Source organism: Pecten maximus, chromosome 19 (genome assembly GCF_902652985.1).
Source record: "Pecten maximus chromosome 19, xPecMax1.1, whole genome shotgun sequence".
NCBI classification, from domain to species: Eukaryota; Metazoa; Mollusca; class Bivalvia; order Pectinida; family Pectinidae; genus Pecten; species Pecten maximus.
Window position 1 is genome coordinate 23,501,702 of NC_047033.1, and position 113,492 is coordinate 23,615,193.

Genomic DNA, 113,492 nt, shown 5'->3' on the forward strand with positions numbered 1-113,492 from the left:
AGCGGGTGTAATAAATAATTATGGTCCCGCCCTCACGCGTCCGCGGCCTTAGTAACGGTAGCACGTGCAGTGCCGCATCTACGTATAAATTACATACATAAAGTAGATAATTACTTCCAGCCTCTGTACCAGACCCATTAGCAACGACATCCCATAATAAAACCCTTACCGTAGTCAACAATACGATCAAGAGAACTCTTGAACAGCACACATTCAATCTAACGTAGATTCTAACACGATTCGTTTGCAACGCGTGTTTTGATTGGTTGCGGACCGACTTCTAATCTGCAATAGAACCATGAACTATCGTGTTAAGCCACGCCCCGTTTCTAATCAAAACAATATGGCGTCAAGTTCGACTCGTAGCAAAATTCAACACTCTGCACCATTTATGATTGATGACCCGTGATATTGGAATCGAAAGTGAAGAAATCGAATAGAATGAATTAACTTAATAAATTTAACAAAAATCGTTCACATCATTCTTACCGTCATTTATTGATTGAAACGTTCATTTCGTCCGTGTGCAAGCATCTCAGGTCAAGTAAAATCTGAAATGAAATGGAACAAGTGCACACAACTTCACATAACGGTTGAGCCTGTAGAAACACATCAACTCTGACTTTGTTAAAATGCACATGTCGTTAAGCATACTGCGTAAATCCAAATATGTCTTTAAATCTTCGGAAACAGGACTTTCACAACAATCCAAATACCCCGCTTCGTTAACATACAGACCGAGCTCTCGCCAGTATGGGCGTGGCCAATTGACCGACTTTGATAGCTTCTCCCTGATTGGTCAATCCGCCACAGTATGACACGTCACTAACGGAGGTCACAGAGTACTTAACAGCGTACGTGTAGCGCTGTAAAACAATGTTTCTAAATATATGCGATAGTAAACGTGTTAGAATGGGGATAGTACGTTGTTTTTCGTGGCTATACTGGCGATTAGAACATGGAATTTGGTTTAAACTCTCGACCTTTCGGTCTCGAGTTCAAACCAAATTTCATATTCTAATCGCCAGTATAGCCACTCAAAAAACTTACTATCCCCTAAATAGATGGATCAAATAACGAACATTGATATTTTAGTTATTTGTATATAATTCTGTAATAATCTTGCTTGTATCAAGCATTTTCATTGGGTTTGATCATGATGATGAATGTCTCTACAACAAGTATTGTCATATGACGTGTGTGTCCACACAACATCTAAGGTCATAGGTCCAGTGTGTCCACACAACATCTAAGGTCACATGACCAGTGTGTCCACACAACAACTAAGGTCACATGACCAGTGTGTCCACACAACAACTCAGGTCACATGACCAGTGTGTCCACACAACAACTCAGGTCACATGGCCAGTGTGTCCACACAGCATCTAAGGTCACGTGACCAGTATCCACACAACAACTAAGGTCACATGACCAGTGTGTCCACACAACAACTCAGGTCACATGACCAGTGTGTCCACACAGCATCTAAGGTCACGTGACCAGTATCCACACAGCACCTAAGGTCACATGACCAGTGTGTCCACACAGCATCTTAGGTCACGTGACGAGTATCCACACAACATCTGAGCATATGGTGGTACTCCTCCTTGTCACAATACTTTGCCTTTATGTGAAATACAATTTATGCTAGGTAAAGACGGTAGTATTCAGTACTTTCCGTAGAGGAGGAAATACATTTGTACATCGAAAAGAAATAACGGATAAATACAGATAATTTCCTCAGTGGATGATCATAGAAATATTACAAAATTCGAAGATGTTTCGGAATATCCTGAATAAAATGTCAAAGTTTTCTCCTGAAAGAAAGAAGAGTTCGCAGTGATATCGACGAAGTGGACAGGAAATGTAATTCTGATAAATGATTTTTTGTGACGTTTCGATCCTTTGATTAAGACATTTCCATTTCTAGAGATTTTTCAGTGTTTCTTTTTTTATGTTTGTTTGTTTTTTGTTTTTTGTTTTTGTTTTTTTTGTTTTTGTTTTTTTTATTATTTTACTTTCACCCAGCCACACAATAGTGTCTACAACAAGGGGTCAATATAAAGCGTTTTCGACTGTTATCGGAGAATCTGTGCATGAAAGCTAAAGCCAAGTGAGTATTTTGTCAAAAACTAGTTAAATTTCGTCACGTCAACAATACCATGACGTCACGACGACAATACAATGACGTCTCGTCAACATCGTCTTGCATTGATGTAACGTCTTTATTAGATACATAAGAGGGTAAACAAGGTAAGAGAAAATAATCATTCACCCCCATGGAAGTGAGACAGGGGAATCTCAACCCTCGGGGTAAGATACTTAAAATGGCAAACACTCGATCGGCAAGCCAACTTAAGAATCTTCCCCCTCTGGTTGAAATTCTCCTGTTCCACTCCAAGGGATTGAAAGATTCTATCAAACATTCATCTTTAGAGTACATTCATACAATATGTGTGTGTGTGTAATGTCTATTATGTATTTGTACCGAATGCGTTCTTTTACTATATACGTTCTACATTCCTTTGTACTCTTCTTCTCTGGAGGTAATAAAGGAATAATAATAATACAATACAATAATGTAAGGTTAAACAACAGTATCAGTAGTGTATGGTATGTAAAATACCTGTACAATGTTTAAAATGTCTTTATAGTAATATTGAGAGTGTGTAGCTTACTTCGTTAAATGTCTAATCCTAACAGATAGAACTACATAGGGAGCGGCACTGAAGGCAATCATCACTTTTAATAAAAATTGTATGTTTCTTTACATAACCAATGAAACAGTTAAGATGATAGCTGAACCCAGATGTACTGCCGCTAATACTGACGATATTTCATATCTCTTCTCCCAGCATGTTCCTCCTAACATAGTTCAATCGACTAAACTTCGCAGGATTTATTTTAATATGTGGATGAAGAATCCCATACATCACTACCTACAGGTTTACAGAGATTGCAGGAATGTATGGGGGCAAATGCGATCGCATATATCATAGCATCACCCCTTGGCGCAGTCAGTGAGAAATTTCATCCAAGCAAGTATCGACTTTCATCCCAGGATTCAACGTAATTCAACGGGCATGCTGTCTTGACACGGGGCGAGGTTATGTGCTGTTTTCAGCGTCCAATGCAGTTTTAATAAGTTTAATTATAAACAGCTCAAGCATTCGATAGACTATGCGTTTGGTGTCGATTTTTACCGATACAAATCTGTCCCTCTTGTAGATTTTTATGCAGGGGCCCTGTCCATGCACGTTCCTATTAGCATTCCCCAAATCGGCATATTCGGGACCTTATCTGCTCACTTCGGAAAAGGTCGATGGTACCCGATCGATTTTATATAGCTTTTTCTCTCTTCCAGTATTCTCTAGAAAAACAGATGTCTCATTATAACTCGTATGATGCCAATTTAATACAATACACGAATTGAAGATGTAAATATTATGAATGTATCACGGAAGCAAAGAGACAATATTATCGTGGAACTATATACTGTTTATTTTTTGTAGTTAAAACCACCTGTCTCGGCAAAATAGAATATCGGGTTGTTCCGTCAGATCATTTAAAGTCCACTGAATGACGATTAATTTGTTTTAAAAAGAAGTTCGAATAAATAGCTCAACCTGTATATATCAGAAATGTATGTTACAGATATTTCAATAACGCACGTCATTTAAAATACCTGTAAAACATAGATTACACACCAGTAAACGGCAAACACCACCAACAGCAGCAGCAGCAGCAGCAACAACAAAATAGTTCCTGAGTAGGGACATAGATAACTCCAAAGCCTTCACAAACTGTCACTTCTGTAAAACTTATATAAAACTATCTCACTAGGCTTTCGTATGAGGTGACTTGTTTAGTAGATCTATATTTTGAGAAAAATGAGTGAGTTATGTGATGGAGGTAAATCTGCCCGTTGCCATGAAGATACTTGAGTTTTTTTCTCCTCCTATCTTTAAATTTTAGTGATGATTGCGAGTCCGTTAAAGGGCCTGTTCGTTACTAAAAATGATCGCCTGTTTCTTCGTTCTATCTATCGGTGATGTCTGACTTACATCTCCTCGGATGTCCTAAAATGTTTCCAACAATCTTAAAACACTAGTTTAAAAGTTGACGGACGGACGACGGACAACCATTCCTGTGCCATACAATAATTAAGCTGACTCTCACTTTATGAAATGTGAGCTTAGCCTATCAAGTTTGACAGAAATCAGACGAAACAAAAATAAATACGGAAATATACAAAAGGTTATACACTGTCCAAAAAATAGTCGAATCAAAATACATGTGAGGGAAATACATCTATGTATTATGATTGTAATGTGTACCGAGTAGTAATCGGGCGAAAATGAAGACGGACAAAATTCAAATATGGAAATAAACAAATGGCAAATATTTGCATAAATAGTCGAATCGGAAATCATTTTAGGGAAACAGATTTATATCGTGATTATAATGAATGTTTCAAAGAGATTTGTAAAGAAATGTCGGAAATCTCCATTCAAACAAAAGTTTACGGCGGACGGACGGACGACTTCATACCATTCTATACTTCCGACATTTGACGGGGGTATGGAAATGAACATCTTCGCTAGCCAAGGCTTCTGATTACGTTACACTCCACGGGCCTTTGCTAGCGAATATGGGAAATGAATTAAAGAATATTTACTGAATTATTTCCTCTTTTAACTCGCTTGTTTCCTGTTGTTGCAACAGACATAAATGTTACCGCAATTTAAATATGTCCCTTTGTAGGTACAGAAAATAATGAATAGATAAAAATCCTTTTAAAATTAAAACAAGTAATTAATTGTAACTAACACCAGTGATTGGATAATAAATTGTAACTAACATCTGTGATAAGATAATAAATTGTAATTAACATCTGTGATTAGATAATAAATTGTAACTAACACATGTGATCAGATAATTAATTGTAACTAGTCCCTGTGATTAGATAATAAATTGTAACTAGTCCCTGTGATAAGATGATTAATTGTAACTAACCCATGTGATTAGATAATAAATTGTAACTAACATCTGTGATAAGATAATAAATTGTAACTAACATCTGTGATTAGATAATAAATTGTAACTAACACATGTGATCAGATAATTGATTGTAACTAGTCCCTGTGATTAGATAATAAATTGTAACTAGTCCCTGTGATAAGATGATTAATTGTAACTAACCCATGTGATTAGATAATAAATTGTAACTAACATCTGTGATTAGATAATAAATTGTAACTAACACCTGTGATAAGATTATTAATTGTTACTAATCCCTGTGATTAGATAAATAATTTCAACTGACACCTGTGATAAGATAATCAATCGTAACTAACGCCTGTGATTAGATAAATAATTTCAACTAACGCCTGTGATTAGATGTCCCTGTTACGTCACGACATGACGTCACAAAGTGTAGCTCGGAATCAAAATGTCGATTTTCATGTTGTAAATCTACCAAGGTTTGACGAACTAACGGCATAGTTCTTCCAACTTTAGACACATAGTGCTTCCTTTCAGGCCAACGCGTTCATAATTCAACATAACTTATTTCATAATTGAGGTAAAATAAATATAGTTCATTTAAATGATACGACAAAATCTTAATCTGTTTCAAGTAAATATTTTAGACTCATTTCAGCTTCCGCTAAAGATAACGAAAGGAAGGTAGCTTTTATAAATAATATAGTCGTTTGTACTCCTCCTGTCAGATACGGGTTTTAAAATCCATTCAGTTTTTAAGCCCATTTCGACGTGCGCAAGTAATGGTATGTGCGGTGCTGAAAATGACGAAATGAGATTTTTATCTCGTAGCTTGCGGTGTTCATAAACATTCCCATCTCCATATGACAAAATCCAGGTAAAATTTAACACCTACGCTTCTGTGTGTAGGCAAAACAGGTGAAGTGAAAATTAACTTATTTACCGAATAGAAATACAATTAGGAAAATATTATTATTGATACGAAATTTGAATACTGGTAAAAATGAGAATTCTATGATTTTAGAAAAAAATAAAAAGGGATGACGATTCCAATATATGATTTATGTTTAACTGAGATTAAATTATATACCGGATTCATCATTATTTATGTCAAAATTACAAAATATAAGTAGTACGCCCGCGCGTGGCTTGTCCCCTATTCGGCTGTATGTTAACAACTGGAGTCGCTCCAACAATCACGACGTTATCATAGCCCCACCGAACCTTTAATTCTATAGCGGTTCAAACCTGTCCCGAAAACAAGGTGCTGCATGCTATATGCTAGACCTGCCGTTTATATACTATGCATATAAAATGGTTGATAATAAGTTTGTAATCGTTAGTCGAGTACATCGGTGTGGAACGGCTGTGGGCAGTATGAACTGAAAGTGACGTGATTAATCATAGGTAGGGCTTCTAACCTATCCTTAAAGTTTTAAAAATCACAGGTAACTCGCGTTTGATCGTTTTGTCAGGTGTGTTGTGTCCGTGTATTTGGTCTAAGTTTGGAGGTATGTACTAAAAGCTGACGATTCGCGGGGGTTGGACTTTAAACAACGTGTATTTCCACGGGAGGAACCGCTAAACATGTAATTTCGTCGTCCTTGAGTTAAAGTTTACACAGTAGCAAGCATTACCTGGGATTTTTCAGTAAGCGTCTGGAACATCGAGAGGAGAAAGGACTCCTCCCTACAGTAAAGGCTTATCGGCTTACTTTGACATTTCCGCACAATGTTTAAGCTGTGGGATGTATAGCTAGATTCAGAAATAGACCCGGTGAATTCCCGTACATGTATATATGTGCAGGAGACCAACAAAACGCTCGGAGCGCCGTGGAAGCCGAGGAATATTAACACTTCACAGTGCAGAGGGTACACACGAGATATACCTACACCGGTGTTAGTGGGTTCTACCACATGTGCGACTACCCCACAGAAATAAGTCCCCTGTGGTGTTCGGCGGACCATTGTTGGGTAGGTGTGGAGTGACCACATTAGATATACCATGCAGTAAAGGACTGAGACACAGAAGTGTTACACCAGGAGGACCGGACAGTAGCCCACGGCTGTACCCATCACAGACATGGGGCCCCCTAGTCTACGTGTCTGTACCAACTATACAAAGTTACTCTTTATGTTCTTTGTTTGTTTATTATACTTTCAAAATACAAATGGAATTACGCTGGACGGAAGGACAGGCTCTTACGCAAAATACCCTATATGGAATGCTTGTACAAATGCTTCAATTAGATTCGATTTCAAAACTGAGGAAGCGAATGGTCTTCTGATGTACACAGATGATTCCGGGACGTATGACTTCTTTGAACTCGTCTTAGTTGATGGAGTCTTACGAATGCGTCTTAATATCGTCGATGGTCGTGACGGAAGTGTGGAGTTTCTTATTGGAGAAAATCTAGCTGACAACAAATGGCACAAAGTATTTGTCCAGAGAAAGAGGATGGAGACGAGTATCACCATTGACGACGAGACCGATCTCACCCAGACAAGACTTTCCTATGGTTCGGATTTTAATTTCGGAGACATCCAAAATAATAGTGCAGTTTATTTCGGAGGAATGCCACAACATCACTTCAAAACCAACCTGAGGAATCTCGCTCTTCCTTCTGTTATGTTTGTGAAAAATCTCAGAAGTTCATTCCGAAATGTGATTTACGGAAATTGTTCATGTTCTTTGGTTCGTGCAGTTGCAGAACCAAGAGCCGGGCAATATTACGGAGTTCCGGAAATTTGTGAAACAACAAATAAATGTGGGGATTGTTTGTGTATTAGCGGAGATTCGAACTCAACATGTAATTGTGACGGATTAAGTTGTAAATCAAGTAAGTGTATTTTTTATCATGTTTTGTCGTTATAGACAGATGGTCGCTATAATGAGGTTTTATGTGAGACTATTTTGATTGGCAGTTTCCCCGCATGACACCGCAGAAGGTCTAAGACAAGGTCATTAATAATTATTTAATAGTTTTTATCGTCAGTAAAAAATCTCTCGGATTTTTAGGTAATTAGTTCATTAGGAGGATTATAACTATGCAAGTACATAGGTTACAAACATTTATAAGAGCTGTATTGGTAGCAGACGTTTTATTGCAAACATTGAAAACATATTTCATGAATTACAGAGAATGACGTTGTCACGAGACCTCATGCTGTGGTTTCATTGTTTATGCCAAAAATATCTTTTCTGAGAACTCACGTGAATGGCGTGGGGCCCTACTCCATAATAATAATAAAAAAAACCTGATAGACACACATGTTCTGGTACAGGACAACCGTACACATATCCTCAAATCTAGATAACTTGAGTACTCTCAATACAGATTAATCTTAGTCGCGTCATCGTGGGACATTACGCCCCGTCGAGAATTATGACGTCACCTAATTATATCGTAGATTTCTCGTATAGCGGTGTAAGATTGAGGAACTTGCGCCCCAGGATATTTATACACACAGTTTGAAGTCCCCATTCAGTAACAATACTCGATGACCTAGGACGAAATTTGACCCATTGCCGGTTCCATTCATTGAATTCAAGGTCTGTATACAAATCAGACGGCTCGAAGAATGGATTTGGACGTAGACACAGGACCTACAGCTGTCTTTAAATATATACACACATGTGCATGTCACATCGGAAAGGTCGAGTGGAAAAACAAACAATATCGCTCAAAGACGAACAATGTTATAGATAATTACTAAGTATAGAGGCGGGAGGTTTGGTATAGAGGCGGGAGGTTTGGTATAGAGGCGGGAGGTTTGGTACAGTTATTTCGAACACTTTCCACAAAACAATCGCCAATGTACGATGTAAGTTGATATCCTGCTGCTGACCAAAGCAAAAACGGAATAAAAACAACAAAATGCTCAAGATTTTATTTCGCACAAAACCGTTCTTTTTTCCTTATGTTTGATTCCTACCAGTTGTGAGCTTTCCGTGATAACGGTGTCATGTGATAGTAAGATATAACAACCGTCCAAATAGACATTGGAAGTTCTACATGCATAGCAATCTATCATATTGAACTGTGAATGAGGTCATATTTAACAGCACGTGCGATTTCTTGTACGAGAATGTACGTGCGATAACCATTTATGTAGAAGTCTGAGGTCAGGCCATCCTTTAAATAAATCAGCAAAACGTTGTTTGTGTGGGGATTAAAATCTGTATTTGTATATTCAATGAGTTGTGTAAATATTGAGGTGTTGTAGAGTACTTAAGTCCTATGGTAGATGTGATACCGGTCCGTACTGGCTGTCGTAAACATCCGGTATATAGGCTATAGGAGGAAAAATTCCCGCGCTTCTTGAGTATATTTATATAAATTATATTGATCATATATTAAGGATGTTTATTAAAGATAACCTGGAGAAAAAGAAAATTCAAAGAAAAATGTTAAAAGGGTTTCGATATAATTGCAAACACGTTAGTTTGTAAGATTTGGTGTCACTCTACACCGAGGAAAATAACTAACAACACACTGACCAGCCTGATTAACACATTACTTGTCCAAGTTCAGCCATGTTATCTACATTTATTGATAACTTTGAATGGAGATATTTCTTGTTGCATATGAATGAATGCAATTCAGTTCAAATTCGTCACTTCCGGTTTCTCGCCTGGTCTACCGGAAGTGCATTATGAATCATTGTACACAATTCTACAAACAGGTTTGTCGAGATTAACATTGAATAAAACAAATTTATTCATGACAGGCAAAGGGAATTTTAACATGCATTCGTCCAGATAATTTTTTATTATTGCAATATTTAAAATGTCAAGTCACGTCGCTTCTCCCTTAGAATATATTATACAAACAACTTCACATAACAAACATATTTTGTTTCCACAAAAGTCATTTGCTGCTATTTTCACATAATTTACCGGCTGTGGACTTATATGTACCTACAGTATACACTTTCAACGGTTCTCCCAAAAATACTCAAGATTTTATCGTGACAGCCAGATAATGACCATATTCATTACATAAAGTCATTAGGTTTGATTAAGGATCCTTACCCCGTGTATGGAATGAAATATAGTGAAAATGTCATTAAAGATTCTTTCCCCGGCTTAAGGACTATATAAATCTCTATATTTGATAAAGACTTAGATAGCCATAATTTCTAATGAAATACAACTTTTACAGGGAGGTATAAACGCTCGTTGTTTGTATGAACGTATTGGATATCGATCGAGGAAACAACATTAATTCGTCGTGTATATGATTCTTATTTTCATCTAAACATAATAGAATATATTAATAGTATGTATTAGCTGCGTGCATACACTAACTAATTGCCCACAACACTCTACACCAGTTAGAATTATCATTTACTCAATGATGTAAGGAACTACTTAAAATAAATATGCATTTAAAAACGTTTTATAAACACCTGAAGAGATAAATCAAACATCTTACACGCCTTTATGGAGCATCTTTGTCAGAACAGATATTATAATTATTCAAGCAAAACCTGTTTATGTGGACTGTTTGTGCATCGGTAGGTACTCGAGCACAACAGTACACCCGACATTACTGGTGGGTGTGACTAAGTCCTCGTCCACATACATATACTCACAAGCTTCCGGAAATCAATTGTTTATCTATGAGTACATGTATACATGAACGATTTAACTGAAACAGACCGAGCTATTGATAGATCACACAAGGCGATATGTATACACTAATTGGAAACAGGCCTGTATTCTCATTTCATATAATGAAAGAATAGCCCATGTATTAATCACTGACAAAGCAGTCATACGCTTAGCTATTTCATATAATTTGTTTTTGACGTAAGATTGACCTTTCGCCGAATGGCGACACTTGACCTCTAACGCATGGTCAAAATACAATCTACCTACAGCGCGCGCGGGAAGCGGGCCATATAAGGACTCAGTAAGTTAATGATTTGAATAGAGCGGACATCGTGAACCATAACGAGTAGACACTAGACCATTGTTGGTCTCGAGTAGATTATGTGTTGTTGGTTTTGGAAGTGAGATTCCACGTCAGTTAAAATATATTTCAGAAATGCAAGGGTTTTGCTTCTCGATTAATATATCCTCTCTATACAGGAAGATTTGTGTCGGTATAGATATCCTCTCTATACAAGAAGATTTGTGTCTCGGTATAGATATCCTCTCTGTACAGGAAGATTTGTGTCTCAGTTTAGATATCCTCTCTGTACAGGAAGATTTGTGTCTCGGTATAGATATCCTCTCTGTACAGGAAGATTTGTGTCTCGGTGTGGATATCCTCTCTGTACAGGAAGATTTGTGTCTCGGTATAGATATCCTCTCTGTACAGGAAGATTTGTGTCTCGGTATAGATATCCTCTTTATACAGGAAGATTTGTGTCGGTATAGATATCCTCTCTGTACAGGAAGATTTGTGTCTCGGTATAGATATTCTCTCTGTACAGGAAGATTTGTGTCTCAGTATAGATATCCTCTCTACACAGGAAGATTTGTGTCGGTATAGATATCCTCTCTGTACAGGAAGATTTGTGTCTCGGTATAGATATCCTCTCTATACAGGAAGATTTGTGTCTCGGTATAGATGTCCTCTCTATACAGGAAGATTTGTGTCTCAGTATAGATGTCCTCTTTACACAGGAAGATTTGTGTCTCAGTTTAGATATCCTCTCTGTACAGGAAGATTTGTGTCTCGGTATAGATATCCTCTCTGTACAGGAAGATTTGTGTCTCAGTTTAGATATCCTCTCTGTACAGGAAGATTTGTGTCTCGGTATAGATATCCTCTCTGTACAGGAAGATTTGTGTCTCGGTATAGATATCCTCTCTGTACAGGAAGATTTGTGTCTCGGTATAGATATCCTCTCTGTACAGGAAGATTTGTGTCTCGGTATAGATATCCTCTCTGTACAGGAAGATTTGTGTCTCGGTATAGATATCCTGTCAATATAGGAAGATTTGTGTCTCGGTATAGATATCCTCTCTGTACAGGAAGATTTGTGTCTCGGTATAGATATCCTCTCTGTACAGGAAGATTTGTGTCTCGGTATAGATATCCTGTCAATATAGGAAGATTTGTGTCTCGGTATAGATATCCTCTCTGTACAGGAAGATTTGTGTCTCGGTATAGATATCCTCTCTGTACAGGAAGATTTGTGTCTCGGTATAGATATCCTGTCAATATAGGAAGATTTGTGTCTCGGTATAGATGTCCTGTCAATATAGGAAGATTTGTGTCTCGGTATAGATGTCCTCTCTGTACAGGAAGATTTGAAGATTTTCCTTAGATCACATATAGTGGTAGTTTATCTTCATTTTCATGCTATCTTTGACTATCAGTATATTGTTCGTTGCATATATCCGTCCTCATGCCAATAACAGCACCAAAAACATTTTACAGTATCGACAATTGACCCGCCATTCTATCGGGCTTCACCAATCAAAACAGATCAATGGAAGCCGGTCGTTTTTTATGGACGGGTATCACCTCCAAAAGTCTGACCTGTTCAATTATTTACATGAACCGGGTACTGTCTAGAAAATTTCCCCGACATTGTAACAGTAAACCAATTTGTGGCCATTATAACTACATCTTTATATATCTGTTGCTATATACATGTACGGATCACGGAATGATTACGTAACTGGCTTTAGCTAAAATGTAATGGCCGCTCTAAGTTCCATTACTGTTTCGATGTCTAGAGAGTTTCAGTATGAATCACAGAAATGAGACTAGCTGTTATCTCACAGTGTTATCAAGAACATCACACATTTATTTAAATATAGTTATTCTGTTATCCATTCCGAAATGATAAACGTATACCGAGTTAAGCCTTTTCCTGTGTCGACAATAAAATCTTATTTTTTAAATGTTAAAATATCAGATGCATGTTTTAATGATTACGAACAGTCTAAATTCTTGCAATCGGCCAGTCCACGATTTGCGAAGGCGTCTGTTAGGAGTACTGGCAAAATCGTATTTTTTTTTAGTTCCTGTGTAATTTCATCACGAAAAACGTCTAAATATTATATACACGTAAATATATAAGTAACTATAACTTCTAAATCACAGGGACCCGAGGATCCCCGAGATTTTAGTGTCTACCACAGGGACCCGAGAATCCCCGAGATCTTAGTGTCTATCACAGGGACCCGAGAATCCCCGAGATTTTAGTGTCTACCACAGGGACCCGAGAATTCCCGAGATTTTAGTGTCTATCACAGGGACCCGAGAATCCCCGTGATCTTAGTGTCTACCACAGGGACCCGAGGATCCCCGAGATTTTAGTGTCTACCACAGGGACCCGAGAATCCCCGAGATTTTAGTGTCTACCACAGGGACCCGAGAATCCCCGAGATTTTAGTGTCTACCACAGGGACCCAAGAACCCCCGAGATCTTAGTGTCTATCACAGGGACCCGAGAATCCCCGAGATCTTAGTGTCTATCACAGGTACCCGAGAATCCCCGAGATCTTAGTGTCTACCACAGGGACCCGAGAATCCCCGTGATCTTAGTGTCTATCACAAGGACCCGAGAATCCCCGAGATTTTAGTGTCTACCACAGGGACCCGAGAATCCCCGTGATCTTAGTGTCTATCACAGAGACCCGAGAATCCCCGTGATCTAAGTGTCTATCACAGGGACCCGATAATCCCCGTGATCTAAGTGTCTATCACAGAGAACCGAGAATCCCCGTAATCTTAGTGTCTTTCACAGGGACCCGAGAATCCCCGAGATTTTAGTGTCTACCACAGGGACCCGAGAATCCCCGTGATCTTAGTGTCTATCACAGAGACCCGAGAATCCCCGTGATCTAAGTGTCTATCACAGGGACCCGATAATCCCCGTGATCTAAGTGTCTATCACAGAGACCCGAGAATCCCCGTGATCTTAGTGTCTACCACAGGGACCCGAGAATCCCCGAGATCTTGGTGTCTATCACAGGGACCCGAGAATCTCCGTGATCTTAGTGTCTATCACAGGGACCCGAGAATCCCCGAGATCTTGGTGTCTATCACAGGGACCCGAGAATCTCCGTGATCTTAGTGTCTATCACAGGGACCCGAGAATCCCCGAGGTCTTAGTGTCTACCACAGGGATCCGAGAATATCCGTGATCTTATTGTCTATCAGAAGGACATGCTGTGTATGGCTGAGCGGAAGTAACCACCTGCATTGTATACTTCATTACGTAACACATATAGACAAGTATGCTAATTACTTTCGTATGTAAGTACATTGACACATGTATCTGGGTATATCTGGGTGTATTATTTGGTAACTGACATATGTCGTCGAGACACGACGACTTGTAGGTAACATTACTCTTTCTTACGAGAACGTGTCACTTACGCACTTTTTACTTAAAACGAAGAATTTGACATATTTGGAAAACGCATCAATTGTTAGTTATGTGTTTTTACGGACCAAGGTCGTAAACTGGGAGTCATGCTTTGCCAACCGGAAGTTATTTCCCAGCATGCAATGCTGCGATCTATAAGAAATATCTCTTTGTAGAGTTCAGAAAGGTCACAGTCGTACAAAATAGATTCATGAAGAGTAAACCTACACCTCATTCACGAACACAATTCCTCAGCAATACACGTTCAAGTCGCCATGAAGTGTACCTGTGCGCGAGAGAACCTGTCTGTCTACACCAGGGTAACTGTATTCGGCTTGCTAGATCTTGACGGGAGAAACATGGCGTATGAACGATTTTATTAACCATGTTATCCTGCTGATGGTCAATTATTTCATTGCACAAATACTGTTAGATACATGTAGTATGGGTTGGGATATTTATTTGTCAACAATATACAATGTTAAGGAAGATTTGCACTGCATCCGCCTTAAAAGCATTAAAGATTAACATCACCATTGATGGTATACATGCACCTAAATCATAAAAGTCTCGATCGAATTGTATGTAAATGAATGAACGTGGATTTCGCGTGGTGGGTATCTTGAAGAATAGTTTCCTCAGAAATATTTTAAATTTTAAAATCCGAATTCGGATTACTCGATTTGCTGTGATATTTCAGTCATTAGATACAGTTCCATCATCTGTCATACCTAAACAGGTTGATTGTATACGGGTAAATGCACGATTTTACGAATCGGGTAATATGCTTCGTATAAATGATTTTATTCGTTAATTGGAATTACCAGACGTCTGGAGTCCTAATGACGTTTGTAGACTATACTACGTATTTACAGAGGTGAAGTCATGGCCTGACATAACAAGTATACCATGAGGAAAATATTCCCTAATGTACATCGAGAATTCACGCCTTATTAAAATTCATAAAACTCTGCATGAGAAGAATCTGTGATCTAACCAACGTTCTGGCACATTACCGATGGTAAGTGTGGACGAGTTTGTCGGTAAATAACACGGATGCTATTGAATCTCACGCCTGGGTTGTTTTGTTAACCAGTCGAGAAATATGGAGCATTTAACTATGCAAATGAAATATATTTATTGGTGCTTCGATTGGTAATCTTTTAAAGATAACGAGTTGAGATGATGTTTAGTGTAGGTTAGAGGAAACATGTACTATATACACGTAAATTACACTGATATTTGGAATAGTTTCCACGCAAATCTCAAACCATCTGCAAGATGACGACCTCAAGATGACACGTAATCAAGGGTTCAAAGAACATAGTGTATATGGAGAACAGACATAATAGATTTTCAAAATATGAACGATTTCTTGACAGCCGATGGGGCCGAGAATAGGGTATAAAGGATCAAATACTCGGATCAACCATACTATCGACTATCTGTCCCCAGATTGGACGCCGATGTGTGTGTCTGAAGTGTTCCTATGGCATTACAGTTGTTTAATGTATTATACCTGTCGTCTGCTTATAATTACAAAGATACAAATCTTAAAAATTATGCATAATTTTTAATTGAAGTACGCACATGATGATTGAACTTGTTATGTTGAATTGTTAATTTAGACACACAGTGACAGTGTATATATAACAACTACTTATGGATACAGTTTTAACTTGGTTGAGTTTTAAACATTTTTTTTCACTACCTACCGTAAATTTGTACGAGGTTGCTCGCAGTAGGATTTTTGTCGACATCATATGCTTTATATGCCGAGCACGTATACAAGTTACCAGTTATGTCTGTTTTTACAGCTAAGATAGCTATATAGGCTATATGATCATTACATATAGGTAATACTTAGATATATAGTACGTCAATGGGACTCTTTGTGGGTGAATGACCACGTGACCATAAAGGGCGACTTTGTTGTAGTGTAATGTATACGGGGACATGGGACATGGTAGCTGAATATGTAGATAGACGAGAGTTTGTAATGTATATAGATTATGTATAAGAAACCGGTTTAAAAATTTGATATTTTACAACTTGTTTAAAAACTGTATTCATAAATTATTGTCTGATCGATGAATCGATGGATTCCTTATATGTTAAGCATAAAACACATCAAAGGCCAAACAGGGTCAAACAAGGTCAAATAGGGTATAGAAAGGTCAAACTTAGTCTGCCAATGTCAAACAGATTCAAACTGAGTCAAGCCATGTCAGAAAGGGGATGGAAAGGTCAAACTGAGTCAATCGAGGTCAGCCAATTGCAAGTTAAAGGGTTAAGGTGAAACAAACGTTAGTAAATACTTTCCGCAGTAGAATTCGTCTGTTATTATTCCTTCATAAATCACTGCTGTGACATACACAGGGGCACGGATTTCCAATCCACTATCTCTATATATATGTGTGTGTGTTTTTTTTCTTCTAAAATACGGGTATCTACAATACATACAATATATATGGACCGTGGGTGGGAAATCCGTGCAAAGTTCCTATGGATACATGAACTGAGTATTCTGACATTCTGTCTGACGTCCGACCCCAATCATTAAATCTTGTCTAATCGAACTGATGCAAGATATAACCTCGATATAAGTAATATTGACCGGTGTCCCGTTAGACGTGTTCGTTAGCTCTCGTTGACAAACACGGTGTAGGTATATATATCTCTAGTGTATAGATAGGTATGTACGTATATCATTCGTACTTACTATTAAACGACAATTACCATTGTCATATACATATAAGAAAGTGCCGGGATAGGCAAGGTACAATATGTGTGACACAGTCTGTGTCTGTCAAACCATCGCCATGCACATTTGTGGTCGGTCGTCAGCCAATTATATGCAAATTATTGTCTAGTGACTGTGCATAACAAATTCGGTTAAATGTTATGATGTACAGGAGCTGTGAATACAATGGGAATTCTTAATGACTCATTCTAAAGAACGTTTGACTTGTAACATGTATATGATCACATAAAACAAACGCTCAACAGACTTGTCGTTGTAACTTGTTTTGTCACCACTCGAAACACTCTTGCTTGTCCACAATTTTGCGTTCCCCGGATTCAAATCTACGAACAGGACAAGGTTTTCTGAACGGGGTCAGAATCGAGACACATTTTACTGTACGTACCACCAGTATTGTAACAGAAACGTGTCATTTAGTTGTTTTCACTCGAGTGGTATTGAACACGATGAATAATTGAACAATTTGTAAATTAGTTTCTTGTACAGAGAGCTATTTGTGTCGTCCTCACACTTTAATATTTCATACAGCAACAGTTGATAAGCCGCGACATGACGCGCTGTAGTATATTACTGTGTTAGTAAGGACACGTGCGAGACAGATATTGACGCATGTCAATGCCCTACGTTAAACATGTACGTTGTGTGTATAATGTCATACACCGACAGCGAGTAGAGAAACAAATGTTGCTGTTTTTTTCTTCTTTTTTTCATAAAATTATTTTTATCTATCAATTTTTTCACATTTTTCTTGATTTTGCATTTCAAATCCTTTTTGTTCTAAAAAAACATTTACAAATTCTGTGGAATGAGCTTGTCATTAAGGATGTTTAGTATACTATAGCTAAATACAACACCGTTTACGTTAGAGCCGAGTCACGCGTGCGTACATATAAATATATATGATATAAACCAATCATTGAAATTTTGTTATTTTTGATAATATTTACATTGAAGCTTTGTTATGCTACATTAAGATCAGTTGTAAATCAGAAAACGTAAATTGAATCATTATCATAATAAACTTATAGTATTCACGAGCCGTAAACACTAGTGTATATATTGTTATAAGTTAGCATAGTTCTTACTACTCCTGTTCACAGACCGTGTTAATATCCATTCACCTGGAACTAATAGAGTCTGTTCAGTACGGCGATAGCTACAGGGTTAAACAAACTACAGTTACTACATTATGTACTATGCTATTAACGGCCAAGTTACCTCAACCTCGGCGAGTTTACATGTTTCCGATATTAGAAGTGGCACTATGGCACTCTAATATACACCGACAGAACACTGACTACTGTAACGGGGGAGGGGAAATGTAATGACCTGGCCGGGACTCGAACCCGGGACCTCCGACGGACAGCCAGCCCAGTTCACAACAACTGTATACAGTCGGTGAGACGAAACCTAGCAATAGGCGGAGTCATCTCATGTAGGCGGAAAACCAGAGATTAATTGAAATAGACACTTTACCGGATAAGATGACATTGTCACTTTAAAGAAACATGGTATTCTAGTTTTATAAGGATCTGTAGATAAACATTCACAATATGTGTCGATATTAGACTTAATTATAAACACGATATCCAATACCACACGCGGAAACGATTGAAATTTAGATATCTGAAATGCTATTTCAGTTGATTCAAAACAATACTGATACAGACATCCCGTCAAATGGGCACGTAGACGCTGCCGCCTCCATCCAACAACTGTCCCGTTAATTATTAGCAATATGGGGGAATACAAACGTCTGTTCGCCCCAAATTCACATTCTTGACCCAAATCTTTCAATTCTGACAGATACACGTGCGTTTAGAAAATTGTGAGAAGGAAAGATGAACATCATTGCCAGGAAAAAGCGTCTTTAACACACTGACGTTACATTCGACTTCCGGTTTCACCAAGTATATTTGTTTTGCAAATATTTTCAGCATTATTAAAACTTCCCAGTCTTCTTGGTTTAGGGTATCAGGGAAAATGTGTTCCGTCGATGCAAAGAAAAAATCCCATTACTAAACTTATAAATACCTACAACCTCACACGCTTCATTCAAGTGGTGCTCTAATTGTTAGTTTGGAGTACGGATCATGTATCCGGAATCTGGATTACCGTGCTCGGACTGTATTTTAATTAACACCTCATTTTGGTGGAGTAATGAATGAACATTGTAAACACCCCTTCTAGCTAGACTAGATTGCTATCAGGTGGGGGATTGACAGGTTTATAAGGCATAGGCCGGCTTGTGTTGAACCTTTTAGGCTGCCAGTTCACGTTCTATGCACGTGCGAGGTATATACAGTGTTATGTTTATGGGGACCCCGCGCGGACCCTGTATAGACGATGATGAATTTGATTGGATGAGTACATGTAACCGGCAACAGGTATAGCCACATTTTATGAAAATAAAAGGGAAATGTTTAACTAGAGATTAAAGGATTGTTAAACAGTTTTGTGCCCCTTTATATCAGTTTTTTTCCCGTTTCAACCAATATTGATATTTCAATATTTCTTCAATGCGAATATGTATTATAGCAGGTCATGGTATACAGTTACAATTCATTTATATATATATATATGCAGTATTGCAAAGGAAGTAGATATTACACTTCAAAAGTAATTTGATATGCTATTTTCCTTATTTTGTTCTTTCATGTCTTTTAGAAAGAAAAAAAATAATCCAAAGGAACAAAAAGAAAATAACGAAACAAATCAAAAGCCCGAAGGTTTAATTTCAAGTTTTGTTCTGTTGTATTGGTGAATGCCAATACAAAAATAATCTTGATACAGTTTTTTTTTTTAGTTTTTAGTTTAGAGAGTACGGCTATCTTTTTAATATGAAGACTGTGTTATATTATTCATGAGGTATAACGAATATTTTTCTCTGCATTATATTATCTTATGGAATTCGTGTGAAATACCTGAACGGGACGTATATTTTAACGTGATTCGCTTCCATGAGCACAGATAACGTTAACGTTTGTGACAAAGATGATGATCACATTTTGTTTTCCTATGGTTCAGCAGTTTCATACTGTATATTACATTATAGTAGTGGTTTGATACAACACAAGCAACACGATAATATTCGTGCATGTACTCCTTGTACCATTGATAAATCCTTTTGTTCCGAATCGAATGCCATACCCCGCATGTGGCACCCGTTACTATCGAAGACCTTGGTTCATTGTAAACACTGCTGAATCTGACACATGTAATTATCGGAAGGTTTTGGTCAGCCGGTTTTAATCTGATACTTTTACTTATTTGACCTCCAACCTCTGCCGAGGGCACATTCCGTAATGTTTGGTCAATGGTTATAAATAACATCAGCCGCCATTAATTACGTCATAGCTGTAATTCATTCGGCATTGTCCGTGGTCATTGTTCGCCTTTACGATTCTTCAGCAGTATTGTAGTAGATGTACATAAAATCATAAAAGTTTCACGAGCCTGATGTTTGTATAAAAGAGAAAATGGGCGAAGGTCGAGCACTATAAACAGACAAATTTAAACTATTGAATTAAATAGAGACTTTCTTCTCGTCAAAACAGGTTTTTATTTGAAGTACAATGTATATGTTCACTATATGATCAACCATCGTGCACTGTAAAACCGCTTTGCCGATGACTTCAGAATTCATTATACGATAAAGGACAGTCGCCTTCTTGTTTAGGAACTGTGAAGCAGGGTTGTGTGTTGAAGGACAAGGATTCCCCAACCCTGGTGAAAACCGGTTTATAAACTTTTCACTACAGATCAGGATACATCTCTGAGAAAGTTACTCTGATTATGAGATAGATTTGGTAGAGCCAGCAAGTATGTGTGATATTATCAATGAATTTAATTAGAACAGGGTCATGTTCTTTTCTTACTCCATATCATAATCTAAGAAGTGGTATATATATTTGAATTTTAAACTGAAACTTTGTTAATATCAACAGCGGATTCTGATACGGGAAATATATTACGCGGCAGGAAAAAATAAATTAAGAATTGTTTGATTTTGTTTAACGTCCTATAAACAGCATCTAAGGACGTGCCAGGTTTTGGAGGTGGAGGAAAGCCGGAGTACCCGGAGAAAAAACACCGGCCTACTGTCAGTATACATGGCAAGTGCCCCACGTAGGTTTCGAACTCGCAACCCAGAGAAGGAGGGCTAGTGATAAAGTGTCGGGACACCTTAACCACTCGGCCACCGCGGGGATAGAGGGCTAGTGATAAAGTGTCGGGACACCTTAACCACTCGGCCACCGCGGGGATAGAGGGCTAGTGATAAAGTGTCGGGACACCTTAACCACCCGACCACCGCGGGGATAGAGGGCTAGTGATAAAGTGTCGGGACACCTTAACCACCCGACCACCGCGGGGATAGAGGGCTAGTGATTAAGTGTCGGGACACCTTAACCACTCGGCCACCGCGGGGATAGAGGGCTAGTGATAAAGTGTCAAGACACCTTAACCACTCGGCCACCGTGGGGATAGAGGGCTTGTGATAAAGTGTCGGGACACCTTAACCACTCGACCACCGCGGGGATAGAGGGCTAGTGTTAAAGTGTCGGGACACCTTAACCACTCGGCCACCGTGGGGGTAGAGGGCTAGTGTTAAAGCGTCGGGACACCTTAACCACTCGGCCACCGCGGGGATAGAGGGCTAGTGATAAAGTGTCGGGACACCTTAACCACTCGACCACCGCGGGGATAGAGGGCTAGTGTTAAAGTGTCAGGACACCTTAACCACCCGACCACCGCGGGGATAGAGGGCTAGTGATAAAGTGTCAGGACACCTTAACCACTCGGCCACCGCGGGGATAGAGGGCTTGTGATAAAGTGTCGGGACACCTTAACCACTCGGCCACCGCGGGGGTAAAGGGCTAGTGTTAAAGTGTCGGGACACCTTAACCACTCGACCACCGCGGGGATAGAGGACTAGTGATAAAGTGTCGGGACACCTTAACCACTCGACCACCGCGGGGGTAAAGGGCTAGTGTTAAAGTGTCGGGACACCTTAACCACTCGACCACCGCGGGGATAGAGGGCTAATGATAAAGTGTCGGGACACCTTAACCACTCGACCACCGCGGGGATAGAGGGCTAGTGATAAAGTGTCGGGACACCTTAACCACTCGACCACCGCGGGGATAGAGGGCTAGTGATAAAGTGTCGGGACACCTTAACCACTCGGCCACCGCGGGGATAGAGGGCTAGTGATAAAGTGTCGGGACACCTTAACCACTCGACCACCGCGGCCCCTAACATAAGAAGTATTCTGTGATTCTGTCGTTATATGAACATCGACAGCGAAAGTGGCCTACGACCTCTGTTAATTACTGTATCCCAAATCTATCTCGCTGAACAAAACTGAAATAATTTACTTATTTGTTCTGCTGAGGTCAATTCTGTGATTCAGTATTAAGGGGCATCGGTTGACAAAGCCAAACGGCACGGACCCTCAATACAATTTTGCCAAACGACTATTGCTTTGAGAACTCAGCGTTTTGTAACATTACGTGTATTTCTAACCCAGACACGATTCTGATCAGAGTACTGATATTTAACTCAATCATCACGGTCAGTTGAGCATCTAAGAGTCTCGCAGAATGGTCAAGCGGCTATCCCAGTGGTTGTGGTCAGATAAAATAAATTGACGACAGATTACCCGGCCGACTGACCACGGCCGTTCAGACCCATTGTGGCGATATCATCACGGACAGTGCCGAGGGGTATCGAACTCCACGCATATTGGACGATCCCTAAACAAGATGGCACAGCAGAGTGAATGTATCTGTCAGTCACAGCATGTGGTTTTCCCGAACGTAAGGAAATAAGTGGTTATTATTTTGATGGTAGAGAGAGTGTCTTATAGGACAGTTTTCATTGTAGCTTACATAGTTCGCGTTTCTCCTCAAATTCCCTTCCTCCATATCAACCAACGTTGCAATTTCAAGGGTTCTGTCCCCAAAATACTTTTTCTGCATAGATGTGGATCTGGAGCAGAGCCCCGGATTGGGAGGATACACAACTCAACATTCCTATCGTATATTATATCTATATATATCACACTTTGGAGTACATTGTAATATCAGTAAGTGTATATTGTGATACATATAAGTGTATCTATCACCTGATATAATTGTATACTTATCAAAAGCGTCTACAACGTGTCTACTTCCCGAGAAGAGCCAGTGAAATGTTTACAAATTTATCCGTCTTATCTGTTCATTGTAAAACAATTTATATGTAAACCTCTTCAGCTTGAAGAAGCTTTGTGACCAAAGTATACCACGGTAACGGAACCATTCGATACCAGATCAGGACCGGTAGGATTCCATCGTCGGTAGGGCCAGCCCTGTACCACCTCGGTGGCCGATAGGACCACATCGTCGGTCGGTAGGGCCAACCCTGTACCACCTCAGTGACCGATAGGACCACATCGTCGGTAGGGCCAACCCTGTACCACCTCAGTGACCGATTGGAGTCGACCACATCGTCGGTAGGGCAGGCCCTGTACCACCTCTGTGCCGTATTTAGTTCTTAATTCAAAGAATATCCAGCTCACCTTAAAACACACAAAACAATGACGCCTTAACGACCGAACCTGTGCTTCGCCATGAGAGTCTGGTTCTATTGCTATACACCCTACGATTGCTGTGATAGATATGGACCGCTAATTTCACTGCACAGTTCACTTCATTAACGTGGTATTTTCATTTGATGAAATACTGACGTCATCGACTGTTTGGTGACGCAATGTGGTAAATTGGCGGTTTTCGTACTGTTTTAGATTCCAGACCAGGTAACCGCGATTTACTTTTGGTTTATGTTGTGATTGATGGCAGTAATAAGTTCCTTTAAAAAAATGGTAGCGACCATTGTCTATGTCGGCATTCAGCCAATATCTTAAATAATCCAAACAAAAGCCCGATTCTTATCAATAAGAAATCGACGGAAAGAACACACATTTTCTACTGACCTACTTCATGCATATTATGTATGTGTATATATATATTTATTCTAAATATATTGATCCAGACATATGATGAAAATGGCGGCTAGTATCTTACGAGATATTTAGAAAATGACCATATGTTAATTAGTCAGGGGAGATTTCACAGAAATATCGAAGCACGACAGTAAATAAAGCTTCAGACTTTCGATGCGTGCAGGTAAATTCGGAAAGTTAACCGGAATCGCCCGAGGTGCTCCGAATTGGGTATTTATTTTGGCAGTGTCTACCAAACATTATAGGCAGGAGATACAGGCAATAATTATCCCGGTAAGCCGTGATATTACAAGGTAAACCCGTGTAAACAAGCCACTGATTAGCCTCCTGCCGTGTACAACAACCACAGTACTTATCGTCTTCAGCGGAACAACACTTGACCCATCACTCAAACCGGACCGCTCAGGAGCGTAGTGATCTGGGCAACGGAACTATTTACAGAGCAATTTTTTGCTAAGTCCCATGTGATTAGCATCAAACGAAGTTACAACTTTTAGACCAAAACATTTGTACGTTTATTTGGATTTATTTATGTATTTGTTTATCAAATCATACTTTTCCCGAAAACATTTGGACGAGATTCAAAAACACCTTAAATATCTGGAAAATACGAAAAAAAATCATATATTTTTCTAAAACAAACACTATTTTTAACACTGTGTTCGAGACAATGATTTTAATTTGCGGATTTGAAAATATATTTGACTCTGTGTTTAACGATATTGTTTGATCTAGAGCACGTCAAGTATTTATTTGAAGGCATATGTATGCATGATTTGTTAAAATGCATGCATAAAGACTCTTAGTAACGCCGTCATGATCAAAGCTTGTGACACAGTCCTATATCTGATGTTTAAACAGATAATGTCCATTGTAAACAACAGGGGATATGTGTGTATTGCTATGTTACAGCAGACTTAAGTTCTCGTGTTTCATGGACAAAGACGACGTAAAATTTTGACATGACAGCAAGGGATATTGTTTCAAAGCAGTATAACCCGGTTTAACTTAACAGATCTTTATCTACAAAATAATGTATTGTTTGAGAAGTTTCGCTTGTTTCTTTCTTGTCTGTCTGTTTCGACACGGATCGTTAACGTTAAACAGGTACGTTTTTAAATTGTTACAAAGACTCATTCGACGAATTTATAAAAGTCTTCAATTGGAAAATCTTAAACTTGTGTCCTGGGTCAACATAATATTGTACGGGTGTGTTCCGTGGACAGGGATATCTCAACACGAGTGTAAGAGTTTAGCTTCAGCCAAATTTTCGCTAGGGTGAAGGTATCCCTGTCTACGATACTGACCCATGTTTGATTATTTTACTAAAATACTTGACAAAAGTGACAAATTGTAAGGTTTTATGAACCTTTTCATTAATGTTAGGCAGTGAAATTTGCGCCGAAATGGATGACGTGATCAGTTTGTGGCGTGGTTACGCTACATAAAATGACGTTACGCCACTGTGAGTGGCGCCATAGCGCGTGTCTGCTGTCATACCCCGTGCGAGATCGATTTATTCCGTCCCTACAGCAACCACGGGACCACCCGATGAAGAAAATGAGAAATAACAAAGTCAATTTAAAAGGTATCGCCCCATGGTTACGGTCCATGCTATGAATAAAAACTACACAGAAATATTTACTTTTTTTCCCCACACATTTATTATATGTAATCATTTCAGACATTACTGCAAGATATATCATTATACCTCGTAAAATTTTAATATTTTATTATGTGTAGCTAAAGAAATACAACTGAATGAATTTGAGCCTGTAACAAGATTTCATTTAGTACCACTTTTGTTTGTAATGCACGTGCGTTCAAACAAATTCAGTGAAAATGATTTAAAAGTTGTGTTGTCATGTTTGAGTCTTTAGAGGCCGGTCTGATTTTTATTTTTATATCTTTTTTTAACAGCGGTATCTAGCTGTAGTTTGGGTGATATCATTTTCACTCGGGCTACAAGCCAGACAATTTAATCGAAGGTTCACCATCACGCCTGAATAAGTTGTTTTTTGTGACCTTGTATGATACGCGATCCGTGATGTATGATAAAATAACAGAAATTTAACGCCTTTTCACACAGAATAAGAAGTTTTAAGCTTTTCCTCCTAGTGAAGTTTTCATACATTTACGAATTTAAATTATCCCTGAAATTCCAAATTGGGAAATTGAATCATTTCAATTGCAGATAAAATTCAGTTTGAATACTTTTTGATCCTAACGTGTTTGATGTAGATGCCATGTCAAACGTGAGATGATGACCTCCACGTTAGAACGTTTGATACAGTAGACTTCTTATAACTTCCACATTTACTACTCCTGTGTCACTTTAAGTTTGTTCTTTTGATATGATATAGGATATTAATCTAACTTTTGACGACTTATATATTCAGCCTAAAATATCTCTTTTTACAATATTCAGCCTCAGCATATTCCTTACATTTGGCAGTTCTGCCTGAATGTTTTACCAATTTGTTCGGAGTATATGGAATTGGGCCTTCTTGACCTTGCTGACGACAGACAGATCAGTATGTTTGACCAATAACACGTGTTTGTTTTGGCACATTTGTACTTGGTTGTAATTTTACACGTGCACGACCGTGCCCAGTGTAGACTTATCTCGGCCTCCATCGTCTGGCTCTGCCAGAGGAATGCATCACAGTATGGTGTCAAGCCGTGTCATTATTACACGTGCGTTACATGGTTTACACGTGAGTTGAGTCAGTAATACGCCTACTGCCCTCTATCATGATAAGTATACATGCATCGCTCGGATAAATATTATGATTGGCTTCAGGTACCAACTGATGATGCTGATGATTTTGTTTGAATAAATGAGTAAAATAAAGACGCCTCATGTATACACCTACACAGGCACACCTACACATGTACACATACACATGTACACCTATACATGTACACATACACATGTACACCTACACATGTACACCTACACATGTACACCATCACCACTACACATGTACACCTATACATGTATACCTACATATGTACACATCTACATGTACACCTACACATGTACACCTACATACCTACTCACCTACTCATATACACATCTATATGTACACCTACACACCTACATACCTACACATGTACACCTACACATATACACCGACATATGTACACCTACAAATTTATAAAGTACGAGGAACCATTAGAAGACGCTCTCGCTATCGGAACGTTTGGTCTTATTTCTCCTTTTGTAACGGTCCCCTTGTAAATCTGTCTTTTGTTGATGACTTGTTTTGTCGACATTGATGTCATTTCTACACAGTTGTCTAGTATTGATATGTTCGTGGTAATACAGAATTCGTCAAGTTTCTTAATCACAAAACAGTAAATAAATACAATGAGTCAGAGATTTATTTTGCTTACTTAGCTTAATATATGTCTTAGATTGATTTCTGGCAATAAACCCATCAAATAACAGACGACCAGTGTTTATTTTACGGGCTTTATTCCTGAATCCTTTTAATCTTAGTTTGCTCATTGTGAAAAGGCGGTACCCCGTAATGTAAACAGTCGGCTTTGTAAACCCGAACGAAATGATTTCTTCGCGCAACTAGATTAACTTTTAAAGACCTTTTTTTTTTACGTGACGGTAACAACATTTCTTGTGTGCTTGGCTCGTATCCTACACTTTCTGGTGCTGACTATAGCTCGCACCTGTCGGAACATACTCACCCATTCAGTGCCTGGTACGTTCCGGGAAGTATAGGCTTCTAATTGACGAAAGAAACTATGAATGGCGTTTTTGTTTAACGGATCTAAGCAATACACAAGGACCTTACATTACCATGTATGAAGACACATACAGGTCATATATTATGGTACGACGGTAAATACGGGTCATACATTACATACGGGTCATACATTACATACGGGTCATACATTACTGTATACAGGTGCATACGGGTCATACAGGTACATTATCCGGCATGAATGTATACATGTATTCAGGTCATACACGAGAACAAGTAGTTAGTTTTCTTGTTTTGAAATATATTTCGTACACAATTTGCATCTGAAAGGTTTGATTGAACTTTAGGGAGAAGGTCAAACAAAGTTAAAACGAAGGTCAGATTGGAAACGTCGACCGTTAGTGCAATGGTATTGTTAATTTCCGAGCATTACTAGAACCCTAGAATTTTACACCAGATCACGCAATCGCTTAAATATAAACCGTAAGTGCATGATGTATGTTTTGAGGAATTATAATATTGTCATTAAATTTATGAAGTCAATAGATAGGAGAGATTCCAGGGTGGTCGCGCTGCACAGTGATAATACACTTGCATTTTACCTGGGCAACCGGTGTTCAATTCCCCAATCGGACGTGAACAGATACACTTATATGGGGTCATCTGCCCACCACGTGCTTTCTCCCCGTATACTCCCACAGTAAGGCCGATCATGCGATGCCAATCGGGTCATCAAGAATGACTAACATCAGTTAGTACAACTCGTTTTGCTATTGTTGTCAAATAGATAAAATTTACTTTTTAAAGATGGTATTATGGAACGTTATCCACCATTTATAGACTGCCTAGTTCCTGGTACGGGCGTGGCGGCTTCCCAGTCTGTTTCCGTTGATGGGCGTTGTCAGTAATCTCAAGTTAATATTTCCCATGACCTTCTCTGTGAAAGAAAGCAACTGTTAAAGTAATCTACACTGCATGTTTAAAACTTTAATTACTCTGGGACCCATTAATTCCATATGATCTGCTGAAGTGGCTGTTGTAATTCTCGAAAGAGATGTTCATAACTCAACATAAATATAATTATGGTACACAATCTACAACTAAATTGTTAACAGTTGACTGGAACAAAACTCATTGCGTTACTTCCTGTCTCTGAAGGACAGTTGTAACCCGACACCACTTCAACTGGCGTTCAGCCAGACATGGCTTCCAATGCTACTTTCAAATCCATGTTTTTGCATCTTCGCCTTGAGTTTATAATGACACATGCATGTTCATGTCAGGAACTTTACAAAATAATTCCACTTCAGAAATTCTATGTATACATCAAAGTCGAAAAACGGATTTGCTGCAATTTACACCAACTCATCAAAAAAAGACTTCTTTGGTGCATGGAATTTAACATAGAATTTTGGTACTTCTCATTGTCGTAAAAACAGATATGCATAGAAATAAAAACTTGTCATAAATTAATAAAAAGACAAGACACTAACAAACCAGTTATAATATTTTGAATGTTTATGCAGAAACTGTCAAAACGAAAGCAATTTTCCTTTGGATCATTAATAACGTTAAAGTGTCTGAGTGCATGGTAGAAAGATGTTACAAATAAAAATAATTTAATTCCAATTGTGTGCTCAAGTATACCATGAATTTGTCTGATACTTTTATCACCAGATGGTGCACGTGTCACAAAACACACGTGACACGGACGTATAGTACCATTAACACGTGTCACAAAACACACGTGACACGGACGTATAGTACCATTAACACGTGTCACAAAACACACGTGACACGGACGTATAGTACCATTAACACGTGTCAATTAGATCCTTAAATTGTTTAAGGCGTTTAATGCCATTTTTGTTCCGATTCCTCAGTGGGAACATATTACTTATCAAATACGATTTGAAAGTCTTCAGACCAATTTTATGCTAAGACGAATGCCTCGCGTTTGTTTTATTCTGGAGATTATTAATAAATGTTGATGAATCACTATGTTTTAATACAACACACCAAATACCGATCCCAGGGCCGTGTACGCCCCAATGCTAGGTATCAGCTGGTAGGTTAGTATATGAACTCAACACTTCATTAGTAGGACATGGTAAAACTATCAGATTCGACCTTGAGACGCCGCGGTATAAGTAAGTTAACCCTAAATCTTTATTGTCATAATACGGGGCGTGTACTCAAACACATAATGTTTTAAACTACAAAGGTTCAGATAATCACGTTTTGTGTAGCTTTCCTGTGGGTTCATGTTATTAAAACTATGTCGGGCAGCTGGGGATATTTGCAAGATAAACATTAAATTAAATAGAAGATATCTAGGTTGAGATGCGTCATGAAATCCAAAGCAACGCAAGTCGTGTTTCATTCGATTGTAATTTATTGAAATATGTTACCAGCAAAACCTTATTCCTATTACAATTAGAATGAAGAAACCCAACACCATTTACCATGCTTGGGGGTGGGCTAGCTTACCCAGTCACCCTGGCATGGCAGTCTAAATATATATCGACACCGGAACAGGATTTTATCTTATAGATGCTAAGTTGCGGCAAGTTTTATAAAAAGTGATGTTTGTTATGTAGGCTTAGATAGACATTTGTTTCGTTCTAACTAGACAAAAAATCCCAACAACTTGTTTTTCAAATTCAGATTGGCGTCTCGTTATCTTCGTATGGCATAAGATATATGGTCATCGGGCATTCCAAGACTGATACTCAAGCATTTTTTAGGATTTGTCAGTTTTTGTGAACATTACTGACCTTCCTTTTTCTGTTTCTCTCTTTCTTTCCATCCTTTTTGCCATTCCTCAACCTTTGCCCAGTTTTTGTTTCTGTGTTTTCTTGTCGCCAATTTAGCCTTTTATCGAGCCGGGCATTGATGATCAAGAACATTCTTATAATCAGAAGCACATCGCGTTGTTTTATTGAAAATCAGTCAACAAACCATGTTCCCCAGATATTTGTGTCAACTAATGAGTTACGAGACACATTATAAAACACAAGCCGTTCACCTTTACTATTGTCCATTCCCAAAGACATACAGTTATATGTTAACGACGTAAGAATTGTACCTGCTGTCCCTATTGCATGAGTAAGAGGCGACTAAATTTGAGATCTTATATCCCCTTCTTCATAAACAACTTTATTACATTTTTACCAGTGAAATATCAAAAATTATTCATTCTATAAAAGTGATATTTATCACTAGTGAAAAATATCACTTTTGCTGATTTGACCAATCATCATAATGATTAGAAAATACCAAAAATAATTGACCAATCAGAAAGCCCGACATATATCTCCGCACCTGGACAGGGGGAACTACATTTTTTGTTTACAAATTATCGCTGTAGGCCTAGTTAGCATACGGGGTAGGTTTTTCGTTGATAAAAAATGTAATAAACAGAATATCTAACAGTGTCTTCAGTAATACCAAATATATTTCACTCGTGAGGCTAATATTTAGATATTTTTCACTCGTGCTGCGCATTCGTGAAAAATATCAAAATATTAGCCCCCACTCGTGAAATATATTTGGTATTACTGAAAACACTGTTAGATATCCTCTATTTATTCTTCCTTGTGTCTTCGTTGACGCTGCCTCACTTTCACCCGTCCTTCAATGACTATAGCTGTTGATAGAACATTAAACAATGCCTACCTACCTGCCAACCTACCTACATACCTTACCTATGAACCACGCTCACACTCCCTTCGAAACCAGAAGCACTTGAACAAGGAGTCTTTTCAAAGTTCCTCCTAACACAGTGAGGTACCGCGCCAGATGTGAGAGGCCCCTAGGTCATGTAATATCGGTTGGTGACATGTAAAACAGTATGTTAATAACTTCTGTGACGTTCCAGACCAACACTACACGGGACATTTCAATTATTGTCCTGTTTTATTGATCAGAAATATAGGATATCCTGATTGGGTCTTATAAATATTATTTGGTGAGCTGCCTCTCAGCGAAACCCTGATGTGGCGGGCATTTATGTGGTGAATCAAGTGATATATGCCACTTTGTCAGATATTGAAAAACAAATGTTTATACATAGTGCACGTTTACATGTAAACTCTCAGAGAGTACAATAAAAATTGTATGTCATTCGAGTAAAATATAGAATTATACCATCATATTCAACGAACCACATCTACAATATGTTCTGATTTTAGCGTGGCCGACGAACCCCCCCCCCCCCCCCCTCCCCTCGTCCCCCTCCATCCCCTTGACACTGGTGACCTTCTCGTGACATCGCCCCCCCCCCCCCCCCCCCCCCTTACCAACACCAATTACCTTTCGGGATCAATGTTGCCTATTGTTATTGCGAGTTGCATAGCCTTACTTGAGCTGTATGTGCAATAAGAAATATATATCGTGTCGTTTCACTGAAAATAAAAAATGAATTTGATATTAAACGCGTACGCATGAGAAGCCCTATAGGGCGATGCTATTAGTACCATACAGAAATGAAATATTAAACTTGACAATTCAAACCATCTAACTTTATATCAGTGCAGTCATGTGGGCAAAGACTAGTAACATGAATACCAAAGATGGTATCTAATAAAGGAACCGCTTCACTTTGTGACGTCATTTTCTAAAATAAACATCAGACCGAGGTATCACTTTGAATCCCGAGCCTCAAATGGCGTGCAGACTGGCGTGTCATTACTTGTAAAACAGGTTTTTACATTAATTGTCCGTGTGCCACAGAAACACGACTGTTGAGGTGTGAGGGATCTTTGACGTTCAACACAACCCTGTCTTATACCCCTATAATATCACAGACACCGACACACAACCCTGTCTTATACCTCTATAATATCACAGACACCGACACACAACCCTGTCTTATACCCCTATAATATCACAGACACTGACACACAACCCTGTCTTATACCCCTATAATATCACAGACACCGACACACAACCCTGTCTTATACCCCTATAATATCACAGACACACAACCCTGTCTTATACCCCTATAATATCACAGACACCGACACACAACCCTTTCTTATACCCCTATAATATCACAGACACTGACACACAACCGTCTTATACCCCTATAATATCACAGACACCGACACACAACCCTGTCTTATACCCCTATAATATCACAGACACCGACACACAACCCTGTCTTATACCCCTATAATATCACAGACACTGACACACAACCCTGTCTTATACCCCTATAATATCACAGACACCGACACACAACCCTGTCTTATACCCTTATAATATCACAGACACCGACACACAACCGTCTTATACCCCTATAATATCACAGACACCGACACACAACCCTGTCTTATACCCCTATAATATCACAGACACTGACACACAACCCTGTCTTATACCCCTATAATATCACAGACACTGACACACAACCCTGTCTTATACCCCTATAATATCACAGACACCGACACACAACCCTGTCTTATACCTCTATAATATCACAGACACCGACACACAACCCTGTCTTATACCCCTATAATATCACAGACACTGACACACAACCCTGTCTTATACCCCTATAATATCACAGACACACAACCCTGTCTTATACCCCTATAATATCACAGACACCGACACACAACCCTGTCTTATACCCCTATAATATCACAGACATCGACACACTATAAGACTCTTTCATATGTGTATATGTAGGATAGGGATATTCCACCCGAGGGGTCACAAAATGTGGTGAAACCCGAGGCTTGCCGAGGGTTTTACCACATTTTGTGATCCCGAGGGTGGAATATCCCTATCCTACATACACACATAATGAAAGAGTCTTTTTCTCTCGTATCATTGCCGAATTTCTGGCGAAAGTGTCCCTCAGCCATCCATTTTCTTCAATTTTTTAATTTCTTTATTTGACGTTTTTACTAAATATACTTGTGATATTCTGAAAGATCATACCCTATTTTGACAAACTATGTTTGAACACAAATTTCATTCATTTTGTGGTTAAGTGATGAACGAATGAACAATTCGCCGATAAAAATTACCGTAACTTGACCGACTTTTACGTGGCCGTGATCAAATTGTCAACATCCGAGAAAAAGAAGTTCTATCAACAATACTGAAAGCCAACGCTGAAATGAGTTTTCCAACTTCACATATAATTTGATTTGCACCTCGACATATTTAATCATTTCACAGAACACACTGTACTTTTAAATGTCAAGTCAATTTTTTTTTATAAAATACTACGTCACTGCATGACGTCACGACTGTCATTGGAATTCCATTCATAGTTCAAGGATATTGAGAGTGATGTCGATCTCGATCGCCATGAAGCGGCGATGTTTCGTGGCTGGTAATTTTAAATTCACTGTGATTTTGGCAACTTCGTGTGTGAACCAGCGAACAGTGACTCTATACGAGTATTCGATCTTTTCTGTGACATAGGATTATATGTGTTTAACCGGCTGTCTTGATGGAATGACGAAGGTAGGTCAGTCGATAGGCTAACGATGATCATATTGAAAGGCTAGGATGGCAGTTAGTTTTCATGGTTACTCTACACAAATATAGACTCTGAGTTACAATTAAAATAAATATTTTTATATGAACATCGAGAGGTGTCATTTTTACCGAATGTTCGTTCATTTAAGAGCCAATTCCCAACTTCCAAATACACAGGTTACTGAGTAGGTCTAACAGTTACTGACAGTACAGTAGAGTAAACAAATTCCAGGGCCCCCTGCTGACGCAAACGGAACCATTTCATAGGTTGTGATGTTTGACATTTTCTTTTTTATATTTTTCTATGTATGGCTTTTATTTTACTTCCTGTCATTGCCAGGTGATTGTGTGTGTTTACGTGTTTTTAATGACAAATGACAAATCTGTCGGGTAGGCAAGTCTGTATTGTACTGTAACTGTTACAACAGGCCTGTAGGCGTTGTCTAACTGTTTGTTACAGTAACGGAGTTATATGTTCGCTCAGATGAAATGTTTAATCGTTTAACCGTGTAGCCCTATTGATTTACTGCTGATATGATATATATTTATCTAAGAATGTATGTATTTTTATAGTTAAGTCCAACGTTTCAAAACCGACACCGACGATAAGGATTGTCGGATGTGAACACAAGCAGACGACGTTGTGAGAGTTGTCCCCCTTGAACGCAGATTAATCCGCGCGCGTGAAATGCTATGTAAGATAGATTTATCTTACATAGCTATCTTACATGGGCAAACTCTATCCAACATGACGAGATATGAGAGAAAACCCTGTCTTATACCCCTATAATATCACAGACACTGACACACAACCCTGTCTTATACCCCTATAATATCACAGACACCGACACACAACCCTGTCTTATACCCCTATAATATCACAGACACCGACACACAACCCTGTCTTATACCCCTATAATATCATAGACACCGACACACAACCCTGTCTTATACCCCTATAATATCACAGACACTGACACACAACCCTGTCTTATACCCCTATAATATCATAGACACACAACCCTGTCTTATACCCCTATAATATCACAGACACCGACACACAACCCTGTCTTATACCCCTATAATACCACAGACACTGACACACAACCCTGTCTTATACCCCTATAATATCACAGACACTGACACACAACCCTGTCTTATACCCCTATACTATCACAGACACCGACACACAACCCTGTCTTATACTCCTATAATATCACAGACACTGACACACAACCCTGTCTTATACCCCTATAATATCACAGACACCGATACACAACCCTGTCTTATACCCCTATAATATCACAGACACCGACACACAACCCTGTCTTATACCCCTATAATATCACAGATATCGACACACAACCCTGTCTTATCCCCCTATAATATCACAGACACCGATACACAACCCTGTCTTATACCCCTATAATATCACAGATATCGACACACAACCCTGTCTTATCCCCCTATAATATCACCGACACACAACCCTGTCTTATACCCCTATAATATCACAGACACCGACACAACCCTGTCTTATACCTCTATAATATCACAGACACACAACCCTGTCTTATACCCCTATAATATCACAGACACACAACCCTGTCTTATACCTCTATAATATCACAGACACCGACCCACAACCCTGTCTTATACCCCTATAATATCACAGACACACAACCCTGTCTTATACCTCTATAATACCACAGACACCGACACACATCCCTGTCTTATACCCCTATAATATCACAGACACACAACCCTGTCTTATACCTCTATAATACCACAGACACCGACACACAACCCTGTCTTATACCCCTATAATATCACAGACACCGACACACAACCCTGTCTTATACCCCTATAATATCACAGACACCGACACACAACCCTGTCTTATACCTCTATAATATCACAGACACACAACCCTGTCTTATACCCCTATAATATCACAGACACTGACACACAACCCTGTCTTATACCCCTATAATATCACAGACACACAACCCTGTCTTATACCCCTATAATATCACAGACACACAACCCTGTCTTATACCTCTATAATATCACAGACACCGACCCACATCCCTGTCTTATACCCCTATAATATCACAGACACCGACCCACAACCCTGTCTTATACCCCTATAATATCACAGACACCGACACACAACCCTGTCTTATACCCCTATAATATCACAGACACCGACACACAACCCTGTCTTATCCCCCCTATAATATCACAGACACCGACACACAACCCTGTCTTATACCTCTATAATATCACAGACACCGACACACAACCCTGTCTTATACATGTACCTCTATAATACCACAGACACTGACACACAACCCTGTCTTATACCCCTATAATATCACAGACACACAACCCTGTCTTATACCCCTATAATATCACAGACACACAACCCTGTCTTATACCCCTATAATATCACAGACACACAACCCTGTCTCATACCCCTATAATATCACAGACACACAACCCTGTCTTATACCTCTATAATATCACAGACACCGACACACAACCCTGTCTTATACATGTACCTCTATAATACCACAGACACTGACACACAACCCTGTCTTATACCCCTATAATATCACAGACACCGATACACAACCCTGTCTTATACCCCTATAATATCACAGACACCGACACACAACCCTGTCTTATACCTCTATAATATCACAGACACCGACACACAACCCTGTCTTATACCTCTATAATATCACAGACACCGACACACAACCCTGTCTTATACCCCTATAATATCACAGACACACAACCCTGTCTTATACCCCTATAATATCACAGACACACAACCCTGTCTTATACCTCTATAATATCACAGACACCGACACACAACCCTGTCTTATACCCCTATAATATCACAGACACACAACCCTGTCTTATACCCCTATAATATCACAGACACACAACCCTGTCTTATACCCCTATAATATCACAGACACCGACACACAACCCTGTCTTATACCCCTATAATATCACAGACACTGATACACAACCCTGTATTATACCCCTATAATATCACAGACACCGACACACAACCCTGTCTTATACCCCTATAATATCACAGACACCGACACACAACCCTGTCTTATACCCCTATAATATCACAGACACCGACACACAACCCTGTCTTATACCCCTATAATATCACAGACACACAACCCTGTCTTATACCTCTATAATATCACAGACACCGACACACAACCCTGTCTTATACCTCTATAATATCACAGACACCGACACACAACCCTGTCTTATACCCCTATAATATCACAGACACCGACACACAACCCTGTCTTATACCCCTATAATATCACAGACACCGACACACAACCCTGTCTTATACCCCTATAATACCACAGACACTGACACACAACCCTGTCTTATACCCCTATAATATCACAGACACCGACACACAACCCTGTCTTATACCCCTATAATATCACAGACACACAACCCTGTCTTATACCCCTATAATATCACAGACACCGACACACAACCCTGTCTTATACCTCTATAATATCACAGACACCGACACACAACCCTGTCTTATACCCCTATAATATCACAGACACCGACACACAACCCTGTCTTATACCTCTATAATATCACAGACACCGACACACAACCCTGGCTTATACCTCTATAATATCACAGACACCGACACACAACCCTGTCTTATACCCCTATAATATCACAGACACCGACACACAACCCTGTCTTATACCCCTATAATATCACAGACACCGACACACAACCCTGTCTTATACCCCTTTACTATCACAGACACACAACCCTGTCTTATACCCCTATAATATCACAGACACCGACACACAACCCTGTCTTATCCCCCCTATAATATCATATACACCGATACACAACCCTGTCTTATACCCCTATAATATCACAGACACCGATACACAACCCTGTCTTATACCCCTATAATATCACAGACACCGACACACAACCCTGTCTTATACCCCTATAATATCACAGACACCGACACACAACCCTGTCTTATACCCCTATAATATCACAGACACCGACACACAACCCTGTCTTATACCCCTATAATATCACAGACACCAACACACAACCCTGTCTTATACCCCTATAATATCACAGACACTGACACACAATCCTGTCTTATACCCCTATAATATCACAGACACCGACACACAACCCTGTCTTATACCCCTATAATATCACAGACACCGACACACAACCCTGTCTTATACCCCTATAATATCACAGACACACAACCCTGTCTTATACCCCTATAATATCACAGACACCGACACACAACCCTGTCTTATACCCCTATAATATCACAGACACACAAACCCTGTCTTATACCCCTATAATATCACAGACACCGACACACAACCCTGTCTTATACCTCTATAATATCACAGACACCGACACACAACCCTGTCTTATACCCCTATAATATCACAGACACACAACCCTGTCTTATACCCCTATAATATCACAGACACACAACCCTGTCTTATACCTCTATAATATCACAGACACTGACACACAACCCTGTCTTATACCTCTATAATATCACAGACACTGACACACAACCCTGTCTTATACCTTAACTGACACGGAGTATTCCTTAAAACCTGTTCAACGACTCGCTGGCTTTGTCAGGGGACATTCCGACGGTCTGCGTGATTAATACAACCTATGTTTTATACTTTGTTTACATAATGTTTTTAATATGGTAATTCTGGTGTTATATTTCCGTGGAGTTATATTCTTGCCAGTAAATGTCAGTAAATCAAAAAGAAAAAATATATATTGCGTGGTTTGAATGTAAACTGTTATACAAAATCAAGCCTTTATTTTGAATTGGATGCCATATGAAATATTCAAAACTTTAAAAAAAAAATTTAAAAAAAAGTTTTTTTAAGAGTCATCGTGTTTTTTTTTTTTTTTTTCCCCGGTTTTTAGTCATCAGGGACAATCACGGATTCGGAACCTTAAACTGACGGCTAAAATTTCCGTGTTCTCATGTTGACATCAAATGACGACATCATCAGATAAATGTGAGATGTACGTGTAGTACATCTGTATCGCTATAATTCATTTACAATGTATGTGGGAGTTCATTGTATGTGATTTGCGTATGTGAATAGAATTTTCATATCTGGGAGCATGTATCTAATTAATTTACATATTTGGAAGTGTATATCTATATGATGTACATATTTAGGAGTGTATATCTATATGATTTACATATTTAGGAGTGTATATCTATATGATTTACATATTAAGGAGTATATATCTATATGATTAACATATTTAGGAGTGTATATCTATATGATGTACATATTAAGGAGTGTATATCTATATCATTTACATATTTGGGAGTGTATATCTATATGATTTACATATTTGGGAGTGTATATCTATATGATTTACATATTTGGGAGTGTATATCTATATGATGTACATATTTAGGAGTGTATATCTATATCATTTACATATTTAGGAGTGTATATCTATATGATTTACATATTTGGGAGTGTATATCTATATGATTTACATATTTGTGAGTGTATATCTATATGATTTACATATTTGGGAGTGTATATCTATATGATTTACATATTTGGGAGTGTATATCTATATGATTTACATATTTAGGAGTGTATATCTATATGATTTACATATTTAGGAGTGTATATCTATATGATTTACATATTTGGGAGTGTATATCTATATGATTTACATATTTGGGAGTGTATATCTATATGATTTACATATTTGGGAGTGTATATCTATGTGATTTACATATTTAGGAGTGGATTATTTTTAGCGTTAACATAAAAGAATTAGTTTGTCATTACACATGATAATACACAGACCTTACATAAAGTAGCCGACATGTGCGCGCCGTGTAATAACTTCCGCTTGAGTTGATTTTGTCTATACTTGAAATATACACCCCTGTCATATGCAGGTGTATACTTACATAAGTAACACTTAACGTATCATATATACGACACCGGTATCATTATAGGTAATTTTAGGCTCGTCCGGACAATTTAAGTATCCGATGATACTCTATCTGAAATATCATAAAAATACGCCATCTTATAAAACTGTATTTGTTTCAATAACATACAGATTGATTCAATACATGTAGTAAATGTCTTTACTGCAACTTCAGTTACACTTTTACTGTTTTTCAATTTGTCTAATAGTCTAATAGTAAGTAATAGTGTTTTACAACATTATTTGACAAAGTATATACCAAAGAAAAACCGTATTGTGTTGACAAAATGGCGTTATGATATAATTTGTGTATTGAATCAGGACGTTACGTAAATTTCGAAAGGTGCGAACGTATGTTTAAATTTTGTGATCATCGTCATGATGTTGAGGACGAATTTCATTTTGTTTTAATGTGTCCAGTTTATCAAGATATTAGAACGGAATATATGATATGACGTTATTGGGATAACCATCTGTTTTTAAACGAGTCCATCTTTTAAGTACTACAAATGTAAAAGAGTCAAATCTATTGAGTAAGTTTGTTTACTAATTTGAGAAAATCATTAAGGTAATGATGTTGTACAATTAATTACAATGTTCGTACACCACACGTATCATATATATTTGTATACAGATGAGATGTAGTTTAATGCTATAAATGAATTTGAATATAATCTTATAAGGACCTGTCCCGTAGATCTCTCAACCAAGAATGTTACCAGTACGAGGCTTGTACATCATAAAATAGTATGGAGTATTATCGAGTAGCATATGATTTGATGCTGATGATGATGATGATGATGATTTGATGATGATGATAATGATTGGATGGTGATGTTGATGATAAGGATGAGGATGATATGATGAGGATGAAGATGAGTGTGAGTAGTTAGGATAATTGTTAAAAGATTATGGCAGTAGTGTGCATGTGATATATTAAAATTATTAACTGTTAATGATATATGTGTTTTTGGAAAATAAAAAAAATTATAAAAAAAAAATTATCGAGTAGCACACCTAGAATATATGTGCGGGGGTGTAACACGTTACTAAAATAATAATCCTATCAAATACAACGTTAATCCCGTCTGGTCATTGACAACAACTCCCTACCACACCACTATTTCTATAAATAGATTTTTATAAATACCTTTATTGTCTCCTTAAATACGTACTTGGGGATTGCGGTAAGGGGACTGAGGAAGGCCGTGTTCTGTATTGTCGTGGTTGAGGACCTAGGTGGGTTGGGGTGGGGGGGGGGGGGGGGGGGGGGGGGGGCCTTCTGTACTGTCATTGTTTATTACCTGGGTGGGTGGGTGGTTGGGGGAGGGGGGGGGGGGTGTTCTGTACTGTCGTGGTTGTGGACCTCAGTCCTGGTGGGTGGTTGGGGGCTGCTCAAGATCTGAGACTTCCAAATGTGTTCTGTGGGGTAGCCCCCAGCTAATACCATCAAACATCGCCTCCAAATGACACTAGCTATTCACCGGAATAAACTCGGCAAATAAACAGGCAACAAATTATATACTACTCTATATCTACATAAAGGTTATCAGTGTCAAAGTAATACTGTTTGTAAACTTCATTAAGATAGTGTTCATATCTCTGTTTTAGCTGTGACGTGACGTAATGCTTTGCAGATTGCGTTTTTACATTCGTTCTCATAACTCTACTAGTAACTTTGTCCCATTGCGATACTCTAGACAATATATTACCATCGTGACAGTCGAAATTTAGCTCAATATTTGAACATGGAGACAAATATTCTGATCGTTACAGTACAATTTCCTACAGTATTCAGGTTCGATATAGTTTAACGAGGACATTTTGAGAGTCAAGTTTCTTTTGCAAGGAGGCCATAAATCTGTTGGTGCGTAAGTCCCGACATTTAGTACCGGCCTCACAGAAGAAATCCATCAACTTTCATTGTTGTATGGTCTGGATCGAAAAACTCACATTACGTTGTTTATCTTTTTAATCGAAAACAGCAGTAAGCTATGAAAGAATTATTATATACATGTTTGCTGATAGGACGAGTGACGTCATCTTAATTTACGCTGTTGAAAAGTGCAATTAGGTCAGCGCCTATATAAAAAGAGTAAAACACATTTGGCCGCCTCAGGGTCTTCAACTGTCGTCGATGTCTTCCATTGAGAAATCAGGATCTAATAAAAGAAAATTTATTACAACACACTTTTTCGCAGGAATGTAAACTCTGGTAAAGTACATGCGGTCTTGGTGGTTTTAGGTACCTAACCACGGTACCCCTATATTGGCTTTTTGAAATGAAAACAAAATTGACAATGTAGAAAAAAGCAGTGATATAGGTAAAGGAAAACCTTAACGTTGCAGGTTCCATGGGAAATCACTATTTAATTTAAGGAAAAAATATTTAGGAATTTTCCTGAAATCCTATTCAATATGGAAAATGTTTAGCTGATGGGTTTCCTTTGGTGAAACAAGGGCCTGGGCAATTATATTTGTTACTGGCTTGAGTTTTCGGATCATCTTCGACACTCGAGCTATGTGATGATGACAGGTCTCATCAGAGCTCGCTACTGGGAAGAGTTATTGCCCTTTGTTCTAACACAATACCATTAGGATTTAACGGCAATAGGAGCCATCAATGTCTGTTTTGATACCAGTAACTAAGTATTTTCAGGTACGTGTGAAAATTACGAGCTGATAGCAATCACAAAGTTTATTTGGGTGAACAGAATGAGGGAATAATGGCACGTGGTTTCGGAGTGGTGATGGATGGGGGTGTTATAACTCAAGGTCAGTGTCCCATTGTACAATGACCTTCTCGTCACCACAGCTCCAGTATCACAATACATGTTTTAAAATGGCGGCAATTGAACGGACACAATAGTGGAAGTTTGTGAAGCAAGATTGAGGAAACAACCACATTTCAGCGGAAATTTGTGGCATATATAGTTAACCTTATGCCAAGAGTGTGTTCTTGTTTTTTATTCATTCTTGAAATAATTTTCATCTGGGCTAGCTGATTTGGAAACATTTATGTTTAAAATGTTTATTCGGAAGTGGATATTCTCACTTTTAATTACATCTGATGAGATTTTTACCACATACCTTCTGTGAATCTGATATCGTAATACATAAGCTTCCGTCGGCCGCAAATCTCGATAAAATTGTCGGAGAGGCTAGATAGATATTTTAATGCCAGAGAAATATTTTTACGACTGTAAGTGGATATCCAGCGCCTCGGAGCAACCATATTATTACAGTATATATATATACATAAAACCGGGAGATAACCCGAGTCACTTAGGGTTACGACGATAGCAATTCTAAAATCCCGAGATAAACCGAAAGACACCTAAAGTATCATTTTATCGATAACGGCGATAGAAAGTGTAAAAATCCAGGATAACCTGGGAAGCACAGGCTCTCCAGTATTTAACATGGCTCAAATTGTGAAAAAAAAATAAAAGGATTTAATTTGATTTTCTAAATAAAGTTGGTTGTTTAAACAGCGTTCTAAGTGTTTTAAGTGGTTGCATTAGAAAGGAACTAATCTGTCTAGACTAAGAAGTGTGTGCTGTCAATAAATATGTATAAATCATTAATCTACTGGTGTAATCTGTTTGTGTTGATAAATATGTGCTATACAGAAATATATTATCGCTGTGAGATATCAGTACGTGGTTCACGATTTAATAGAATACCGTGCTGCTAACAACACTTGAGGTACAGCCCTGTCTAAGTGGTTTGGTAGGATAGTATAAGTGTATCAACTCGTTACGTAATACAATGTAGTACATGTTTTGTGCATATCATTTAAAACAGACATTCAATGTACACAGTCCTATAGAAAAGCACTGAGACAACAGCTGATCATCATGAATCTGTAACATGGTTATGTTGCCGAAGACGGTGTAGAGATCTACCATCAAAAGTCGTTGTACCAGTAATATTATGGGGATTGCACATGGATATAAATGGTCTCTCTACTTTGATTGGCTCGCTATCATTATCTCTACACAATGATTGGTTATCTGTTGTCTGTGATGTCACCATTCGTAGAGGTACCATTAAAATCAGAGAGATCCGAATGTTCATACAGGATTGTTGTTCTGCTCAATCGGAACCCCTCGTCATTTTCTCGGTTCGCAGACGGAGGCGAGGTGTTCCGATTGTTGTTCTGCTATGATCGGAGATCGATAAAATCAGAGAGACATGCGTATGAGAGAGATTCCACACTTCCGCCTGACCAACAGGTTTAACAGTTGTCAACTTCTGGACGTTCTTAACACCAAATTATTTAACTCATCAATGACTAATATCATAACTATACGCGAGCTTCTACATACACATCTATCTCAAACTTTACTATATCTGCTTAACAATAAGTAATGATGCTGGTAGCCCGCTTGGATTTTTCTGAACCTAATACTTGTATAATTCTTATGATGGTCGCTGTTTTTGTAGAAAGATTTCCTGTTTTACGGAATCTGTTATGACTGTTTGAAAGACACCATATGTTCTGATATGAATTACACCAGATGGCGCCTCGGCAGTAATGATCTCGTCGATGATACTGCCGATGATACTGCCGATGATGGATGTAGACAATCAAGGAAATGTAATAAGGATGACGTCATCGTCACAGGAATTTATCGGGTCAGATGATGGCTTGATAAGGACTCTTACAATTTATCGGCACGGAATACCCAATGCCTCACAGAAAACATTAGGCATTAGTCATAAGTCTCAGATAAGAACATAAAAATTTGTGTGCTTTATTTTTATAAAACTTAAAAAAAAAAAAATGGAAGATTTTGGTACATATATAAAGGGTTAAGCATCAAGTGTACAACTCGAGGCAATAGGCTGTAAAGTGGCAACGTTACTCAGAGATCAGTCTGAAAATTCAAGTTTTGTGCGTTCATTACAAGATAAAACAAGTATAAAAAGTGTACACTATTTGATATGAAATCTTGGAGGAGAAAAAAACGAGAAAAGTTATTAATGATACACAGAGGATCATTATGTATTTGAAACTGATAAGACGGCCTGGTTTTGTGTACAGAAGGGAAGACCTGTCACCCACCAGTAAGATGTAATATGTCGCAAAAAGCTGCGTTGTTGAGTGTACGACTCTCAATGTCACTTTTGTTTTACCTCTGTCAAAATATAATTGTAGCTTTCTCTCCGAGTGGCGACCTCTGAACTGACAAAGAAACAATCTCCTTTATCCCAATTAACCTAACTGATATATTGCCCAAAATGTCGGGGGTACTATTCGGAATTCCTTCTTGTCAAAGCGCCCTTAGTGAAAAAAACGCGGGAGTATATATTCACTTGACACAAGGTCATGACCCTGACACCATCAGGTCACGTGAAATGTATTCTGTTACGCTCTTATCTAATCACAACAGTCAGTGGACGTGGTGACAACTCAAGTCGTGTCTCGAGTTTACACAAGGTAGCAATCAACATCATATCGATATAATTAATACATAAATGATTCATTGTGAAGTTCAGTGTTCATATCTTAACTCAAATTCGGCAGTGCTATCAAGGACATCGGGAGAAATATCATGAAAGTGATAGCTTTGTGAGGAATGAAATTCAAAATATTTATAATCAACAGAGTAGTTCCATATTTTAGTTTGACGCAAATAAACTAGATCAATTATGAAAACAAACTTTACTTCTCTTCAAATATTTTATTGTGCCGATGTCCTGTGGCGTAAATCTCTACCCGAACACAACCTAAATATAATATCTGATACATATACAACGGAATTTATGTTAAAATACAGCATGTAGGGTTGTATGACGAGTTGCATCTACAGTTGGATCTGAATGTGGACGACTAATCATACATGTATATAACAACTGTTTAATTTCCATTGGCGTACACAAAGGAGTTTAATTCCGAGAAAATATTTCTGTTTCCATAGCGACAAACACTATAGTGCACATTCTTAATATAATAATAAAAAACATATATTTTAAGGAGCTAGCATTATTGCATATACAGTGAATTAAATTTGGATGGATTTGTTGGTAACTTTTAAAATTTATTCAAAAAGTTGCATGTTTTGCTAATTAAGTATTTTTTATTTGTTTGCATAATTCATTTTCCCTTTTTGCTGTTTTATTTATTAATTGATATTAATCTTAATAACAAAAGGGTATAAAAACGGTACTTACGTCTTCAATGTCAGTTGATATTTTCCGCTAACACATAAACATATGACACTATTGTGTTGGCAGACGCTACGTAAATATTTAATGGCATAGATAACTTCTGACATGAATTTTTTTCAACGTAAATCTATTTTTTTTATAACGTACAATGACTAATAAACTTGAAATACATGTATTTTAGTCATTTGTATGTATCTGCATGACGCGATCTGCTCAATCACGTGACATTGCATAAAAGGACATGTGATTTGGTCTGTTAAGATATCCAGTAGCGAGGTTGTTATTTAGATTTTAGCTATTTTTTTCACACCTTCACAAATCATATACACACTGTTTATGACATAACGATGACAAAGAACCATATACATTATACATATAAGGTTTCGTGAAATGATTTGTATTGTTATAAAAACATCAATGTACCTGTATACATGGTCATCACACTGACCATTTCCCGTAATACACATCGCTGGGATCAGTAAGAACTGACCATCTCCATAATACACATCGCTGGGGTCAGTCAGAACTGACCATCTCCCGTAATACACATCGCTGGGGTCAGTAAGAACTGACCATCTCCGTAATACACATCGCTGGGGTCAGTAAGAACTGACCATCTCCCGTAATACACATCGCTGGGGTCAGTAAGAACTGACCATCTCCGTAATACACATCGCTGGGGTCAGTAAGAACTGACCATCTCCCGTAATACACATCGCTGGGGTCAGTAAGAACTGACCATCTCCCGTAATACACATCGCTGGGGTCAGTAAGAACTCACCATCTCTGCAATACACATCGCTCGGGTCAGTAAGAACTGACCACCTCCCGTAATACACATCGCTGGGGTCAGTCAGAACTGACCATTTCCCGTAATACACATCGCTCGGGTCAGTCAGAACTGACCATCTCCCGTAATACACATCGCTGGGGTCAGTAAGAACTGACCACCTCCCGTAATACACATCGCTCGGGTCAGTAAGAACTGACCATCTCCCGTAATACACATCGCTGGGGTCAGTAAGAACTGACCATCTCCCGTAATACACATCGCTGGGGTCAGTAAGAACTGACCATCTCCCGTAATACATATCGCTCGGGTCAGTAAGAACTGACCATCTCCCGTAATACACATCGCTGGGGTCAGTAAGAACTGACCATCTCCGTAATACACATCGCTGGGGTCAGTAAGAACTGACCATCTCCCGTAATACACATCGCTGGGGTCAGTAAGAACTGACCATCTCCCGTAATACACATCGCTGGGGTCAGTAAGAACTCACCATCTCTGCAATACACATCGCTCGGGTCAGTAAGAACTGACCACCTCCCGTAATACACATCGCTGGGGTCAGTCAGAACTGACCATTTCCCGTAATACACATCGCTCGGGTCAGTCAGAACTGACCATCTCCCGTAATACACATCGCTGGGGTCAGTAAGAACTGGCCATCTCCCGTAATACACATCGCTGGGGTCAGTAAGAACTGACCATCTCCCGCAATACACATCGCTGGGGTCAGTCAGAACTGACCATCTCCCGTAATACACATCGCTCGGGTCAGTCAGAACTGACCACCTCCCGTAATACACATCGCTAGGGTCAGTAAGAACTGACCATCTCCGTAATACACATCGCTGGGGTCAGTAAGAACTGACCATCTCCGGATATACACATCGCTAGGGTCAGTAAGAACTGACCATCTCCGTAATACACATCGCTGGGGTCAGTAAGAACTGACCATCTCCCGTAATACACATCGCTGGGGTCAGTAAGAACTGACCATCTCCCGCAATACACATCGCTGGGGTCAGTAAGAACTGACCATCTCTGTAATACACATCGCTGGGGTCAGTAAGAACTGACCATCTCCCGTAATACACATCGCTGGGGTCAGTAAGAACTGACCACCTCCCGTAATACACATCGCAGGGGTCAGTAAGAACTGACCATCTCCCGTATTACACATAGCTGGGGTCAGTAAGAACTGACCATCTCCCGTATTACACATAGCTGGGGTCAGTAAGAACTGACCATCTCCCGTAATACACATTGCTGGGGTCAGTAAGAACTGACGATCTCCCGTAATATACATTGCTGGGGTCAGTAAGAACTGACCATCTCCCGTAATACACATAGCTGGGGTCAGTAAGAACTGACCATCTCCCGTAATACACATCGCTGGGGTCAGTAAGAACTGACCATCTCCCGTAATATACATTGCTGGGGTCAGTAAGAACTGACCACCTCCCGTAATACACATCGCTGGGGTCAGTAAGAACTGACCATCTCCCGTATATCAGAAAGATGGATTTGACAGTGGCCGGTAAATATATCGGGTAATGAATCAAGGTTTAATTAAGTATTTTCAAATAATTTCTTATCGCTGAATGTTTTCACTATAATTATGATCCTTTTGATTACTTGACCTGATGAAAACTAGGAATATTTAATTTTATGGAATTCGACATTGATTATACAGAGTTAAGTATTACTGTAAGCTTTGCCCGCCCACTCCGGAAACATCAATCAATATGCTCGTCAGCTCCTACAAAATTATATAACAAATAAAAATTAAATTTTGGGAATTTGCCAGTTAGACCTTATCAGAGGTTTATTAGGCTATAATGGTTTCCGATTTGAGAAAGCTTGTGTGTTTTCTGTAAGTATTCAACGCGATGAAAGAAATTTGGTTCGAGATGAAAAGCGACGAGGTGTTGCATTATACAGTAATTGTGGGGAGTGGCGCCAACCTACAGGGATGGCCAGCTTGATTTAAATTAGAAAAGTAACAAATATCATCATACATTTGGTAATTATTTAGCGGTAATAGATAGCTTACAGGTGCGACCTGATCGCATATGTTTAAAGCTAGGTTAGTTTACAAAATAATATCACATTAGATATTTCGGGTCTTTCCGAAAAGGTGTGAAAAACTATCCCGGTGTGCTTGCCGAGATATCCCGAAGATAGCCGACCCTTTCCCTATAACGGTTGTGTTACGGGGTTTAACGTCGTCGTAATAACAAGGGTCATATGTGGACGGGATTCCGATAGACAGTGTCATGTGTAGACGGGTGTCTGGGATTTCGATAGCCAGGGTCATATAAGGACGGGTTGTCTAGGGGACTCGTGTCAGGGTGAGATTTTGGTGAGATTCCACTTTATCGCTTATCTGTATATTACCAGATACATTGCACCTCTGTACAGAAAGTTAAGTATACTGAATAACCTATACACGTGAGTCAGTCTACCCACACCTGATGATATCACACCGATTACTACCGCACAGGTATTCAAAGTACTGAAGCCAAGACTTAATAGACGAGGAGTGCTTAGCATGTGTTTATCATACACCAAAACAGATATATTGTGTCTGGATAAAATAAATATATTAGATGTAATAGTTGTTATCATCACTGGTCAGCCGAAAGGAAAACTTATCATATATGACACTTGTCAGTCATAAAGGTGTCGTTAACAATGGAAGCCATATATGGAAGTCAGTTTTATTTGTATGACGTTGTTGAAATTTTAACCATTTTGAAACATCTTTTTGTGTGTACCTTATATTCAACATTCAATTTTAATTCGTTTATATTCGTGTTATTGATTATATCATTAAACAAGAAATATCTTTTAAAAAGATAAACGGCATAGTTTTAATGATGGTAGTTATGTAACTGCTGGTGAAATAAATCAACGAACTAATGCGTTTCAGCACGGATAACAAAATTATTTCAGGTGATAATAAGACTGCATTTGAATCAGGAATATAATTTTATCAATGTGCCATTTAAAAAGATACATCCACTTATTCAGCTTGCATTCAATCTTAACTTTCTTTCGTTTTTAACTGCATATCTGCATTTTGCATTTACCGCTGCATTGACCAATCACATACTTCATCTTGACCAGTAACGCCACCTGTCGCGACCAAAAGAATATTATACGGCTATGCCGAAAAATTATCATGAAAGGGACATTATAAAATGCGTGACTATGCGCTGATCAATGCGTAAAATCGCCATTTATCCTCCTGGCGTTCGGAACAGTTGACATGCACTTTCCCAATCGGAACCCCTCGTCATTTTCTTCGCAGACAGAGGCGAGGTGTTCCGATTGGCACTTTCCGTAACTCACGCGCAAACATTCCTCTTGTTATTATGCACTTGTGATCTGTCTAAATACATATATCGAATTCGGCTGATATCTCGGCAAACAGCTGCCCGCTAAAAGTTTTCTGGTGTTTTGAATGTTTCATGTCATCGTAAACATTTTAACTGTTGCATTTTAAAACATTTGTACTTCCACAAGTTTCTAATAGTTTGTCTTATCATTTAAACTTTAACGAAGCAACGTGCATTACGTTTTAACAAAAACCACATGCTTACGTTAACTGCATGCTTAGAGTTTAGTGTAAACTAAAGAAGTTTAAAGATGTGCTGATGAATTTGTTACGACTTCAGTACTCGAGATGTGCATTTTCCCATCGGATGGCTGACGTGATTAAATGGAGCACTGTTTAGTCTGCCCAAACATATTTGAATTGTGTTTGGAAGCTTTTCAAGTATCGATCGTTTCAAGAAAATGATGTGTGAGGTTGTAATTTTCTGACATAGTCTTCATTGTCATATTAGTTCATAATTTCAGCGGACTTTTTGTATCGAATTGGGAGTTTAAATTATCAAAATGGATTACCTGGTAATTCATCAAACTGAGATCCATAAGTGACACCAGGCCCCTGTGTTGACTGAGCGGGTTTTCAATATAACACCAGGCCCCTGTATTGACTGAGCGGGTTTTCAATATAACACCAGGCCCCTGTGGTTGACTGAGGTTTTTTAGTAATACCAGGGCCCTGTGGTAACTGAGGTTTTTATAGTAACACCAGGCCCCTGTGTTGACTGAGCGGGTTTTCAATATAACACCAGGCCCCTGTGGTTTCTGAGCAGGTTTTCAAATATACACCAGGCCCCTGTGGTGACTGAGGTTTTTTAGTAATACCAGGCCCCTGTGGTAACTGAGGTTTTTATAGTAACACCAGGCCCCTGTGTTGACTGAGCGGGTTTTCAATATAACACCAGGCCCCTGTGTTGACTGAGCGGGTTTTCAATATAACACCAGGCCCCTGTGGTTACTGATGTATTTTTAGTAACACCAGGCCCCTGTGGTGACTGAGGTTTTTTTAGTAATACCAGGGCCCTGTGGTAACTGAGGTTTTTATAGTAACACCAGGCCCCTGTGTTGACTGAGCGGGTTTTCAATATAACACCAGGCCCCTGTGGTTACTGAGCAGGTTTTCAATATAACACCAGGCCCCTGTGGTGACTGAGGTTTTTTAGTAATACCAGGGCCCTGTGGTAACTGAGGTTTTTATAGTAACACCAGGCCCCTGTGGTGATTGAGGGAGTTTTCAGTAACACCAAGCCCCTGTGGTTATTGAGGGAGTTTTCAGTAACACCAAGTCCCTGTGGTTATTGAGGGGCTTCAAGTAACGCCAGGCCCCTGTGGTGACTGAGGGGGTGTCAGTAACACCAGACCCCTGTGGTGATCGAGGGGTTTTCAGTAACTCTAGGCCCTTGTGGTGATTGAGGGGTTTTCAATAACGCCAGACCCCTGTGGTGATTGAGGGAGTTTTCAATAACACCAGGCCCCTGTGGTGATTGAGGGAGTTTTCAGTAACACCAGGCAATACATAACGCCCTACGAACACTTGTGGTAAGGGGCCAATTATGTTTCTACTCATTTATCGTATCATGAGATGTTTTCACATAAACGTCACTAGGAATGATAGCGTTAGGCATAGTTCTCTCAACGGAAGCCTGGCCCTTTTCCGGGCAGTCAACTTAAACATCATAAAATTATAAAATAAATATCAAATTGATGTTATTTTTTTCAATGACATATAAATTATTCATGTCTCAAATTGTATTATGTCTAGTCTTGAACTTTGACCCGTGTTTAATGAAGCTTGGACAGCTTAATTGAATTTAAAAAGTGGACCACGAAGATGTGTTTAAGATAAATTTTAATTAGAAATAAAGTATGCATACGATATAAGTTGAAATAAATAACTCTTAGAAAACATACGCTCATATTTCTGCTGATATCAAATAAGATGATTATGTAAATTAGCTTTATTTGAGATTATTTGAATAGCTATTTATAGGAATTGACGTTAAGCTGACTAGGCGGAGATATCCAACCAGCACAGGAATATGATGCTAGGTGCTAAATATAGATTACATTTTATCACACACGTGCTAAGTATGTACTTATATCAAACTATGTTTAATGGTGATTCCGAAAAAAATATAAGTGATGTAAAATGCTTTAGCTGATAAAATAGCATTGCAGTGACAACAATTTAAGGCTCAGATTTTCTGTACGAAATCAAATTAACACACGTATTCTGAAGTTGTTCTCTGAATGGTGTGATTATGTTCTGAATACATTCCGCGTTAAATGTTTGTTTACATAATCGACACGTTTCTCTGTAAATAAGTTAACATAAATGTAAGTCAGTGTTAAACCATATGGCTATCGAGTGAAGCTCGTCATTCTGCCAAGTTATTTCCGTCGTTTTTGCAGTATTTTCATATATTTTTCAAATAGATATGTACAGATAATGGGCACTTCAAGTTTACACGTATCGATGTTTGCCCTCTTTAAAAGTATGGCATAGTTTTACTTTTGATTTCTCGCCTGATTATATTTTACAAAGGTTATCAAAGTTCTAAATCAGGACGAGTTATCGCCCGTTCACCCATCAGAAATGTTTAGTCAAATGTTTTAGTTCGAGTTACGTCCCCTAGTATGGCTAAAACCTCATCATAGTGACCATCTGCCAAAGGTGTACACGTATAGTTATTTCACATCTGTGAATGTTAGATATTAAATATAAATTGATAAAATAAGTAATCTTGTTTACTCTTGGCTGGTTATTTATTTCTTTATTGATTAATTAATTGATTGAAATTATTTTTTTTATTTATTTATTTTATGTAAGTGAAAGAAGTAGTATGTGTGATGTTGTACAAAATACCTATATTTATTCCATTGTTTTTACATATACATTATTAGAGAATGGTACGCTTTGATCTATTGATTTTACAATGAATCGTTTCTATTTCAGCATTTTACCACCTGCCGATGGACGCCATTGATGGGACCACCCTTGCGAACCCCTCGGGATTGGACGCAAGTGTCTATGGTGACGCCATCTTGACCCGAGGAGCCTCAAATAAGGCCCTTGTCCTAGATCGAGGTCAGTGGATCCAGGTCAGTGGCCCTGGACATCGCCGCGAGTGTTTCGGTGACCTTGACCTTTGCTCTAGAGGTAAGTTGAATGGTGACCATATGTTAATGTACTTGTACATGTATGTATGCGAAACATCAGATGTAGGTTCTGTTTAGGTGTCATGGAAATGTCATTTACGTATGGACTCGTCAAGGTCACGGTTCTGTGGGTTCAAGGTCACGGTTCTGTGGGCTCAAGGTCACTGATTTGTAACTGTTGAAAAGTTTATTATATTTGATATTTTATTATTATTTCAGTTTTCCTCTTCGTGAGATGTCACATTAACTGTTGCTCAAATAACATCATACTTTTTTTTTTCTCTCGAAAAACTTTTTTAAAACTATTGTCCTATACTCTAGGGTACACGCTCGGTTTGTGGATCCACTTCAAGGACGCGGGGAACACCAAGGGAGTTTACATGACGAACGGAGGCCATGACGCTGAGTCCCACGGGATCGCGATGACGTATAAAAAGGGCCTTCTGGAATTCATCTTCAAAAAGAAAAATGGCCAGACATGGATGGTGAAAGCGGAAAACGTGCTGTCTGATAAATGGTATCACGTGTCGGTCACGTGGAAAGAGAATGAAGGGCTTAACCTCTTTATCAATGGTGATCCTGTCGACAAGAGTCCGAATCCCCAGCAAAGGTGAGCAGTTGCTATGGTAACACGTATCATTTGTAGAAACGAAAACAGAAGTCATAATAGGAACACATATAGCTACGAAAGTAGCAGTCTTCATCGTTCGTATTTTATCTCTTGTTCTATCAGATTATTCATGTAGCATGTAAGCCATTCACATGACAAAAAGATAACATGCGTTGATATTTAAGGATAAACAACCGATTTACGCCTCTGAAGTAAATGTGCATTTGTTACATATGTATTTTAGTCGAATTAAACTGAAATTCAGAGTGAATCTAATCCAAACGCCATCTCCATTTTTTGTCTTCTATAAATCAAGGCCAACACGACAGGTTTCTCTGCTGGGATTATAACTTTAGGTCTTTCAAGCGATCATTTTAAAGACAATGATATTTATATTTCAGTTGATGGGGTTGATTGGTGTTAATTTTCTATACCGTTGGTACAATTTCACGATTTTTGTGACAAACAGTGTATATGTCGTCGATGCCGTATAGTACCATTAAGTGAAGCATATTGATTTTAATATTGATTAAGTTGATGTTGCCATTTTGTCACCAGGTCGCCGGCAATATCCAGTAGAACGGAAAGCAATTTTATTGTGGGGCATGCGCAGGGCGATCTTGCCAGCTTCATTGTGGATGAAATCAAGTTCTGGTCAGATTTCAAATCGGAGGAGGAAATAAAGGAGATTGGTAAGCATGCGCATTCTGCATTGTGCATTTGCTTTTCAAAGAATCGATTACTAAAAATAGAAGCGATTTTATATTTTAACCAATGAACACTCAAAACATTCAGAATAACAACCAATCAGAAAGCTGTTGTTATTAATTATTATTTTATTGTAGGACCAATGTATCGGTACTATTTTTCAATGGAGGAACGGATTGGAGACGAATTGATAGTAAACAACGCTTACACAGATATAAATGGAAATGTGGCCTTGACCCCGGGGAAAATCGGAAACGCCTTGACCTTCTATGGTGACGGCGGATACGTAACAATCGAGGACTTTGCGAACACATGTTTGGGTGACGTCAATCAATGTTTATACGGATTTACAATTTCTTTTTGGATCGAGTTTAAGTCTCTAACTGGCGATATTCCCTATTTCTCCAGTGGGCCAAGGGGGTTAAAGATTTTCTCGCGAGAGGGAAATATGCACGCCGAAGTTTCTAACGGAGAAGTGAAATGGTCAGACAGTTTTTATGGATTGAAGTATGACAAGTGGCATTTTATTGAAATCACGTGGTCCCTCAAAAGAGGATTATATATGTTCCTTGATCTGGAGCTGAAGTCCAGACAACCAACACCGGTCATGGATGATTCGTCGGATTCTACTCAACAAAACTTTTTGATTGGTCGAGTCGGATCGGGTATGGCTGCCATGAGATATCCAAACGCGGCCATTGACGAAGTCGAGATGCATTATGGGGACCGATTTTCTCTTCTTTATCTAGACCTTATTCAGAGAGGTAAGACTTTGGAATAATAATTTTGTAATAGGTAAAATTAATTTAGCTTTTTATATATATATTTTTTCTTATTCCGTTCCAGTATCATAACGACGCCGTTCTCACATGTACCGGGAGTTAGTTTTACATGAGTTATCTTCCCTTTTCTTTAACAGATAGACATTGACATTCCCTTTGGAGAGGTTTTACATAGGTTTCATGTTGTCCAATCCATTTGTTTTCTAAACAATACAATTTGTTGAAATGAAATTGACATTACCTTCTTCACCCCTCCAGTAATATAATTTGAATAAAATAAAATGTACATGTATCATTAGATTAAAATCATTAGATTAAATCTAAAATGCAAAATAGATAGATAAATAAATAAATAAATAAATAAATAAATAGAATGAGACCATTAGGACAAGTTTGGGGGTAGGGTAAGCACAAATGTAGCCGTTGACAGCAATGTGAATATTGCATGGCTTGTTGCCACGGATTAACTGATAACATTATTTATATATAAAAACACAATAACTGATATTTGCAGACAAAATGGGCAGGTTAGAACTGTAATAAAAGAAGTAATAAAATAGAAAAAAAAGATTGGGTCCAATTATATTGAGCGGGCTACCAACCGGCACCTATTCAAGGGCGCGATCCCACTACTGTCTGACACGGGGACTTCTGCCTGCTGTGTTTCCACCCTGGGCCGATTCGTCCCTCCTTAGACAACCTGGTCACACTGGGCTCCCCCGATGTGGCCATATTGATACCAGACTTAGCGCGGACGCCCTATCGACACAGGACACCGGAGGGAAGGACCCCCGCCCTCAAACCGTCCACCAACCTCGGCCTCCAGGTAACTGGATTACAGGAGCACGCCACAACTCCCAGCCGAGAGATAAGTCCACCATACGGTCTTATAAATCTACCAACATGTTTTTTCATACAAATGAACAAAATTAACAAAACATGCTCATGTAAGCTGAATTTGTCGATATGATATTGATTAGTAATCAATTTCAAAAATGTATCGAGGATTAAGATATAACAAATATATGATCATTATGCAGCGAAATGCCACGTTTCCGATAAACTTTGACCTCTAGACAGTCCGTGCGATATATTACCGCACGTGTTCCCTGCGGATACAACACGTATATATCTATCTATATATTGTACCTACGGCTATGGCATTCTAACATATGTCATGTACAGACTTCCAACGTTTAAAATGACGTGCACAGGTTCAAGAATAAAATTGTTTTCGGTCACAATTACAAGATATCTTTATATTATGTCAACTGAGGTAATAAACGGTTCTCTCCTAGTTAAGTTAGGGGTTTAGCATCTTTATTTCGACATGTTCGTTGACTTTGCAAGAGTTTTACATGTGTGACATATGCGTTTAAGTTGTACATGTAAGTAGACATATGTGCGATTCCGTAACGAGTACCAATGAAGTGACGTGGCAAAAACTTGTTCAATACTGATTATTTCAATTTGGAAATATAAAATATATTTACTCGTTATTTTAGAATCTAACATCTTATGGCGTCGTGTATGCTTTGCCTTGATCGATTTCATCAATTTTGTTGGTTTGTAAGGAATGCGTGCGGTAATATAGCACGGACTGTCTAGAGGTCAAAGTTCATCGGAAACGCGGCTTCTAACCACGTAATAGGACCATATATGTTATATTTTAATCATCGTTAATTTTTGAAATTGATCACTAATCAATATCATATCGACAAATTCAGCTTACATGAGCATGTTTTGTTAATTTTGTTCATTTGTATGATAAACCATGATGGAAGATTTATAAGACCGTATGGTGGACTTATCTCTCGGCTGGGAGTTGTGGCGTGCTCCTGTAATCCAGTTACCTGGAGGCCGAGGTTGGTGGACGGTTTGAGGGCGGGGGTCCTTCCCTCCGGTGTCCTGTGTCGATAGGGCGTCCGCGCTAAGTCTGGTATCAATATGGCCACATTGGGGGAGCCCAGTGTGACCAGGTTGTCTAAGGAGGGACGAATCGGCCCAGGGTGGAAACACAGCAGGCAGAAGTCCCCGTGTCAGACAGTAGTGGGATCGCGCCCTTGAATAGGTGCCGGTTGGTAGCCCGCTCAATATAATTGGACCCAATCTTTTTTTTCTTTTTTATCCGTCACACAGCTCTTAACTACCCATCTTATCTGCAAAGATCAGTTTTTTAAATAGAAATCTTATTTTACAGTTAATTCAGGACAACAAACGATACAATATTCACATAGCTGTCAACGGCTACATTGGACTTTGTGATTTTTAACTCTGAATCTAATCATATATTTTACCAAAATTACTTGAGGGATGAGGAAGAGAATGTCAGTTTTGTTTTTCTTTGTTTTATTGATCTAATTTTTTATCACATCTCTGCTGTACCGCCCTATTACCCGGGAATTCAGAAAATCCATACTTCGGTCGTTATTTTGGCTGTATCAATAAGGTTTTGTTTTCTGATATCAGTGTCTGGACTAATACATAAACAGGTTCTACACATAAAATACAAAGTCCGGATTAGCAAGGTTCTGCTAAACACATAAAATACAAAGTCCGGATTAGCAAAATTCTGCTCTACACATAAAATACAAAGTCCGGATTAGCAAGGTTCTGCTAAACACATAGAATACAAAGTCCGGATTAGCAAGGTTCTGCTCCACACATAGAATACAAATTCCGGATTAGCAAGGTTCTGCTGTACACATAAAATACAAAGTCCGGATTAGCAAGGTTCTGCTCCACACATCGAATACAAAGTCCGGATTAGCAAGGTTCTGCTCTACACATATAAACAAAGTCCGGATTAGCAAGGTTCTGCTCTACACATAGAATACAGAGTCCGGATTAGCAAGGTTCTGCTCCACACATCGAATACAATGTCGGGATTAGCAAGGTTCTGCTCCACATATATACTACAAAGTCCGGATTAGCAAGGTTCTACTCTACACATAGAATACGTCCGGATTAGCAAGGTTCTGCTCCACACTTAAAATGCAATGTCCGGATTAGCAAGGTTCTGCTCCACACATTAAATACAAAGTCCGGATTAGCAAGGTTCTACTCTACACATAGAATACGTCCGGATTAACAAGGTTCTGCTCTACACTTAAAATACAAAGTCCGGATTAACAAGGTTCTGCTCTACACTTAAAATACAAAGTCCGGATTAGCAAGGTTCTGCTCTACACATAGATTACAAAGTCCGGATTAGCAAGGTTCTGCTCTACACATAAAATACAAAGTCCGGATTACCAAGGTTCTGCTCTACACATAAAATACAAAGTCCGGATTAGCAAGGTTCTGCTCTACACTTAGAATACAAAGTCCGGATTAGCAAGGTTCTGCTCCACACATAGAATACAAAGTCCGGATTACCAAGGTTCTGCTCTACACATAAAATACAAAGTCCGGATTAGCAAGGTTCTGCTCTAAACATAAAATACAAAGTCCGGATTAGCAAGGTTCTGCTCCACAAATAGAATACAATGTCTTGATTACCGAAGGTATGTTGTACATAAAATAAAATTTCTGGATTAACGAGGTTCTGTAATACAGAGAACACCAAGACAATAAGATTTACCTGTACATATAAAGTTACGTGTATGAGGGTGTCGCTTTACAAAGTATATTTTAAATGTCCGGACTAATGATGTTCCGGACGAATGATGTTCCGGACTAATGATGTTCCGGACGAATGACCCTAACATCATACGCAGAAAATAGTGTTAATATTGCTTTGCTCGAATGTAACAAAATTAGACGATGATTTATTGAACTGATTACATTTTATTAATTTATTGAGGGAAACATAATTGTTCAATTTCAGGAAAACCGGAAAATTACCACTTCGGCATGGACTCCATGCTTGGGGATCGCCTGATACACCCTTCTCTTCTCGTGGAAACTTTCAACCGACCCAAACTTGTAGCTGGTAAAATCGGAAAAGCCATCAAATTGAACGGCCAACAACAGGTGGTAGATTTCGGAGAAAAATCTTCAGAGTGTTTTGGAAACCTGGATTTTTGTCACCACGGAATATACACCTCGTTTTGGTTTAGACCAACCACTTTCAGAGAGAATATGTATTTTTTCACCAGTGGTCATAACGGTATCACCTTAAGCAATACCAGAAAGAACCTACAGGTCGCGGCCAGAACCTCGACCAGAATCTGGGAAACATCAACGAATGTTCTCATTCCCGGGAATTGGTATTTCCTGGAAATTTCTTGGGATCCTGAAACTGGTTTAGAAGTTTTTGTTGACGAAGTTCCTGTTGCTAAGGACATGAATCCGTCAAGAAGAACAGATCCACTTCCGGAAAGTTTGATAGAGACAACTCTTCAAAATAAGATCTATCTAGGTCGCGGAAATGTTAACATGGAAGATCAGCCATACGGGAAAGGCACGTTCGATGAACTGGCCTATTGGTATGGACCACGTGACTACCTAACGGCTTTTGGGTATCTACAGAGAGGTAATGTCTATACCAACTTTTTAACACTTAGGAATCTTCCACTTTCTTAATCTTATTATTTTATCATATCAAGAATCTTTTTTAACGGAACAACCGTTTTGAGGGACTGGAAATCTGTTTTTTTTTAGTTCAATATTATCACATTTTTAACATTGATGTCGGAGAATATCTTATTTATCTTTACTGATTCACAAATAAGGATTCAGTGATACCTGTGTTGATGTGTAATGTTTATGATACGGTCGTTTTTATACTTATTAAACCATTTACAGTCGGTACATAATCTGTCTGGTCTTATTAAACCATTAACAGTCGGTACATAATCTGTCTGGTCTTATTTAACCATTTACAGTCGGTACATAATCTGTCTGGTCTCATTAAACCATTAACAGTCGGTACATAATCTGTCTGGTCTCGGTTCCCTTCCTACTACATGTATGTTACAATGTACAAAAAATGTATATTGTTTCCTCCGTTGATAAAACTGATTTAAAACAAAACAATTTATCGGCTGATCACCTGACCACAATAACCAATGATATTCGATGTTACTACGTCCTATATAAAACATATATGTACTTACACTTGTATGTGATACATGTTACACTTTTATCCTCAGGGAAGCCTACAAATTACCTGATCGATTTCCAGGACATGCGCCCTGGGATACTGTTACATTCGGAACTCCTCCTTCCAATAGAAGGGGTACCTTCCCAAGTACCCGGGGTGGTGGGCAACGCAATGAGATTTAACGGCTTCGGCCAGTACCTGGACATCGGTCAAAACAAGGATTCCTGTCTAGGGAACTTGGCCAAGTGTCCAAACGGTATAACCATTGGAGCATGGATGAACTTTCAGGCCTTCGATGAAAATATGTATATCATGTCAACCGGAAAGAACGGTCTGCGCATGTTTCATAAAGACGGGAATATTTACGTCACTGTAGACCAGTACGGGAAACACTGGGAGGTCAATTTCCCACGTGTGGAACCGGATACGTGGAACCACATGGAGATGTCATGGCATCCGGATCACGGACTGTCTATGTATGTCAACAACACACTTGTGGCCAAATCTCGTTACACGAATGTACCGATAGAGGTCGCTTACTCCGTTCCTCATTTCTATGTGGGTCGGGCTAATGTTGGCGACTCCCGCGATGCTGTCAACGACGCCAGGATGACAGTTGATGAGATGGAGATCTGGTTTGGAAGACGGGAAGAGTTATTGGCCTTTAACTACCTCTTCCGGGGTAAGTCACACTATCTGTTCAGTAATAAAAAACATTTAAACCGATAAATAATCAGTACTAAATTCTACTAGATATATCAATTACCAGATCACATTATTATATAGTTAAAATCATTTAAAGTAAATATTCAGACGAAGTAACATTGATTTGTAATTCGTATTATCGAATTAACATGCCGTTAATTATATTTCCAAGCCATTTCACAGCGGTACAGATGTTTAAAAATGATTAAGCTCAATATTTTCTATATATTTTTTTAATCTCTATGTAATGTTCCATATTTTTAACGGTTTAGCCTAAGACCAATGCTATTTTCCTTTTGACATAAAGAATATAGTAAGCATTTTTTGTTAGAATAATTAATCGTTAAAATATCGCTAGGTTAACGGTGACAGTTTAACGAGGTCTATGAACAATATACTGATCGTTCCACTGTGTAGATGTTCACTGGCAAGAAAGACCTGTCCATTCCCTGCGTTTGGTTATAACACCCAACTGACATTTAGGAATGTCGCTGTGAAATGGAAAATATTCTTTTGTTTTATTTTTAATAAATATATGCACAATTTCATAATATGTGTTACTGAACATGTGTCGATATGTAAGTAAACTTTGTAATTATGTGTTGTCGTGTTTCATCTTCTTGATGTTGTTAGTCACGTACATATCCCTCATGGTTTTGTTTGCATAACAAACATATTGGCAAACAGCAAATTAAACACTTGCGCATGCGCTTTACATTTGCTCTCTGTTGGTGAAACGCTTGTTTGTATGTCAATAATCACGTGTTTCGATTCGTTGTTCGTTATTTTTGTATGTCTGTTGTGACGTCATTTTGATATTTTTAGATTCGGACGTACAGTTTTTCATTTCGCGCTTTGATATTTGGCGCCAGGTAGCGCAATAGTGGTAGTCGGGCTAGCGAATTGGTCAGTGTTCAGTTCGGCGAAATTTGCATTTATATTGTTGAGTTGAAAAGATGTGTTTCGTGAATGAGTTCATCTAGCATGGCGGGTAGATGTTGTGGAATGGATAGAAGTCTGAAAAGAATAAGCAAGATATTATAGAAAGTTATAGTAGACAGCAGTTCCGTTTGGCAGTTCCTCATAACGTCTGCGCATGTCACGATGATGGGAGGTGGTGTTGTGATATTTACTTAGATTGCATGGTATGTTTAGTTGTGCTGTTACAGGGTGGTCATTCAAATAAGATCTCACGTGATTGAAACTTTGAAATAGAAACATTTTGAACATATATCGGTGTATGGATGTTACGACACCTACATTTTCGAGATATATCCACCATTTTGTTTGTAAAATTTTGTAAGACCACCCTGTCACTATTTTCTCTGTTATTTGAAGAAGGTTTCTGTTCCACAATCAAATAAATAGCATTTCTAACTCTGATCATGTGACTTTATTAGCCAATAGGATGCGTTGTTACTGTTCTCTTATTGTCTATACGATCACAGTTGACCCTAGCTCTTGCGAAGGCGTCTGTGTCCAATAGGATACGTCAATACTCTACCCTGACTTCTGAATTTTCAATAAGATACGTTCCAACGTTTTGTGAACATATTAACAAAACATTCATTGGATATAATTGATTAAATTTCTCTAGATCATTTTGTGATATTTTTAACATCCGGTTATAAGAGGTTGTGGGACAGTTTCCTAATTACTGACAGTAGTTGTTTAGATACAATACAGTTGAGGCATTTCCGGTTCCGCTCTATAGCATCTCTCTATAGCATCTCTCTGAAGCATCTCTGTATTTCTATGGGTGATTAGCATATTGCATGATATTTCTGATTCTGTTATATAAGATATCTCGTCCTTTCAGAGATCCATAGGAGGAAGTCATTGTGTAACAATGTTGTTCTCAGGGGATAAGTTAAAAGCTCTTGTTAGAAGTTCAGCAGTGAAATCCATCATGGCGGAAACATCACTTCCGGTGTTTTAGGTAGCGTTGTTGTTTGTAGTGTCACTAAATCTCAGAATTCGATTTAATATGTCCTATGTACATTCATCATCCATTGTCATTAGATACGTTTCCAACTCATTGTCATTTTCCTTTGATAAACTTAACCAAGGGACTGTTAGTTGAAAATTTGTCATCCAGAGAATATCGAGAAAATTAAAAAAATGAATAAATGAAAACAGAAATAAAAATAAATGAAAAAATGGCAGTGTTTTATATCCAATTCCTGATTTTGCTTGTCTTGATGACACCAAGATAAGTGAGTAACCCGACGTCCGAAAATACTACTGCCAATTTTTATGTTGTATAAATGAACTATGCTCTCTCTGTCATTTCGTTTCTTTACGCGTTTTGATGACTTGTTTGGCTAAATTTATATCATAAAGGCCAGAACTGTAAATTTTTGGTCCTTTTGGTTTTGTTTTTCTGTGTTTTAGATGGACTGACATTTTTCGCACTCACTCAACCTTAAGTAGTTCCTGTATCATACAATACTAATATATACAAGCTATCCCTCATTCTTCCCTTTGTATGTACAGATGTTGATTTTTTGTATTCTGTACATTACGCCATGTTTTATTCTTACGCTTATTAATCGGCTTTTCATACTAACGGAGACAATGCCTATTGATTTTACCTCACAATGTTTATTCAACACTAATCCCTCATATAAATTCATCCGCGTTTTCAACATTAATTATCAGTTATTACTAATCATAATAAACATCTTCCATATGATTATCATAACGGTTTTTACTTTTATTTCCCAACATTGTCTCCACGGTTGCATGCTCTCGGCCAACTATTCATGAGTGTAACCCATTTCACACAGCAATCATGTTACTATTCTATTTTGAGAAGTATATTAAATCTAGCCAAAAGTACAGTGGTTATGACGTCACGAGAGGTGTACTCATTTGTTGATCTAAGATCCACCTCCATTATGTTTGTGATACATTATATAAATTTAGTTTATACTCATCATATAATTAAATAAGTAGTCAATTATTCCACACAGTTACCACACATTTCCAATAGGAAAAGTTTATCAGATGCTGAAAACAGTAAAACAGTTAACTTAATTTAAGATTGAGTATTCATTGGTGATATCACACCATGAACTATCTAGAGTTTCATTTAATCTAAGATTAAATCAAAATAATAAGATAATAAACATGTGTATTTCGCGACAATTCCATAGTCATTCATCCTAATACGAAGACGATTTTGAAATGTTAAAAGGCCTAAGCCATAGTTATGGTGTCACTCGTAGAAAACCCTGTTATCAGGTAAAGTAATGCATGGTATTTGTAATACTTTTTATCATAATACATGTAGATATCGTCACTATCAGTAGGAATGGTATTGGATATTATATCGGATATTACACTGTAGTAAAGTCATTTCCCTGTTTGTAATATAGTGATCCCGTCACCTTTAGATACAGGACTTGTCCCTGTAACGAGGAGTCGACAGGGCCGGGGGGGGGGGGGGGGGGGGTGGGGGGGGGGGGGGGGGGGGGGGGTGGGTAGTCGGGCTAGGTGGGGAGATGGGGGGATGTGGGGGAGAGGTAGTGGGGCTAGGGGAGATGGGCGGGGGGGGGGGGGGGGGGGGGGGGGTTGGGGGGGGTAGGGGGGATGGGGGGGGGGAGGGGGGGTGGGGCTAGGTGGGGAGATGGATGGGGGTGGAGGTAGTGGGGCTAGGTGGGGAGATGGGGGGGGTAGTGGGGCTAGGTGGGGGATGGGGGGGGGTAGTTAGTGGGGTAGGTGGGGAGAGTGGGGGGGGGGGCTAGTGGGGCTCAGGTGGGCGAGATGTGGAAGGTAAGGTGGGGGGTAGGGTGGGTTAGTGGGGCTAGGTCGGGGAGAATGGAGGAGGTGGGGTTGGTAGTGGGGCTAGGTGGGTAGATGGAAGGAGGCTAGTGGGGGCTAGGTGGAGGGAGCTAGGTGGGGAGAATGTCGGAGGGGGGGGTTAGTGGGGCGCCTAGGTGGGGGAGGACTGGAAGGCAGGGTGGGTGGTAGTTGGGCTAGGTGGTGGAGATGGGAGAGGCTACGTGGGTGGGGGGCTAGTGGGGATAGGTGGCGGAGTCGCTGGGGGGTAGTGGGGTGGGGGTGTCGTTGGGTCAGGTGGGTGAGATGGAAGGAGGTGGGGTAGTGGGGCTAGGTGGGGAGACGGAGGAGATTGGGTTTGTGAAGTGGAGATATAGAGCCGGGTGGGTTAGACGGGAAGAGATGGAGAGGGAAGGGAAAGGTGTAGGATGGGGGTCAGGTGTAAATGAATCAGATGGGATTTTGTTTAATGGCAGCAATGAATTCATAACTACAATTTTGATTACTGTAACCAGTTTTGAAATTACGCGAGGATGGGGATTGGGGATAGATGTGATAGACATGAAATAGCGGGAACATGATTATGTTTTAGGAAAGAGAGACAGAGACAGAACATTTTAGGTGATGTTTAAAAAGCAACAGGGTACTGGGAATCGTAAATTCCGGATATGGTGATTCGTCCTGTCAACTCCTCTTTTAGTTTATTTATTCTTTATTAACATGCATGTTGATGTTTATGATTGGTGGATTTTCACATTTCTCACAGACAACATTCCTCACGAGACTTTCTCCATGGAGCATGAACAAAATGGCCGTGTTCATCACCCTCGATATACTGTTACTTTAGCAAATGGCGCCAGGATAGTCCCGGGCAAATTCGGCAACGCCGTCTCATTGGCTGGAACTGGGCAATACGTGGATCTAGGTATCCCGGATGACAAGTGTTTGGCGGATATCAACCAATGTAAAAATGGTCTGACGATGTCACTTTGGATAAAATCGCGGGAACTGGTGGATGGATCATACTTCGTATCAGCACCTTCATATTCGCTCTTCTACCGCGACGGCAATCTCATCGCCAGGTTCCACTCAGACGGAAAAACATGGCAGGTCACAAGTCCCAACTTCCAGGCCGATAGATGGCACAATGTTGAGGTTTCATGGACACCCGAGAAAGGTCTTGCACTTTATCTCGACGGTACAAAGGAGGGCGCCACTTCCTTCTGGACTCAATCTCAAGCCGACGAGTCCTATGGTAGAAATGTTTACGTAGGAAGAGAACAGAGGGACGAACCAGGCAGGGTGAACGCGCTCGTGGATGAGATCCAGTACTGGTATGGTCCAAGGGATGAGGTCATGAGAGCTGGACAAATAGGAGGTAGGGGAGATAACTAATGTCTGGTCAGAATTGACCAGGCCTAGGACGGTCAGTATTCGTGATTGGTTCTCGTAATAGATGAGAAATATTGACATTTCTCACCAACGGATAACATATCTTGAAAATTATTACTAACGTTTAAAAAAATCAGGATAAGTGCCTTTTACTTTCTTTCATAGCTCTTTTTATTTCGATTTGTTTAATGATCTGCATGTTTAAAAAGATATAATTTGATGGCCTAATGACAAAAACATTATTTTGATAATTAAACAGAAACTGTTTATATCATAGACGTTTTATTACGGTATGCAATCTGATCACTGATTCTTGGCTTACAAAGTGATCAAATCTACGTTAGAATTCCAATTAATCCTTAACATCCCATTCATATATGCTGTTTCGATATCAGATTTATAATATGAGATTTTAATACAATAAAAAAGCTAAATCTAGATACTACAGGAAATCGGCAGTAGTTATGATATTGGTATTAGTGTAGTGGTGTTCCGGCGAGGACGTACGTTCCGTTGCTGTCAAATTCGGTCTGGGCCCATTTGTTGAAAAGATGATTAGATTAATCTTTTGATTAAAGAAAACTTCATTTGTCTTTTACTTCAAAACATGTGTGTGTAAATTCCTTGAAATAGGTAGGAAGACAATGAAGAGTTTTGTAGTTTCATTAAATTTTATTAAGTTGGTTTTAAAAGAAACTACTTTATTGGAATTTTTAAAATGTTGTTAAACTCATTTTACCCTAATCATCCTTTGAACAACTGGGCCCTGGTGTTTGTGTAACACTAAATATAAATTTACTTATTCAGAATAAAATACTGTCATACAGGTTTATGTTAACATAAATTGATATTTACTTTCGAGTTGAACCTGTACAAAAATAAACAAAAACAAAATTAGCAAAAAAATTTAAAGAAAAAATAAGAAAAAAAGGAATGAAAGTGCTCGCCGTAGCAAGAGGGTTAAGGTCTTACGGAAGTGATAATATTTATGAGATATTAATCGTAATCACATAAGCACGGGATAGTATACAGAATGTAGCATGTTCACACTTACTAGTATACTATATATATAATTATAGACGGGATGAATCTGTTAGTATCAAACTTGGGTCCTTAGGTTAACCGCGCGTTTGCAAATTTGGCGTCAACAATTAATCTAATTACTGTATATGATGCTTGATCAATTCGCGTTTTTTGTTTTTTAATTTTTAATTCACGACTAGATTTTCGCTATGAATTCACAAACACAGTCTCTCAATATTCAATAAGTGGTTATAGAAATACACAGGAATACCGCTGTAGGTATAACAGGCTGTATAGAAATACACATGAATACCGCTGTAGGTATAACAGGCTGTATAGAAATACACAGGAATACCGCTGTAGGTATAACAGGCTGTATAGAAATACACAGGAATACCGCTGTAGGTATAACGGGCTGTATAGCAATACACAGGAATACCGCTGTAGGTATAACGGGCTGTATCTTACCGTGCGGTATAGGGGGACGAGTTGGTATCGATTACATACACTTTATTTACTAAATATGACATAATCATATTTTATCTCAAGACTTGACAGCAAAGGTTAATCTAGAATTTTTTTTTTTTTTTTAAATATTCATAGAAATAGAAATATTTATCGAAGTAGGACTGTCCTGTTTTTGTTTTTATTTACTGTTTGTATTTGTGTGTGATTGTCCTGTTATTATTTCACGTCAGAGTTAACAAGCCCGAAATTTACATTATTTCCTACACTTTAATCCTGTCAGTATTGTTCTTCTTTGAAGCATAACGTCGAATTTACTATTTTATTACTTAAAGAATTGCAATTTGAATTGTACTTAATCTACGCATGCGTGGACAGGATATCATTGGTGTATTTATTGCAGAGTTCCTGAAACATGAAGTAATTCCATTTGACCGGGTTATCAGAATACTAAACGGTACCTCCAACATAGTTCTCCCGACAAGGACCATCCGTCTTCACGAGAGCCCGGTCAGAGTTCAAGGTCAACACGGGAGTGCCATCAGGGTCAATGGTAAAGGTCAATATCTAGATCTCGGTGAGGACTTGATCTGCAACGGGAATCTTGAGAGTTGCCCGGAAGGCATTACCATGGTGATGGCAGTGAAACCGGAATCGCTAAGTAATAACATGTATTTCTTTGACAGTTTTCCTGTCTCGCTTTACTATAGAGATGAGAAATTGTACGCCACCGCGAGAACACCAACTAAGTCCTGGACAGTCTCGACGCCTGGGTTTGAAACCAACGAATGGCATCTCGTCGAAATATCGTGGCATGACCAGGAAGGTAAGGTCAAGGAAGTGTCGGGAATACATCATGCAATAAGTGTTTCTTGTGTTTTCGGCATAGCCGTATAATATTCTTTTGGCCTCGGATATGACGCGACAGGTGGCGTTACTGGTCAAGATGAAGTATGTGATTGGCCAATGTAGCGGTAGATGCAAAGTGCAGATATGCAGTTAAAAACGAAACAAAGATAAGATTGAATGCAAGCTAAATAAGTGGATGTATCTTTTCAAATGACACATTAATAAGATTATATTCCTGATTCAAATGCAGTCTTATTATCACCAAAAATGATTCAAACTGATATAATTTTGTTATCCATGCTGAAACGCATTAGTGCGTTGATTTATTCCACCAGCAGTTTTACATTATAACCACCAGCATTAAAACTATGCCGTTTATCTTTTTTAAAGATATTTCTTGTTTTGTTTTTTGTTATATCTTTTTTTTCGGCCATTTTGAGACCTTGATATATGGTATCTCAATATTGATCAGAATTATATTAAATAGGAACAACTTGGGATTCTCGTGATTCTTTAAATAAATTACGAAAAATGCCGAATAATTATAGTTTTAGAATGTTGATATTTTGACTAAATAACGAACACATTGCTTATCTAAGTTTTTAATTCCAAACAATTAATGAAAAATAGATATAGATATATTTGCAAAATTTGATACACATATTTTGGAGAAGTCTATCTGTATTTGGCAACAAGCTTAAAAAGTATACTCAAAGATACTTCATTTATTGCTGTTCGGAGTAGTCTTAATTTTGTATGACGCATACTCGCTAAATGAATTAAGTTGTTCAAATATGTCACTGTTATACTTAAGATGAATCTGTCTTTAAACCCGATTGCAACAAGTCTTTTCTTTACTCGTGTTCTGGATGCAGGTGTTTACTTTATGTATGATCCGTTTCAGGTCTGGCAATGTATTTGGATGGGGAGAAGGGTGGATACCAGTCTTTAGGTACCCCACAAGATGAAGTTCTAGAATGGAGTAGTAAATCGTATGTAGGTAGGTCTCTGTCCGACATGGTGCGGGAACGCTATGCTGACGCCACGTTTGAACGTATGGACACGTGGAATGCCAGAAAAGGATATCTTCAATCGTTTAATTTGATACCTAGAACGGAGGAACTCCCTACCGAACGCACCCCGATCGGGCCAGGTCTTCCGATAAATCCGGGTGATTTAGGTGGAGGGACCCGTGTGATACCAGGAGGTCAACCAGACCGAGGCTCAGGCCGTACAGAACTAAATTTCGGTCTCGAGGGTACTCTTGGCATTAATGCTGGAAGACGTGAACCGCCTGTGGGTACCGGAAATAGTGGAACATTCAATTATCCGACTCGGGCACCTTCACGACAAGTCGAGTTCGTAGTAATATCCAATTTTACTGGGAAAGTCGTTGAAAGTGGCCCACCAACACCGAGGCCTCAACCACGCCCTCAACCACGCCCTCAACCACGCCCTCGACCTCAACCACAGACCCCAGGTAAGGCTTTATTTAGATACATTTCTATGTTGTTTATACTGTTGAAGAATGATACATATTTATGTATTTAAATATGCGTTTATTTGCTGATCCTTTGCTAAATCACTTGGAAATGTTAACATGTCCTCACCGAAATGATTTTTAAAATAAACAAAGAAGTAAATAACAATCTTTTACGTCGTTATACATAAATGATGCAAAACAAAACGAAAAAAAAACAGAGAGAGAAATAAAAACATTCATCATTTTCATCAAAGAATTTTAGAGAAACGGCACACATTTTCTCTGTCAAGGGGACATAACTCCGTCTTACTTACCACACTTATTTGCCGTTTACATGTCTCAACTTTACCCGAGTTTGCGTTTGTTTCCAGTTACATGTGTCTAGTTCTCCATTTCTAAACGAAAATGTTGTTGAGGAGATAGACCTTATTAATCGTGAATTTCAGCGAGTGTGCGTTTCTGTTTATCTTGCGAGTAAATTTAAGACGTTGACACACGATCAGATCTTAGTGGTCACAGCCGATATCATGTAGTGCGGTATAGCGGGCATGTTTTAACTTAAACATGTAGTGCGGTATAGCGGGCATGTTTTAACCTAAATTTCCCAAAAGTGAAACAAGATGTGTATTGGTAGTTACTTCCCGTATCCTAGACATCGGGCCATGTGAACTTACAATGACTTATCGACTTAAGTGAACATTTAGTGAAATATATCACTCATGATGAAGTGATTTATTTTCATCTACGTAAACTCCATACCAAATATTCATAAAAGGGTCATTGTGACATTGGTGTATTCCTGTCGCATGTTTATCAAAGGTGTGTCCCCATACGCGGGCCCTCACATGTGCGATAATGCCACCGTCGCTGTCGAACCGTGTTTATATGTGTTTGGAATGTTTGGTGGGGTCAAAGGTCGGACATGTCAGTGAGGCTGTGAATGGGACCGGCTACTGATGCACATACCTGTGCGGGGGCTGTGTATGATGACTTATAAACTACAGTAGACACATCAAACGATCGCCGGTGAGAGGCCGTCTATGGGGTGATATTAGTCATACAGAGCCCATTATTCTAAGGATGAACTGGAATACAAAACTTTATGATTTTCCTGGTTTTATTGATTACATAATTACATTTGAAGAAATATACAACATATGATGTTCTACAAATAACTTTCATTAGGGACAATAATTCACGAAAGTTAATCGTATGCAAATTAAAATGAATCAAATTGTGGATAACATATTGTATGTAACAAAACTAAATGGTGGATAACTCATTGTAACATAATTAAATTGTGGATAACTTATTGTAACACAATTAAATTGTGGATAACTTATTGCAACACAATTAAATTGTGGATAACTTATTGCAACACAATTAAATTGTGGATAACTTATTGCAACACAATTAAATTGTGGATAACTTATTGCAACACAATTAAATTGTGGATAACTTATTGTAATATAAATAAATTGCGGATAACTTATTGTAACATAATTAAATTGTGTATAACTTATTGTAACAGAATTAAATTGTGGATAACTTATTGTAACAACATTAAATTGCGGATAACTTATTGTAACATAATTAAATTGTGTATAACTTATTGTAACATAATTAAATTGTGGATAACTTATTGTAACAACATTAAATTGTGGATAACTTATTGTAACAGAATTAAATTGTGGATAACTTATTGTAACAACATTAAATTGTGGATAACTTATTGTAACATAATTAAATTGTGTATAACTTATTGTAACATAATTAAATTGTGTATAACTTATTGTAACAGAATTAAATTGTGTATAACTTATTGTAACAACATTAAATTGCGGATAACTTATTGTAACAGAATTAAATTGTGGATAACTTATTGTAACAACATTAAATTGTGGATAACTTATTGTAACATAATTAAATTGTGTATAACTTATTGTAACATAATTAAATTGTGTATAACTTATTGTAACAGAATTAAATTGTGTATAACTTATTGTAACATAATTAGATTGTGGATAATTTATTGCAACACAATTAAATTGTGGATAACTTATTGTAATATAAATAAATTGCGGATAACTTATTGTAACATAAATAAATTGCGGATAACTTATTGTAACATAATTAAATTGTGTATAACTTATTGTAACATAATTAGATTGTGGATAATTTATTGCAACACAATTAAATTGTGGATAACTTATTGTAATATAAATAAATTGCGGATAACTTATTGTAACATAAATAAATTGCGGATAACTTATTGTAACATAATTAAATTGTGTATAACTTATTGTAACATAATTAGATTGTGGATAATTTATTGCAACACAATTAAATTGTGGATAACTTATTGTAATATAAATAAATTGCGGATAACTTATTGTAACATAATTAAATTGTGTATAACTTATTGTAACAGAATTAAATTGTGGATAACTTATTGTACCATAATAAAATTGTAAATAACTTATTGTAACATAATTAAATTGTGGATAACTTATTGTAACATAATTAAATTGTGGATAATATATCGTAACAGAATTAAATTGTGGATAACTTACCTTAATTTAATTAATTGATATAACATGATTTTTATAACATAATTGATAGAATTGTGGATCACCTTTTATAACATCATTAATTGATAGAATTGTCGATTACTTTTAATAACATAACTGATAGAATTGTGGATGACTTAACGTTTTTCTACTATCAATATTTACTTGTACTTCTTTAAAGTTACTGTTCATATATATTGCGCGCTATTGATATCGTAAGCAGCCAGTTTCAGCTTTTATCAGGACTAACGGACGAACTAGTTTAACTCAATGTTCACATGTGTTATTATGACGTATCACTCAGTGAGTGACGGTTTAAAAAGTTTGAAAATTCAGTATTTTTGTGTTCTCAACCCACATAACAGACTCTAAAAGAACTGATAGATGCGTTTCTGTAATAATAATCTCCTTAAGTAATACACACTATTCAGGATTTAAATACCTAACACAGAAGCGGTATATCAATCTACCGAAGAACTTGTCTCTAACTTGCATTGCTGAGAGGTGACATTTTATGGCATTTTTTCCCTCTAACAACGAACATTGTCAATGAAATCTAATCTAAACCAAACCCATACACACCTACGAGCATTATCACTAACACAACATCAAATCTCTCTCGACCAAAACCTCACTCAAATTCAAATACTGGTATTTCGTCTTTCGTCTGCACATGAAGGAATGCGCATGTGACATGTTTGTCACCCTCTGTGGACTCCTGCTGCTATTTACAGCATCACGTGCTCGCTGTCCGTGCGATGATAAATGTAACTATGACTTAGTTTTAGTTTTGTCATATATCTTTAAAGTGTATTATTAGATTTTATGTTATTTTAATAATTATCCTGTTTGTCGCTGTACCTATCTAAATTATACTGCCTTCCACCTCTGTACAATAATCACGAATCTAATAACTCTGGTCATTAAGGAATTCCAGGAGTTGGATGATCACTTTGTCAAATGTTAATCGTATATTTAACTTGATTGGGTCTTATAGCCCAGGTAGTGTGTACACTACTTGTTTTTATAACAAAACTTGTATCAATAGATTACCAAATCAAATAAAAAAGAAGCATTAATTCTTGATTCCAAACATAATTTAAACAGTAGAAGAATACTTTATCATATAATAAAGTCTTCACAGTGTGAAATAGTTTATCATGTTACAACCACATAGCTGATTGTTTTTATCATATTGGCAATGAGCGACCATTGCATTTTAACTTATTGAAGAGAGTTAAGTTTCCTATGTTTTGTGTTAAATATGGAACATTCCTGATTTAGAGTTGTAATATCTCGGTGTTTTGTCCTGGTTTAGAGTTGTAATATCTCGGTGTTTTGTCCTGGTTTAGAGTTGTTATATCCCGGTGTTTTGTCTTGGTTTAGAGTTGTAATATCCCAGTGTTTTGTCCTGATTTAGAGTTGTTATATCGCGGTGTTTTGTCCTGGTTTAGAGTTGTAATATCTCGGTGTTTTGTCCTGGTTTAGAGTTGTAATATCTCGGTGTTTTGTCCTGGTTTAGAGTTGTAATATCTCGGTGTTTTGTCCTGATTTAGAGTTGTAATATCTCGGTGTTTTGTCCTGGTTTAGAGTTGTAATATCTCGGTGTTTTGTCCTGGTTTAGAGTTGTAATATCTCGGTGTTTTGTCCTGGTTTAGAGTTGTAATATCTCGGTGTTTTGTCCTGATTTAGAGTTGTAATATCTCGGTGTTTTGTCCTGATTTAGAGTTGTAATATCTCGGTGTTTTGTCCTGGTTTAGAGTTGTAATATCGCGGTGTTTTGTCCTGGTTTAGAGTTGTAATATCGCGGTGTTTTGTCCTGGTTTAGAGTTGTAATATCGCGGTGTTTTGTCCTGATTTAGAGTTGTAATATCCCGGTCTGATTAGAGTTGAATATCTCGGTGTTTTGTACTGTTAGAGTTGTAATATTCGCGGTGTTTTTGTCTTGGATTAGAGTGTTAATATCTCGGTGTTTGTTTTGTTCCTGGTTTAAGCTTGTAATATTCCCAGTGTTTGTCTTGGTTTAGAGTTTGAATATCCCGGATGTTTTGTTCTGGTTTTAGAGTTGTAATATCATCGGTGTTTTTTCATAGGTCTAGAGTGGTAATATCCCAGTGTTTTGTCCTGCCGTTTAGAGTTGTAATATCTCGGTGTTTTGTCCTCGGTTTTAGAGTTTGTAATCATCCGCGGTGTTTTGTCCTGATTTAGAGTTGTAATATCCCAGTGTTTTGTCCTGGTTTAGAGTTGTAATATTCGCGGTGTTTTGGCCTGGTTTAGAGTTGTACTATCCCGGTGTTTTGTCCTGGTTTAGAGTTGTAATATCGCGGTGTTTTGTCCTGGTTTAGAGTTGTAATATCGCGGTGTTTTGTTCGGCTGAATAACAGTTTAACAATCTGTTTGCGTCCCTTGTATAGACTCCTGGAGTCCAGTTTGGCAACTACATTCGTGTAGACTGACTTATAAGATGTTTTTGTATTCCTCATTCAGTATCAACCACGATGATACACAGCAAAATCAAGATATTTTATATGACGTTAGCAATTAAAAATGATGTAGACATTGAAGGTTTATATATAGTTGTGAAGGCCATGTGTTTAGACTACTCATGACTTAGCTAATCGCAAGTACACTAACATGTGATTAACCTGCGTGACCGAGCAAATGTCTAAGAGATAGGTAACGCACATGTTTTCATGTGTTTACAATCAGTCTCATCCCTAACACACTCCCGGTATCTGACAAGGCTATCGGACTACATCACCATCCAGACAAGATCTCGAGAACACTTGTCATCAAAGAAAATAAATCTGAGAGCATTGTTCTCTATGTGTAACAAAGGTACCGAGATTTCGCCACTGTCTGTCATCTATTGTAATAATTAGTTGTTGTGAGCCTGAGTCAGCTATGATAAACCTGGCGATGTTTCCGTGATTGTACCAGAGAGAGTCTTATTAAAAACTAAATATCCATTTAGTATTCATTGGTTACTATCTGTTATTTAGTCTCATTGCCAACTATGACCAATATTAAACTAAAACACCATCACATTACTGGTATTGTATCCCATATACCTACAAAGAAAGAACCCATGATTTCAGTTTCTTTTCTGATTGTTTAAGTTTTATTCGCCGATAGAAATGAGTAATCATTAATCACAGACGATGTTTACTGAATGGGCCCTAAACTGTATATAACAGACGATGTTTATTGAATGGCCCCGAAACTGTATATAACAGACGATGTTTATTGAATGGCCCCGAAACTGTATATAACAGACGATGTTTATTGAATGGACCCGAAACTGTATATAACAGACGATGTTTATTGAATGGCCCCCAAACTGTATATAACAGACAACGTTTATTGAATGGCCCCCAAACTGTATATAACAGACAATGTTTATTGAATGGCCTCCAAACTGTATACAACATACGATGTTTATTGAATGGATTGGCCCCCAAACTGTATATAACATACGATGTTTATTGAATGGATTGGCCCCCAAACTGTATATAACAGACAATGTTTATTGAATGGCCTCCAAACTGTATACAACATACGATGTTTATTGAATGGATTGGCCCCCAAACTGTATATAACATACGATGTTTATTGAATGGATTGGCCCCCAAACTGTATACATGTATAACAAACGATGTTGCTGCCGTGCTGTATACCACTTTCCAGGATTATATCGGTAGTAAATATCGGTGATGAAGTAGAGGACGCTTATTCTTTCATAACGCCTGGTCTTATTGTAATATTCCGAGGATCTCATGCAAAGTTATTAAATAAAACAAATTATACTTTATTCATTTTACAACAATTGCGAAACAAATTATATCAACTTCTATTAATCGCCCTTGATGGCCCGGATGGAAGCGCGCGAGGGTTGTTACTGCACGAGGAAACCGAAGTATCCGTAGAAAAACCCATGTGATTTAGTTCGATTTTTGTCTTTGTTATATCTTTTATGAGTCGGTAATCATATTTGACATGTTCACATTTCTATATATACTTTATTTCGTGCATATCTCAATCGTGCCTATCATTTATCTCCATACTTTGGCATGAACAATACTCGCGCGTGTGTCATATTCGAATCATGTAATTGACGGGTTAATTTGGGGAATTTCTAAAAATAACAACTACGTACATGTAGACGGTATCAGTGGCGTTCTGAATCAGTGTAATGTTTCATGTAAGAGTCTTTTTATCGTATACTATATTTAACCGCCGGTGCTAATGATCGTAGCCAAAAGTTGTATAGTTGCCAAAATGATGTTTTAGTCCAATATACTGCTGCCCTAGTGTGAACGGTAAAATTCGGCAAAAAACATGTTATGTCAAAATAGCTTTCACTTAAACACTGAACTTCAAAAAGAAAATAATATGTAAACATTTGTTTACAAGTGGTTTATAAAGCGCATTGTCAATGAATTGGCAAGTGTTGTTATATGCTGTAGGTAAAGAATGAAAGTATGTTTATTTGAATTTATTAAAATTTGAACGTGGATAAAAAAATACCATACACACATAATACACAAAACAGCAGTAAGAAATGATAGCTTGATGACAGTCACATATTATGATCGCCCCCCCCCCCCCCCCCTATGATCGCCCCCCCCCCCCCCCCCCCCCCCCCCATAACACTAAAACTAGGCAGGAACCCGAGAGATAAAAAAAAAAAGGAGAAATGTGTATAGATAAGATATGCCGACAGTTTTATATAATTGATACATTATGCACTCCGACGTTGATTCTCGAAGTGAGATCCAGTAGTTATCATTCGCGCCATATGTTTTCCATCTCCAGCCACCGTAGCAGCTTTAGGCGGAAGTTTATTGGGATCAGACCCCCAATCTCATGGCTCCGATATCCTCATTGATACAAAAAATACTGTGTCTTCTGGTAAAATACTTAGGGAATATGATCGAGAGTCGGCAGTTTATCTTCTATACTCGATACAGTAGCGCTAAATTCCCACGTACACATATAAATATAACTTTTTGTGAATTTGAGAGCAATATTTTAACAGCATTATATGAAGAAAAAAAAAGTTTGATTCCATCGACAAATTTCCGCTAGGGCGAGATGAACTACCGGAGGAATGCGAGATGAACTAGCAGAAGAATGTATTTGCAATAATTCTATTTTGATAACAGTACTATTTAAGGTGCCACGATCTTTGATTTCTGTTTTATCAGAGGATTTCATGATTATCTAATTAACGGTGTAAACATTTTTAGTGATGATATGATATTATATTAACATGTGCAGATTTGAGTATATGTAAGTATATATGAAGGTAAAGCTTTAAGTAATTAATGTTTATAAACAAATGGAATAGCTATATCACTATCAATCTTTAAGTATTTCAAATATGTTTACGGATTGGTTGTGTACGCCACCTTTATTTCTTGTTTAAAACGACTTCAAAATAAACTGACAATACCATCGAACCTTCACTGATACACGATACCGGTGTAACCAGTGTCCATCGTGGGAACCCGCGTCTTTCAACATGGGCTTTTAACAATCCTAATTGTCTTCCTTTGTGATCCAGTCTGATCGTTAGGGACGTTTATTGGCACTTAAGTCCACAGTCTACCACTAAATGTAAGTAAACCGACCAGATTAACAATACTTCACTGATAACAGGATAGAGTCATGTTGTAACGTTACAATTTTATACATTCCGATTGGAATATACTTACTACGATTTTTACGTTGAGTCATTCATAAAACATGAACATTTGCAACGTATAATTCAAATTATCCTTAAGATTAGGATGAATAAAAAATATCCCACTGTGAACCTCTTGAAGTTACATCTTTGCTCCAAAGAGGCATCTTCTGTACCAAGTTTGGGCTGAAGGCAAAGCAAGTCTACCACTTCTATCTCTTACGAAAATCGCCTTGAGGCCCACGACGGGAAATATATATGATAAATAATGGCCTCGTCAGTTGAACGCCCGAGGCAGATTACGTGATGCACTGGCCCTGATAACGTTAACACCCAAATAAACTACTGTAAAATGTGTGTGGGGAATGACTGAAATATAAACCTCTTCAAGGCAAAAAAAATGAGGTCATTGTTAGCTTTTTGTTGACGAGAAGTCAGTATCTGCCCGACGTCTGAAGCAGACGACAGTTCCACGTGTTGCTCATGTTGTTAGTGTAGATTGCAATAGAAATGAACAGTTTCGGCCACCTTTCGATAACGGTAGCAGCACGCGCTCAACAGCGCGAGAGGGAAGTGACGTCAGTTGTTGTGAAGGGAAAAAACCTCGCTACCGACGAGAATGGCATCTCTATAGTGTATTGAGTACGCTAATTCTCATCGTATACACGAGGAGACGTGGGCCGGGATTTAAGTGTGATATATATACACACACAGCTCAGACCCTCACGGCTACCTTGAGACTTCGCAATAATAATAGACGGGAGAAATTCGACACATTCATAACGTGTGTTTAGTATAGCAGTCGACGTTTGATTGGCGACGTGTGTCCCTTTTACTACATGTGTCCTGAGGATTAGATCCCAGTGGATTAAGAAATATTCTGTGAGTGTCTATATCAACCATGGAATTGTAAGAGACTGAAATCAACATGATACGTTTAGCAAGTTTTCTTCTTCTCCTGCTGTTTTACACAGGTAAGTTTTATATATCAGCCTTAATTATCAAAGTTCAGGTGATCTTGCACCAGACTTTGTCGTTAGTATATCAATGTATTAGTGCAAAGGAATTTCAACAAACATCACCAATGCTCGGATCTACACAAGTGAAAGTGGATTCGTACAATATATGAGTGACATTGAAATCTGCATTTCACAGGCTTTCTTACTGGATTCGATTTCAATGGATGATATTGTGAATGGTATAGTGTACACTGAACTAGCCGAGTGAGGTTCACCGTATATCCATCAATAGTACGTTACGCCTGGATGATTTAGTATAATAATGTTTATTACGGTAGAGCATTGGCCCATTGAGGAATTTGTAATTCTCTGATTTAATCAAAGCACTCTAGAAAAAAAACAGGTTTTCTCTGAAGCTTTGATACATGAGTCATGTCATGTCAAATCTGAATTTTTATTATTTCTCTCTGCGGATTTAAGTTATGCTAGGTATCACATCTCAATAATAACACACAACGTGATATCGTCCCGTGTCAATGAATCTAGCGATCTCTCAACACCAGTTCAAAAGCATTGTTCAAGAAACATACTTAACAGCTAGTATAGATATGAGACAATGTATATGCTATTGTTCCTGAGTATTGTAAAATGGATCTTTGTTTCTGTAGACTACGTGATAATTCTGAATAATTACATGGTATGTACAAATCTATCGCAAATCTGGTGTACCATTCCTGGTAAATAAAATATTATGTTTAAAATCAAAGTTAAAGTGTAAATATTCTCGCCTAGAGTACATTAGAGGATGTAACAACGAACAGGGCGCCATTACGATCATCATTTCAAAGTAAACACGGATTAAGGATGAAATACTAATCGAAGGAATCTATCTCAAGCGAAAATAAATGTCCGAGTGTCAAGGACACACATTGAAATAGCAAATTGTATTTACTATTCATTATTTGTGTGTTATTTATATCTACTTGTGAAAGATCAATAAAGAACGAATCCATGGATTTGCGGAATGGTTTCTGATAATATCCTCGTGGATAGTACGTAAACAATAATGGATAATAAAGACAACCGAGAATTGAGATTACCTGTTGGTTCCATCAGACAGCAGAGGAAATGAAGTAAGAGTGTCAAACCGAGGCTGCCTACATGAGGAACGGAAGTGCCATGTTTGTTTTGCAATACAATTTGTAAATGACATATGCCATAGTATGAAGGTTAAATACCTGCATTGAAATAAGTTTAATTATCTACAGTATATTTACATATTTAACATAATATTAACATACAATTAGCATTTTACATCTATAAAAGCCTTTATATCAGGCTCTATGTATAGTTCTAATTATATAAACAAAGACTGTCAATCAACCAGTCAGTCAATCAGTTAATCAATCCAAACAAGCTACTTTCGTATTGCTGTATGCTTTGCAATTAATGATATATTATTAAAGGGAAAATTATTTAGGACAATCAGTTCTATTTGCTGAAATTGTTTTTGACATGGCGAAGTGTACGGATCGGGAAATAAATATCAGGTAGCAGTAATAAAGAGGTGAGGAAAACAAAACTGAAAGGAAAGGAAATAGGAACCAGAGAGACACCAAAACAAATGAAAGGACAACAGAAGCAGAGGAGACACCACAGCTCTAAAGACAACAATAGCAACAGAGGAGACACTGAGCTGAAGAAACCCCAAAACAAATGGAAAGACAACATGACCTGCGGAGGCACCAAAGCAAATGTAAAGACAGCAACAGGAACTGAGGAGAAGCAAAAAACAAAAGGAGACACAACAACAAAAACACAGGCGAAACAAAAACAAAAGGAAAGACAACATCTCAAACTGTTTAGACACCAAAGGAAACTGAAAGACAACATGACCTACGGAGACACCAAAGGAAACTGGAAGACAACATGACCTACGGAGACACCAAAGGAAACTGAAAGACAACATGAACCACGGAGACACCAAAGGAAACTGAAAGACAACATGAACCACGGAGACACCAAAGGAAACTGGAAGACAACATGAACCACGGAGACACCAAAGGAAACTGAAAGACAACATGATCTACAGAGACACCAAAGGAAACTGAAAGACAACATGATCTACGGAGACACCAAAGGAAACTGAAAGACATCATGATCTACGGAGACACCAAAGGAAACTGAAAGACAACATGAACCACGCCATACTAGAGGCAAAACTCTCGGTTACATGACACTAGGGTCATTACCAACGAAAGTAATTAAACGTGGTTTAATTGTACAAGTGGGGAGAGATATAAACCAGGCCTTTGCGATGTTCCTTGCCGGAATCTTATCTATGTTCCTACTCCGTTAGTGTAATGTTACAGACTTCAAGTGGAATCAATTTCATCAGCACTTTATTAGATTTGTTTAGAAACCTTAAATAAAATCAGCAAACGATCCAGAAAGTTATGAAAGACATGGGCCGTTAGCATTTATTTACCATGATTGTTTCTAGAACGGCGAATGTAAAAAGGAAAACTCCAGTTAAAACAGAATTCGAAAGAAGAAAGGACATTTTTTGTTATTATTATTTAAAGTGTAACATTCGTAATGCTGATAACAATGGTATTGAAATTATCTTATTATCTTACTGCACGCTAGTCAATACTATTGATATAGTACACAAATTGAGTATAAACAATTAGAATATATATATCAACAAATGAAGAAAATCGAATCAAAATATCTTATCTTCAATTCGTTTGTAAGCTTTGCAAAGCTATTTGGTGGAGAATACCTTTCCAGTGTACCTATGACGTGATCAGTATAGAATGTCCTATGTCTGGTAGAAGCTATATGTTTATAAATTGAGAGGGGTGCTACTAAATGTCACTGTCCTTGGGAAACAGACAATGTATATAAATATACTGTTTTACATAAATTAATTTGGTACTTCACAACATGCAAAGTTTGACATTTAGTATCAGTAAGTTGATGAATATTTTACGCGGTAAAATTTCAGATAATTTGTGACCAGAGTTGGTCTATATGTAAATTCGTTGGTCTGTACTTTGGTAATCCATCTGTTTATTGAAATAATTAAGTCTAGCCAGTTTTTGCCCTTATTAGGATACCGTATGTATTTTCTACAGTACTTTAGCTGTCTGATTCAAAACAAAAACAAGAACCGCCATTCCTGCAAAAGCTTTAAAAATTGTAATCCCCATATCGAGGCCCGAACAGTTAGGATATTGTTATAGTTTCGGACAACTACTACTTAAAATGTTGAGTTGAAGTGTTCAGTTCTGTTGGCGTAATCCGCTTAACTAGTACGTAAATCTAGGTGGGATCACCACACCAAACTGTGGTAGGATTGGTCTTAAAGCACACCTGGCAGGGCTTTTATTTATAAAGAAAATGTTTTTGTGTAGGATTTTTCTTACCTGTTCTTGATCTACTATCTCCGCAGTCTCTGGTGTTTTTCGGTATTCTAATCGACATAAAATTCACATTTTGATACGTATTGGCATAAGAATACTTCATTTGTTCTTAAACCTTGTAAAATATAACAGCAAGAACGAAGTTATAACGTTTTTAATGGTTTCTTGAATGTCGAAATGTATATTAGCACCAGACACATTTTACTTTTTGCCTCACTAGTAAATATGTAAAACTCGTCTGCATCTTAAACCGTCTGAAGTGCAAACAATAAACATTCTTTCATGTTTTAAGATATGATGTTACTCGCATGAGAAAGTAATTGAAAGACAACAATGAAACATGAAGTTTTAGTATAGTCATTATAGCCTAGCCCAACATCACACAGTAAGAACACCCCGCTGGGGAATTGGTGAGTCTTAATTCATACACGCTAACGTTATGCAACCGTCTGCCATGCTTTTATTTGATGAGAAAACATTCAGGGCTTTTCCTTGAAAGCATTGTAAACTTGCTGACAATAATATATTTAAGTAAATACTGTTCCACACAGAAGGAGATTTATTAATTTGTTTGTGAATATCTGGTGTATAATTTATTCTAACAATAGAGCAAGCTTTAAATAGTTTCAGTGGAACAGAACATATAAACTTTCGTTGAAATATAATTTTGAAAAAGTCGTTGGTAGGTGATCAGACCTTTGAGAACATTTAACATTAGTATAAGTAGTAGGACGAGTCGTTCGGCTGTTAATATTTGTCTAATGATGGCGTACGAGGTCACGTGTAAAATGAGACCGACGAGAAATACAATCTGACATCGGCTAATTGTTAGTTATAGGGTCATGTTTTGTGGTGTAAAAAGCCATAGCCAACTTAGTCAAACCTAACATCTTCTCGGGATAAACAAGTGTACGTTCAATCTAATTTAAACCTAACATCTTCTCGGGATAAACAAGTGTACGTTCAATCTAATTTAAACCTAACATCTTCTCGGGATAAACAAGTGTACGTTCAATCTAATCTAAATGACCACTCTGGCTAGTGGTTGGCAAATAAATGATAGAATTTGATGAAATAAAATAAACTATCTCAAAAGATCCTGTAAATTCTTTGAATAAAAAGTGTTTTTCATGAGTTATTAGCATAATTGATTAATAAACTGTTTTTTGTGCATCCGGATTAATTTAGCCGGATTACGCGACTACAAAAGAAAAGTTCCAAAACTAGTCTCCAAACAATGCAAAACCGATCATAATGTGTATAATAGTATTATTAACAATGGATTTGTAAATAATCTTGATCAAAGCTGATGGTAGATCTGAAAGTCTCTCTATACGTAGATAATAGTGTAAGTATCGCCCCGATATTCCTCTTACAGTGGATTGACCGACAGTGTGTTGAATCGGTCTGGCAACAGAACTGGCACTGTGCATCTAAGTAAGGTTAAAGGTCAATGTCTGCTATCATCCATCGATGTTTGTTTAGATAGCTAGCAGGAAGTGAAATATGATCGACAAGATATGTGGGCCTAATTACGATGCTATTTTATCGTATACACCAGTCCCCCTAATGGGGCCTCTATATCCAATGATTAATATGATAGCTTGTTCGAGTGTTTGTGTTCTGTATTTAATGTGATAATTAGATTTTTAATTTCATATTTACTTTCCTGCTCAATATTTAAATTGTTCATACTTATAACAGCTTATTGATTTGGAAATAACCGTAAGTTTATCTGGGAAGGTCGAACGCCCACTCAACCACGTGACCATTAGGTTTACATACACCTCGGTACGGCTCGTACGTGTATCACATGTGCACGTGCATGGACGGCAATGTATTGACCCTTGTCGAGCGAATCCAATGATGTGGTTGTGGTTTGCCAGCATGCCTTGTCGAAATCTAAAATATTTTTAGGTTTATAATATCACTGATGAAATCGACATGCCATTATCATAATAACTTAAATCATAAACTGGTATATACTTGAGATATCAAGTGACTGGCATGGAATACCGGCCATTCTAGGCATTTTCTAGAAGATTAAAGGCTATAAAATGGCTCGCTATGCATGTGTGATGCGCTTTGTTTCTTTGTCTCAATCTGATAAGTAACAAAACGCATGGTTTGATTTATAACCCAGCGACGTCATAAACGCTGGTTTACAGAGCGGCTCTGATGGCGTCTTGTTAACTGGTGCAAGGCTTATCTTTATTTAGGTCTTATTAATTCTAGTACTGTTCTCACTTATAAGTTTCACATGCAAATCTTCGTTCCGGGGCGGAAAGGTGGGGTTCAGCAAATGTCACGTGACCGTCGTGTCTATGGCGATGTTCCAATCAAAGAAATTAAAGCATTGACATGGAATTTGTAAAACTTGTGATGCCATGTGATGCCACATTCATATTTCTTAAGGAAATCCAGTGTTGTACTTCGTCAACAGGCATACGTTTTGGAATATTTTCACGCTTTTGTATCGGTACATCACCTCAAAGTTTAGATTTGAAGATCATACCGAGTACATAACACTGTCGTTTAATCATGGATAAGGTTGATAATTTGAAGATTGGGGTAACATATAAAAAGATGGAGGAATTATCAGTGAATGATTTTGTTTGGTTCGTCTGAATGGTATATCACGGGACTGAGCTGCCATCTATGGTAACGAGACCAGTCAGCCTCAGGTTAATATATATTGTGGATCCGGACCGAACGTCAGTGTAAACGAAACGCTCCTTGCCTACTGGCGATAATATCTTGTATTTGTTATCTGCCCTGTAATCGGGATGGAAGGTATTACTCATGAGCTGTGATGTATCATATGGCCTTGGTTTACGACATATCTATTGTATTGTCCTCGTGAAAAACGTCATTTCAAAGATGAACTCCATACAATTTTAAAATAATATATTTTATTTCCTTCGAAATACATTTACATAAAAATCTTCTGTGTTATCTGATATCAGATATGTTAAACTGAGGCAAATGAGATCGGAGAAAGACCATTGTGTGTATTATATCTTTTGTAAAGTTTAACAATAACTCCGGTATCAGGTATTCAGGAAACTGCTAATGTAAACTTACAATTTCCTGTGTAAACATATTTATCTAAGTATCGCGATTGTGGGTATTTTTATTAAACAATATATAGAGATAGATAACATTGGACAAGTCATGTTTTCTCCACACATACACAATACGGCCCTGACAGATACGATCTCAAGCTATAATCCGCACTCGTGACGTCAGCACGAATACGTAACCATGGTAGCTGAGTGATACTGAAGTGTTCGGGGTCATTGAGACGAAACCCTCTCTTTGTAAATAGTAGCTTTCTCTTCTGGTGAGATCAAAATCCTGGTTACGTCACAACGGTTATATACAGAGTAGATACATATATACACATAATATATTATCGAATATATCTCTGATGAATTCAGTTTAATCAACAAAACATACATGGTTATATACTCTTCCACTAGGTCAATATGTAGTTTTGCTTTTCCGGTACATCAAATCAGCGATTGTGGAATCTTATTCAAGCCAACAGTTGTGGAAAACGTAAACATTAATGGTCGTGAAATTAAATCTGGTAGTTCAGTCAGCAACCATCGGTCGTGAAAACCGCTTGTAAAAGTTAAGTTCAGTAACCATCGGTCGTGAAAACCACTTGTAAAAGTTAAATTCAGTAACCATCGGTCGTGAAAACCTCTTGTAAAAGTTAAGTTCAGTAACCATCGGTCGTGAAAATCTCTTGTAAAAGTTAAATTCAGTAACCATCGGTCGTGAAAATCTCTTGTAAAAGTTAAATTCAGCAACCATCGGTCGTGAAAACCTCTTGTAAAAGTTAAGTTCAGTAACCATCGGTCGTGAAAACCTCTTGTAAAAGTTAAGTTCAGTAACCATCGGTCGTGAAAACCACTTGTAAAAGTTAAATTCAGTAACCATCGGTCGTGAAAACCACTTGTAAAAGTTAAATTCAGTAACCATCGGTCGTGAAAACCTCTTGTAAAAGTTAAATTCAGTAACCATCGGTCGTGAAAACCACTTGTGGGTAAAGTGATGTTCCTTTTGTCCGGTTAAGCGGATTAAATGATGTTCCACTTGTCCGGTTAAGCGGATTAAATGATGTTCCACGTGTCCGGTTTAGCGGGTTATGTTCCACTTGTCCGGTTTAGCGGGTTAAATGATGTTCCACTTGTCCGGTTTAGCGGGTTAAGTGATGTTCCACTTGTCCGGTTTAGCGGGTTAAGTGATGTTCCACTTGTCCGGTTTAGCGGGTTAAGTGATGTTCCACTTGTCCGGTTTAGCTGGTTAAGTGATGTTCCACTTGTCCGGTTTAGCGGGTTAAGTGATGTTCCATTTGTCCGGTTTAGCGGGTAAAGTGATGTTCCACTTGTCCGGTTTAGCTGGTTAAATGATGTTCCACTTGTCCGGTTTAGCGGGTTAAGTGATGTTCAAATTGCCCGGTTTAGTGGGTTAAATGATGTTCCACTTGTCCGGTTTAGTGGGTTAAGTGATGTTCCACTTGTCCGGTTTAGCGGGTAAAGTGATGTTCCATTTGTCCGGTTTAGCGGATTAAATGATGTTCCACTTGTCCGGTTTAGTGTGTTAAGTGATGTTCCACTTGTCCGGTTTAGCTGGTTAAGTGATTTTCCACTTGTCCGGTTTAGCGGGTTAAGTGATGTTCCACTTGCCCGGTTTAGCGGATTAAATGATGTTCCACTTGTCCGGTTTAGTGGGTTAAGTGATGTTCCACTTGTCCGGTTTAGCTGGTTAAATGATGTTCCACTTGTCCGGTTTAGTGGGTTAAGTGATGTTCCACTTGTCCGGTTTAGCTGGTTAAATGATGTTCCACTTGTCCGGTTTAGCGGGTTAAGTGATGTTCAAATTGCCCGGTTTAGCGGATTAAATGATGTTCCACTTGTCCGGTTTAGTGGGTTAAGTGATGTTCCACTTGTCCGGTTTAGCGGGTTATGTTCCACTTGACCGGTTTAGCGGGTTATGTGATTTTCCACTTGTCCGGTTTAGCGGGTTAAGTGATGTTCCACTTGCCCGGTTTAGCGGGTTAAATGATGTTCCACTTGTCGTGTTTAGCGGGTTAAGTGATGTTCCACTTGTCCGGTTTAGCGGGTTAAGAGATGTTCCACTTATCCGGTTTAGCGAATTGAGTGATGTTCAACTTGTCCGGTTTAGCGGGTTATGTTCCACTTGTCCGATTTAGCGGGTTAAGTGATGTTCCACGTGTCCGGTTTAGTGGGTTAAGTGATATTCCACTTGCCCGGTTTAGCGGGTTAAATGATGTTCCACTTGTCCGGTTTAGCGGGTTAAGTGACGATTCACTTGTCCAGTTTAGTGGCTTAATTGACGTTTTAGTAGTTCGGTTTGCGGGTTACGTAATATCGTGCAAATGCTACTCAAATTAACTTCAAATCCATCACGGCTGATTTTAAGTGCAATTCGATGATCCACACACCATTTGACAGATTAGTATCTAGTTAAACCATTAAACAATCAAAAACGGTGTCTTACAGCGGGAAGCTTACAGAGGACACTCGCTCCCTGAAATATCGGTTATTTCGTTGTTGATACGAATGGATCTAAACTTGAAATGTAACTCTCAGACATCCAAACAAAATAAATCAAATAAACATTGCCTCCTCAATCTAAATTATCTTTACATTTCAGCCCCCCTTACCCCATGTTTAAAACACCAATGCATTGTATTTTATCTACAAAGAAAAGGCCATGTGCATAGAAGTCTGTGTAAATGATACAGGACAGGTATACTTGCCTTCAGGTCGGTCACGGTGAAAATTCTCTCGCTCATCTGGTTTTATCTATCTTAAATCGTTTCCTTTATACATGTTAGCATACGTTAAAATGTCCTCAAATACCGAGACCTAAGAAGTCTGATTTTGTTGCTATTAATACCGTTTTAAATGGCATCTTCCATTTCTAAAACGCTGAGCATTTTACACATTAACATATTAAATGAAAACATTAATCGATAGAAACATATTTCTTGATTTACCGCCATAAATACCCCAGAAATCACAGATAAAGATAACTTGTTTAAAAACTTAATAAATCGGCTTCAGGGAGTATCATACATCCATTTTCTGCCTCGCTAACTTCGGCAGTCACACGTTAACGTCCCCTTGGGGATGGGAGGTCCAGTTAAATAGCTAGCTAGGTCATGGGTGAGGCGTCGTGTGACGGAAATAAATGACCACAACTGACCGCAGTGATAAATGACCACCTGTGTGTAAGTATATAACTCCATGACGACCAGGTGCGAAATTTAAAGGTGTGACAAAACAGTATACTTGACAATACAGTATACTTGACAATACAGTATATTTGACAATACAGTATACTTGATCCTATTTTAGTAGTACATGGAAAGGCCACAGGCCACGGACGCGCTGTAACCTAATATAGTTACTTCAGCTTGTTCAACAGGAGTTTGTATTCAAAATACAAATTCTACTTGTAAATCATGATATAGCATGTACAGAAGACGAAGCAGCCTATGTTAATGATAATTTTAGAGAGTGTCTTGTAAGCCATGTTTGGCTGAATATCATATATTTACATTTTCTTTAATTTGAAATAATTTAAATATGATAATAGGGTAAATCATTGTTTAGCTGATTAGTTAATTGTATCTTTCTTAGAGTGAATTTAGCACACCTCGCTGGTAGGGCTCTCCCCAACCCTGGGAAGCTAAATTTTACTATGCAGAGCAAGAAACTTATGTTTTCATGCATATTTATATATATATTAATTATACATACTAGTATTTATTCATTTTATTCAATACTATTTTAAAAGACATAATGTGTTGTTATACAGTAATTGTCTTTTAATCATTATGTATAAGGCAGTACGATATATATAAGTGTGTGTGTTTTATTGTAACAGTTCCTCTTCAGAATATCAATATTTTATATTTTATTATGGTTGAGATGATATATCCCCGATATCCAACTATGTTTAATACTTTGCACCATATACTTGTACAATGTTATTGTGATATATGGCAAAAATAAACAAAATTGATTTATTGATTTTGTTTACAGATTATTCAAATCTATTGTAAATTTTAATTTGGTTTGTGGAAATAAACTCGATTAGGTGTGAACTGTTGTTAATAGTATAAAGCATTACAAACTCAGTAATTTACCCAGAACCATAATCTAAATGCCTAGAGTCTGAGATGACGAACGCAATAAGTGTACATAAACAATGCTCATTTGTAAACTCAAGGTCAAAAAAATTATGGTCACAAGGAAAGGGACTTATATATAGTCACCACGGACAGACAAAAAACGGAATGTTCATAGATTAAAGGAGGTTGTAGTCTGAAATCAGATGGATATAAATCTTAGTAAGATAATCGCTTTGAAGTTTTCCCCGAGAGAAAAGTTTCTTAACGTTTTGATAGCCCCATTAGAGGACACCAATTGATATCTTACATTTTGCGGGGTCGTTGTCATGGAAACTATGTTTTATTTATTAAATTGAGTTGGGCTGACAGTAGGTTAAGTTTTGCTGAGGACAATTATCGTTTCTTCTTAAGTGGATAGTACTTCGTATGCTTAAAAACGGTTGAGTCCTTCTTGTGCTGTAACGAGCCGGAAGGGCGGTCCAGAACCCTCGGTCCAACTGGTACTGGGTCAATATGATCCTGAAGTGTATTCATTAGATAGAAAACGCCCCAGTTCTCAGAACAATATTTACTGTCTTTCCTTGGCGGCGTTATTATGTATATATACCATACAAATTATCTGATGTTTGTGTTTAGTTTTATTACATAACTGCCTTCCAGTAAATATAAAGTAGGGCGACAATTTAATTGTTTTCCTACATTTATGTGAATACTCAAGATTTGTACCATACTTTCGAAAGGTACACATATGTAAAATTATTTGATTAAGTGATTTACAGCAAACCCTAGAATTGTATATATATACGATTTTATAATGCATCGTTAAATATTTGTAGGTACATGTACATCACATCATGCGAGGAAAGTTTTTTCAGAAAAAGTTTGAATTGGGATGTTTTTGAAAGTTGTTACTTATGACATTGGCCCTGGACGAATAAACATTTACTCCTTCAGTTTATGAAAAATATGATATGTGATGATATCGTTATTTATGTTTAAGAGACAAAATCACGTGGTTCCTTACACTCCATGATTTGGTTCGTGAATTGATACTGTTCATCAATGTGTTATTGTAGAAGGGGAACATGGTTTGAAGGAGAGGAAGGTAGTTTTGGTTTGGAAGTTCTATTTTTGTCTCAGGCCGACAACCATACACACCTTGTCTTACTGTGAATCACCCCAGCACGTACCTGGCACGCGCGTCTGTTATGGCACGTGGGGCTCCCAACGGGGTACCGTTAAGGGGAATGTACCAGATTATAAGAGTAGTCTGTTGAAGAATAAATCGAATTTTATTATTTATTGAATTTCGTCTCAAAGTTATGAATATAACATCTACAGCCAAAAAGGGACACTCAAATATGACGTCATCAATTCCGTAGAGATTTTATTTATATTTTACTTTGATTTAATGTAGCCGTGATCTTTAATACCGGTGGTACCAATGTATTTGGTAGGCAGTACTGGTAAACTAAGTAAATCTTTACTAAAATAAAGCCAATGACGAGTCGAGTAAGAGCCCATCTGAATTACTTTGAAATTAAATAAAATTATAAATTTTAAACCTACGTTCATGAAAATTATTCGGAGAATCGATATTAAAATCTATTCAATATTATGTCTGTTCTTTTTATGGATATCAAGATTCAGCTAAACTGTTGGAACTATTAGCACATCTTCATGTAAATATTGCATGTGATGACGTGAACTGCATTGTGACGAAATTGACATGCACGTTACAGTCCCGCAGTGAATATTAAACGGTGTATAACTAGTGTTACCTACAACTCCTATAATGTAAATGTTTAGATTCAGGTACAGTCAAATATCTCAAGATTATGTTGTTGTTTTTTTGTGTTTAGCTCCTGTGACGTCACAAGGTGGAAGTCGAGACACTACAAGTTTAAGATTGGATACCCGGCAACGACAGTCAAACACCATCCGGTTTACTGGAGGTGATGCCTACGTCCATTACAACTTCAGCGTATTTACCGATGTGCAACGTCAGATGCTTGAGTATACGGAAAACGAGACATTCTCCCTCCAGTTCGCCACAACCGCGTCTAATGGATTGATATGGCTCGACCATCGCCCCAGAACCGGCCAGACCCTCTACCTGGCACTCAGGGTTAGTTCTCTCCCCTTCTTGCAGGTTACAAATATGTATGTGAGCATAATGATCTGTCGTAGTTAATTTAGTTTTCACATCGTTTCATAAAAAATGTGCTTTCCCCGAGAGGTTTTATTATGGTCTTTTTCAGATTAAAGAATAAAACTCGTAAAAAAAAAACACCTGAAAATAAACTAATAACAGGAAAATATGGTTTATTTCATAACTTCTGCGAAGAAATTTCTGGTGAAAAAAATTTTAACAATCGAAAATGCAACATTTACAAAGATTACTACATCTTAACTCTAACATGTTAACATATCGTTAAGTATATGGTCCAGTTTATATTGAATCTGAATTTGTGAAGCTATGACTGAATATCTCTGTTACTACATCAATGTTTACAACAGAATACTCCATTCCAAGGCGGTAAAGAGTGTATCGTAAGTTAAGCTTCCGTTAACCGGAAACGGAGCCACAAAGCATGCGCATGACACAGGTTAAAATCTGTAAACGAAAATGAGTGAACAATTGCTCTACGGATATATTTAGTTTTGTAAATAAGAATGAATTACTGGTGAGGGTAAATAATTCAGATATATTTTTCAAACAGAACGAATCGTTCCCTGGGAAAACTTGTGTCGTAAGTAACCAAAAACCTGAATGCTGCTGAAAACATCGACAAAACATTAGGATTTGTGGTGAAGGAATACAAACATTTATATTATAGGAATGCTTTTGACGCCAGCATGAATGGAAAAGAAAGGTCAAATATGTTATGATCTTCTGACCTTTGACCTTCATTATAAAGGTCACGATGTTTGTCGACCTTTGAACTCTGTTCTACATAATATGATATATAAATATATGGTTGTTTTGTTTGCCCCCATAATAATATCTACTATTACAGGTTTCATAGAAGAAGAATGCTGGACACTTTCGTTTTCAAGACAGTTTTAGGAAAATGAAATTATACTTACAGTTGTGATTATTGTTTTGGACGTATGAAGAATAATTTATACCAACCATTTCAATTTCATTGCGTCCTAAACTGTCCTGAAAATGTCCAAATATAATCAAACCAGTTTTACTATCGATTGTGATGATGTGTTTGAACTCATACTAGTAGCAGCATGCCATCGTATTCAAGGGGAGGTGGAGCGGGTAGTGTTATGGATTTCGGGCAATGAAAAATGACAATTGATGATTATTCTTTTACTACTTTGATGTGTTTTTAGCTCACCTGGTCCACAGAACCAAGCTTCTCTAGGTGGTTGGAATTCAATTTTTTACATATGATGGGGCTGATCCCCCAGGGGCCTTAGGGACGGGGCCAAAAGTGGCCATTTGGCAATATTGATATTAACGACTTCTTCTCTGGACATAAGCAATGCATGACATTGATATTTCAGCAGTTACATTCCTAGGTGGCTGGGATTGAAATTCATTAAATGATAGGGCTTTTATTCAGTGGCCTGAGGGGCGGGGCCAACAGGGTTCCAGTGCTTTTATTCAGTGGCCTGAGGGGCGGGGCCAACAGGGTTCCATTTGGCAATGTTGGTATTAGCGACTTCTTCTCTGGACCTAAGCAATGTATGACATTGATATTTCAGCAGTTACATCCCTAGGTTGTTGGGATTCAATCTTATACAAATGATAGGGCTGACCTCAGGGGCCTTATGAGTGGGGCAAAAGGGATCAATTTGACTATATTGCTACAAGGGACTTCTTGTGTTTTTGAAACTATGGAGATCCCCAACCCACAGCCAAATATAGGGTTGCTGGGCATCAAGAGATGAACACAATTCTGTTGTTAAAATAAGGCAAGAGGTCTCTCCCAACCCCCAAGGGACTTTGGGTTTCTTTAAACACAACCATGTTGAGTCTTCACTTCGTTTTAAATATAACATGAACATTATTTTGATGTTTGCTCAAATAAACCAGGCGATTGATACAGGCCCTCTGGGCCTCTTGTTTTAAATGCTTTTACGCATATCATAAGCGTTTGATGAAAAAATGAATAATGTACACTCGAAAAACAAAATTGCAGGAATAATGAATTTATTCCTGAAGGAAATAAAAGGTAAGACCGAGTTTTGTTGTTACAATCATATTACATCATAAAAATATGTGTAATCCGTGCCGCAGTGTAAAAGAAAGTTACATATAAACCATTGGTGTATATTTCAGGACGGGTACCTAGTGTTTGGCATTGATGAAGGTGTCGGCGGCCTTCGAGAGATCCGACTCCAATCCCTCAGGGTCGGGGATGTTAATGATTGGGCGTGGCATACGTTTAAGGTGGCCAGATCTGGACGATACGTAAGTACAGTAATTATGTTTGTGGTTTAAACCTAGCTTAGGATATGTTGTGCCGATGAACCCATTATGATGACCCTTCCTCTTTTTTTATTTTGATGATCCACTGCTTTTTAGATGCTGTAAAACAGCAACCTTAATCGCTCATCGCCAAATTTCGCTAGAACAAATTTACTTGGAACTCCCGGGGAAGTCAAAATATCGATTATTTCAATGATAAAACCCGATGAGTTCAGGATGAAATCGGAAATAATTTTCACCGAAAAACGCTAACAACACACTAGGCTTTAATTTTAACGAGTTAAGTATAAAGGATATTAATTATGACATACTGTAACAATATAGGGACGTTATATCAGATCACGTTGAAAAGAAAACAATTTTGCGTTTTGTAAAAAAAAAAAAAAAATGCTTGTTTCGTTATTACTATAATTAGGTAATTAGGTACATGTATATGAATACAAATACCATCAAGGTATATGCGTTTTAAAAACAGTCGAACACAATTTGAAGTTGTTTTCATTTTTGAACTATTATAGATAAAGTTCTACATCGACAACATCTTGGTGGGTGAGACAACGACACAGAGGGAGATACAGTTCGTGGCCCGGGGGCAGGTGTACCTCGGTGGCTCCCCCGACACCAGTGGTTTTACACAGGGACGGATTACGTCTGGTTACAGGGGAGGCCTAACACTGGTATGTCAATAAACAAAGCTTCAGAGATAAAGGTGTTACACTTCACAGTTTTCAAATTTTCAAGACGCTGATGACGTTTTAGACGTTTATGATTTCTACTTACCAATACATACTGTTGCTGTAACTAAGTTCCCTATTTGATATTTTCCAATACATACTGTTGCTGTAACTAACGTTCCCTATTTGATGTTTTCCAATACATACTGTTGCTGTAACTAACGTTCCCTATTTGATGTTTTCCAATACATACTGTTGCTGTAACTAACGTTCCCTATTTGATGTTTTCCAATACATACTGTTGTTGTAACTAACGTTCCCTATTTGATGTTTTCCAATACATACTGTTGTTGTAACTTACGTTCCTTATTTGATGTTTTACAGGTAGAATATGAGAAGAATATCACGCCATTACGAGTTATAATTATCAGCCTTCTACAGTACATAGAATCCGCAGGGAGTTCGCACGGAAACATTGTGATTTTACGACCTGGAGCTACATGGCCTTCCGTGACACCGCGACCAACACCATTCCCGACCCCCCGACCCACACAAAGACCAACACCCCGACCCACACAAAGACCCACTCCTAGACCTACACCAAGACCAACAGCTAGACCGACCAGACCGAGCAACTACAAACTTCTTGACGTCATTTCCATCCGGTCAGCGTACTTGCATATTCCTGGATATATTGACATGCGCAGTGAAGGGTCCATCTCCTTCCGGTTTAAAACCTTTGAACCTAGAGGGGTCATTTTGTTTTCAGAGAGATTAAGTACCCAGTACTTCTGTGCTTTTGAGATATTTGATGGCTATCTCTACATGGTATATAACTTTGGACAGGGACCAATGCGACAGAAAGTGTCGGACCGGAAGTTGAACGAAGGTGAATGGCACGAGATCCGATTGCAACTACGTAGAAATGACGCCGTAGTTTACGTTGACGGACAGACTACATCAGTTCAGATTGACCCCACGTCCCGTAGCGAAATCTACCTTAATAGTGGACTCTACGTTGGGGGTCTGAGCCAGAATCGGAACTACCCCTGGTATATATGGTCCAGGGTTGGCTACAATGGCTGCTTCGATGACCTCACCATCCGGGAGTTCTGTAAGTACTGTTTATGATGCAAAATGATACTTTTTCGCTTTTAAAATTACTCAGTAAATGTAAAATATATATTTGATTATTTGACAATTTCATTATCTAGATCAATTCAGATAACGCAAAATCAGCGTTAAAATAAGGGATTCTTAAAGAAATGTAAACCTGTTTATTTTAGTGCAAAGCTAAATATAAATAGACTAGCTCAATGATGAATTGGAGCACCCACCGAATTTCACAAAGAAAACAATATTTAGGAATCAGAATTAACACAGTCATATTAATTACATGAAAGGCTTTTGGCACAAATAGCGCGAATATCAAAATCTACAATATCTACAGTCACAATGGTCGTTACAATACTTACAATGTCTATTATAATTATTTTTTGTTTGTTTTCTTTACAGCTACGGACATGCGCGGTAGTGTGGTTATCCCTAACAACGTCAACGTGCAGCCCGGATGTTCTTTGTTAGGGAGATGTGACGGAACTAGATGTACTCACGGTACATGTAACAACCGTATGGACCAGTTCTTATGTAACTGTATGGCCTCAGGTTATCAGGGACAACTTTGTGAACAGCGTACGTACAAAATTGTTTCAAATTGTAATAGTTATTTACTTTTTTGTTGAAAGTGGTGTCCAAGTACTAGATATGTCTACCACTACTATTTCATTTTGGGATTTAGTAATACTTGATTTGTATATTTGAAGATTTAGTGATAATTGATTTGTATATTTGAAGTTTTAGTGATAATTGATTTGTATATTTGAAGTTTTTTGTATATTTGAAGATTTTAGTGATAATTGATTTGTAAATTTGAAGTTTTAGTGATAATTGATTTGTATATTTGAAGTTTTAGTGATAATTGATTTGTATATTTGAAGTTTTTTGTATATTTGAAGATTTTAGTGATAATTGATTTGTAAATTTGAAGTTTTTAGTTATAATTGATTTGTATATTTGAAGTTTTAGTGATAATTGATTTGTATATTTGAAGTTTTTTGTATATTTGAAGATTTTAGTGATAATTGATTTGTAAATTTGAAGTTTTAGTGATACCTGATTTGTATATTTGAAGTTTTAGTGATAATTGATTTGTATATTTGAAGTTTTAGTGATAATTGATTTGTATATTTGAAGTTTTTTGTATATTTGAAGATTTTAGTGATAATTGATTTGTATATTTGAAGTTTAAGTGATAATTGATTTGTATATTTGAAGTTTTTGGTGATAATTGATTTGTATATTTGAAGTTTTAGTGATAATTGATTGTATATTTGGTGTTTTTAGTGATAATTGATTTGTATATTTGGTGTTTTTAGTGATAATTGATTTGTATATTTGATGTTTTTAGTAATAATTGATTTGTATATTTGAAGAATTAGTAATAATTGATTTGTATATTTGGTGTTTTTAGTAATAATTGATTTGTATATTTGAAGTTTTTAGTAATAATTGATTTGTATATTTGGTGTTTTTAGTGGTAATTGATTTGTATATTTGAAGTTTTAGTGATAATTGATTTGTATATTTGAAGTTTTTAGTAATAATTGATTTGTATATTTGGTGTTTTTAGTGGTAATTGATTTGTATATTTGAAGTTTTTAGTAATAATTGATTTGTATATTTGAAGTTTTTAGTAATAATTGATTGTATATTTGGTGTTTTTAGTAATAATTGATTTGTATATTTGGTGTTTTTAGTGGTAATTGATTTGTATATTTGAAGATTTTAGTGATAATTGATTTGTATATTTGAAGTTCTTGAGAAAATAAAGTTTAGAAGTAAATATGTAAAACATCACATTTCGATCTTTTACAGTTGCTGTAGTGGCCGGATTCCAGGGAACTAACTCTGTTTCCTACTACTATTCAACGACAAGGCAAACACACACGAATGACATATCGCTTAGGTTCAACACAATGTTTGAGGATGCCTTCCTGTTCCAAACCGCCTCTAGCCGACACCCCGAATACATTCGGGGCGAATTGGAGGGCGGAAGAGTCAAAGTGACATTCTTTGTCAATGGCAGAGAACAGGTAATTAAAATACCTGTTAAAGAAAGCTTCTGTTTTCCCACTGTATATTGTCAAACCTCTTTATTGCGTCAATGTAGCAGAGAAGTTTGATTGATTATATTGAGTTGTATTATTTTGTTTTCCAGACCTTCTACACGGGCTCTAACCTAAATGACAACGCCTGGCATAACATGTATCTACAAAGACGAGCCAACCAGCTAGAACTGTGGGTGGACAATGAACAACACGTTCTAGGTAATGTTGTATATAAAATCACACCCATTTTTTCGGCATAGCCGTATAATATTCTTTTGTTCCCGGATATGACGCGTCACTGGTCAAGATGAAGTATGTGATTGGTCAATGTAGCGGTAAATGCAAAATGCAGATGTGCAGTTAAAACGAAACAAACTTAAGATTGAATGCAAGCTGAATATGTGGATGTATATTTTTAAATAAAATAAAATTATATTCCTGATACAAATGCAGTCTTATTATCACCAAAGTGATTTAAACGGATATAATGTTATAATCAGTGCTGAAACGCATTAGTTCGTTAATTTATTTCACCAACAGTTTTACATTATAACCACCAGCATTAAAACTATGCCGTTTATCTTTTTTTTATAGATATTGCTTGTTTGCATTTAAATGAGTTTAGTTGAAATTGTTTTCTCTTATCTATCATATAATGTACAAATTATATGGGTGAATTTTCCAAACGTTTGCAAGTATGATTGATAGCCTACATAAAATTGTCTTTCAGGCCTAAAGTGTTTGATAAAGAAACGAAAATACATGTCATTGTGGCTGAAACATACATTAACATGTAATGATATATGCCTTTCAACCGATATATTTCATATCATTTTAGGAACACTTGAGGGAGAGGATTTCTACATTAACATCGGCGAGATAGATTTCGGTTCTAGCACATCTGCCGTTACCCAGTCGCCTAATTACATTGGATACCTACAGAACGTCTACTTTGATGACGTTGACCTGTTCGCAAAGCTCCACCAGCAGCCTAATCTAAATATCATCTGGTATACGAATATTGGAGTGGATCAGACCCCGCCCATCCCAATCTATAATCCCGTGACTATTACGTCACGGGAGGCATATATGATGCTAACACCTCTCCCTAAGGTCGGGAACCTTCACATCACCTTCAAATTCCGTACCAGTCAGCCGGATGGCGTTATTCTCTTTAATAAAGGCAGAAAGGGTAAATTCATTGCGGTGGAGCTGGTGAGAGGGTATCTCGTGTTTGCCTACAATAATGGGTACAGGACCAGTACAAACAGAATCAACAAGAAAATCGACGACAATCAATGGCACACTTTCGAGGTTCGGGAGGTCAGGCAAAGCAATGGCAACAGAGTGTACCAGGCGAGAGTTGACGATGTTCTCCGGACTATTCCGATCGCAGGCACGGATGACCTTGAACTTTCAGGTCATAACCTTTACCTTGGAGGATTGTCGGAGAATATGTTTAATCTGAACGCCTTCGTCAAGTCAACACTGTCCTCTACCACAGGATTTATGGGTTGTCTAGCCTCCGTGCATTTGAATACGGGGACCCCAGATTTCAAGAAATACGCAAGTAGTGCCATTCTATTGGATACTTGTGAAGGTAGGTATACCGATTGGTGTATATGTTAACAATTCCTTTTAATGCGTTTAATTAAAGGTTTTCCTATTCATAAAAACGTCAATACCTTTTGTATTCTTCATAATTTTCGTCGAATCAATTCACCCCGATCTTGAATAGGTTCTTCTGAAGAAGTTTAACAACAGGAAAACTTGTGTAACATGACACTATTGTTGTATATTCCAGATATCAATGGTGTTTGTCCATCCGGCAGTAATCCCTGTCAAAATAATGGCGTGTGTACAGCAGGCATCACGACTTTCACCTGTAACTGTGACCTCACAGCATACGCAGGGCCCAGGTGTGAAGCATGTAAGTTGTGCACCACGTTCTTCCTGAACCTTACACATACATCTCAACTCTTGTAAATATTCAGCGTTTAACAAAAAGATGCTATGTACGTTTTTATCAGCATAAACAGGTGTGTCGACAGTAGGAAATTGATTTCGTAAGCTTTTTTATCTTGTTGAAAAACAACTACTATTAAACTATGCCGGCTAATAAACCCTATGCAACTATTCGAAGGTAAATCTGTGATCTCTGCCTATTTGCATTGACTTTGATTTATCTATTTTGGTAAAAAAAATGTATCTTGATTTATTCATATTTGTTAAGTTGGTAAATTTTGTACCATTCCATTACAGACCCACTTGGTTTATACATCGGTAAGAAGGGCCTGGACGGCATTGTAACTTACACGTATAAAAACGCCATGAATTCTGATAAAGACAACATCGCTCTTGGCTTCATGACTTACCGACCAGATGGGATCCTGTCACGATTTGACAACCTTTACGGCACCGAGTACATCGAGTTACGACTGGTAATGTCTCGCTCTACTTCACATTGGAATTCAGAACAATGCTGAAGTATCGTTGACATAAATTCAATTTCAAAGAGTAAATGAAACCAAAAGACCATTCACTTAGAACGGAGCCTTAGTGAAAAAAAAACTTTCTAGAAATAACATTTTGTCGATAAATGCTGAAACAGAATAGAAATTCGAAATTAATGTTGCATTTAAGATTAAGCAATAATTGTTAATTTATAACAATTTTCACACTGACGTTTTCAGGAGAATGGCTTCCTTGTTGCCGAGTACGACACTGGGGATGGCGCTCAAACCATAGTCATCGACAACATCAAATACAACGACGGGAACTATCACGTGGTTAACTTCTACAGGGACGCTGACGGCTCCCGATTCTTTGTGGACGGTTTCACTAAAGTTCTTACTCACTCAGGTAAATATTTAGAATTTTGTAAAAGACTCCCAAAGTTGTGATTTATAGGGCATAACCAATAGCACCATTCCTTTAAGCACTGGTCCATTTACAGAAATGTTGTACATGTTGAGATGGAAATTATTTCCGGCGTCCATACTCTTTGTCATGTTGTGAAAATGCATTCATTTTATCGTCATTGTTTAATAAGTTGTATTTTCTATTTGAACAGGCGCTCACTCGATCTTTGACAATCTACAGTACGTGTACATTGGTGGCAGGCAAGACTCGAACGGGGCCACTATGAACGCCTACAACGGTATAATTGGAGGTAGGTCATGATAGGACCAAAGTCCGCAATTTTCACTGCCAGTATTTGCAATAAGGTTCTAGTTCATGTGTATTTACAAAGCAAGGCATATTGATATCCAAATATGAAGATGAAGGTGTATACAAAAATGAAAATCGAACTTGTGGTGTCCGTTTTCAATGTACGTCACACTAACTTATTTATTTCCAATAATAATAAATGAGGCCATACACTGGGCCATACATGATGCTAACGCTTAATTATACATGGAGCCATACATGATGCTAACGCTTAATTATACATGGAGCCATACATTGGGCCATTCTGATGCTTACGCTGAATCATACATGGGCCACACATGGGGCATTCTAATGCTGACGTTTTTAATGCATGGGGCCATTCATGGGGTTCAAACATGGGGCCATACATTGGGCCGCTCTAATGCTGTCGCATGAATTTTTCATGGGGTCATACATGGGAGTCATCTCATACATGGGTACATTTTAATGCTGACACATGGATTATTCAGGATTGTACATGTGACCATTCATAAGGTCATTTTGATGCCTACCTTGAAAAATGAGTAACTTGACATCAATCATTATGGGTATAGACAAAACGGTGAGAATACTATGTTTGATTCAAGTTTTTTTTGTGTGCGTTGAAAATTGTTATATACTTTAATGATAGTCAGAAGGAGGAATTATGATTAAAAACAGCGTGTCTATTAAACAAGATATTAATATTACATTATTGTATTGTTTACAGAATGATAATGTATCATGCTACTCCATTGTCCTAAATATATCCTTCAAATGATATTGTTAATAACACAGAAACGGGTTGACCTCATACAAAGAATTATCAGTAACATCTTACATTTAACATTTTAATATCCCAGCAAGATGTTAAACAAAACTTATGTTGCAGGATTGTACTACAACCGAAACAGGTTTATAGACCTCGCCCACAATAACGACAACAACATCGAGTGGACAGGTGATCTGACCATGATTAAAGACGGCCAATATGTCCTTGTTCCTCCAATGTAAGTAGCTCGCGTCATGTTCATACTTTAGGTACTTGCTTCCAAAAATAATCACATACATGTATACAATGTATTTCTGATATCAGAAACTCCAGTAAATTTAAGTGAATTTAAGGGATGTACTCGTCTTGAAAAATGTGATGACAAACAATGATAGATGAATGTAATGTTTTGATGATCGACAACTTTCAATATATAATATAGTTGGGAACTGAATTACACTGTTTATACTATTAGAAGATTAAGGTATATTCCTAAGTATTGTGAAAATGCAACTTTCATTTTCCCTTACTGTTTTTTAAATGGCTTGAATGTTTCGCTGTAAATCATCTTGGAATGACAGCAGTAACTGTTGAGCTATAGTAAGCTTACTGTTATGCATGGCGAATTATTGCCGAACGAATGTTGCGATGATATAAGTTCATTTTCAACGTTGCAAGACATGTCGAAACATGTGCGTGAGATTTATGATTAATTGAGTTACCTGTAATGCATGTAAAAACGTGTTTGAAATGCTTTCTTCTGATGATAACTGGGTTGGTATGATAATTGGAATACACTTATTCACACATCCGTATAGCCACAGTCTGGGTAATGGTTTGGGATAAATACAGTTGGGTAGGACACCACTTAGCATCATATCAGTGTAGTAAGGTGCTATCATTAACAATAAACTAGAAATGTTTTAGATTTATATATAAGATGGGTACAAATAGGCTAATTGGAAGATCTTTGTTTCTACTTAAATATGCAGAAAATTTCGACTATCATTTACAAGAAAGGGTAACTGTCGTAAGAAAATGGTCAATGAAACTCTTGTTTGACGTTCGTCAACGGATTGACACCATATGTATTTGAAAGCACCATTATCAGTAAGCATACTGCTATTGTAAGATGTCAAACCATATTCTATTTTGATTCCAGTGTATTAACTACCCCAAGGTAACGTAGATTTGCCCTTGACCTTTGTCAGATACATACATGTCACAGATTTTGCCCCTCTATTGTCAGTAGCCCTGGATTGCTGAAAACGTGTGAGAGATACCGTGCCATTCCATAACTACCTCTGTGTTGTCCAACTAGGGCAGGCAGTGGGAAATGAGTAGCAACATTTGAAATATTATTTTATAAGATTTCCACATTGAAGAGAGTCACAAAAACACTATTAAATTATACTGTAAACGTCGTTATTTGTATATACGCGCTGAGGTAATTTTCGCGACCGATCTTCCTTCGTTTGTAGTTCGAGATTATGCAAATTGAAAATAAAATAATACGCGTAGGGGAAATTTTCGCGATCAAAAGGACTCCGTGTAATTAGCGTAAATTTCCCCCTCGCGTAAATTTCCACGTTTACAGTATTTTGCGAGTCTCATTTTATAGAATTGCACGGTTGACTGGCTATGTATTATATACGGAGGAATATATAAAGTGTCATCCGTCCATCATTTTGTGTTGTTCTTCACTCCACGGTGCTTTATATCATTTTTATGTTTTCGTCATGACGTCATTGATCGCACTAAACACTTGCATTTTATATCATTTTCAGATTTTATTTATTTTATTTTTTGTCATTGATCAATGTCATTTGACATTATATACGTATTCATTCATTTAATCTGAACACTTACTGTATACGAATCCTAATCAGTGTCTCTACTTTGTCCTCTAACAAATTAATGGTAATTACTATTTATTTAAACAAGAAGAGGACTTGTTATATTTAACGCATTCGCCCTTACATGCTACCATAACAACTCTAATAATAGGACACATCTTATAGGCTTCAGATACTTGTATAGGGACTCCGAGGATAACTTATAACTATAGACACGACTTATAGAACTTCAGTAATTGTATAGGGACTCCGAGGATAACTTATAACTATAGACACGACTTATAGAACTTCAGTAATTGTATAGGAGCTCCGAGGATAATCTAACACCACAGAAACAACTTATAGAATTTCAGATAATTGTATATGGACTCCAAGGATAACTTAGAACCATAAACACAAGCCAACTTATAGAACTTAAGATAAATATAGTGGGACTCAGCGGTTACACTTTTCTATGGTTGGATCCATGTGATTGATTATTTTAAATCTACTCTCTCTTTCTCATCATGGGAATTATTATAAGCGTCCTTACACTGCATCCACTTGGTATATTTTCCTTGCTGTTTTCCACTCTTTCCCGGGACTACACTGTCTGATCATCGTGCATGTTTAGTAGTGTGATGATAATGTGTGTATTATATATTTACTCCTATCTGTCATGATATGTCCAATCGTACACCAGTCTGTTATTATCTCTTGTAACTACGTTGTATTTATTATATCTAGAGTTGGAATGTAGTCACTTTTAGATATTCTTATTTTCATTGATTGCACTAGTCTATATAGAGCGCTTTATGAAGTGATATTTTGTTGATTTCCATCCCTACACGTAACACATCTATACCCATTAGTTCTATTAGGACATTATCCTTCGTATTTCAACTCATTTGTAGAAAAATAGAGAAAGCATAGCAGGTTCATTATTGACACAACAGCCCAGGGTGTTTCTATGCCATAGTTTTAAGTATATTTTTTCATCCTTTCCAGAGTTATCACACCTCCTCCACGTTCACCGGTACCACCACTTGATGGAAACATTGTAATACCTCCGGATATAGGTGGTGGTGGAGTGGTTGGTCCTCGTTTTACCGGTGCCGGGGGCCCTGGTGGTGGTGGCGGCGATATGGTGGGTATTGGTTCCGGTCCGGGCGCCATAACTGGCGGCGGCGGTTCCCTGACCAATTTAGTACCTGGAAGTGGTGGAGGACCTAAAGCATTAGGGCAAACAGCAGGCGGGGGCGGAGCAGCAGGCGTTCCATTGGCTGCTGTTGGAGGAGGCGGAGCTCGTGCAGGCGCTCTATTGGGAACAATTTTGGGAACAATGGCCTTCATGGCAAGTCTTCTGTGGGCTTTTTGGCAATGCAAACCAGGGATGGTTCCATGCTTTGGAGGTGGAGGTGGCGGAGGAGGTGGTGCACCTTCTATGGCCATTTCCTCTCCAACCCCAGCGACCAATCTACCCGTGGCTCAGGCGCTAGGTGGTGGTCCAGGTGGAGCGGCCTTGAGTGGTTCCGGAGCAGGAGGTGGTAGTGCTGGGGCAGGAGGAGCGAAGGTCACAATTCTGAATGGATCAGCAAGCGGGGGTGGTGGTAGCGGCGGTGGGGCAGGAAGCAATTCAGCTTTTTCTGCGTACTATTCCTCATCTAATGCGACCGTGGCATCCGGTGGTGCTGGAGGAGGTTCTGCCGCTGGTGCTGGTGGAGGTGCTGGGCAGTATGATGCGACGTTGAGAGCGACAGGAACCTTCTCTAACAAGGGTACTTTGATAGGAACGCCGAAGGCTTCCCGTGCCTACTTAGGATCGTCCTCAAGTGCAGGAGGAGGAGGTGGTGGTGTTGGCGGTGGAAACTCTTCGTACAATTATTCTTCGACCACTACAAACGTGTATAACAGTAACACGATGGGAGGAGGTAGCGGCGGCAGCGGCGGCGGCGTGTACAACAGTAACACTATGGGAGGCGGCGGCGGCGGCGGCGGTGGATCGTCCATTGACGCCATTGGGTATGGGGAATCTACTACAGCGGACTACGACATGGCACCTGGAATTTCTGGAGGTTCTTCCAACTACCAGAGTAACGCCATGTCTGGCGGTACCTTATCCAAGGGCTATTCCACCTCCACCATGTCATCTTCATACAACTACCAGGTACCTCTAAATGATGAACGCATATCCAGATTTTTCACGAAAGAGCGTGTATCGCTTCAATTCATATGATAAGTGTCACTAAATTGTGTACCTACTTAAAATGCCTTAAGGTCCTATTTTGATAGAAAAAATAGCGATTTCTTCAAAAGAACTGTTGAGTGGTTTTATGTATTTTTTAGAACTATGCACATCAGAATAAAATGTACAGGTAGACTTTGTGTTCCTTAGGTCCAGAACGTGCGGACGGTGATGATGAACCAAGGTGGTCAGCACATGGTCAGCTATGGGTCAACGTCTAGTGGAGCCGTTACTCCCGGAGCAGCCGGAGATGAGGTCAGAGTCGATTGTTGTTTTATGACCGGCGATGGAGCTAGTGTGGTGACCGGATCCAGTCTTGGCCCACCTCAAGTTTGGGACATGCAGGTAGCCAGCCCTTGATTATTTGTACTTAGCGTCCCATTTGGTCTAAGTCATTGATATTTTTCGAAGTAACTGATAAGCATATAATATATATATTGTAAATTTTAAGTTCACCAACAGATCCTTATAGCGATAATCGAATATCAGAAATGGTTTTGTTTGTATATCATTATGTCCGCAAAATTATTACCGATACAGATGTTCAATGTTAGTGCTTCTTGTGTGAAATGATATCATAATTGTATATAACGTTCTTGTCTTCATCAATATTTGTTTATATAAACGTGTATTGTACTTCGTTAATAGATTTCCATTCTCTAACTTCTCGTTTTATATTTTCCCTCAGACCGGAGAACTTTTGAGAATAATGAAGGGAGATACCGTTGGTTCTACAAACCTCCACTTGGCTTGTAATGACAGGCTTCTGGTGGGCGCAGTACATGCCGATTTACAAATTAACGAATATTCTATAAGGAAAGGAGTAACAAATAAAAAATTACAGGTAAATGTTTAAAATGGTGTTAGGATTAATATTTAACAAGTTAATGAGAAAAACAACCATATATGTGCATCCAGCTGTTCCATTTGATACTTGTTGTATATAACTGCAAAATTAGAAGCAATATAAGGAACAGATTTCTTGGTATTGCTTTCTTAGAAAAACAATTAACAGCACAACAGCAACTTCAAAAACAATTAAAAAAACAAAACAAAAAACAAACAAACAAAAAAAACCATTTAAAGGTATTACGTTTAGAAACATACCTGCAAGATGTTTATTTTAAAGGATGATGCGTGTGGATGCATCGTCGAGCTAGAAAATGTAATATTAGTTAAACAAACCGTTCTACAATAATGTCTTACCAAGAACATCTTCATTGTTCATAACAAATCTTAATTATTGTTATTTTCAATCGCGGAATATTTGGCGCTCAATGACGCCATTCATATCAGAAAGTACATTGAAGAACCTTAATCACAGTGCCTTAAATAGTTTGTACAATGGCTACCCAAAGTACTTATTATCTGGGTGAAAGGGGATTCTGGTGTTTGATTTGATGTTGAAGTTAACCCATATTTATATCCATCTTTGTTTCAACTATTATTGAACTTAACCCATATTTATATCCATCTTTGTTTCAACTATTATTGAACTTAACCCATATTTATATCAATCTTTGTTTCAACTACAATGTAATAATATTCTGTTGTCACAGATCTGGGACTTCGTCACAGGGAAACCTTTAGAGATGGGTAAGGAAGAGACATGTTCGGCTTTATGTGTGATGACAGACCCGGACAAAGTTGTGTTTGCACGTTCCGAAACCTACGGCAATGGAACGGACATAATAGTATGGGACCTTTTAGGGAATCAAGCCATTAAAGAGATGCATTACGATGCTCCAGTGGGTAACAATGACTACATTAATTATTTAGCATTATCTCAAAACGACAGATATTGTGTGGCAGGATTCACCAATACATTCGATAACTACGCCGAGTTTGTAACATTTGATGTCACATTAACTAGTTTTAACATCACAGAACCAAACGTTCTTAGACTAGATGCCAATCCAGATTGCACTGTGATATTGCCACGTGATGAAGCAGTCACGGGACTCCGGAACGGTGACCTTGTCATTTGGAGTCTGCGCACTGGACAGCCTAGTCGTCAACTGTTGTCAGGATCAGGTGTCCATGCACACAGTCGGGAAATCAAGGCACTTGCTATTTCTGAGGACAATAGATACTTGGTGTCGGCATCGGCTGACGGAACCCTCAAAGTCTGGGATATGACGTCAGAGAGACAAACAAATACCCTGAGTGGACACGGAGATGAAGTAAGTAAACTGTATACAGTAACCTACAGAACCTTGGGAATGACATAAGTACATCCATACTATTCGAAATAACAAAGTATTAAAAACTTTAAAGAGTTCCAATGTTCTTGTCAAATTTCAGTTTACACATAAGTCAACAATATCTTTGAGAAACATATGTCAAGGATATCTTAATAAGGTTTTGATATTGCAAACATCTTTTGTAATACTGCCTTTGTTAGATATATTTTGCTTTGAGTGCCGAGCTGATAGCAGATAGTTAAAAACTGTTATGTCCATTGAAAGAAGCTTCCGTAGACAGTTCAAATGGGTATATTTTGAATTTTAAGCACATGAATTTTTTACATATTCGCTATAATTTATGAAATCACAAAAAAATAGTTTTTAGTTTCAAAAGTATACTTTAACTGGAAATTCATAAAGAGTAAGTAATATTAAAGGCAACGTTTAATCACATATATTATAGGTTAATTGTAAAGTGTAATTAAGCAACGAATCGTGTGGAACAAAATCTTAAGGGATCTCCTTGTATATGATAATATACATTTCATATCAAGATTACGTTCGATATGATCCACTGTAATAGAGGCTAAGGGTCTTACAATGGAAATGACTAGTTACATGCAGAATACTGTCAATATACATTGACATGACAAATAATTATCTAACAATTACGTATGAAATCAGACATTTAAATAAAGTTATGCCTCAGGTATTCCGTCGATGTCATCACTTCCCTTATCTGATATATTACATGTACAAAAATACTCGTGCATTACTCTGTAATCTGGTTAGTATAAACTTTATTCAAGTCAGCTTTTCTCGGATATTGATACAATTGCTTGCTATGATAAATGAGAGTTACTCCATTTTTCAGGTATGGTGTGTTGCGATTTCTCCCGATAACGAGATTGTTGTCTCAGGATCACGTGACGGTTCCATCAGGTTGTGGAGACTGAAAAGCGGAAGTGAGATTTGCACGTTCACAACTGGTGTCGATGTCTTCTACGTCACAATGAGCCATGACAAAGGAACCATAGTTGCCCTTGGCGACAAATATGGCGCCAGGAAGCTGATTATGTTGCAAGTGGTTCGATCCAAAGTACGCCGGCAAATCAGTTCTTAATGATTGACAGAATTTGACAAAAAGACAGTTTACATATTTAACGGTGCAATTCAAACGTAGTTACATGCTTTGACAAAAAGCTGGAAAAGAAAGGGGAAATGCTAAAATTTATATATGATAATATTTTCTTAAAATCTTGCTTTACGAAGTTAAGACTTGATACATACATATTAGATATTTCGAACTTTTTCGCCAAGTGAAAGTATTCATCTTTACCAAAGAATATTGGACTTATTCAACTTTATTTTCCTCTTGACTTGCTTTCAAATTCAATTTGAATAATATGTATGTATTAAATTTAATTTCAGCGCTACTTATCAAATGCATTAATCAAAATGATCCACGCATAATCAGCTTGAACATTTTAACTTTAAAATTGAAGCTGAATTTTCAGCAAAATGTACCTCCCTCCATTGATGAATACACTATCTTTTTCTATGATTGATATCTTCACATTTGATTTAATTTGCTATTAAATGCCAAAATATGAAAATGTACCAGTTTGGATGAACAATGGAACAATGATTCGTTTTGTATAAAGTGGCGCACAATTTTCGTTCTTTGCAGAAATTAAAGTGCAGAAAAATACAGCTGTAGAAGAACCATTGTATCCAAATATTTCTTCAGAAATATCGTATTTCAATTTTAATTTTGAACTTTATTTAGACCGCCGATTTCAAAAGTTCAATATGGGAAGGGAGGTAATCCGGAATTATAAGTATGACAAGGGAGATAATCCGGAATTCTGGTCAGTTGTGCGTTATTCGTGGTGTGAGAAAGCTTGCCAATAGATGTTTATATCGATATACGTTTTAATTTATTTGTCACGGGGTCTAATCTCACTACAATGCGCTGTCAATAGGTCTTTCACGTGTGTATACTCACAATCTTCCTACACAATCTTCAGCAATACCCGCTTCAACAGTTTTCGTTTTCAATTATCTCAAATCCATTCAGCCAAAATAAAGATAAGTTGTAATCTTCCCGAGAAAATGACTAGCTCTGTGATGGATTTCCATTAACGGACATATACGTTCATTTATATATATATATATGTTAACAAAGGCAGACAATGCTGATTATGCTTTTACTATATATAAAAATATGGTAATATATTATGAAATTTTTATACAAATACATGTATATATATCATATGGTTGTGAAAAAAAACTTACTGACCTTGTGCCTTAATTCCAATGTATAAATAAATCTCGACAGCTTGGCTAGATAATTTTAAGATAATTGTTTAACTGCAAAAAAGATACTGAAGATGCTATGCAACCTGTCCTTTTAGATTTATGTATAAGGGACGTCTGAGAGAACAAATACTAGTTTCTATCTTTCTAACGGAATGCCAGATTTGTTAACAAAATTTCTAACTTTTAAATGTGTTAAATTGAACAGACATTGAAAGATGTGCCATATCTTTATATAATGTACGTTGGGCGATTATAGTTTTATGAATACTCGATTAAAATGCAAGCTTATCAAAATGTTTTGTATGTGTGTATTTTTGTGCTTTATAGTGATATTTTCGTTTTATATATTCAAATAAATTTGTGCTAATATATAATTCACATAGTCTTGTATTCCTTGCATATCTTGAAAACAACGTCGTATCACTTTCAATCTGATGAAAAATCTAAAAGCATATTCATGGGTGTAAACTTGTATCAAGCTTACACATGGGTGTAAACGTGTAACAAACATACATACGGGTGTAAACGTGTAACAAACATACACATGGGTGTAAACGTGTAACAAACATACATACGGGTGTAAACGTGTAACAAACATACATACGGGTGTAAACGTGTAACAAACATACACATGGGTGTAAACGTGTAACAAACATACACATGGGTGTAAACGTGTAACAAACATACACATGGGTGTAAACATGTAACAAACATACACACGGGTGTAAACGTGTAACAAACATACATACGGGTGTAACCGTGTAACAAACATACATACGGGTGTAACAGTGTAACAAACATACATACGGGTGTAAACGTGTAACAAACATACACACGGGTGTAAACGTGTAACAAACATACACACGGGTGTAAACGTGTAACAAACATACACACGGGTGTAAACGTGTAACAAACATACATACGGGTGTAACAAACATACACATGGTGTAAACGTGTAACAAACATACACATGGGTGTAAACGTGTAACAAACATACACATGGTGTAAACGTGTAACAAACATACACACGGGTGTAAACGTGTAACAAACATACATACGGGTGTAACCGTGTAACAAACATACACATGGTGTAAACGTGTAACAAACATACACATGGGTGTAAACGTGTAACAAACATACACATGGGTGTAAACGTGTAACAAACATACACATGGGTGTAAACGTGTAACAAACATACACATGGGTGTTAACGTGTAACAAACATACACATGGGTGTTAACGTGTAACAAACATACAAATGGGTGTAAACGTGTAACAAACATACACATGGGTGTAAACGTGACAAACATACACATGGGTGTAAACGTGTAACAAACATACATACGGGTGTAAACGTGTAACAAACATACACATGGGTGTAAACGTGACAAACATACACACGGGTGTAAACGTGTAACAAACATACATACGGGTGTAAACGTGTAACAAACATACACATGGGTGTAAACGTGTAACAAACATACATACGGGTGTAAACGTGTAACAAACATACACATGGGTGTAAACGTGTAACAAACATACATACGGGTATAAACGTGTAACAAACATACGTGAGTGTAACAAGAGAAGTGTAAAACACACTACAGTGTATTACATTACACGCAATAAAGACATTCCTTGTCTACAATTGTGTGTATCTATTATACTACACATACACTTAGTTATTAACACAGAACCTCTGTAACATTAGAGGATCAATATACCACCATCACCATATAGCCACTAACAACGTACAAATCATTAATAATGTTCAAACAATGGATATTGTTCCCTATCCGACTGGTGACATATCCAGCTGAACCGTGTTTCACCTGCTACAGTCTCCGATTGGAATTATCTATTTCTAAATATGCATAGATGATGACATTTACATTGTTATAAAATTACATCAGCGTAGGATTACTACCTATTAAATATGTTTACAGCTAGTAGTTCTCCTAATTTACTTTAAAACATGTGCCGTCCCCAAACACGTTCCAGACCGCTGAACACCGTACCTCACCTGTACACTAGGTGAATACATATCAGTCTGTAATGTAATGGCTACATGTATTGA

The 113,492-nt window shown here is 37.8% G+C and overlaps 1 protein-coding gene across 5 annotated transcripts; it reads left to right on the top strand.

Annotated features, from left to right (window-relative positions):
• The first annotated feature begins 6,805 nt into the window (after window positions 1-6,805).
• On the top strand, window positions 6,806-111,793 carry LOC117317710. 5 transcript variants are annotated; one of them, XM_033872597.1, is made up of 30 exons: window positions 6,806-7,843; window positions 53,709-53,912; window positions 54,233-54,521; window positions 55,080-55,213; window positions 55,367-55,993; window positions 59,841-60,488; window positions 61,108-61,740; window positions 66,313-66,924; window positions 68,830-69,252; window positions 70,180-70,755; window positions 92,438-92,703; window positions 93,096-93,128; window positions 94,876-95,007; window positions 95,544-95,702; window positions 96,084-96,813; window positions 97,215-97,391; window positions 98,634-98,851; window positions 98,977-99,085; window positions 99,705-100,466; window positions 100,671-100,796; window positions 101,129-101,307; window positions 101,560-101,728; window positions 101,940-102,038; window positions 102,948-103,065; window positions 103,990-104,007; window positions 105,671-106,829; window positions 107,058-107,252; window positions 107,596-107,751; window positions 108,467-109,090; window positions 109,968-111,793. In XM_033872597.1, the coding sequence occupies exons 1-30, from the start codon at window positions 7,087-7,089 to the stop codon at window positions 110,214-110,216; spliced, it is 10,581 nt and encodes a 3,526-aa protein (XP_033728488.1). In that variant the 5' UTR covers window positions 6,806-7,086; the 3' UTR covers window positions 110,217-111,793. The 5 variants fall into 5 exon arrangements, with proteins under 5 accessions (XP_033728488.1, XP_033728489.1, XP_033728491.1 ...); XM_033872598.1 differs by lacking the exon at window positions 93,096-93,128 and adding an exon at window positions 93,299-93,328; XM_033872601.1 differs by having other exon boundaries at window positions 6,807-7,843; window positions 66,394-66,924.
• Window positions 111,794-113,492: the final 1,699 nt, after the last annotated feature.

Coding starts and splice junctions, on each gene's coding strand:
- LOC117317710 (XM_033872597.1), top strand. CDS start 7,087: ATGGGGCCCCCTAGTCTACGTGTCTGTACCAACTATACAAAGTTACTC. Junction 66,925..68,829: donor GAGAGCTGGACAAATAGGAG/GTAGGGGAGATA, acceptor TATTTATTGCAG/AGTTCCTGAAACATGAAGTA. Junction 92,704..93,095: donor CCCTCTACCTGGCACTCAGG/GTTAGTTCTCTC, acceptor TGTTTACAACAG/AATACTCCATTCCAAGGCGG.